The sequence below is a fragment of the Panicum virgatum genome, chromosome 1K (assembly GCF_016808335.1).
Source record: "Panicum virgatum strain AP13 chromosome 1K, P.virgatum_v5, whole genome shotgun sequence".
Lineage (NCBI taxonomy): Eukaryota > Viridiplantae > Streptophyta > Magnoliopsida > Poales > Poaceae > Panicum > Panicum virgatum.
The window spans coordinates 35709199-35849018 of record NC_053136.1 but is presented as its reverse complement, the minus strand read 5'-3'; the positions used below and the strand labels follow the sequence as shown (position 1 = coordinate 35849018).

Below are 139820 nucleotides of genomic sequence, written 5' to 3'. Positions count from 1 at the left end.
GTCTGCAGCGTCCATGGGCTTTCTGAATTCCGATAGGTGCACACTCAGTTGCACAGAGCTCTGAAGGAGTTTCCTTTCTGTAATCAGAAAACTCGTTCAGAATCGGCCGAAGTATCTATTCCCATAATTTGTTGGTTGGCTAATAGACCGTTTGATTCTGTGAATGTTAAAAAGGCTTCAATATATGTTCTTTACCTTTGTATAATGTCTCGTTGCTTAAAACATTTTTCTACTGCTTGCCTTGAACGTTGTGAAGGAGGATTGGCCGATAAGATAGACTAGTGCTTGTTGCATAAGATTTTTTTTATAAAAAAACAGTTATCAATATGACGTGTATTTTATACGAGTACACTTTAATAGCTCTTAGTATACCTTATTAAATATTAATTAGCTTTGGAAATCAATAATATCACTTAAGTCTTACTTCCAAGTTTTTTTTTGAGTACAGTACAACGCAGACGCTCACAATATGCATGCACACTCACCTCTATGAACACTCGTACGTAAACTCTACCCCTATGAGTACCTCCGAACATGCACACACATAGGTGCACACTCAGTTGCACAGAGCTGAAGGAGTTTCCTTTCTGTAATCGAAAACTCGTTCAGAATCGGCCGAAGTATCTATTCCCATAATTTGTTGGTTGGCTAATAGACCGTTTGATTCTGTGAATGTTAAAAAGGCTTCAATATATGTTCTTTACCTTTGTATAATGTCTCGTTGCTTAAAACATTTTTCTACTGCTTGCCTTGAACGTGTGAAGGAGGATTGGCCGATAAGATAGACTAGTGCTTGTTGCATAAGATTTTTTTATAAAAAAACAGTTATCAATATGACGTGTACTTCCAAGTTTTTTTGAGTACAGTACAAAACACGCAGAACAGACTCTCACATATGCATGCACACTCACCTCTATGAACACTCGTAACATACTTAACTCTACTCTACCCTATTAGTAACCTCCGAACATGCACACACACTTACCCCTATAAATACACGTACGCAAATTCTTCCCCTATGAGCACCTTCGAAGGATTGAACGGCAGACCTGGAGATTCCCGAAGTCACCATTGGCGTCTCGTTGTCGACGAGAACATCGCTTACCACTTAAAGTATAACGCCGGAAAATTCTGAAATAAATCCAGAAAAATGCGAGCACCCGTACCAAGTACTTGAACACGGGTGGGTAGATTCCACCACAAGAGACCTAACCAACAAATGTATGATCAGTGCTCCGGGCTGCGGCAAACTCAACTTGGGCATCACAGGGAAATTTTTTCATTTTTATATTTTTAAAAATTAAAATTTCAAAAATATATGTCCGTTTTTGAAATATTTCAAAAATACCCCCGGTCGCCCCCCATAGGGCGACAGGCCTTAAGTGATTTTTTTTTTCAAATTCGCAATAAGGTCCCTGAAAATAAAAAAAAACCTGTCGCCCGTTGGGGGGCGACAGGGGCCTGTCGCCCAGCCCACGGGCGACCGCCGCTGGGCCCAGCCCACGGGCGCGGCAGGGGGCTGTCGCCCCCTCCTCCCCCCCCCCCCCCGCGGGCGACCGGGGTACCCCCCTATATAAGCTCAAGCCCTCCCCTTCCCTCCTCATTTGAGCCCGAAAATTCCACCAAAAATCCAGAAAAAAAGAGAGGAGTGAGGAGAAGGAAAGCAGCGAAGCCCTGCCGGATTCAGCACTTGTGATCTGCAGGTTAGTACATTTAGTTTAAATATTGTTATATTTAAGTACTACGTATTTTAATATGAGCAATTTGATTTAATTAGTGCTATAGTAGAACCATTTAAGTAGGAGTTCAATGATACTTTAGTTTGTAGTTACGTAGTAGTAAATTAGTTTAGAAAATTAGTAGAACCATTTATACAGTATAGAATTTGAGTGTCATCACGTAGTTATGAATACTTATACGTTGTAATTGAATTTCATACTTAGTTTTTACGGATTATTGAATAAGGTAGTGAAGTAAAGAGTATAACTCGATAAGTATTATGTGATATACAGATATGTCGAGTAAGATGCAGTTTCAAGTATTTTATGGTGAATACAATGTTATGTATGGGCCAAATGGAGTAGATCTTTCTGCCTTTAAGCGCACATCTAGCGGCATAGATAAACCTCTGGAAAGGAGTTTTGGTTCCATATGTAAGTGGCTGCAGCGTGGGTTCCATGTTGATCCGTTGACACATGTGATCACTGTCCAGTCTCTTGTTAATTGGGAGGTAGAAAGTGAATTATGGGAATTAATGATGATACACAGCACTGATGACTGACAGAAGTACATGCAAGCAGCTCTAGAGCGTGGGTGGCCTCTGGCCATTCTTGTTCAAATCCGGGAGAAGACACAAAATGAAATCCAACATTGTGCAGATCAAGGAACTCCGAGTATTTGAAGAGAGACCAATTATGTTGAGCAAGATGAGTCAGAAGAGACAGAGAACCAAAACATGGGACCACAGGGCCTTGCTGATGAGGGAGAGAGGATACATAGCATTCTGGACGAGATGGAGGCAGAAGACCAAACCGCAATAGAGATGGAAGAATATGAGGACTCATCTGATGACGAGCAGTACTCATTGCCAAAAGAGTGGAAAGAGCATGGTTTTGGCAGTCATGTCGCAGAAGATGTACGAAATCAGGAGTGAGAGTACAGAGGGAATGAGGTAGTGCAAGGTGCAACATATCCAAACATTGAAGCCGTAAAAGATGCTGTGAGACTATGGGCAATCTCATTGAAACGAGAATTCAGAGTCGTAAAGTCTGGCAGTAAAGAATATGAGGTGAAGTGTGTGAATGCTGGATGTCCATGGCGAGTACATGCATTCAAGGGAAAATGGAAGTCAAACTGGAAATGTTCCATTGTCACAGAGCACACTTGTTTGCTGTCAGAAGTTCTTCCCTCGCATCGCAATATATCATGCGACTTTGTTGCAAAGCAAATGTATGGGTTTATTATGGACAACCTAAATTATGAGCAAAAAATGATTGTTCGACACATTGAGCAGACTTACCAGTACACCATCAGTTATTTGAAGGCATGGCGGGCTAAACAAAGGGTGTTCGAGATGCGGTTCGGCACATACGAGGCATCATATGATAACCTACCTCGTATGTTATCCCAGGTTGCTGCTAGAAATCCTGGAAGCTTTTATGACACATACCTTTTACCAGCCGTGACTAGGGGACAAAGAATTATGCAACGAGCCTTCTTTTGCATAGGTGCTTCTGTTAGAGCATTTCAGTTTTGTCTTCCGGTGTTCTGCATTGATGGCACATTTTTGACTGGAAGGTATAAAGGTCAGATACTCACTGCAATCGGTGTAGATTGCAACAACCAAATTGTTCCGCTCGCATTTGCATTTGTTGAGAATGAGAACATAGACAGTTGGTATTGGTTCCTTGAACGAGTGAAGAATCATGTTGTTGCTGCACGTCCAGATGTGTGCCTTATTAGTGATAGGCATGCAGGTATCCTACAATCAATACTGAAATTGCAACGTGGAACTGCGACAACACCTCCATTATGGCCTGATGTCCAAAACAGGTGGTGCATTAGGCATATGGGTGCAAACTTCTATGAACACTTCAAGAACAAGGATCTTAAGAACCTGTTTAAGAGATTGTGCACCCAAAATCAACAGAGAAAATTCAATGTATTATGGCAGATGCTTGATCAGTTGACTACAGAGCTAGTGAAGGTAAGGGCATCAGGAGCAGGCACGAGTCAGGCTGCAGAGGCTAGGGATTCAATTGAGAAGCCATTTTCACACTGGATTTCGAGGTGCACCTAAGGAGAAATGGTCATTCCTTTATGATACCAACGGAATATGGTATGGTATTCAGACAACGAACCATGCAGAGTGTTTTAATATGGTTATGCGTTCTTGTCGTGCCTTTCCAATTGCATGAAGTCTAAGTTATTGCATATGCCATGCTCCCATCTCATTGCGGCATGTGCAGAGTCTGCGTTACAGCCAGGACTATTTGTTTCACCGTACTTCAGCAAGGAAGCAGCTGTATCCACATGGGGACATGAGGTATACGGGATTGGAATTGTGGGGCCTTTCACTCAGGATAATGAGAATAAGATGTTTATTCCTGATCCAGCCACTAAGAAAGGCAAAGGCCGCCGTCAGACACGTCGTATTCGGAATGGTATGGACGAGTCGGAAGCAAGCAAGGCACAAAAGCGTTGCAGCCAATGTGGATCATTGAGTCACAACTACAAGAAGTGTCCTCAGAATGCACTTCACGATGCTGCTGACGTCGGTCCTTCCGGAAATCCCAGAGATGGAGCACCTCCTACGTTCAGACGAGCATCGGCGAGAATTGCTCGTGGAAGGCATTCGGTGTCATGATCCACAATTGTATTTCATTATTTGTAATATGTAGTAATGAAATATGGCAGGTATGTAATGAAGTATTATTGTATTTATGTGTCCAGTTTGTATGAAATATATATTTACCTATGTGTTCTCATATATTTTTGAATGCAGGTATGGAGATGGACTCCTTGCTACACCCAGTGATCGACTCGAGCCACAGGTCTTACTTTGCAGCTGTTGAGCACCGAGCCCTAGAGGTGCTACGTCCTCGTCCACTCGGCGAGGCGATCTCTATACACCACGATTGGTGTGACCGGTATGTAATGAAATATTATTGTTTATCACTTTTGTATTCGCCGGTATTCTTTTGTTTCGACATTTTTTGTTTTTTTGCAGGTTACGTGAGGCCGGCCTACTGACTCTGAGCCGTCTTGTCGAGGTTGGGCCTATTCAGCTCGACCGATCCCTCCTGACGGCGCTCGTTGACAGATGGAGGCCGGAGACACACGTTCCACCTCCCGTGTGGGGAGATGACTCCTACGCTGCCGGACGTGACCTACCTCCTCGGCCTCCCTATCGTCGGGGAGGCTGTAGGTCCGCGTGTGGTGGCGGCCTCGTGGAAGGATGAGCTGGAGGCCCGTTTTGCCCTGGTTGGCCGCGTGGACGAAGCAGGTCCGATCAACCCGCATCCGCGAGCATCAGGTCCTTCGAAGACCTGGTTCCTACAGTTTACAGTACGTATTCATTGCATATATAAATTTAATTGTTACAATTCACATGTTCCATTGATAGTTGAAACCATTAATCTTAATTGTTTATGCAGCCTGCCCTTTTGGCTGCGGATGCCGACGAGTACAGTGTGACCAGATCGCTGGAGGCGTACCTACTTTGGTTGTTTGGTTACATCATGTTCAACAACACTCATGGCAACTCGGTCGATAGGATTCTCCTTCCGTATGCACGGGAGATTGCGGATGGGGACGAGGACGTACCGCCCTACAGCTGGGGTGAGGCGGTACTTGCAGCCACTTACCGTGGACTCTGTGACGGCTGCATGAAGACACATGGGAACGCTATCCTGTCAGGGTGCCCACTACTGCTACAGCTTTGGTCGTACGAGAGGCTAGCCGTTGGTCGGCCCTTTGTCAGCCACGAGCCTTACCACGGAGGCATGTACGGCGACGAGGAGGACGAGAGGCCCACTATGGGAACTATCTAGATCTGGCGTCAGGTACGTTCGTATCAAATCTAATTTTGTTATTCATTGTTACATGATGTATTAACGCAATTTTAATTTTACTTATTCGGAATGCAGAGGTCCTGGGCACATGCGCGGGTTAGACGCGCATATCCTGAGTTTGTTTCGGAGCTCGACATGCTGACGCCCGAGGACGTTATCTGGGAGCCTTACAGCCCAGAGGCTGTGGCTAGACGTGCACCAGCAGGCCTGTCTTCGCACTGCTCCGCGAATGCGAGCCTGTGGCTTACTTCCGCCGTCCTGGTTTATGACATCGCGGTTGAGGCATATTGCCCCTGGAGAGTCAGGAGACAGTTTGGGCAGCGCCAGGAGTTTCCAGTGCCCACCGCGTTGGAGCGTGTCAGTCGCCAGGACCACAGGTAATTATGAATGAACTTGGCTCATACATTCGTGTCGAATCTAACGATTCTTCGTAATCCACTTTGTAGGTTGTCAAGGAGTGGCTTGTCGTGCTCTGATGATTGGCTCACCAAGATCCAGCCGTGGGTGGACCAATGGGAACAGGCAGACGAGCTCTTGGTCCATCCAACAGGACCACACATAGACAGCTCCTTTAGGGCTTACCTCACCTGGTACTTACCCCGGACTCGGGCTCGTCTAGTTTTTGTTGACACTCACCCGCAGCCACACCAGGCGAGGCCTCAGGATGGCTATGGCCGGCACCACGTGGAGGCACTAGCTGGCGCGGTGAGTCTCTTGATCATATTTGCATATATATATAATCATATTCATAAGATAATTCATGTGTTTGTAACTTTACTGAATTGATGCAGCTTCGCCTTTGCAACATGATGGAGACGGACTGCTCGACTTACCTGACGAGGGTACGTGCCGGATCCCCAATGACCCAGTTTGAGCAGACAGAGGCATGGTCGAGGCAGCGTGATCAGTTGCGTCAGGTAGCGCACAACTTCGGAAGCCGTGTGCAGTACGAAGACAGCCACGGGTCGTCTCAGGCCTCGTCGTCGTTCCCGTGTCCGTCGACCATGCACGGGCCGACGTCGCAGTTCTTCCCAAGTGCAGGTAACGTACATATCTCTTTAAAATTACATCAAGTGTTCCTACATATTTACTAATATCACATACATGATACGATCCAGCTACTGCGTTCAGCCATACTGGAATGTTTAGAGGGACAGCACCAGTTGGCGGACCGTATCCAGGGATGGTACCGGGGCCACAGATACCGGCGTACATAGGTTAATTTATGTTTCGTATTTCGGTTTCTACATGTCATTACGAAATATACGAGCGTACGCTAACATCCACATTTTTTGCGTAGGATTCTACCCCGATGCGGGCGCCAGACCTTCTTCTTCCTCCTTTCGACCAGATAACGAGACATTCACCTTAGACGACTTCGACAGCTTGAGTCCAGAAGAGCCTGCCGCGCAAGGTGACCCCGATGTCTTGGGGTATTCACAGCTAGGAGGAGCACCACTTGGGATCTCTCAGCAGCAGACACCGCAGCCCCTTACGCGTCCTGAGCGACAGGTGAGGTCTCCGGATGTTCTCACCTACTCCGAGGGACATGTCCGTGCCCAGCAGAGGGCTAAGAGGGTCCGACGCCCTAGGGTTGGTTAGATGTATATGATGTTTATTTGTAATGAGATAGCTGTGGACCGCTTATTTGTATCCGATGTTTATGATTGTGGTAGGTTACTTGTCATTTGTTTCTATAGATATTATTGATGTGAACTTATTATGTTTGTGGGTTCCATAATGCTCGTGAAATAAGAGAAGTTCTTGCGATTTTTTTCCGTGATTTAATGAAGGACAAGTTACGTGCGGTAGGAGTTAGCGGCCGAGATCTTGCCGACGATGATGACGAATACACGCTCGAATAGCTCAAAATAGGTCCCTGGAAAAATAAAAGTCCCTGGAAAAAAAGGGGGCGACATGTCCTTTTTTTTTCTCCAGGGACTTCGTTGCAAATTGAAAGAAAAAAAATTACACTTTGGGCCTGTCGCCCTATGGGAGGGCGACCGGGGTATATTTTTGAAATATTTGAAAATGGACATATATTTTTGAAATTTTAATTTTTAAAAAATATAAAAATGAAAAAACTTCCATCACGGGGAAGTCGAGCAGGACTTGTCGGCCTGTGTTTGTGCAGGCCCAGCCCATGAATAAAGAAAGCGGACATTTTCGCGGCCCCCCACGTCAGCCACGGCGCTCCGGGGGTTTTGGTAGGTTTTTTTCCCTTTCCTTTCTCGCAATCCTTGGCTTAGTTTGATTCCCTCCCCCGCCGCCGCCGCCGCCGGAGACGCGAGCCACGGCACCGCGCTCCAGCGTTTCTCCGTTGCCCGAGTAGTAAGGGGGCGGGGACGAGCAGCGAAGCAATGATGTGGTACCTGTGCGTGTTCTACCACAGGCTCCTGGACTACCGGCGGCCGGAGGTGGAGTCCCTCTCCGAGCTCTTCGCCGGCCCGGGCTCCGGCGAATCCGTCGAGTGGCGCATGCCGGAGAACCACCACGAGGAATCTCCGTTCCACCTCGTCCGCCTCCCCGGCGACGAGCGCCTCGCCGCCCAGGTCGCCAACCGCAGTAAGCGCGACCTCAAGGCCCGTTTCAGTTCCCACCCCCCTCCTCATCCAATCGCCGTTTGCTGATTCTTCCGCGTGGTTATTGGGCGTCGTGTGGCTAGGCTTGCTAGTGAAGGGCATCTACGAGCTCTGGGGGCATGGCACCACCTACGAGGAGCTAGAAAAGTCGGTCAGGGAGTACCCCGACGAGAGGAAGCTGCCGTTCCTGACCCCGGACAGCACCTTCAAGATCGTTGTAGACAGCTTCGGCAAGGTGATCAGCTCCCAAGAGCAGAACGAGATCATGAAGAGCCTCACTTACATACCATTCCAGGTTGATGACATGTCTGATCCATTTATATTGATGTTAATTTGGTGATGCTGAGTGTGACTAGCTGTGTAACGAGGCTTTGCTTCTTTTTCTCCTTTTCTTTTCAGGGCCGTGTTAATTTGAAGAAACCTGATCACAAGTTCTTTGTCATGGAGACGGATGACTATGGGTCAAACAATGGCCTTCCGCCGGTTGTGAAGAGGACTATATTCTTTGGCCGAGAGGTTGGAGCAGCTGATAGGCATCTCCTGCCAACGTATCAGCTCAAGAGCAGGAAGTACATTGGCCCGACTGCAATGGATGCTGAAATGGCTTTTCTCATGGCCAATCAGGGTCTTGCACGGCCTGGAAAGCTTGTGTATGACCCTTTTGTCGGAACCGGTAGCATTTTGGTTGCAGCTGCGCATTTTGGAGCTATGACAATGGTCTGTACTTGTGCAAATAAATGTACCTTTGACTTCTGTCTGTCTCTATGCCTTGCTGATAAAGTTTTTTCAGGGTGCAGATATCGATATAAGGGTTGTGCGGGATGGTCGTGGCCCAGATTGCAATGTTTGGAGCAACTTTGAGCAGGTAATTTTGCAGCATTAACTTGAATCAGCTTGTTGCATGATATTGTTGTCTTCACAGTCCATAGTCATCAGAAATCGTTTTGGAATTATTAACATCATGAATCATGAAAAGGTTATGTACAGCAGTGTTTTATAAGTGTTGTAACAATTGATGGTGACTTGTTGACGCTGTTGATTCCCCTGTAACCACAAATACTTTTATCATTTAACATTTTATCCTCCAGCTGCAACTCTTGTTGGGTTTTCATCTCTATCCCACCTCAACTTGTTTGAGATTAAAATGCTTGTTGCTGTATTAGCCTCAGGATGTCATGATTTGTTCTTTTTTTTTCTTATCTACTAGTTTCTAAGTCCTTACAAATGGCCATTTTTAATTACCACCCTCTTTTTTGGCAAGAATATTTAGGGATTCACTTGTTAATTAATTATCTGAAATGCTAGCTTTTGTACTAACATATCATATTCTCTACAGTACAAGTTACCAGAGCCCTTGTGTTTGCTAAGGGCAGACAACAATCTCCCACCTTGGCGTCCAGGACTGAAGGAGGTAACCATCGTGCATTGTGTACTATTTTTGCAATTGCACTATCATGTTGACATTTTTATCAGTGTTTGTTGTTGGTGACTGAACTGAGAACGCGAGCAACCTTTTTTCACAAAATGCACAATTTAGGCTCTCTTTGGATCACATAGGGCTAAAGTTTAGCCCAGACTAAACTTTAGATGCCTAAGGCCCTGTTTGGATCCTAGACTAGACTTTAGGCCTAAACTTTAGTCCATTAGGTGATCCAAATAGAGGGACTAAAAGGTAGACTAAGCTGTAGTCACACCTCGACTAACCATTAGTATATTATTCCTTCAAACCCAACTATTTCGGACTAAAAGTAACCAAAGGCGCCAACTATACGAGAAGTGACCAATTACCCCTTCACCATATCCCTTCATGCTTATGCAACAAGAAAGTGCAACATGGACTTTCTATGTCTCCTATCTACCTTTTAGTCCTAATATCTTAACAGGATATATACTAATTTCAGTCACCTAATTTTTAGGCACATAGAGTTTAGTCTTTGGTCCTATGTGATCCAAACAAGGGTGACTAAAATTAGTGCATACCCTTTTTGGATTCCAGGATAAAAGGTAGTTGGGTTTCAAGGACTAATGGTTTGTTGGGGTGTGACTAAAGTTTAGTCCATCTGTTAGTCCCACTGTTTGGATCACCTAGTGGACTAAAGTTTAGGCCTAAGTTTATCCTGGGATCCAAAGCTGCATGAAATTTGATGAAGCCTATATTATGATATATGAGTTTTCTGTTTCTTTATTTGTCTGTTGTTTGGAATCATTGCTTTGGGATTATAGTCTTTAATTTGTGATCTTGTCTTTATTTGGATGTTGTTAGGGAATTGTTGCTTCTGCTGCCTCTATAAGCGCTGTCCATATGCTCTTTTAAATCCTGCTTGCTCTGTTGTCTGAATTAAAAATATCACTGCTTGTTATCAATCAGATGTTCGATGCAATTATTTGTGACCCACCATATGGAGTACGGGCTGGAGGCCGGAAGTCTGGTGGTCGGAAGCTCCTAAAAGGCGTCAAAGGACCTTACACAGTCCCGGACGAAAAACGGGACAACCACATCCCATCAACCGCACCATACAGCCTTGCCGAGTGCGTCCATGACCTCCTTCACCTTGCTTCAAGGATGCTGGTCATGGGCGGCAGGCTCATCTTCTTCTACCCTGTTCTCCGTGGCGAAGATGCTGCTGCCAGCCCGCAGTTCCCTGAGCACCCCTGCTTCAAGCTGATCGCTTCCTGCGAGCAGATACTGAGCTACCGGTACAGCAGGGTTTTGCTTACCATGGTGAAGGTCGCCCCCTACACCGAGGAGATTGCAAGGGTGGCTAAGGAGCGGTACCGGGAGTTCAGGGAGAACCACCAGAAGTGGATGGAAGAGGGCAACCTCCACTCCGCCGTGTTTGAGCCAGCGCAGGACGGGAAGCCTGATAAAGACTTGAAGCCCAAGTACAGAGGCAAATATGTGTAGCCGCAGAGATGCTGACTCGTTGAATTTACTGGAACAGAAGGCAATTTTGTTGGTATTCTGTTCTGTTAGGGCCCCTGTGCTGAATTATATGAGCTCGAACGTTAGCAGGAGCTGTGAGATGTATGATTTCAGAGTTTGGCGTCAGGTTGGTAAAATCCTTTTGATGGGTATGGAACTGTAATTGTAACTTAAATTTTGTATGCACTGTATTTCTTAGTTAACACCATGTCCTGGATGATATGGCACGCCACTGGTACGTATCAGGGCAGGTCATTGTCGTATTTTTCATCACCCACGCCCTCGCCCGTGTGGTGTGAATTTTTTTTCCTTTTTGATTTCTCTGAGAAGTGAGCAGGGTATGGTGTGAATTCATTATACGCAAATGGCACCTGGTCGACTAGAGTCTGGCGCCGTATTGTACTTGTGCCTTAATGTTTGCATTTTACTTTTTTTTTTGTTTTATTGTACAGTACGAGTATATGATACTGCCAACCTTCGTTATCACTATCATCTGCACGGCCTATCCAGCATTTTCCATTTATAAACATAATTAGGCGATGAAAACAACATACTAACATTGGATTTGGATCGAAAGTGGTGTGTGCTCTGGTTTGGAAGAGATCTTCAAGAATTGTTTAGTAAAAAGTCTGAAATCTGATTAGAAGAATTTTTCTAAAAAATATAAAAATTCTGAAGAACTCCATTGCTAATACTGAAACCGAACGGTGCATTGTTCTGCTGGTTTTGCCTTCCGGCCTGCCCTCACGGTGCGCAAAGAATTGAAAGTGGCTCCCATGCTTTGCATTTGGGCAACTGCTTGTGCACAAAAGCTGTGAAATTTATCATTAACCGACGTTTATCCATCAAGCATGCAGACCATTATTCTTCCCACTGATGACAATTGACGTGCTTGTAACGGAGGCCCTTCGCGTCTGTCTAGTGAAACAATGTGGTAAAACGTGCTTGTAACTGATAGTAACTAGCAATGTTCAGGTTGTTCATTCGCATATTTTACAGTTTCATTTTCCAGGCATCGTTTTTTCCCATTACCATCGACGAAACGTGTCAAATCGAGAAATATCTGCAAACTTAGCAGTTGATCCATTTGAAAAAAAAGCAACTCTGATTCCTTTCATAATAACAACTCGAAACACAATAAGGGGAGGATTAGTAACTAAAGAACCATCAGCGGCATATAGGTTTGACCTCAAATAAAATTCAGTCCGCATCATGGTTGGATCATCTGATCCTCATCATCTGGTCCTCTGAAACTATTCAAGAAATACAAAACCCAATCAAAACAATATCACATTCTCCAGAGTGTAAAAAAAAACGATTGCCGCTCAAAAACAAAACAAAATCCCAAGAGAACCAAAGAAATCGGAGAACGAACATGCAACGAGAGGGCTCAGAAGAATAATGGGTAGTAAGTTTGTTTGTCAGCACAGATGTTCAGAGTGGTGCATGACTAAATACTTGTATCATCATTGCCGCTGCCGCACGCTTTTACTGTTTGTAAGGAGAAGAAGAACAGATCCCCGTCGCGCGAAAAAAAAGAGAGGAAGAAATCAGATCCTCAAACCAAGACCGAAAGCACGGCACAATCCCAGAACCCAGCAAAAGCCGAAGAGGTGAATAGGCAAATCAAAGAATGGATGCCTCCGCCGGATCGAGAAGGCGGCGAACTGAGACGATGACGATCCAACAGGGCATCAGCGGACGGCGGCGGCGTGGAGATGGTGGAGGGGACGGGGTTACAAGGGTAGTATTTAAAGAGCGCGGCGACGGCGGCGGCGTCTCTACTAGGGTTTCCTCGTTCTGTTCGATTCTGCGGGCGGTGGGCTTCTCCCTGTGGAAAACCCAACGGGCTCGTCTGTTTGTGGCCCAACAACTAAGCTTCACTATCTGGGGCTCTGGGCCACAATTATATGCGTCTCTTTTGCAAATTCCCTCTGGCGCCTCCTCTCCTGTTCTCCAACCCTAAATGCCGACAGCCCTTAAAAAAACCCCTAAATGCAGAGAGTGGACCATCGAAAAAATACAGTGTGTGGAATCGTGTATAAAAATAAAAGAAAATTTCTCAAAAAAATAAAAGAAAAAAACTATAGCGTGCAATCCTAAAAAGAAAAGAAAATGAAAAAAAAACCCTGCAGCGTGGAATCGACGTTCAGCAAGGCGGCGGAGGAAGGAAAAGCGTGCACGGTCGGCGAGCCTACAGCGTCACGTGTTTCGCGTTTTCTCTCAATCTGAGCGTATCAAACCTGGTTAAAAAAAGATCTCACAGCCCTCAAGAAAAAAAAAAGATCTCACAGCGGTACATTTTTAGAACACTTTGAGGGCATTTTTGGAACCCAGTTAATGCTGTTGCCATCGCCAGCAGGCAGCGCCAGGTCGTAACGGGCTACCGTTACAATCTTCTACAATCACACGCAGTAGCATCCGGCTAACGATCATCGGATCATGCTTGCTTTGCCAATAAGCTGCGGATAAATAAGACCAGCATCGCCGGCTGATCGCTGGTAGAGCTAAGCTACTAGCTGCGGCGCAACACAGGTCGCGGAGGCACGGGCATCCTCGACTCGATGTGGGGGCTCCCATCTCGCCTCAGGTGACGCAGCAGGAGATCCTTCCCCTTCCTCTTTGTGGTCTTTCCTTGCACTTCCCTCGTCTCAAATTATAGGTTCAAAGTGTATATGAATTTTTTATTACTACACACAATTACACATAGATATATATTGCTATGTTAAAATATATAGAAATAGCCATGTATATAGAAAAATCAAGAATATCTATACTTTGGAGCGGAGAGCATACCTTATTTTATCTGGTTTGGTTTGCGGAATGGAATGGAACCGGAGGGGACGGGCTAGCTATCCACCCATCAGGTATTCTGCCGGTACCCGCAGCCGAAATCGTAGGAGGGTGCAGATGACATCGAAAAAACTAAAGAGAAATCATGCGAGATGTATAGATGACCCAACCTGCCAACCAATCCTGGGATGATGAGACGATGATGATTAGCTTCTCGCACTACTGGAAACCGCTATTTCCATGTGTTTGTCCAATTTTTTTTGAGGGTTTTTTCGAGCATGCACAGGAAAATTCATATCTTTTTGTCAATTTTGAATGAACACACAAGGAAATAATAAATGAACCCACAGGAAAATTTCTATTTCCTATTCGGTTTTGAAACAACACACCACATAAAAATTCTCATGTCCTTATCGGTTTTGAAAGAATGCACAGGGAAATAACCGGACCCATTTCGTCTCCTAGTCTTGGTTACCAAAGTCCTAGCAGCAGCCACACAATAATTTTTTTTTGTTTTTAAATAGACGCGTGCACTCGTTTTCCGGTGTTAGTTAGGATTTGGACCCTGCAAGCAGCTGCTGCCCTCGCTCCGGTCCAATCAAAACTCCGAAAGGAAAAAAAAAACTGCCTTCTTGTACGTAGTACGTGTATTCGTTGCAGGGGCACCATGGAGAGAAGCCGGGTCAAAGAAGCAGTTAGAGTTAGATATCTAGATGGACGCACGCATGGACCAGAACGTTGTTGCCTGCACCCTGAGGTAAGCAATGCAAACGACCCGTCCTCGTTGCTCTCGGGAACAACCCTCCATCTGGAAGCAAAGTAAGACCTGCTCCGTCGTATCATATGATCCAATTTTTAGTTATTTTTAGTCAGTTCACATTGGTCTCTGTAATCACGTACTCTGCTGCCCTACGGCTATGTTTGAGATCAAAGAAAGTAATGGCCAGTCCAGGTCATGCTGCTCACCAACGACTTCAACCTTGTATTCCACGGGTGGCTAGCTGCATCAATCTTCCACACGTTTCACCTAATAGCACAGGGAAAAAGATTATCTTTGGTGCCCAGTAACCTTCACTCAGTCTACTTCTAACAAACTACCTAACGATTCAGTCAGTGTCAATCCGAGATTATTCCCTCTCCCAGTCCCTCTCCTCTCTGTCTGACTGTCTCGATTTTTTATTTCTGTGTTTTTTTGGTGTCATATTCCCTTTTTTCTTCCTTTTTAGAATCTCTTTTGTTTGTTTATCATTTTACTTTTGACAGGTTTCTGATTCTCTTTTCACCCCTAGCTTATTGTAGTAGACAGTGTGACCTTGTTTGCAAGCTTTGGGTTTGTGTTGAGTTTACCTGAATCCCTTGGCCACAAAGGCATCAGCAGATGGAGCAGGATTTGCTTCAGGTCCAACCAAACTCACATGCACACGCACACGCGCCCAGCCCTCGGCGGCGCTGCAGATGCATCATCCTCCGGTTGGGTTTGGTGAACGTCCCTCAAACCTGCACTCCTGCAGCTAGCGTTTGTATATGGTAGCCAATCTACGTTCCAACTTCCAACCACAGCAAAAGACATCTCTTCTCCTATCCCTGCCCTCAGGCCTTTCACCCTGTACCACCAAATGCTCCATCCCTACTCTGATTCTGCAGTATTATATGCACACAGAAATCTAGCAAAACAAAAAGAACAAGTAAGGTTTCATCCAAAAGAGACTACTGAATTCTGAAGGCTAGTGATGTGGTTTTGCTTCAGTAGCCTGTGTGCCTCTTTGTCAGAGCCTTTTGTGATGAGTTGCACCAACTCTTTCTTTGCACATAACATAAGTAAGGTCACACCTGAAGCAAAGACAGAGGCCCGGCGTTCAGCAGGGTGGAGTGATCAGCGAGCATGAATGAAAACGTACCTGTTAACAAGAGAAGACAAGGGAACAACTGAACAACCAATGAAGGGGATTGTCCCTTCTCTCCTCCTTTCCTTTCTCTCTCTATCCTAGGTCTGGGATGGCATGCGCTGCTAACTACTTCACCCTTCCATGCAAAGCATGGACGTGCCTTTTGCAGCGCAGGCCGGGGATACCATGTCTTAACGGCTTAACGCGATGTGTTCCAGACACTTGTGAAAGGGACCAGGTCTTCCCTCCCTGCATGCTTGAACTTGTCAACCAAGTGTCCTCCCTTCCTACTACCTTGGTCTCGCCTCACCTCCCCCAGTGCCCAACGCTATAAGTTGCTTCTAGGCTTTGGTTGCAACTCTCATTTTCTCCTCAAACCTTCCCTTGGGACACTCTCTCTCTGTTATCACAGCTGAACTTTGTTCATTCATACACATGTACATGCAGGACTTGTTTTGGTTCAGGCTGTTGAGTTGCTCCAACTGTTAAACAGATCAAAGCTTCAGCTCCAGGGTTTTGATATAGCTGCAAGGATCAATCACTCAGGGTCTATCCGTCTATATACGGCGGAGATCGTTGTATCGACTCGGTTCGTCGTCGGTCTTCTCTGTCCTCCTGGTACAAGAGGCGGTACCCGGGTGAGCTAGCTGCTCTTGGTGCACCGAGATGAGAGGCTTCGCTTGTGCTCATGCAGAGAAAAGGCATCGTTTGGACAAAACTTTGTGAGTTTTTTTTTGTCGCCCCCACCTCCCTTGTTACCATTTTCTATGGAGAATGAATCCTCCTTCCTAACCGCCTTGTACTACTTCATTCATCTTCTCGTGCCAATGAAGCGATTAGCAAGCGTGAGTTCTTGTGCACTCGGTTGAAGAGGTTTTACGTTTCAAGTTTTATTTCCCTTGTCAACTTAATAGTATTTGATTTCACAAAGTTCTTTTCCATTCATGCTACACATCGAACACGCAGAGATAACACACATGTTGTTCTTAGAGTTCCGTATGTTGAAAGTCTACACGATCAGGTTCTGCAATCTAATTTTACAGTTCGTAAAATTGTCAAGAAGATCGATTTCACCGCATCTAATCCTGGTGACTTTGAGAGCACAAGTAACTTTCAGAGGCAGCCATAGGTGGGCCATCTAATATAACCAATTTTAAAAACTTTTTTCGGATGAGCTAACCTGGATTAGTTTACGGTAACCACGGACCAAGTTACTTTCATGGTTGGCTCACCTGTTCTGACCAAGCAATTGATCCGGTGCAACGAACGCTCCTAGGGTGAATCGGCAGGTGGATGAAGAAGTCGCAACGTTGTTTCAGTTCTGAACAGGTCTCTTCATGCCAAGCGCCAGGACAGAGAGGACTCTGAATAGAGTAGGTGAAGGAGAGACAGAGGGTGACACATGGGGACGTCTAAACGCCAGGAGAATGGGGCGGAGACAAGAGGGGGGGGGGGGGGCGGCCTGGCCCCCTAACGTTGGTGCAACTACACGTAAAAACTCCTAATCTCATTGCTAATATTGCTCATTAATAAGATATGGTCCCTCCTGATTGTCGGCATTAGTAAATTAGCCCCCTCCATATTTCAATCCCGACTCCGCCCCTGCAGGAGATGAAGCTGCCGGCAACAACGAAAGGGTTGAGCCTGATAGGGATTGCTACCGCAGTCGGCGATAACGGTGAGGAAATCGACACGACGTTGGAGCTGATGACGCTTCAGCTGATATGGGTGATACTGATTCTGGACCGTTAGGGGCATGGAGCTAACTGTTCCTGATGACTTGCTGGAGTAGGTGAAGAGAGAATTCCTCCATGACTGACGACTTTCTAAGGCCTTGGGTTTGAAAAATTAGCCGCTAATTGAAGAGGATCAAAGGATTTGGTCACTGCAAGCGGAGTAGAATGGGCCAATGGAATCACAAGCTCTCCAGTCACACTGTAAAAAGTTAAAAATGAATGTTACTAACACCTCAGTAAAAAACCCAGCGTACACTTTTTATTATTATTAGATGAAAGAGATACTATCTCATCGTCTCAAAATCCACTCGGTTTCAGACTTGGTACAACCCAAAATCACCAAAAGGAGAACATTTTACCTAGATTCATCTTGCCAGTTCTGTTCGCTGGTTTTTCTTACCACTGAATTACTGACTGTAAAATCAACTTTGCTGTGTTGATTTCTGTTCCAGTTTGAGCAAGAAGGATTGCATCGGAAGGTACTACGCCAAGGATGCCAAGTACAAGCCCTTCAGCGCGCTGCTGCCCGAGGGCTCCAGCGGCAAGGTGCTCTACGTGAAGCTCGTCCTCGTCCTCCTCATGTGCGGCTCCTTCATGGGCCTCCTCCACTCGCCGTCGATCCACCTCGCCGACGAACAACGCCACGCACAGTGAGCAGCAGCTCTTCAGATAACGAGATTTTTTTTTTGCTAATTCATCCGATGATCCAAGAACTTATTAGTGGTTACTATTGTCTGAAAAACTCAGGTCAGCAGAGGCGCCGGAAGCGAGCTGGATGTCGCACCCCGACGCGCCGAATTCGGGGTACGCGTCGAGCCTGAAGATCGAGTGGTCGCAGATCGAAACGGCGATGAAGCAAGTCGCTCCGGCGGCGGAGGACGGCGGCGGCGCGCCGCGGGTGGCCCTGCTCAACTTCGACGACGGCGAGGTCGGCGAATGGCGGGCGCGGCTGCCGCAGACGGAGGCCTCGGCGGTGCGCCTGGACCCCGTCGGGAGCAACGTCACCTGGGAGCACCTGTACCCTGAGTGGATCGACGAGGAGGAGCTGTACGGCGCGCCGTCGTGCCCGGAGCTCCCCGAGCCGGCGGAGCAGGCGGAGGCGTACGACGTGGTCGCGGTGAAGCTGCCGTGCGGGCGCGCGGCCAGCTGGTCCAAGGACGTGGCGCGGCTGCACCTGCAGCTGGCCGCGGCGCGCCTCGCCGCGCGCCACGGTCGACAGGGCGCGGCGGCACACGTGCTCGTGGTGAGCCGGTGCTTCCCGGCGCCCAACCTGTTCCGGTGCCGGGACGAGGTGGCGCGCGCCGGCGACGTGTGGCTGTACCGGCCGGACGCCGCCGACCTGGACCGGAAGCTCGCGCTGCCCGTCGGGTCCTGCGAGCTCGCCATGCCGTTCAAAGCCCTGGGCGCGCCGTACGTGTCGGCGGCGCCGCACCGGGAGGCGTACGCGACGATCCTGCACTCGGAGCAGCTGTACGCGTGCGGCGCGCTGGCGGAGGCGCAGAGCCTCCGGATGGCGGGGTCCGGGCGGGACATGGTGGCGCTGGTGGACGAGACGGTCGGCGCGCGGCACCGCGGCGCGCTGGCGGCGGCGGGGTGGAAGGTGCGGGCGATCCGGCGCATCCGCAACCCGCGGGCGGCGCGGGGCGCGTACAACGAGTGGAACTACAGCAAGTTCTGGCTGTGGACGCTGACGGAGTACGAGCGGGTCGTCTTCCTCGACGCCGACCTGCTGGTGCAGGCGGCCCATGGAGCCGGTCGGCCAGGGTACCTCACGAGGTGTTTCTCGTGGTGGCACCGCCTGCCGTCGCATGCCAACTTCATGAAGCACTTCTGGGCGGGGGACACGCCGGAGCGCGCCGCCCGCCCGGCGCCGCGTGCTGGCGGCGGACCCGCCGGTGGCGCTCGCCGTGCACTTCGTGGTGGACGCTGACGGAGTACGAGCGGGTCGCTTCCTCGACGCCGACCTGCTGGTGCAGCGGCCCATGGAGCCGCTGTTCGCGATGCCGGAGGTGAGCGCGACGGGGAACGACGGATCCTACTTCAACTCCGGCGTGATGGTGGTGGAGCCCTGCGAGTGCACGTTCCGGCTGCTGGCGGGGCACGTCGGCGACATCGAGTCGTACAACGGCGGCGACCAGGGGTACCTCACGAGGTTTCTCGTGTGGCACCGCCTGCCGTCGCATGCCAACTTCATGAAGCACTTCTGGGCGGGGGACACGCCGGAGCGCGCCGCCGCCCGGCGCCGCGTGCTGGCGGCGGACCCGCCGGTGGCGCTCGCCGTGCACTTCGTGGGGCTCAAGCCCTGGTTCTGCTTCCGCGACTACGACTGCAACTGGAACGTGCCGGCGCTGCACCAGTTCGCCAGCGACGAGGCGCACGCGCGGTGGTGGCAGGCGCACGACGCCATGCCGCCGCGCCTGCGGGAGTTCTGCCTGCTGGACGAGCGGCAGAAGGCGCTGCTGCGCTGGGACGCCGCGCGCGCCAGGGAGGCCAACGCCTCCGACGGCCACTGGGCCGTCCGGATAGCGGACCCGCGCCGGAGCATGTGCCCCGGCGACGACGCCGAGGCCTGCCGCCCGAGGGAGATCGCCGGCCGCCGGGTGGAAGGGAACCGGATCACCACGTCGTACGCCAAGCTCATTGACAGTTTCTGACGGCCAGAGGCTTCCGAACTTTTGCGAATCGAATGCCGCGACGGCTGCTGCTCTAGCTTGTCATGGTACCCCACATAACTGACTGCACCAGGCAGGGTGGAGAGGAGCAGTGGAGAACTGGAGATCGAGGTTGAAGAACAGCAGTTGCAATCGAAGAGGAATTCTTGGATTCATAAGGTTCAGATTTCAGTCACAGTGTTGATGTCCTGCCCTCTCTCTGCATACTGACTGCACCAGGCAGGTTGCTTTCTATATAAAAAAGGGGCATTTATATTCTGGCCTCCTCGGATGTCTTTTTTTTTTCTTCTGATGGGGCCTCCTCTGATGTCAATAGGCCACGCTCTTGTGCAATCCTCCTCTTTTTTCGAAGAAGTTGCACATAAAGATGACAGGGGGATGGGACCTGTGCACAAAATTAGAGTGAATTCTGCACATACAGTTACAATTGATGCTCAAATCTCATAACCAATGCAACAAAGTTGGAACAAAATCTGGCTTACCAGAGCGTCAACCGTCTCACAGACAATCCTAGGCTCCTAGCTACTTCCAAATCAACCTTCTCACAGAGCCATTCCTTGTGCATGCCACATTGTCGCTGTAGAACCAAAGGCACACATTTGATGCTATTACCATTGCATGCCCCACATTTCATGATCTCAAAATGGAATCGATCAATACGGAAAAGAAAAGGGTACAAAACATGAATAACGCCAACACCTAAGAAACAAAGGTGCAAGACATAAATATAAACATTCCCCTTGTATGCACTGTTCAGATTCAGCAATAATACACGGCAGGGTTTTTTTTCCCCTTTCACTGTAAAATTTTGTATCAGGGATCCATGCAAAACATATCCCTTTGCTCAAGCAAACTACAACAATTTTGGCTACAGGAAATGGAGAAACAATTAGTATCTTGAAGATTGTCATAAGTCATAACAATAACAAAGTCATTTATCATCATATGAACACTTTTAATATTGATCAGAAGTTCCAATGGATAATATCGCCAAAAATTACCCTGAAAACCTAGCAACCTTTCTTACATTATCTCCACTGAATTTACTCCATGGTCCAAACAATAGAGATTGACTTATATAGATAAAAGTAAGAATGTCCTTTTACATTCTTGAATCAAATACTAACTGTTGACCTCAAAATATTTGATAATGCCCTATGGACCTGTTCCTCACTGCACTCGTCATTCATGTGAGCTCAATCAGATCAAATCAAATCAAATCACATGACTATCATCCAGGGCAAACCAACAGCTTTTGCTGGTACATTACCAGCCAAAGCCATTGGACTGCAAAAACCTATAGCTAAGGCATGATCATAGAAGAACCAGCTCGATAGATTTGAAATAGCCAAGGTCCATTCATAGCTCAATGCGGTAAACTATAGTGTAATCCAAGTGATTTTCTTATTATGAAAATTATAGATGGAATCCGAGGCTTGTGGGATTGCCTCCCTAAATAAGGTTAATATTTATTTAGGGTACAAATTATACAGTTCAGTTGGCTTCCAGTCTAATCAGAGGCATAGTGTATCAGTCCTTTAAAACTACTGGGCACGATCAATTTAGGCAGTCATCTTTTATAGTAAACAGTTGACTTTTCATTTATAATACATTTTATATATTCTAATTAGTATAAGGAAAAAGAAGAAACTGCACTATATTATTAAAATAATAGCTTCAGAGGTAGATTTGAAGCACAACACATGTGAACAACCCTTTATTTAAAAGCATAAGAACAAGTGCAATCTAAAATACTTGAGAGATAAGAACAAAAATAATAAAGAAGAACAAAGCTAAGTTTTAAGAACTACCTGGGACTCAAAATATTTCACAAGATAATCAACCTATAAAAGCAAAGATTGAAACAATTAATGACAGTGGATAATATATAAGGCATCAGGATAGATAGAATATATGTGAATCTACAGTTCTACACACGTACAATTTCTGCAATCTGACCATCCCAAAGGTAAGTATGATAGGCAAACTCTGTGAGACCATGTGGAAGACCCGAATCCCCATCCCTAATACACTTGAGCACAGATTCATATTCCATTTTATTCAAAACGATCTCACTAACAGCAAAATAATAAAGATCATATCTTCGTTTCTTTGCCTCCTCACTCTTCATGAGTTCCATGCAATCCTGGACTGCAATATCAATTTGGAACCAGAGCATCTTCTGAAACGACTTTCTTGCAAGCACAATAGCTTTGGCCAACACATGATCTTTTGTCTCTCCAAATTTTGTAGCCTGCATCAGCTGAGGAAAAAATAGGAGATATTGCTTGTCGCCTTCTATGGTAGTAGGTCTCACCCACTCGCAAGAGATTTGGGGGTCCTGCATGTTCAATGCTATTTTGGTGAGGCACTAAAATAATATAAATACTTAGGGACAGGCTCACAAAAAGCGGTAATATAGAAATGAGAAATTCATTTGAGGTACTGAATAAAAGAAACGATTAAACCACTGATAGAATGCTTCCAAGAGCAGTTCATGGGTGGAGAAAATACAACATTATATTAGGTATTAATAAAAGGAAGAGTGCGCACAGTAAGGGGGGTAGTCAAACAGTGACATTGTGAAAGAGATGCCATACAAGAGCAAGAAGACATGTATGTCTATGGCCCCAACAGGATTCAGCAAGTTGGGTGTGTAGATTAGTCTCTGATGCCGACATGCTGTATTGCTTATAAATTCTGTCTCTAGAACCTTAACTATATGCTAATTATCAGGTTAATGAACTCTAACAGTATCATTGAATTCCTATACTTGCGCTTGTCCTTCCCCTACGACACTGGTTCGTTCTCTCTACATATCCACAGACTTCCCGCATTTCAAGAGCCAAAGAAGCTGGCATAAGAGCACACCTATGATATCAAACTCGCCGCTGACAGCGGAATTCCCACTACCCCACGATTTCGAAATATCTCTTGCTATGATGGGACCCCCCCCCCCCCACCCCAATTTGAGGACAATTCCTTTCTTCTTCCTCACAAACTGCAATACTCGTACACTAACTCCAGAACCTCTCTATATAATCAAGATGCTAACGATACAGGGGGTTATAATAATTATATGAGACAATGGTAGCATGCTAGTATGTTATAAACAGGAAGACCAAACTTAACAAAATCACATAGGAGTACCGTGTCATCGAGTCCTGGGAACACGTGTGCGTAAGGAAGCACCCTTAATTCACGCTGGCAGCGAATAACATAGATCATGTAGGGCTCATCATAATCATTGTGAAAGAAAAGCTCATCCCTGTTTGCCTTGCTTTCAAAGAGGCAGTCGTATGATGTCCCCTTCTCATAGCACTCATGCATCTCCATCCGAACTTTGAGCACCTCAGCGCTGGTACGAAGTGGCTGCTGTTGCGCATCTACTACTCCCTCTGGACAAGATGATGAAGCAGCAGCAGGAGCACTCGTTGTCCTCGAGCTCACCATCCCTGGATGCTCTTCCCACCGCCCCCTCTTTCTACGCTCGTCTGACAAATCCGACCAGGTTGTCTCCGTCAACTTGAGGAAGAGCGCGCCTTCCTCCTCCTTGTCCCTCCCCCTCCCCTCTTCCCCATCCTTGTCCTTCCCCTTCCACTCCTCCTCCTCCTCCTCCCATGGATAAGGCAGCACGTCGTAGTCAGGGCCGTCGCGCAGGCAGCTCGGGATTTTCATACCAAAACAGGCTCTTCCGCCAACTCTTCCACTTTGATTCAGAATCGCTGTCGACGTCGCCAGAACGTCCGAACAGATCCGTATTCGATCTCCCATCATCATCCCCCACAGGATCTCCCTCACCAGCCTCAGCCTCCATAGGATCCCCCTGGACAACCACGATCTCCATCCGAGTGTCGGTCTCCATTGATCGGAACAGGCGGTCGGTGCGGCGGCCCGGAGCAAAGGGGGGAGGAAGCAGAGCAGCGGCAGCAGTGGCTAGTCGGTGGATTTCATCGGTGGATTAACAGGTCCACCGCCCATGCGTTACGGGGAATCAGACCACGGCCCGCCACACACGGGGATACCATCTCAATCCTGCTACAGCTCGCCAACTGCCATTGCCGCCGGTGAACAGACCTCTTGCCGCAATGCTTGATGTATTTATAGGAACAAATGGTGGGTGGATTGAGGGAGATGAGGAGAGGAACGCGAAGGTGGAGCCGGATTTGCGACGGCGCTGATTTGAGCTCGGACAGGGCTGCTTGCTAGTGTAGATGAATTCGGATCAAATTTGGACGGGATTGAATCAGCATATCATATTTTACCATAGAATTTGTATACGAATATATGCAAAATGAATGAATAGTTTGAATTCGGATTTGGATATATTCTCAATTTGGAACATAGCGTCATTATCAATTGGTTTTAGCAATAATTTTATAGTAGATCAAAATGGTTATACAAGCATAGAGTAAGGATCGGCATATAGCACTCGTACATAAGATAGCTAACAAAAAATATACTTATCTATGTATATTTTTTAATTAAATATATCAAACTAGTTATAAATATAAGCATGTAGCTACTGAATTTTGCATGGATACGTTATCAGAATTACGGCCCTCCTGGCGTTCAGGAGTAGGGGTGTAAATTGATGGCTCTTAGGTGCATCTAATTCTCTTTAGGTCCCTAAACAATTTAAAATTACGAGACCTGCGGTGACCAATTTAAAAAAAATTGTGAACCTAGAAATACGTTTTCAAAGTTAACAGGTTTAAGTAATACACTCTTGCAACTTTGTGTATCCAGAAATATACTTTTGGAGTTAATGGATCTAACTAACACACCCTAGTAAATTTAAGAACGTCAGGGCATTTTTACTCTTAAATATGTATGCTACTTTTTCTAAATGAGAACTTTTCTAAAATAAAATCTTACTTGGAGTGAACTAGAAAGAATTGGATGTGCCCTGTCATCAATTTGCACAGTATTCAGACTCTTCGCGCGAGGCGCTGGATCATCCTATGCACTTCCACGTCGGTGCACATCCAAAGTCCACAAAGTCCTCCTGTTCAAAAAAATAAAATAAAAATTCCCGATACCGTGCCCTGCGCGGCTGCGCCCCTGCGTTTGCAGCATTGGCTATGAAGAGAATGAAAGAAACCAAGGGTGGCAGTCGCCAGTCGGCATGGCTACATGGACAGGCACCTATGGATATCTTTCCTGACCTGTTCAAGCTAGCATGGAGGAAAAATCGCTCGATGAGGGAGGAGCTACAACACCAGAGCTGGACTCGCGGACTGGTGGAGAATGGAGAGCGTGGAAGAAATGGCAAGCTTCATCAGACTCTGGGATTTGGTGCAGACTGTTCAGCTGACAAACGAACCAGATGCAATCAAATGGAAGTGGACAAGGCATGAAGAGTATACAGCCAAGACAACCTCTACAACATTCAGTTTGCAGGTTCTCACAGCCAGTTTGTTGGGGGCATCTATCTGGAAAGCCGAAGCGGAAGGGAAGCATGAGTTCTTTGCTTGGCTTATGGTGCGATCCAAGTTACTGACAGCAGATAACCTTATAAAGAGACAGTGGCCGTGTGACCCGATCTGTTCACTCTACAGCCAAGAGCAAGAAACGGCTGACCACTTGATTTTACAGTGTTGCTTCGCGAAAGAAGTATGGCACCTTGCTTCGCTCTGGACGCAGGACCTTGTAAAGATGCCAACGGAGGGACTCTCCATTGCAGCGTGGTGGGAGGAGCTAGCAGTCCTGCTCAAGAAGCTGCGCAGGACAAAGGCCATCACTAATGATGTACATACCGCTTGGAACCTATGGAAGGATCCATAGGAAAGGAACCGGCGCATTTTCGAGCACACTTCCTCATGTTGGAAATAAATATTTCTATAAGGAAAATGTGATCTTCACTATTAAGGAAAGCGTTTAAATCACCTAAATGCGATTAAGGAAACTTAATGAAAACCCTAATGGGCTGTGATCAGCAGGCCCATTAGGCCTGTTTCCAAAGGCTGGCTCCCAGCCCCACAGTGCCTATAAATATGAGGTCGTGGTTAGCACCATCAATCACGTCATTAGCTAAACCCTAGCCACCAAGTCTGATCGCTAAGGGCACTGGAGGGGTTCGGAAGGCCAATCCCTCAAGGGCGGTGTCGTTGGTGTCTGGAAGGCTGCCGCAACCCTGCTCGCGCATCTACATCAACAAGAACGCATACATCATCTACGGCTCGGGCGTTCTCAACTGAGGAGGCACACATGGCTGCTGCTTCTACCGCTAACGCTGGTATAATGATCTACCATTTTCCGCATTAGATTGATCTGTCATGAACTAGTTTATGTAAAGATTTTGGGTTACTAGCCTATAATGTTTAAGTTTGGCTAATTCTAACAATCGGTATCATGAGCCATCTTAACCTAGTCATGCACGGTCATATTCAAGCCATGTTTATGCCTCTGATCTGTTGGTTTAGATGCATATGTTTGTGCAGATTAGATCCATTTGCACAATAAGTAAAGGCTCAAGTTTTAGATGCATTTTGTTACTGCAATTATGATCCTGCAGAAATGTTTATGAATGCAATGATGTTTATGCACTTGATTAGATCTAAATCATGGTTAATTATGTTTCTGATCATGAGATTAGATCTAATCCAATTCTGTTTAAATCAAGTTTTAATTAAATCTTGATCTGTTTATGATTTAAGTGCCGGATTAGATGCAATCATGCCTAATTAATGCATCAGATTAAGTTAATGTCATGATTAAGTTAAGTAATTAAGGTTAGGGTTTACTATTACTTACCGTCTTATCCAAATTAGCCCACTGTCGAGTTAAATTCCGCAAAAAAAAAATTGAAGCCAAAGTCATGAGATTAGATGCATCAGTAAGCATTTGAGAAGGGGAAAGCAAATTTCAGATCGCATCAAGAAATCCCCAAAATTGATGAACCCTAACCCTAATGGATGAGTTCTTATCTCAAACTCACTAGTCGTGTGCATCAGGAGTGCACTGGTTCGACCAGTTGCACCGTGAGGAACCCTCGATGGCCTTGTGAAATGTTCTAAAATGTTCAAGAAAAATGAGTAAGTTCTTCCAAAGTTCAATTCCAAGTCCACCTTATGCCTTGTGTATAAAGTTGACTTGAACACTTTTTATCACTCCAAAATTACTGTTGTCATCAATTACCAAAAAGGAAGAGATTGAAAGCATCTAGGCCCCTAATTCGAGTTTTGGTAATTAATGACAATGGATTGTGGATTAATGATTTCATTTGAGATGATGAGTATAGGTTGATCCACGGATGAAAGGAATTTGATTGTGAACGTATGGAGTTTTGGAGATGATGTGCAAAGCTCGGGCTCAAGGCAAAGGTATAAACTAGGGCTTTTGCATTTTACCGGTCACAAGGTGTTTAGTGGATGAAAAGTGACCGGATTTGTTGGATAGATAGCCGTACTATCAAGAGGGGTTGTGTACTCATGCTTGACGGGTCTTTAGTGCCATTTTGCTCAAAATGTCTAGATGCATGCATGAGGGCTAACGACATTTTGAAAAAGTTTGAAAAAGATCTAAAGTTTGTGAGCTGACTGCCTTAAGGCGGATAGTCCGCACCTGGTGTGCGGACGGTCCGTACCTGTACCAGAGAGCATGCTTGGCTCTGGTGGGAATTAAAATTGACTGGCGGACAGTCCGGCCCAAGTGAGCGGACGGTCCGCCACACTAATCAAAAGTGTATCAGAGATTTGTGTCGTCTCTGGTGGAAAATAAAGTTCCACGGCGGACGGTCCTCCCCTAGGGCGTGGACGGTCCGCCGGTCTTTGAGAGTTTTGTACCAGAGACGTTGTTTGTCTCTTGTGGTGTAGAACTTTTAATTGCGGACGGTCCGCCAGGGCTCAACCGGTCGTCTTTGACACACATTAAATGCATTTCTAGCCGTTGCATTTGAATGGCGGACGGTCCGGTTTTTGTGAAGCAGACAGTCCGCGATTGCGCAGTTTTGAACATAACAGTTGGATTTCGAGGGAGGGGCTATATATACCCCCGTGGCCGGCCGTGGGGGGCTCTCTTGGCTCATTTGAAAGCTTTCTTGACCTTCTAGAGCAAGTCCTCTCCTCTCTCTCACTAACATTGCTTAGTGGTTGCATTCTTGAGAGGGTGAGAGCATCCTAGTGTATTGCATCAAGTGTTTGAGCTTTGGGGCACTAGGGAGTCTTCAAGCAAGCGTCATCAACTTGTTACTCTTGGAGGTTGCCACCTCCTAGACGGCTTGGAGAAGTGAAATCGACGAGCTCACCAAGAAGATTGTGGTGGAGCCTCGATTTGGTTGTGAGAGATCCTTGTGCTCACCTCGCCGGAGTGGTGAAGAGCAACTCTAGTGGAATCAAGGTTTGAAGAGGTTTGAAGTTCAAGCCGGCTCAAGATCAAGAGGTGTTCTTGATAGAGGAGCGGTTGAAACTTTGAATCCAACTCAATGTGGATTAGGGGTGACAGGCAAGTCATCGACACCACAGAAAAAAATTCTTATCTCTTGTGTGGTGATCTTTTTGCTCTCTTACTTATTGCAATTTACTTTACTAGAGTTTGAATTCATACTTGTCATCCTAGGTTGCAAACCCTCACTAGACATAGGATTTTTGTAGAAGTAGGAATTTCCTTGTGGTTCTAATTAAATTTGTCTAGTGTTTGTGTTTGAAGTTAAAACCGCATATTCACCCCCTCTAGTCGGTGTCCTAGATCCTACAAGTGGTATCAGAGTTAAGTACTCCATAATTGCAAGGATTTGACCATCCCGGAGTTAGGAAAATGACTAGTGACAATGGGGTTCATGTTGGGAAGCCACCTTTCTTTGATGGAAACAATTATGATTATTGGAAGGTTAGGATGACGGCTCATCTCAAGGCAATGAGTAGAAAATTTGGAGAGTTGTCAATGATGGATATGTTATTCTTGATCCCAAAACATGGACACCTCTTGATGAAGAAAATGAGCTACTCAATGATCAAGCCATCAATATTCTTTTTAGTGCTCTTGATGTGAGTGAATTCAACCGAATGAAGAATCTTGACACTGCTAATGAAATTTGGAAAAAGCTCATGGAAATTCATGAAGGCACATCAACTGTTAAGGAAGTAAAATTATATGTGCTCAAAGGAAAATTTAGTGAGTTTGTCATGAAGAAGGATGAAAGTGTGCCGGAGATGTTCAACCGGTTGAATGATATTGTGAATGAACTTAAGGGTCTTGGCTTTGAAGTGCCGGATGTGGATTTCTCTCACAAGTTTCTTAGGTCCCTTCCGGAGAGATATGACACAATTGTGATATTGATTGTGAGATCCGACTTGAAGACCTCCACTCCCACACAAGTCTTGGGAGAAGTTCTCACCCATAACATATTTAAGAAATCACAAGATGAAGTACATGGTGTCACAAGTGATGAGAAGAAGAAGAGTGTGGCATTCAAAGCTCAAAGCTCAAAAGAAGAGTGTGAAAATGATGGAAATGATGATGAGTCGGATGAGGAGTTTGCTCTTTTTGTGAGAAGATTCAAAAGATTCATGAACAAGAAAAGCTATGGCAAGAAAGGGCAATCTTCAAAGAAGAATCCTTTTGAAGATAGAAAGTGCTTTGAGTGTGGAGAACTTGGCCATATTGTTATCAATTGTCCAAACAAAAAGAAGAACAAGAAGGACAAGAATGAAAATGACAACAACAAGAAGAAGAAATTTCTCAAGAAAAAGAAAAATGGTCAAGCCTACTATGTGGAGTGGGATTCCGATGCAAGCTCCGATGAAGATGATGGTGATGATGACAAGCCTTCCAAGGGAGTTGTCGGAATTGCCATCAAGGGAGCTCCATCACTCTTCACTACACCACATTGTCTTATGGCAAAAGGTGGTGCAAAGGTACAACAATATGGTGAACTTGATGAACTTTCATATGATGATCTTGTTGAAATGCTCAATGATGCCGATGAATTCATGACTAAGGAAAAGGCTAAGTTGAAGGACTTGAAGTTGAAGTTTACTCCTCTTCAAGATTGATATGAGGAGCTAAAGACTTCTTATGAGAATCTCAAAGAAACTCATGAGAAGCTTGAGGAAGCTCACAATACCTTGCTTAATCATGAAAGAAAAGCAACATTGAGCATTGGTATTAGTTGTGATTTAATTGATGATAAATCTTGTGGCTCTAACTCTACTAGTTCTTCTTGCACCATAATTGATAACATATCTTGCAATGAATCTCTCATTACGGAAAATGATTTGTTAAAGAAAGAGATTACTTGCTTGACTAATGATTTAAGAAAGTGTTATAATAGTAGAGCCAAGTTTAATCATTGTTGGGCAAGCCAAAAATTCACCTTGAATAAGCAAGGGTTTGGATACATTCCCAAGAAAGGGAAGACAACTTTTGTGCAAACCAAAACTACTTTTGTGAAGAGTAGTGGCAAGCCATATTGTGAAAAATACAAGAAGGTTGGTCATGATGAGAAGAATTGCACCAACAAGAAAGTCATATCCTTTGATTCTAGTTACATTCTTATGAGAAATTCAAATGGTAATTTTAGTGCAAAATTTATTGGGTTACCTATAAATGGTGCTAAAAAGAATGCCATTTGGGTGCCAAAAGCCTTGATCACTAACGTTCAAGGACCCAAGAAAGTTTGAGTACCTAAAAGAGATAATCTCATTTTGTAGGTGAACTACAAGTCCGGAGGAAGGCATTGGGTGCTTGATAGTGGATGCACTCAACACATGACCGGTGAATCAAAAATGTTTGCTTCTCTTGATGGAGATGTTAGTGGCTACAACAGCATTATTTTTGGTGATAATAGTCGAGGTGAAGTGTAGGGAATGGGTAATATCAATGTCTCTCAAGATCATTCTCTTTCAAATGTGCTGCTAGTTGACTCTCTCAAGTTCAATTTATTGTCAATTACACAACTTTGTGATCATGGATACGAATGTATTTTCACTAGTGATAGTGTGGAAGTTACTAGTTTGGATGTAAATGATCACATCTTTACGGGTTTTAGACATGAGGATGTATATCTTGTGAATTTTGCTACTAAAGGGGCAAATTTGTCTACTTGCTTGTTCTCTCAATCATCTTTGGGTTGGTTATGGCATAGAATATTTGGTCATGTTGGCATGAAACAACTCAACCGACTCTTGAAGCATGATTTAGTAGTTGGCTTGAAGAATGTGAGATTTGAAAAGGACAAGTTATGTAGTGCATGTCAAGGCGGAAAGCAAGTTACAAATGCTCATCCCACTAAAAATGACATGTCAACCGAGAGACCATTGGAATTATTGCATATGGATTTTTTGGTCCTACAACATATAGAAGCATTGGTGGGAATTGCTATTGTCTTGTGGCAGTAGATGATTATTCAAGATATATATGGGTTTTCTTTCTTCATGACAAGGCCGATACATATGACATATTCAAGAAATTCATAACAAGGGCCGAGAATGAATTTGAACTCAAGGTGAAGAAAGTGAGAAGTGACAATAGGAATGAGTTTAGAAACACAAGAGTTGAGGAGTGGTGTGATGAAAAAGGAATCAAGCATGAGTTCTCAACCAAGTACACTCCGGAGCAAAATAGTCTTGTTGAAAGGAAAAATAGGACCTTGATTGATATGGCAAGATCAATGCTCTCCGAGTATAATGTTTCGGATAATTTTTGGGCCGAAGCAATTAACACAGCTTGTCATGCCTCAAATAGGCTATATTGTCATAGATTTCATAACAAGACCCCATATGAATTGCTCATTGGAAGGAAGCCTAATATCTCATATTTTAGAGTGTTTGGTTGCAAATGCTATATTCTCAAAAAGGGAACTCGATTATCAAAGTTCCAAAGTAAATGTGATGAAGGTTTTCTTCTTGGATACTCATCTTGTAGCAAGGCTTATCGAGTCTACAACAAAACCCATGGCATTGTTGAAGAAGCATATGATGTGGAATTTGAAGAAACTAATGGGTCTCATGATGAACAAGACAATCTTGATGATGTGAGAAGTGATGGCTTGAGAAATGCAATAAAAAATATGTCAATTGGTGATGTTAGACCAAGAGAAGAAGATGAGGATGAAGATAGTCCTTCTATTTCTATTAGAATAAATCCTTCAACCTCTATCTCAAATAATGAAGCACAACCAATTGTACAAGATTCAAGTAATGATGGTTCTCAAGTACAAGATCAAGTTGATTCTACTATTTCATCTTCTACAACAACTCAAGAGCCCATTGCCTGTCGGTGTTTACCGCCAAGCCTGCTCAGGGATACCCTTAGCAGTAGGGTTTGTAGGTAGGGATCGACTACGCTAAAACTCGATGGTACAAGGAACACAAAGATTTAGACAGGTTCGGGCCGCGAGTTTGCGTAATAATCTACGTTCTGTGTGGTTTGTATTACCTTAGGTGTTGATGATTGTTTGGAGGGGGTCCCTGCCCGCCCTTATATATCCGGGGGGGACAAGGTTACATGGAAAGTCCTAACCGAGTACAGTTGGAGTCCTACTACAACACAATCGGGTCGTTTCCTTTGTACTGCAGTTAGTTCTATACCTATTCGGGTAGTTACAAAAGAGGTAAGGTACATCCATGAGCTTTCCCTTACTCTAGAACATTCTATGTCTATAAGCAGTCCCGTTGTCCCGGGTCTGACAAGCCCCCGAGCTCTTCGTAGCCGAGTCCTACAGGCGTCGAGTACTTGGCTGGGCGTCTTCGAGTACTTCAAGTAGTCAGAACATCCTTCTGGTTGCTTTTGGTCCTTCCTCCAAATACGTCTAGTAGTCCTTCAAGTACTTTCATTTGCTTCGAGGCTGTGAGGTGCTCAAGCCCTAAAATCTTGATTATATATGGTGCGCGAAGTACTCGCGCTCCATATGGAGTAGCCCCCGAGCCTTAGGTTGAATCGTAGAATCAGGCTAAGGGTCACTTCAGACCATTTTTCAAAAAAATTGAAAAATAAATCTCTGATGCCTATATCCAGCAGCCCCGAGCCTTAAACAAAATCCCTTTTGTTGCGAGTAGCCCCCGAGCGTAGATTTGGAATTAAGGATTTAGGTCGTGGCATCAGATTTTATCCTTCAGATTATTTGCAGGATTCATCAGATCCAGAATCCAAAAAGACCTCTTTTTCGGGTAAAATCCCAGAAAAATGATACAATTGGATCCGCCACACTGATTGCACCCGAAATAATTTCAGGAATAAAACCCGGGATGTACGGCTCTTTATTCAGTGCTCACATGAGACGTTATTGTTTGGAGAATCTGCATTATTGTAGCTTTGACTGCGTCCGTGAATGCTGTCATGAATGCTTTCGTGAAACGTGTACTGTTGATTCACGGGTTCTCCTTCAGCAAATCTCCTTGTGGCTATAAAAGGCAGTAGAGGTGCCCTTGCCAGAAGCACCAAAGTGTAGCGGCCATGGCTTTTCTTTGGTGTTCTTGCTCTCGCCCTCCTGAATTTTGTGTAGTTCTTTCCAACAAAAGATGCTAGAAGAGAACTTGAGAGTGACAAAAGAAGTCTCTGCTGCCTCCTCCTGCGTTCCTAATGCCCTCATCGGATCCATGATGGACATCATGTCCTTGCATCTTCCAATGAGGTAGTTTTGGGGTCGCTGGGTTGAGTCTTGTTGTGTCACATCCTTGGGGTTGCCTGTTTCTAGGTGCCCAAGAACTGACATCTCTGGTGGGGAAGTTTGATCTTGCCACAAAGTGTTTAGGGAGAAAGAGAAATTTCTCTGCAAGATGCTACAAGAGGACTTGTGAGGTGATTACTGTAATCTGCCTCCATACTCTTGTAGCTTATCTCCCTAAATACAAATATCTTTATTCCCGAAATGGGAATAATAAGTTTGTACTTTGTCACGGCCTCGGGCTGATCTAGCTGCAACATGCTTCTCAGGAAGCCAAGAAGTGTGCGTGCAGACCCGAGTCGTTTTGTAAAGTTATGTAAAAAGTACTCGAGTTGTAATGTCGAGTAGTTGTACTATTTCGAGTACTTATCCTTGTTTTGGAATGTAATCCTAGTTAAGGAAAAGGATGTCGAGTAGTCAACTAGGGATGTGAATGTTTTCTTTTCCAGAATGTAATCTCAGAAAAAGGAATATCTCTTTTAAATCCCATTATTTCCGTGATTTGCAACGGATTGTTGGCCTGTTGGGTGTTTTTACCATGTTGCCACCGCCATTATAAAATGAAGCGGTAACTTAGGTTTTACCCCACCGGCCGCCACTTGTTTTTACCGCTTCAGATCTGTCTTTCCATTCTCGAGCTCCCAGATCCAAAGTTCTTGTTTCCCTTTGCTCCCCACTATCGCCCTAGGGTTTCCTCTAGTGTGTGCGTGTGAAGCGATCCATAGATTTCTGGATGGCCCCCAAGAAAGCGACCAAGGGGAAGGGTGTGGCTGCAGAGCCAACCCATGATGAGGATTGGAACACAAGTAAGTGTTCTCAATCTGATTTAGATTCTCTGGTGTCGCAGGGTCTTTTAGTTCCCAAATCTGTTATCCAATGGCGTCCTGCCTTGGGTTCAGATCTTCCGTATGAAAATACATGGGAAATCGTTGCTTTCACCTCATACTTGGAACGAGGATTGGGGTTTCCTTGCTCTTCTTTCTTTTCTGGACTCCTGCGCTACTACAGGATCCAGTTGCATCATCTGACCCCAAATTCCTTTGTCCATATTTCCATCTGCGTGCATTTATGCGAAGCTTTTCTGGGCATCGAGCCCCATTTTGAGCTCTTTCGCTTTCTTTTTCATTTGAAACCGCAGCCCAATAGATTCGTCTTAGATGTAGTAGGGGGCGCGGGTCTCCAACTTAGGCAAAGGAAAGATAGAGTGTATATCCCTTATGACCTTAGTAATAAAGTAATCGAATGGAAACCCAAGTGGTTCTATGTCGAGAATCAGTCGAGAAGTTTTCCATCCATTACTCCCGGCCCTCCAATTCAATGGCCAGAGTGGAATAAAAAACCAGCCGACGAGAGTCAAATCTCTGAATTACTCGCGCGAATTGCCATTTTAAGGCAAAATATGTTGACTGGGGAAACAGTCATGTTTGACTGGATGACGCGAAGAATCCAGCCATTGTAGGCTCGGGAATCGCTTGGATTCCAGTATCATGGAACAACTGATCCGTCAAGATACTCGAAGGAAGAGATCTCGGATGATGTAGTTTTTAGTCGAATACAACGATTTCTGAAGAATGTAAATAATATCCCATTGTTCCTGGTACATTTTCTGCTGCGAATCCACCGAAGCAGGTATTTGATAAGAGTAGTCGATTCATAGAAATCGAGTACTTTACCATAGTATAAAACTGATAGGATTTGCTTTCTGTAGGTGGACGTGGATCGCTTTAAGAATAGTCCTTCACTACCAGGCATTTGTTTGCCCTTATGTTATTCTAATTTCCTCGATCTGTTAATCAAATCTTGATATGCTCATATGAGATTTCATATAAACAGTACTGATATCTAGATTTGGTTGTGTAGATGAGGCAACGTCTGGGGAAAGGAGTGATGGGGATCACAGCCCCACTCCAAGTGCTGATGCCCAGACCGAGCGCCCAAGAAGTACTCGATCAGTGGCGAGGAAGCGTAATAGCTCCTCCCATACTACTAGCGATAGGTAAATAGCTAGTTATTTTGCAATCGAGTACTTTCTAGTTGTCGATTTGCAAGTTTTGATTTGTGTTTTTGCTTTTCCCAGTCCAGCGGCTAAGATGCCACGAACTTCACCATCTGGGGATGATACTGCGGTGGGAAAAACTGTCCCCTCCACCATAGTGGACCCATCAAGTGGGATCGGGACTACTCATTCATTGAGTAGTTCCGATATAAATAAAACTATCGATGCGGGTAAGCTGGCCATGATCGCAAAGCCTGCCCGCAAATTTGGCATCAAGGAATTTGCCCTAATAAGAGCTCCTGCGTAAGTTCTTTAGAACTTATATGTGTAGGATCTGTTTTGAATCTAGTAGTTTGTAACTACTTTGTTTTTGCAGAGATGCGGTCCTGGTAGAGGACGTGGGAGCTGAGAGCCACTCAGCTTCTCAGCCGGGGCTGTATAAGCCCCCAAGTACTCCTGAGATGAGTGCTCGTGATGCGGAAGCGATGGCCAACGCTATGCTTCTGGATTCTCCATTGCCGAACTTGGAGAGGGCCAATGAGGAAATCCCAGAAGATGGCGGAAGCGGCAGGCTTCCAGAAGAAAGAGAAGGTGAGAAGCTTCCTGAGGGGGGTGATGATAAACAGACTGCGGAGACCCCTGCAGGTAAGCTTGTAGTGCCTTGTAGAAATGTATCTTTTTGTTTGCTCTTAATGTAATTAAGTAGCATGTTCTTCCTTTGGATTCCCAAGTCACGGGGAATACTGTTGGAAGGATTGAAGAAGTGTCCAAGAAGGCTGTTGTTGTGGCGAGTACTTCCCAAGTCACATCGGGAAGTGACTTGCTAAGAGAGAAGGTGGAGCATGCTTTTAAGCTGCTGGAGGTTAGTAGTTGAATGCTTCGAGTACTTTTATAGTAGATCGAGTAGTATACTGATCTTTTTGTTTTGCAGGAGGCACTGGGACGAAAGGGTGCCCAGATGCCAGATGAGACAGAGTTAAATGCTCTCAAGGAGAGGGTTAAGACGCTCTCATCTGAGAAGACTGCTCTTGAGGGGAAGCTGAAAAAGCTTTCCCAATCTAAGAAAGGTTAGTCTTTAGAATTTGACATGCACTTGACTAGTAGATCTGCTTAGTGTTCATAAGATTTTCTTTCTATCGAGTACACAACTTGTGCCAAATCTTTAGAGATTCAGGAAAGCTTGGTACTGGACTTAAAGATTCTTATGTACCGAAACACAGATGAGATAGAGAAGCTTAAGAAGATCAAGGAGGACTCTGACCGTGTGGCAGCGACGGTGCTGCAACAGCTCAAGACTTTGTCAGAGTCTCGAGATTCGATGCAGCGTGAGCTCGTGGAGCTGAAAGAAGTCAGAGATGCCGCCCTGGAGGTAGCCGAGGCCATGGATATCCCAGTTAGGGATGGAGATGAACCACTCACGCTGGCTGGGAGGCTTCGGTGAGTGCCTGGGCCCTTCGAGAGGTTTGTCTCCCACATTACCCGCCAGTACGTAGGTCACATACTTGGTCTGGTGAAATCTTATTGGCCAACAACTCGTCTGGATGCTCTTGGACGAGGAGCCAAGGCTGATTGTACTGATGATTAGTTCCATCAGTATTTGGTAGAAACTTCCGGGGTGGCTGATCAGATTGTAGAAGCCTTGAGCAGAGCAGAGTCTCCTTAAGCTTTTCTTGTATTTGAGTTGGCGTGTGAGCCAAAAGTACTTTGAACAAATGCTGGATATTTGTGTAAAGTCAAGTACTTGTTAGGATTGTGGAATCCCTTAATGTGTCGAGTAGTTGTACTCGTGGGTCCTGAGTGTAGGCAGCATTGGGCCCACTCAGTCATAATAGTAGATACGACGTATTGTATCCGTGGGTGCCTTAGGGGGCAACATATTCTCGAATCAAATCGAGTTTGTATATTTCTGAATCTTAACCATAGTGCTGACCGATTAGGATTGAATCCCGCGGGATTAACCAAGTGGGAATAGCACTTAAAGGTGTGAGAAGCCGTAGCTTAGTATGAATATCCTTTTTGGAGGAAAAATTTTCGATTAGCACGCGGCTAATATGAACTTTGTTGTCCAAATGGGGGAAGAACTCTTATTGAGTATTTAGGAGTTTTTAAGAAGTTTCTCGATAGATAAGAAGACAGGAAGCTCTCGACAAATACTTAGATTACTAAGGGAGAACAGGAGTTTCTTTTTGTATCTCAAGCAAGCGAGTAGTACCCGTCAAGTACTCGAGGCAAAAAGATTCTGTAACAGAGATTCCCATAGTAGACTAAGTAAGCGGGAAACTTGTGCCAACTTATTTTAGAGTATCAAGAACGTATTTGTACTCCTTGAGGGGTTTTCGTAGTTGACCATTTAGGATAGACCTTGTTTGGTTACCCAGATAGTATGCAGCTGTTTACGAAAATGGCCCAAACTACTCGATCGTATCGAGTAGTATGTCCTATTAATGGACTGGATTGATTTCTAGAGTAGGACTGTTAGGATTGAACTCCGTCGAGTTAACCAAGACGTGAATATTCTAAAAACATCCCAAACTTACTCGAGTAGAGCAAGTAAGGTGTCCTACCTGAGGACTGGAGTAACTCTAAGGCAAGTCTGTTAGGTACTAACCCCGTCGGGTTGTCCAAGATGAAGGTGCTGAAAGAGTATCCAAGACCTACTCGAGCCAGCAAGTAGGGTGTCCTTTAACCAAGGACTGGAGTAATCCGTAAGACAGAACTGTTAGGTACGAACCCCGTCGGGTTGCCCAAGACGTAAATGTCGAAGGGATATCCAAAACTTACTCGAGCAAGGTGAGTAAGGTGTCCTTTAACCAAGGACTGGAATAATCCTTAAGACATAACTGTTAGGTACGAACCCCGTCGGGTTGCCCAAGACATAAATGTCGAAGGGATATCCAAAACTTACTCGAGCAAGGCGAGTAAGGTGTCCTTTAACCAAGGACTGGAGTAATCCTTAAGACAGAACTGTTAGGTACGAACCCCGTCGGGTTGCCCAAGACGTAAATGTCGAAGGGATATCCAAAACTTACTCGAGCAAGGCGAGTAAGGTGTCCTTTAACCAAGGACTGGAGTAATCCTTAAGACAGAACTGTTAGGTACGAACCCCATCGGGTTGCCCAAGACGTAAATCTCAGAAAGATATCCAAAACTTACTTGAGCAAGGCGAGTAAGGTGTCCTTTAACCAAGGACTAGAGTAACTCTTAGGGCAAGTCTGTTAGGTACTAATCCCGTCGGGTTGCCCAAGATGAAGGTGCCGAAAGAGTACCCAAGACCTACTCGAGCAGGGCGAGTAGGGTGTCCTATCGGAGGACTAGAGTGTCTTTTTGGACAGAACTGTTAGGTACGAACCCCGTCGGGTTGCCCAAGACATAAATGTCAAAAAAGCACTCGAGTGAGAACCATAAAAACTACTCGACAGCTGCTCTAATACTGAGCAAGACTTTCGAGGTGGGGTATTGGTCGTGTGAGCGAGAGCCAAGTAGTCGATATAGGAGAAATCAACTTTATTTGGATTTGTCGAAATTACAATAACTGTAAAGTGACAGACTCTGACTCTTAAGACCTACCCCTTGCTCGTTGGACGTGAGAAATGGTTTTCATAACTGAATAAAACTTATTCGAAGATAGTATTAGTCGATATGATGGTCGACTAGTAACACTAGTCGACGCAGAGGTCGACTAGATTTATTAGTGGTGTCTCCTTTAGGAGAGGTGCCCCAAGGGCCTTGCGGAGTGAGTCACACTGGAAGATCGTGTGAGAGCTCTTTGGGTGGATAAAGCACTTGCGTAGCAGTACTTTGTTGATCATGTTTCCGCTCTGAGACGATTCAGCTTGATGCTGGGTGCATGGTTTACCCTGAGGACGAGTACTGGTGGTTGCCGGTTTGTACTTCTTGAAAGATGTGGAAGCCTTTGGCGGGATGTGGTAGTTGGAAGAAGGGCTGTATGCCTCGACTTCCTCCCGTTCCTTTCTTCTTGAGATGATGACGTTGCGCGCATCGCGCCCAACGTTGATTACACTGCGGAGGTCGCAGTTGGAGTAGTCGTAGTTGTCGCCTTGTTGTTCTTGTAGGGTGTTAGCGAGGCGCTGACGCCTGAACGCCCTCTTCTGGTTGAGCTGGTGACGACGTTCATAGAGATCTTCAGCCGGATGCTGCTTATCTAGCTGGACGGTGACAGTCACCGCTGGAGGAGGAGGAGGAGCAGGTAGATCCTCCTCGGTAGTAGCTTGAGCTTCTGTGATTGTAGGAGGAGTAGTTTCCATGTTATCGGAAAGGTACTCGTTGAAATCATCAGAATTGTAGTCGTCGAGGTTGAGACGCTCCATGGGATCGCCCTCAGGTTTTTCGGCGATACGAACCATGAGGATTTCACGGCAAAGGTCTTGAACTTCTTGGTCTTGTTTGCTTGAGGACGGGTTTAAAGAAGTGCTCTGTTGGTAAGGCAGATCTGCTAGCTGTGAGGCAGAAGTGTTGGGATCTTGTGCCTTCCTCAGGTGCACCGTCCGTCCTTGCGGCATTGCATATATAATCAGATTAGGGAGAGAATCCTGATCGGACTTGAGGTTCTTAGCCGAGTTGGACTCGACTTGTTTACTATACTGGATTAGGTCGTCCAATTATTCCTCCGGATCGGAGGGGTACTCAGATTCAGAGTCGGTTAGCCCCCCCCCGATTTTTTAGTATGCATGTTTTGGGTGAGCGAGAAGCGGTATGCCCATCTCTACACGGAGGGCGTTCTCGTTCATCCAGTGTAGCCATGATTGAGTAGGAGTTAGCCCCACAGGCTCCTTAATCCAGGGTTTGTCATAGATTGAGTCGCTGGATTGTTCTGGAGCCTTGGCTTTTCCTTTTTTAAGCTTGGCCAGTTCCCAAAGAGCGTCGGCATGTCCGGTTGGTTTGGCCATAACGTCCATGAACAGCTCGACGTTGTCTGACCACTCTTCAAGATCGTCAAACGGTTCAAAATTCTCGAGACCGTTCATGAAACGATTAAAGTCCTGATCGAACTTGGACTCGACTGGTTTCGGAGTCCGAGTATGAGCAGGTTTCGGTGAAGGGCTCTGAGGTATCCTGGAGATAGATGGTCCCATCCGAACAAGCCGGGGGTTTGTCTCACCAGCTCCCCCGCAGATTCCTCCTCCCGATTTCTGCTCTTTGTTTTGCAGAGTGCTTTCAGCCACCTTAATGCAGTTGGGAAGCTTCGGATTTGCCCGATCGACCCCTGGGAGCATATCGCCCGACCTCTTCTGCGGTGGGTTTAGCACTTTAGGGTTCTGCTATAGCGCAGATGAGCTGAGAGCATTTTTTGCAAGTTTGATGCAGCCCTCGATTGATCGTGAAACTTGATCTACTCCGGCGAGTAGTTCTGAGTTTTTGATCTTAGGGTGTTTGATTGTCTTGAGATGAGCCAGGTATTTTCCAAGAGTTTTGGAAAAGTGAGGCTTTTCGGAATCAGAATTTATGTCGAACTCGACCAAACCAGGAGTTCGGTTTTGAGTTGACATGTTTTCTGGGTTGTCCGAGTCGAGTTCGGGTGGAACTCTTTCCTCGTCGAGATCCGCGGGTTCGCGGATGTCGGTGAGTTGGGAGCGGGTTTTCGATTTAGGTGAGTTAGGCATGACAAGGTGGCTGGAGAAACCTCCCGTTCCGTCAGCCGTACATGCCCAAGAACCGAAAACGAGGGTTGTGCCTTCCGGCACGTTGTTGGCATCGCTTGATCCGGCCATCGAATTCGTTGGTAAACTCGCCGAATCCCCTACCTAGCGCGCCAGCTGTCGGTGTTTACCGCCAAGCCTGCTCAGAGATACCCTTAGCAGTAGGGTTTGTAGGTAGGGATCGACTGCTCTAGAACTCGATGGTACAAAGAACACAAAGATTTAGACAGGTTCGGGCTGCGAGTTTGCGTAATACCCTACGTCCTGCGTGGTTTGTATTGCCTTAGGTGTTGATGATTGTTTGGAGGGGGTCCCTGCCCGTCCTTATATATCCGGGGGGACAGGGTTACATGGAAAGTCCTAGCCGAGTACAGTTGGAGTCCTACTACAACACAATCGGGTAGTTTCCTTTATACTGCAGCTAGTTCTATGCCTATTCGGGTAGTTACAAAAGAGGTAAAGTACATCCATGAGCTATCCCTTACTCTAGAACATTCTATGTCTATAAGCAGTCCCGCTGTCCCGGGTCTGACATTACCCCTCAAAGAATTCATCATGCTCTTGCAAAGGATCACCCCGTGGATCAAATCATGGGTGATATTAGTAAGGGTGTCCAAACTCGATCTCGCATTGCTTCATTTTGTGAACACTATTCCTTTGTATCTTTTCTTGAACCTAACCGTGTAGATGAAGCATTGAGAGATCCGGATTGGGTGAATGCTATGCATGAAGAATTGAATAATTTCACCCGAAATCAAGTTTGGGATCTAGTTGAGAGACCCAAGAATTATAATGTCATTGGAACTAAATGGGTCTTTAGAAACAAGCAAAATGAAGATGGAATGGTTGTGAGAAATAAGGCAAGATTGGTGGCTCAAGGCTTCACTCAAGTCGAAGGTTTGGATTTCGGTGAAACTTTTGCTCCCGTTGCTAGATTAGAAGCTATTAGAATTTTATTAGCTTATGCTTGCTCTCACAACCTAAAACTTTTTCAAATGGATGTGAAAAGTGCTTTTTTGAATGGCAAGATTAGTGAACTTGTTTTTGTTGAGCAACCTCCCGGTTTTGAAGATTCTAAGAAGCCAAATCAGGTATACAAGCTCTCTAAGGCTCTCTATGGTCTTAAGCAAACTCCACGAGCTTGGTATGAAAGATTGAGGGACTTTCTTATTTCTAAGGGTTTCAAAATTGGTAAGGTTGACACTACTTTGTTCACTAAAGCAATTAGTAAGGATTTGTTTGTTTGTCAAATTTATATTGATGATATTATCTTTGGTTCAACTAACCCAAGTTTTTGTGAGGAATTTGGTGAAATGATGTCTAGGGAATTTGAGATGTCCATGAATGGTGAATTGAGCTTCTTTCTTGGACTTCAAATCAAGCAATTCAAGGAAGGCACAATTGTGTGTCAATCAAAATATGTGAAGGATATCTTGAAGAAATTTAGTATGGAAGATGTAAAGCCAATCAAGACTCCTATGGCCACCAATGGGCATCTTGACCTAGATGAGGGAGGTAACCCGGTTGACCAAAAGCTTTACTTCTCTATGATTGGTAGTTTGCTTTATTTGACCGCATCTAGGCCCGACATCATGTTTAGTATTTGCATGTGTGCACGATTTCAAGCCGCACCTAGAGAATGTCATTTGACCGCCGTCAAAAAGATCTTGAGATACTTGAAATATACTCCTAATATTGGCTTGTGGTATCCTAAGGGGGCTCATTTTGACTTGGTTGGATTTTCGGATTCGGATTATGCCAGGTGCAAGGTTGATAGGAAAAGGACTTCCGGTGGTTGTCAATTTCTTGGAAGGTCTCTTGTTTCTTGGACTTCAAAGAAGCAAAATTCGATGGCTCTTACAACCGCCGAAGCAGAATATATTTCGGCCAGAAGTTGTTGTGCACAATTATTATGGATGAAGCAAACTCTCCTTGATTTTGGTGTGAAGTTTGATGAGATTCTCTTATTGTGTGATAATGAAAGCACCGTGAAAATTGCAACTAATCCGGTGCAACATTCAAGAACCAAGCATATTGATATTCGTCATCATTTTCTTAGAGATCATGTGAACAAGGGTGATATCAAAATTGATGGAATTGGCACGGATGATCAATTAGCTGATATATTTACCAAGCCTTTGGATGAATCTCAGTTTTGCAAGTTGAGAAATGAGCTCAATGTCATTGACTTCTCAAATGTGGCTTGAAAACTAGTACATATGGCATGTGTTTCTTAAATGCATCTCTTGTTGCATTTTTCTGATTTTTTGAGGACTTTTTGAGCCATTTATGAGTTTTCTTGATTTTACTCGATTTATTTTTGATCTTTTGTTGTGACTCGCTCATATGAGTCTTTGGAAGGTTTTCATTCAAGTTTTGAGTTTTTTAGATTTTTATATGAGCAATGATCCCAAATTAAAGTTGAAATGGTGAAAATTGGCAAAATTCTGGACAGTCTGAATTTTGGTAGTGCGGACGGTCGTCGGGTATGAGGCGGACGGTCCGCCGTTCATGCAAAATGTTCACCAGAGGCTCTGCAGAAATGTTTCAGCCGCAAAAAATATGTAGAGGACGGTCCGCCAAAGGATCGCGGACGGTCCGCGGGTCATCGGTGCATCCGATAAGCTTCGGATATACCGGTGGTGTGTCCACTGAGCAAGGCGAGGACAGTCCGCCAAGGGTCCACGGACGGTCCGCCGGTGTTGAGAAAAATTGATCAGAGGCAGTTTCAGAGGGGAGTTCAGTCGAAAATTATAGATGCGGAAGGTCCTCCTGGAGGTCGCGGACGGTCCGCGCCTGCGCAAAACGTGGGGTCGGCCTGACTTGACTTATATTTGGATGTCGCTTTCTTTCCCCCCACCAAACCGACCAAACAACCCTCCATAGCCATCTCTTTCTCTCTCAAGCACGTGGAAGGAGCTCTCAAGGAGGACTTTTGGCGTGATTCTCGGACGGTCCGAGCACATCCCCGGACACTCCACGACAATCTTCATCATGTCCTCTTGGTATTTTGTTGATTCCCTAACTCTTGTTTTTGGATTTCAACATTGGAAAGAGTTAGGGTTAGGTGCTCCGATCTATTTTTGGCCATGGATTCATGAAAATGACTGGGGGATCTTGTTCCTAGTGATGAGGAGATACTTTGGTTAAAGTTTGGTTGGTGGATTTGATCTAGAACTCGAATTGTGATTGAATCAAAATTTGGGCGATTTCAAGTTACTGCGCAGAACAGATGGCTCGCGGATAGTCCGCCCTCTGACAGCGGACGGTCCGCGGTAGGGTTTCATTGACCAGTGGACGGTCCGCGTTCAGAAGTGAGGACGGTCCGCCAGTGTCAGATTTTTTAGTTGGTTGCTGAATTGACATATATCATAATGGATTGGATCTATTGCTTTAATAATTGTTCTTATGGTTAATTCTTGATCTCAGGCCACCCCGGAAGGTCCTCAAGGCCACTACTTCCAAAATCAAGAAGGCTGTGACTTCCAAAAGACAAAGAGATGGTGATGATTCAAATGATGAGGACTATACTCCAAACCCAAGTGATATGGCTGCAGCATCCTCAGTTGGTGGTGTTGGAGATTACTCGTCAGAGGAGGACATTGAGGGTGAGGAGGATGATATCACATCCCTCATGGGGCCGAGTCTTCCTAATAGATAGTGGACGGCTGAGTCCTATTCTAATGCAAGGTCAATCAATCAATTTCATCAGCAAAGTGACACAAATATCCTCTACTTCAATACTCAGGTACAACAAGATGCCTACTTTGGTCATATGGTTAAAAAATAGTCTTTAAGCATCAAACCATAGACCTAGCCTATATGAGATCACAACCAGTTATGACTGAGCTAGTTGATAGGTTTGGACAAATGGGATTAGTCAATTTTCTACAGCATAGGTGTGATTGGAATGAGACCGTTATTCGACAATTCTATGCAACTCTGTAAATTAGCATGGAAGAAGAAAAGATTTGGTGGAAAACTGGGATGAGGATATATTATGCGACCTTTGCTCAATTTGCTGCTGCAAACCAGTTAGACTATGATTTTATCACAAATGAGCAAAGTATGAACTTCGTATTGGAAAATCCTCTAGATGAAAATGATTATCCTGTTTATTATGAGCCTGCTAATGTGGGCATTGCTAGAGAGATTGGATGCACCCAAAGTCTTAGGCATCATCCTGCAGTGATCAATAAAATTGCAAGAGTCACTTTTATGCCTAAAAGTGGGAACAAGAACAAGGTTAGAGGTCTCTACTGGAATGCGATCTCACATGTCATGAATGGAAACAGAATCAATATGATTGCTCTTATCATGGATCAGCTAGCAGATCTGAGACTCTACCTTGAGATGAACCTGTATTTTGCACCTTACATCATGTCCATCATTAAGGCCAAGACTAGCTTCAGAGGGATTTGTGAGTGTAAACACACTCCATTCAGGCCGTTCAAGAATGACACTACTTTTCTTATGAGGCCATTGACTCCTTTCCCTGGTGATGCTATGGATGAGGAGGAACATGAGCAGGATGATGATGAGGGTGATGTTGGTGGTCCCAAGGGAGGAGCTGTAGCACAGCATGCCATGCCACCTCCACCACATCCTGTGCAGTTATAGTGGGCTCCTCCAGCTGGGTACTTTAATCCATACTTTGCATCCATGCAGCAGGGGATGTCTACTCAGATTGAGGGATTGGCTACTCAGATGCAGAACCAGATGAATTGGGTTTTCAGCATATGCAGGAGCACATCAGTCAGACCATGTATCAGCCTATGATGACACAGCTGAGAGGTGTTCAGGAGAGTCTACAATCAGACATAGCAGCTTTCGACTCTCGTTTTGAGGACATGCCTTCTTCTGAGCAGGTTCAACAGCTTGAGCAGAGGTTTGACACCTTCAGTGCTGTCTTCACTGGATTCTCGGATCACTTCTACTCGGTGTTCCCGGCTCCAGTGCCGCCTCCGGAGTTCTACCCGCACCAGCCTTTCTACCCACCGCCACAGCCTCCGCCGCCGATGGATTGATCTTCTTGGCAATTGATGCCAAAGGGGGAGAAGAGGCTTGGAGTGATGCTTGGATCTAGGGGGAGCTCATGGATTTCACTTGGAGATTCTATTTGATTTGGCTTCTGTTTGATTTGGCCTCAGTTTGCTACTCATGTTTATTTGTGTTGAACTCTATTGCATTACATGTTTATGCTTTATGTCTTGCATGGACTCGGTTTGTGATTTGTGGTTTGGATTTGAACATTTGGTCTGTAATGTGTGATGAACCATGTTGGCTTGTAATACTCTTATGATTTATGTTCATTTTAGTGGCTTATTGAGGTTGTGCTAATCTTATCAAGTTCTATCATATATATATATCTTGTATATTATATGCCTCGATTTTCATTTGTAGGGGAAACTCCGTCTAAAATTTCAAAATTCATATATATATATATATATATATATATGTGTGTGTGTGTGTGTGTGTGCTCTTGGTATTCATTCAAATTTATAAGCACTTATCAAGGGGGAGTTCTCTGTACTCATCGAACTTAGGTGAATTTATTCATATCATATTCTGAAATGTTCAAGAAAAATGAGTAAGTTCTTCCAAAGTTCAATTCCAAGTCCACCTCATGCCTTGTGTATAAAGTTGACTTGAACACTTTTTATCACTCCAAAATTAATGTTTTCATCAATTACCAAAAAGGGGGAGATTGAAAGCATCTAGACCCCCTAATTCGAGTTTTGGTAATTAATGACAATGGTTTGTGGATTAACGATTTCATTTGAGATGATGAGTATAGGTTGATCCACGGATGAAAGGGATTCGATTGTGAACGTATGGAGTTTTGGAGATGATTTGCAAAGCTCGGGCTCAAGGCAAAGGTATAAACTAGGGTTTTTGCATTTTACCGGTCACAAGGTGTTTAGTGGATGAAAAATGACCGGATTTGTTGGATAGATAGCCGTACTATCAAGAGGGGTTGTGTACTTGTGCTTGACGGGTCTTTAGTGCCATTTTGCTCAAAATATCTAGATGCATGCATGAGGGCTAACGACGTCTTGAAATAATTTGAAAAAGATCTAAAGTTTGTGAGCTGACTGCCTAAAGGCGGACAGTCCGCACCTGTACCAGAGAGCATGCTTGGTTCTGGTGGAAATAAAAATTGACTGGCGGACAGTCCGGCCCAAGTGAGCGGACGGTCCGCCACACTAATCAAAAGTGTACCAGAGATTTGTGTCGTCTCTGGTGGAAAAGAAAGTTCAATGGTGAACGGTCCTCCCCTGGAGCGCGGACGGTCGGTCGGTCTTTGAGAGTTTTGTACCAGAGACGTTGTTTGTCTCTGGTGGTGTGGAACTTTTAACTGCGGATGGTCCACCCCTGGGGCGCAGACGGTCCGCCAGGGCTCAAACGGTCGTCTCTGACACACATTAAATGCATTTCTAGCCGTTGCATTTGAATGGCGGATGGTCCGGTTTTTGTGAAGCAGACAGTCCGCGATTGCGCAGTTTTGAACATAACGGTTGTATTTCGAGGGAGGGGCTATATATACCCTCGTGGCCGGCTATGGGGGGCTCTCTTGGCTCATTTGAAAGCTTCCTTGACCTTCTAGAGCAAGTCCTCTCCTCTCTCTCTGACTAACATTGCTTACTGGTTGCATTCTTGAGAGGGTGAGAGCATCCTTGTGCATTGCATCAAGTGTTTGAGCTTTGGGGCACTAGGGAGTCTTCAAGCAAGCGTCATCAACTTTTTACTCTTGGAGGTTGCCGCCTCCTAGATGGCTTGGAGAAGTGAAATTGACGAGCTCACCAAGAAGATTGTGGTGGAGCCTCGATTTGGTTGTGAGAGGTTTTTGTGCTCACCTCGCCGGAGTGGTGAAGAGCAACTCTAGTGGAATCGAGGTTTGGAGAGGTTTGAAGTTCAAGCCGGCTCAAGATCAAGAGGTGTTCTTGATAGAGGAGCGGTTGAAACTTTGAATCCACCTCAATGTGGATTAGGGGTGGCCGGCAAGTCATCGACACCACGGGAAAAAAAATTCTTGTCTCTTGTGTGGTGATCTTTTTGCTCTCTTACTTATTGCAATTTACTTTGAGCAATTTACTTTACTAGAGCTTGAATTCATACTTGTCATCCTAGGTTGCAAACCCTCACTAGACATAGGATTTGGTAGAAGTAAGAATTTTCTTGTGGTTCTAATTAAATTTGTCTAGTGTTTGTGTTTGAAGTTAAAACCGCATATTCACCCCCCTCTAGTCGGTGTCCTAGATCCTACATTGGGCTGCACGCGCGCGAGTTTGGGCTGAGCCGAATTGAGTATTTGGACCTATTTTACGAGTTTCTAGTCTAGTTTCACGTTATAAAGCCTTTCTCTTTACTGATTTAATGTTTTAAGCTTAATTTAATTACTAATTATGTTTAAAGGTTTATTTATTTATGTTGCACTTATTTATTACCAGCATTACATTTATTTATTTTCTATGAGTTATGAAAATACTTTTAATTATGTTTTAATTGCATTTATTCACTGAAAATCATGTTTATCCACCATGAGCAATTATGATGCACTCTATTTAAATGGAACCATTGAGAAGTTTATTTAGAGCACTTGTAATTAATTCTGACCATCGTTGTTTTAATTACGAGTTTTAATGATAAATTTCGTTTGTTTTCCCCATCGGTGATGCAAATTGAAATTTATGTATGATTTTGATCAGACCATCGTAGGGTTAATTTCATACTTCTTATGAGCATCTTAATTGTGAATTTAATGATGTTATTGTTCTCATGATTTTCAGTGAACACTGTGACGGGCTACCTGAAGTTCATTGAGCCCCTGAATGGCACCAACTACCCCAACTGGTATAATGATATTCAGGTGGCCATTGCTGTGTGCGAGTATAATCTCGCCTTATGTGAGGATAAGCCAGCAGCGCCCACTGATCCCAATGGTGATCGGACTGCCATTGAGAAGTGGGAGAGATGTAACAGGTTGGCAACCATGATCATTAAGCAAACGATCACGCCTGCCATCTGTGGTTCTATTCCTAATAAGGACCAGGATGGTAATGTTCTGACAGCTAAGGAATATCTCGCTAAGGTGGAAGAGAATTTCAAGAGCTCGTCCAAGACTTATGCTAGCACTCTCATTATGAAGATGCTGACTTCACAATATGATGGGCAAAGTGGAATCAGGGAGCACATTATGAGCATGTGTGACATGACCAATAAACTGAAGACATTGGATATGTCTATCTCTGATGGTTTTCTGGTGCACTTCATTATGACTTCACTTCATGCACAGTATAGTCCCTTCAAAATAAGTTACAACACTCAGAAGGCGACTTGGAGCATAGCTGAGATCATTAGTTATTGTGTTGAGGAAGAAGAAAGACAGAAAGCTGAAAGGATGAAGGATGCTGTCAACATGGTCAGCGAGCGCTTTGGGCGTGTTAGCGTCAGCAACACTTCTAAGCATCAGGCTGAGTCTGGCAGTAGCAGACAGCATAAGAAAAAGTTTAAGGGCCATAAGGGCAAGGCTGTGCAGCATAAGAAGACTTCTGAGAAGAGGCTGTGCAAGTTCTGCAAGTCACCTAACCATGAGCAGAAAGATTGCCGTGGTTTTAAGGACTGGCTGAAAAGCAAAGGTACAATTATTGATTATGTATCTTTCATTGATGAATCATTCTTAGTAAATTTTTCTCCTAATACTTGGTGGACTGACTCAGGTGCCACTGTGCACATTTCCAATTCATTACAGGTATTCAGTTTGATCAGAACTATAAGAGAGGGGGAGCGAAACCTAAGAGTGGCTGATGGCAATGAGGTCAAGGTTGAAGGCATTGGAAGCTTCATCTTGGAGCTACCGGGCGGCTTCAACCTTCATTTAAATGATGTTCTTTATGTTCCCAGTTTGAAGAGAAACCTTATTTCTGTTTCACGTTTAGATAAGTCGGGACATATTTGTGAGTTTGGCAACTATAAGTGCAACATTAAGTTTCATAATATAAGTGTTGGCCTTGGTCATTTGCAAGGCGATCTTTATTTGCTCTCTCTGTGATGAATGTGAATGATGTAACGCATAAGCGCAAGCGTGATGATGAGACTTCTTTGAAATTGTGGCATTGTCATTTAGGCCACATTTCGAGGGGGAGAATTGAGCGTCTCATTAGAGAAGAGATACTCCATTCATTAGATCTTTCTGAGTTAGATCAACAATGCATTGATTGTATTAAGGGGAAATTCACTAAGACGATTAAGAAAGGAGCTACTCGGAGTTCGGGCCTATTAGAAATAATTCATACTGATATTTGTGGCCCATTCCCAGTAAAGTCTGTTGATGCTTTTGACTTTATTGTTGATGGTTTTGACTCGTTCATTACTTTCACAGATGACCTCTCTCATTATGGCTATATTTACCCCATTCGTGATCGATCCGAATCATTAGATAAATTTAAAATATTCAAGGCTGAAGTAGAAAATCAGCATAATGTCACTATTAAATTAGTGAGATCAGATCGAGGTGGTGAATATTATGGGAGACATGCTCCATTCGGCCAAGTACCTGGACCATTCGCTAAGTATCTTGAAGAGAATGGTATAAAGGCTCAGTACAGTATGCCGGGCGAACCCACAGCAAAACGGAGTAGCTGATCGTCGCAATCGTACACTTATGGACATAGTACGTAGCATGCTTAGTTATTCTACCTTATCTGTGGAACTGTGGATGGAAGCGCTAAAGACAGCCGCACACATACTTAATCGGGTTCCTTCCAAGTCCGTTCCTAAGACACCTTATGAATTGTGGTTTGGGAAGAAACCGACGCTTAATTATTTGTGTGTGTGGGGCTGCCCAGCCGAAGCTAAGTTATTTAACCCACAGCAAAAGAAATTAGATGATAAGACGGTGAGCTGCTATTTCATCGGATACCCAGATAAGTCTAAGGGATACCGATTCTACTGTCGTGATCGCTTCACTAAGTTTGTTAAGACTAGACAGGTTGTATTCCTTGAGGATTCAGGAATCAGTGGGAGCTTTCCGAGGAGGGAAATTAATCTTGAAGAAATACGGGCTGAGCTTCCCATCCCGATTATTCAGGAAACAGTAACACCTCAGTTAGTGCCGCTGTTTGTTCCTTCGTTCAGAGTACGCCATCTGTTCATATTACGCCTCCTGTTCAGAGTACTAGCGCCGCTCCGCCAGTTGTAGTAGCTTCTGAGCCTGCGAGCAAACCACAAGTCGAGCAAGTGGCACCTAATGCTGAAGTTGAAAACCCTATTGAGGTGCCTCAGGCCGCACCTGAACCAGAACCTCAGCCTGTTCAGCCCTTAAGAAGATCACAATGGGCTAGGAAACATACAACTTTCCCTGATTATGAGACATACTTAAGTGAAGATATGTATGACATTGGAAAAGTTGATGATCCTAACTCGTTCAGGGAGGCAGTATCATGTGAGAATTCTGCCAAATGGGTTGAGGCCATGGAAGATGAGCTTAAGTCCATGAGTTCTAATGATGTTTGGGATCTAGTAGATATTCCTGATGGAGTCAAACCAGTAGGCTGTAAATGGGTCTACAAGACTAAACGTGACTCTAACGGAAATGTCGAACGATTCAAAGCAAAACTCGTAGCTAAGGATTTTACACAAAAGGAAGGGGTTGATTATAATGAAACTTTCTCCCCTGTGTCTAAGAAAGATTCTTTCAGAATCGTCATGGCGCTAGTGGCTCATTATGATTTAGAGCTACATCAGATGGATGTTAAAACTGCGTTCCTTAATGGTGACTTGGATGAGACTATCTTCATGGCACAGTCGGAAGGCTTTGTTGTGAAGGGCAACGAACATATGGGATGCAAACTAAAGAAATCCATTTTCGGACTTAAGCAAGCGTCAAGACAATGGAACCTTAAATTCGATCAAGTGATTAAGAAATTTGGATTTAAGAAGAATGATGTGGATAATTGTATCTACACTAAGATCAAGGGCGGTAAATTCATAATTCTAGTGCTTTATGTGGATGATATCCTGTTAGCGAGCAGCGATAAGCATATACTGCATGAGACAAAGGGATTTCTTTCATCCAATTTTGACATGAAAGATCTTGGTGAAGCCTCTTATGTTCTGGGCATTGAGATACACCGAGATAGGACCAATGGAGTACTAGGATTATCTCAGAAAGCATATATTGAGAGAATGCTTAAGAGATTTAATATGGATAAGAGTAAGGCCACACCTGTTCCATTAGCGAAGGGCGATAAGTTTAGTGAAGCCCAATGTCCTAAGAACCAATTGGAATTAGATGAAATGAAGGACATACCTTATACTTCAGCTGTCGGAAGCCTGATGTATGCACAAATCTGTACGCGTCCTGACTTGGCATTTGCTACCGGAATATTTGGAAGATATCAGAAAAATCCCGGAAAGGTCCACTGGGTAGGTGTCAAGAAGGCATTACGTTACTGCCAAGGCACCAAAGATTTCATGCTCACATATAGAAGATCAGATAATCTTGAAGTTGTTGGTTATACTGATGCTGACTTTGCGGGCTGTGTGGATAGTAAGAAATCTACATCAGGATATATCTACACGTTAGCTGGTGGAGCAATATCATGGAAAAGCTCTAAGCAAAGTTTAGTTGCAGCGTCGACGATGCAAACTGAATTTGTGGCATGCTATGAATCAACAGGACAGGCTGTGTGGCTTAAGAATTTTATTCCGAGCCTTAAGGTTATTGACAGCATTACGGAACCTATAACGTTATACTGCGGTAATCAGTCTGCAGTATTCTTTTCGAGTAGCAACAAGTCAAGCGGCGCTTCCAAACACATTGACCTTAAGTATCGAGTTGTGAAAGAAAGATGCCAGGATCGAGCCATTAAGATTGAGCACATAAGAACTAATGCTACGTTAGCGGATCCGCTCACCAAAGGCTTACCACCGAACGTGTTTAAGCAGCACGTTACTAATATGGGTTTGGTGGATAGTCTTTAGGTCCTGGTTTAGGGCCATTATGATCTCCCTATTAATGAATAAGCGTTCTACCGAGCTGTTTCAATGAGACTGTGGATAATGGGGTCCCAGTAGTTCATCAAGCTACTGAAGATGCATTGGTTCGGTACTTACTGTTATACTGAGGGTGAACTTTAAGTGTGATTCGAACATTTAGCTTAACCGTTCGATCAAATGGGAGAATGTTGAAAATAAATATTTCTATAAGAAAAATGTGATCTTCACTATTAAGGAAAGCATTTAAACCACCTAAACACGATTAAGGAAACTTAATGAAAACCATAATGGACTGTGATCAGCAGGCCCATTAGGCCTGTTTCCAGAGACTGGCCCCCAGCCCCACAGTGCCTATAAATATGAGGTCGTGGTTAGCACCATCAATCACGTCATTAGCTAAACCCTAGCCACCAAGTCTGATTGCTAAGGTCACTGGAGGGGTTCGGAAGGCCAATCCCTCAAGAGCAGTGTCGTTGGCGTCCGGAAGGCCACCGCTATCCTACTTGCGCATCTACATCTACAAGAACGCCTACTTCCTCTACGGCTCGGGCGTTCTCAACTGAGGAGGCACACATGGCTGTTGCTTCTACCGCTAACGCTGGTATAATGATCTACCATTTTCCGCATTAGATTGATCTGTCATGAACTAGGTTATGTAAAAATTTTGAGTTACTAGCCTCTAATGTTTAAGTTTGGCTAATTCTAACACCTCAGACGCAGCTCGGGTACTGCAGGAGATCAACGTGGAGGTTTCAGTTCGGAAGCTCGCTTGTGGCGGGCCAGTGATTCCTTTTCTTTCATGATAATTGCTTTCTTAGTGCTTGTTTTACGGTCTCAGAGTCTCGAGTTCCTACTACTTTTTGTAATAACAACACTGTAGTAAATTGGCTTGCTTCTTCTTTTTATATGACATAGCAGTGCTCCTGCTTCTATTTTTTTAAAAAAGAAACCAAAGGGATCAGGAATCAGAGTGAGTGCAGGAAGGAAACAAAACAAGGCTTCAATCATTCTACGCCGAGCTCGGTACTCTGGCCTTGACCCACAATATTTCTTGTCACTTCCTGCTTGCTTTCGACATTAATTGTTTTGCGCTAGTACTTAAAGTCTTAAACCTGGTCTTTGAACTTTATTACCAGTGAGAGATGGAACTAAAATTGCTACAGGAGATCCTTACCATGCTTTTACAATAATATGAACAACCTTCTGGTCTATCAAGAATAGTTCCTGAGCTGCACAATGTCTCACCTCCCTCTAGCCAGGTCATTCCATCGGTGCCATTGTTGAAGACTTTGGTAAGATCTCAAAAGCGCTGTGAGAGTGGTAAACTTGGCCAAAGGTGCAAGCTGGAGACAAACCATTTTGTTGCTAGCCTGCCTGAATTTGAAGTTTACAAATATGATGTAATATCTTGCTTGTAAGCAATTTTGGTCCTGTTTAGTTGGTGAAAAATTGTTATTTTGGTATTGTAACACATTTCGTTGTTACTTGACAAATAATATCCAATTATGGACTAATTAATTAGACTTAAAAGATTCATCTCGTGCTAATTAGTTAGACTGTGTAATTAGTTATTTTTTCAACTACATTTAATGCTCTACGCATGTGTCCGAATATTTGATGTAATGGGTACTGTAGAAAATATTTTGGGAACTAAACAGGGCCTTTGTTGTAACATTGGAAGTTTTATTGCCATCATGAGATTTCAGCTTGTAAAGCAGCATAGACTTTTCTATTGGTGCGGCCCCACCACTATCAGATTCTACAAACATGAGTCCGTCTCAGTTGCCGAAACTTAGGTCATGTTTAGTTTTCAAAATAATTTCTAGAGTATTCGTCACATCGAATCTTTGGACATATATATAAAGTATTAAATATAGTTGAAAAAATAACTAATTATACAATATAACTATTTCATATGAGACGAATCTTTTAAGTTTAATTAATTTATAATTAAATATTAATTATCAAATAACAACAAAATGTGCTACAGTACTAAAAACTCATTTTTCGCGAACTAAACACGGCCTTAATTTGGAGGCTTTGGTTCTGAGCACACGATGACATGAACACGCTGCTCTCGCCGTGGGGCCTCGGTCACTGACGTAGCGCCCCCACCACGCAGAGGGAGGCGGGGGCCCCACGCCCCCTTGGCGAGTGGCATTAACCGACCCGGCGGGGAGGCGCGCACGCGCACAGCAGTGCAGACCGACCGCGCCGGCGCCAGGTAGAGTCGCAGCCGCGGCCTCCTGCTCGACTACCTCGCGCGCCTCGGGGGCCGAGCTCCAGGCCCGCTCGCTGGGAGGAACGGGGGGGCGCCGGGGCGCAAGGCGATGCCCTTCTGGTGGCCGGGGAGGAGGTCCTCCAGGCCGAGCTCCAAGCGCAGGGACGCCGGCCACTCCGCCTCGGCTTGCTGCTCGCCGCGCCACTCCGTCGACGCCGTCTCCCCTACCGCCTACGCGCCCGCCGGCGCGTCGCCGTCGGACCAGTGGGAGTGGGCCTGGGCGCGCGGCCTCGTCACCCCGGCGCCGCGGCGGGGCGCCGACAGGGCCGGCGGCGCCGGCGCCGCCCCTATCTCGCCGTGCGGCGGCAGCGGCGGCGGCTCGGGGGCGGGCAGAGCGGCCGCCGCCCGGGGCTTGCCGCTCCCCCGGCCCGTGCACCGTTCCGCGCCGCAGCTCCTGGCGCCCTCCTCCCACGCGGTTGATGCGCCTTCCGCGGCGGCGGCGCGCGGGGGCTCGCCGGTGTCGAGCGGGAGCTCGTCGGAGTCAGACGAGGCGGCGGACAAACGAAATCACAGGTACGAATTTTCGCATCTGCCGTGATCCGTTTGTGATTACAGCGGAAACAATGCGATTAGTCTTCGTGGTTGATCAATTAAGTCGATGGAGCTGTGTGGTTGGCAAATGTCAGTGACTCAGTGGTTTTGGAGTCGAGTGCCATGACCATTGACCAAGGGTTGGGGAGTGAGGCTTCGCACAAATTTCTGCAGTTGACCCCTTTCGCGCTTGTCATTTGCCGTGGACACGGGGAGTCAAGGTCAAATGCGTGTCATCCAATGAGAAGCTGCAACCGGTCGTGTTTTAGTTTGACAAGTTAGTCTTGCAAAAATTGTTGGTTTCATGCTTATCAATTGGCATTTGAATTACTAGTTCGCTGAGTTTTATTTTAATTTCTAGAATTTCTTTGCAAGCCAGTTTATTGAACTGATTTTTAGAAGACCATTTATTGGATTATTTACAACTGGTATTCAAGATTTTGTTGGCATTACTGTTAAGTATCAACAAAGTTGGAGTATAAGGTCTTATGAAGATTGGATAGTTCTTGGTGGAGGGTAAAGTTTTTTTATTACATTAGCGGCTGCTAAACTTGCTATATGACCATTATAAAGGGTCAAATTCCTTTTTTTATGTTTTTACTGTGGATATCATGTTTTTGTATTCTGATGCCTGAACACAAGAGTAAATCAATTGGTGTTTTTTTTTTCTGTAAAACCTCTGAAATCATCCAAAGTCTCCAATCCACGATCAGAATTATTTTGTCTTTTAATTTTCACACTTTCTTATTTATCTACCCTTGACCCTTGTCAGACTTTTTATTTGTTTTTTTAATCTATTTTTGCCTGCTGACAGTCTATTGTTACAGTCTATTATTTAATCTGATACTCACTATTTGTTGGTGCAACCTTTAGGTATACAGATTCAACTATCTATCCTGGAGCAAGAACCATGCCACCTGATGAACTTAAGTGCATGGTGGAAGATAAACACCTCGTTTCAAGTAGTGCTCCACGTGAGCACCATAAGTTTTTTGATGTGCCTGTCAGAGAAGTGCATTTGAATAACCTTGAAGCTTCAACAAGTAGGGCCTCATTGCATGGTAGAAGTTTTCATAAGGATACACGTCATGCGAGAACAAGGAGTCTTTCCCCAAGAAAGCATGCTTTTGCTTCCAGTTATGCAAGTCCAGGAGATCATGGGTTTAGTCCAAGGTCAACAGTTAAGAGGATGGATGATCTGAAGCGTCTGTCTCAACCCTTGCCTCGTCCACCAGCTTCCATTCGTTCATCTCTCACTGCTTCCATCCAATCCCAGTCAGAGTGGAAAAGGGGGAAGCTGCTAGGTAGCGGCACATTTGGTCAGGTTTACCTTGGATTCAACAGGTATTAGTGACTTTATGTATCATTTGAAGTTAAAATTAAACTTCAGTTCAGGTCCTTCATTAATTGATTTTTTATACTTGAAGATAAGAAATATTAAGAAGAGAAGGATTCATTTTTTCATATACTTTTCTATCCAAGGGGGATAATTTAATCATCAAAGTTTATCCATATAGATTCCAACTCTGTATAACACAACTTACTATAAATGCACCTTTTTTTTGTCAATGTTTGCATGGCAATTTGTTAGTAGGTATAATCTAATATGCAAGATTGTCTTATACTGTCTTGGGTCATTTGGACTGCCATGTCAAATTCAGTGAGCTAAAGAAGTTTGGAAATGATAGCTTTTGGTATTTATGCTTATTGTTTTCTTTAACTAAAAAATGCTACATGTTGCACTTCATTGTATGACGCGAAATGAACTCTGAGAACTATTTCTATGTATAACTGCTGTACTCTTGATTCTTCTATCATTTGCATCTTGTGATTGATCTTAACCATCTTTTATATAGTGAAAATGGGAAGTTTTGCGCAATAAAGGAGGTACAAGTTATTTTGGATGATTCAAAGTCAAAAGAACGGCTCAGACAATTGAATCAGGTCATTTTCTGTCCTTATCTCATTGATAATTTTCTGTAGATCAAAGGCATGTATTAATGTAATACTTGTACCATGCATTTTTCTTTTTCTAAATTGATGTGAATCATGAATCATGTTAATTTGGTTTAGTAACTCGTATCTTGCTTTTATCACAGGAAGTAGATATTCTTAGACAACTCTCACACCAAAACATTGTGCAATACTACGGAAGTGAACTGGTGAGTTCCATGCAGCAACTGATAACCATACTGTTTGAGTGCTGTGCAGCCATAAAATCTTGTTAGTCCTGTCCTGTCATATTCTTGTTATGCATATTGCTTTCTTTGAACTTCTTTCTAATTGTTTGCCCCCATTAAGGCCATTTCTTGCCAGGGAACGTATCCGGTGCAAACCAAGCATCTTGTGCAAACCCGTGCAAACCTACTAAAAAAAGTTTCAAAAAATTCTGAAAAAAATCATGAATGTGCTTCTCAGCTTACCTCATCTATATACAAAATTTTATGGTCAAATTCATCTTACTCTAAAAGTTACAAAAAAGACAAATTTTCTGACAACAATAATGGTTCAAATGCATCTCAAATTTGTCTTTTTTGTAACTTCTAGAGTAAGACGAATTTGACCATGAAATTTTATATATTGATGACGTAACCTGAGAAGCACATTCATGATTTTTTTCAGAATTTTTTGAAACTTTGTTTAGTAGGTTTGCACGGGTTTGCACGAAGTCCTTGGTTTGCACTAGATACGTTGCCTTCTTGCCAAGGCATAACTAGTTGCCTTTACTTTCTTCCCGAACTGCTCAGTGCTGATTATTAGACTTCCCTAACTTTTTATGATTTTTGACAGACTGATGATGCACTCTCCATCTATCTTGAATATGTTTCTGGAGGTTCGATCCATAAATTACTTAGAGATTATGGTCCTTTTAAAGAACCTGTGATTCGTAACTATACTCGGCAGATTCTTTCTGGACTTGCATACTTGCATGGTAGGAAAACTGTGCACAGGTAATGTGAATTATATTACACTATAACTGTTTTCCAAGTTCAATTGAATAAAAGATCAGTATATAATTCTTTATTTGACAGAGACATAAAAGGAGCAAACATACTTGTTGGCCCAAATGGAGAAGTCAAACTTGCTGATTTTGGCGTGGCTAAACATGTATGTGTCTTCTTTCATTTTTCTCCCAAAAGGTTTGTGTTTGTGTGCATGTGTATAGGAGCATCATTGGAACCTCACTCAGACACTCACCACTGCACTAGCATGTAACTACTCTTAACAAACAATTAGTTGGCCAGCTAACCAGATAGAGCTCAGGGAGTTATATACATGTTTGTATATCTTGCAATCTTGCATAAATTATGCTGGGAGGTGTGGGTGTACACCCCTACCACCCAAGTTCAAGTCCTCTTCAAATCGAATCTGGGTGCCTATTTTATTCTTCATGAAAAAAACATGCATCTAGCTCCTTCTTGATTGGATCTCGTTTTATTCTCACTTGCTCCCTGTAAGGTTGAGGATGGTCAAAATTTGTTTGTCCAATCATGTTCCCCATATGATGAAAACATGACTCTGGTTGCTACTGCAAGCTCTTTTTGCAATATAAAATCCAAAACGAGATACTTTTGAGTTTTTGTCCTGTATCTCACAGTCACATTATTGCATATATTGAAGCAGATAACATCTTATACCGAAATACACTCGTTTAGAGGAAGCCCATACTGGATGGCTCCTGAGGTATGCTGTTTTCTATTGATGATGTTTGAAGAGCTTTGCCGTTTTTTTATTTTGCGGGTAAAGATTTGCCATGTGGTTTCCTACTCCAAGAATGATTGTGTGAAATACTTCAAATTCTTCAGGTCATAATGAACAAAAATGGGTACAGTCTTGAAGTTGATATCTGGAGCCTTGGGTGCACAGTTATTGAAATGGGAACTGGGAGGCATCCTTGGCATCCACATGAAGATGTATGCGTATTCCCTCTTTGTTACATTTTACTGATATATTTCCATGCAATTTAGATCAGTCAATCTGCTTAGTTAAATTCACAAGCACCCACTTCATATTTGTATAATGTTAATGGCCATTTTGTCCCAATACATGGTCCTCAGGTACCTGCAATGTTTAAGATAGTTAACACTAAAGATATACCAGAAATCCCAGAGAGTTTCTCTAAAGAAGGGAAAGATTTCCTGAGTTTGTGCTTGAAGCGTGATCCCGCTCAGCGCCCCTCTGCAACTCTGTTGCTGGGTCATCCTTTTGTTCAAGACCATCAAGACGTAAGAGTGACCAAATGCAATATTACTCAGTTGAGAAATGGACTATCTTTACCCGCAGAGGCATATAATAAAAAGGTGACTTTACCTGCTTATTCTTTTTTAATAGAATTTTTTTATTCTCTTCTTCATAAGCTTTTCCTGTCATGTCAATGTTTGCTTTGCAAGGATTCTTGATACTCCATTCCTTAAATTTGCTTGCAGTCCATCAAAGAACCTTCATTGAAGAGAAGCATTGCTCCTCTGCAAGGCCTTGGAGGATTAAGAGCGCGAGGTTTCACAGGGTTTTCCTCAGCATATCCTTCGCCCAACAAGACCTCCAGGTACAGTAACATGTATTTGCTGGCCATCCTTTCCAGTTCGTCAAATCATACCTGGTATCCTAACTGATGACCACCGTCATCCTGCAGCAGCCGTATTGATGTGAGAGCAAACATGTCTCTCCCAGTGTCACCATGCTCAAGCCCGTTACGACGGGTGAAGCAATCAAACTGGAGCTGCGTTGCTTCTCCATCGCACCCGGCATTCTCATCAGGATCTGCAGCCTACAACCCAGTCAGTTACATGCAGAGCCAGATGAGGCGAAGCGACCCAGTTCCAGATCCTTGGTGTGACATCGGCGAGAGACCACAAAGCCCATATGGCTCCCCAAAGAGATTATGATTCTCATCTGTAGAATTGTTGGATAGCCTACCCCAACTTGCTTGGGAAAAAAAGCTATGTTGTTGTTGTTGTTGTTGTTGTTGTTGTATCCGTAGAGTTGTTGGAGGCTAGGATTTGTCGATATTTTTACGACAAAGTCAGGGATCCGGTTAATGTTTGTGCCCATAAGTCCTTTGTATTTAGGAGGATTCTTGATTCCTCGTGATCTGATCTGTTGTATAGATGAAAAGGAAGGTGTAACTGATGAAGTGATGATTGTTAACTGTATGCAGGTGTTGTAAATGGTCATTGTACATGTTGTAGATTAGAATAACACATAGCGATGCCGAGGATTGTTTATGCAGAATAATGATTGTGTTTGTTGTTTATACAAAGTAGTCACAAAGAGATACACTCCACTTGCATGTTTATGTTGTGACCGGTGAGCTATGAGCCTGTGACCAGGCACATGAAGAGGCACATGAAGACCATGTGAGGCAGTACTATTTCAGTAGCTGGATTGGATTTTCTTTTCAAAGGGTAACTAGCTTCATCTGCTTATTCAGAGGGTGGAGCTGGTTAATCTTAAAACTCAACTCTGGTCGCCAAAAATAACTCAAAACGCCTAGACCGGTTTGGTTTGATAGATTGCATGTTGACATCGCATCATAACATTTCCTCCGTGCTGTTTGTGGACTATATTAAGTAAAACTAATAACCCCCATGAACTGAAACGCGTGGAAAAGATCTTCAGCATTCCCTTAGTAGCAGAAAAATAGAATTCTTACTGAAAAAAGAATTTTGCGGTGAGCGTGGATCGAACACGCGACCTTCAGATCTTCAGTCTGACGCTCTCCCAACTGAGCTATCCCCGCTAGTTGTGAATTTTAAAATTTTTATTTACTTATATATTATAAAAAGCAAGCATGGTCTACCAAACTCGGTAGTGACTCCAGTCGGTGACTCGGTGGACAATGGTCTTTGCTGATTGCTATCTGTAGAGAAAGCCTGATACGATGGCTAGTATTTCAGTATCAGTATGTAATGCTACATTCGTGACACCTAAAATTTTTATTTGGTCCGCATTTTGTGTCATTGACAAATGGATCTTAGTTCATTCCGTATGCCGTATGCGAGTCGAATTAGTCCTTCATCCACGACTCGATCACATAGATCCCTACAAATTAACACACGAGTAATTATATGTATCAGATAATTATACCAACTTTGTCCGTAGCAACACGAGCATGTTTGTCTAGTTCAAATATAAGTCCAGGAATTATTACTGTAGCTTTTTCAAAACAAAATTAACCTCTTAAAAGTGAAGATATAGATTATTTACTGAAATGAGCTTTGATTGATGCAAGCCCATAACTACCATCTCCTCCCTTTTCTTTCTATGAGCTGAAGCATCTCCTATCTCAGAGTCTGAAACTGATCAAATAAATACGAACTGTTGTACGTTAACATGAATATTGCCCGGTTGCCCCGGCGCTGCACAAACAATGCGGCGACCACAAGCCACAATCATACACCCCATTCATAACAACTGTCAGCGGCCGCTAGAGAAGGGGAGACAAAAGTGGAAGACAGCAGCAGAAAGTGAAGAACAGGACTTAACAAACAATTTCCAGAGAGAAAAAAAAACTAAACCACAAAGAAGTGATGAAGAAAGGCGTGGTAAGCAACAGGATCAACCGGGAATCAAAGCCGATGAGAGAAAAATGGAATGGAAAAAAAGTGGCAGCAGCGGTAATCATTCGATCTTGAATTCTTGATCCACTGATCCGAGTGGAAAAAGAGAGGTCAGTTCAGGCCTTTGCGGTTGCAGGTCCACCACCACCCCGCGCCGCCCGGCCGGCGCGCTGCAGGTAGGCATTAGTTTAAGGGATTCTCTTCCGCGGCGGCCGGCTGTGCGGCTGGCTCTGCCGCGCCACGCCCCGCGCACATCGCGCTGCGCTGCGCTGCCCTGCCTAGCTGCTGCTGCCGCGGCGTGCGCATCACTGGAAAGATGGGCCTGTGGGGACGGGGCTCCCTCTCCTTCCCGGCGCTGCGCCATGAATGAGTGAGTGGTGCGCCTTTTCTTCCTTCCATCTGGCGCAGCTCGCCTCCTTCCTTTCCGCGCTCCTCTGTCCATGCCCCGCTGCTGGCCTCCTGCTTCTTGCTTCCGGAGTAGTAGGTGTTCTTGGCTAGCGAGCAGCACCGGCGCCGGCGGCGATGGCGAAGGAGACGGAGTACTACGACGTGCTCGGCGTCTGCCCCGCCGCATCTGACGACGAGATCCGCAAGGCATACTACATCAAGGTCCCCACTTAATCCTTTCCCTCCGTCTTTCTTGCTCGTCTGCTGCTGCTGCTGAGCTTCGCCTCCCATCAGAAACAGCAAATGCCTTTTGGTTCGTGCTTGTTTGGGAAATTATTCGTATGTGTTTTGATTCCATTTCTATGTTCAGGCGAGGCAGGTGCATCCAGACAAGAATCCCAACGACCCGCAGGCGGCCGAGAAGTTCCAGGTCCTCACTGCAGCTTGATTCACTCTTGCTGGACAGCGACTCGATTTAGCGGAGTGAATGTGTGGTGTGCTGACAAGCTGAGATTTTTTCCCCCCTCTGGATGGTTCCCAGGCTCTTGGAGAGGCCTACCAGGTTCTGAGCGACCCTCTGCAGAGGAAGGCCTATGACGGCTACGGCAAAAACAGCGTATCCAGGTAGGTACTAGGTACCAACTTGACATTTTATATTTTTCCAAAAAGAAAAATGAAAATGAGAGGATGGTATAACGCAGCAGCAATTGGAACTTCAGAACTCCGAGAGTCGAGTAAATTAAGCTAATGTCTCCAGAATGGTCATATACAGTGGATCAATCTCGGTTGTCAAATATTTCAGGGACAACATACTAGATGGCACTGTTGTTTTCACCCTCCTTTTCGGGAGCGAGCTGTTCGAGGACTATATTGGTCATCTTGCAATGGCAACAATGGCTTCCACTGAGATGACAAGCGACAACGACAACCCCGAAAAGCTTCAGGATAGGCTCAAGGTTAGTTGACCAGGCAGGCTATTTCTGTACTAATGATATTTTGGCACTCCAAATTTTGATGTAATGAGGTTGGTCTCATTCTATTTTTATTGTGATCAAGAATGTACAAAGGGAACGAGAGGAAAAGCTAGCTAGATTCCTCAAGGAATTCCTCTCGCAATATGTTCGTGGCGACAAAGAAGGATTTGCTAATCGTGCGGAAGCTGAGGCGAAGAGGCTCTCCAGCACTTGTCAGTCTTCTGATCCTATTAAACCATTTGTACTTTTATGTTCTCTAGCATTCAACTCACTGTGAAAAATGTCCATTTGCAGCATCTGGACTGGATATTCTTCGCACTATCGGATATGTATATTCTCGACAAGCAGCAAAGGAGCTTGGCAAGAAGGCCATGTACCTAGGAGTGCCATTCGTGGCTGAGTGGGTCAGGAACAAGGGCCACCTATGGAAGTCACAGATCACAGCAGCAAAAGGTGAAAAACTTTTTTCTCATACTGGATTGTGCTCTGATGATTAAAATTGCTGACTGATGTGGGCAAAAGGAGAAATGCAGGAGCCCTGCAGCTGTTACAGTTGCAAGAGGAGGCTTGCCGTCAGAGTAGCAAGGATGGCAATGCCACGGAGCAGGATGTTGACTTTCAGATGAGGATGAACAAGGATCTGATGATGAGCTCACTGTGGAAGCTGAATGTTGTGGACATTGAAATGACTCTCCTGCATGTTTGTGAAATGGTATGTATCTTGAGGTATCTGATTACATACTGTATGATAAGTACTAAGTAGTGCCTACAACTGTCTGGACTACGAGTAGTTTTCTATTCCAGCTTCATCTGTTGAAACTATCTGCACATCAATCTCATTTTATTTGACGAGGTTTTTATTTAGGTGCTTTACGAAAACAATGTCAAGAAAGAGGATCTGAAGGCCCGAGCAACGGCCTTGAAAATTCTTGGGAAAATATTTCAGGTAAATTAATTTATATGGCGATGTGCTGACTGCTGCATCTAAAGTTTAACCAGTGAAACTGACATTTACAAATTCAATGTTTGATCAAATGGAACATGAATAGAGGGACAAGGAGGCATTACCTGGGCCAGGGCCAGGGCTATCAGGGCCATCAAAACGAACAGTTCTTGACGATGACAGCAGTTCAGATGACAGTTCAGATGATGACATAGCTCGGACGGTGCCATATCGAACTCCTGCATTTACTCAGGCAATTGTTGAATCACCATGCATATTTGTTTCATATCAATGATTTATGAATTGAAATCTTCAGTAAGAAGTCAGTACGTTTGCGGTGCAGGGAATCGGAAGGCTGTTCAGATGCTTATGCAACCCTGCTTATGATGTTGACGATGATTTTGAGCCCCGCAAATGATTTCTAAAGAAGCAGACACCAATAGATGTGTTCAAATGTTCGTGACTTTTGTCAAGTATATGATTCAGAACCATGTGAGTCCAGATCATACGTTATCTTAAGGATACACATGTCGATGCTACTTCAGCTCTGGTGAGCACAATGACAGTTCCGATTCCAGGGTTCCCTTTTTCTCTCCCATGAACAGTAGCTCTTCAACTTCCCCCTTTTTTTGAAATAGATTCAACTGGGTTGTGTTGTGCGGTTGTGCCTATGTAATTTGTTGTTATTGATGTTGTCAAAAAAAAGGGAAAAGAACAAGTTTATGTAAAAATCCATTTTCTGATCCTAAAATGATATGGTACATTCAGGTATGTTAACTTTTATTTAATACTGTTGTTGGCGCATCATATTCTATCTGCAAACATTATGCAAGTTGCTCTGTTTACTCTTTTTTTTAGAATTAGAGAATGATGACTTAACTGCTCCTTTCAAACACGGATGAAGATGGAAGTCATGCAGAGAGCGAAATGCTGAAATGTCCAGCTAGCTGAGGGGTTGATCAATCAGAGACAAGCTGAACAGGTTACATGATGTTGGATGCAAAACGATGCAGATCAGATGATCAGGTTGCCCAATGCGCTGACGCACCTCAACAAAGCAGTCTGCAGCCTGCATTGCAGAGTCTGGTAGAGGCTCCTTATGAACTATACAACCACAGCTGCCACATACAGTTGCTCTGCCTCTCCCTCCCCCTCCCCCTCCCCCTCCACTACTACTCTAGTTCTCAGTTCACCCCTACACCAATTACACAACTGGAGCCGGCACCGGAATCACTTTGATCAGGCCCGGAGCTTGGCGAAGAGGCTGCCGAAGGAGAAGAAGCTGGTCCTGGCCATGCCGCCGGATCCCGGCTCCGGCGCCCTGGCGACAGCGGCGGGGACGCTCCTGGCGTTGAGCATGACGGTCTGGCCGACCCGCCCCCGGAGCCCCTCGATGGTCTTCATGTCCACCGGCTGCCCGGAGGGGTTGCGCACGTAGAACACGTTGGTGGCCTGCCCGCCCACCGTCGTCACGTCGGCGCGGGTCACCGTCAGCCCGTGCTCCCGGAGCACCCTCGTCACGTCCGACAGCAGGCCCACCCGGTCCCTGCCGCACAGCTCCAGCGTGAAGCCCTGCATCCATGGCGGCGTCAGCTAGCGACAGAAAAAGATGTTGCGGTGGAATCAGATCAGATGAGCAGCAGGAGGTAGAAGAATCAGGCAGGCTGCAGGCACCTCGGACACTCGTCTGGAGATGGCCGCTTCGAGGCACCTGATCACCCTCTCCGCTTCGTCTCTCTGAAGCGTTTTGCCGTCCTTGCGGCGGATGTAGAGCTCCTGGATGCCGAAGTTGGCCTCCGACGAGACGGCGGCGTGGAACACGACGTACTGCATGTCCGTGAGCGTGCACACGATGTCGAACAGCAGCTTGGACCGGTCGCGGCACCGGACGTTCACCACCGAGTAGGACTTCTCCTCGCAGTGCTCCACCGTCACTACCGGCCGGCTGCCGCCCTCGCCGCCACCGGTCGCCGGCGCGCCGTCGCCGCCGTCGCCGTCCGCGTCCACGTCGGCGTGCATGAGCTGGTGCAGCCGCCGGTCCACGTGGTGCGGCGCCGACCCGACCGCGAAGCTGGCGAGCGCGCCCCGGCAGCCGTCGTCACCGCCGCCGCCGCCGCCGCCGTGGCCGTAGCCGCGGAGCACTTGCCGCAGCCGGGTCTCGATCCGCGACACGCGGCTGGGGTCGTCGATGGCCTGCCCCGTGGCCACGTCGTTCACGTACACCACGCAGGCGACGCGCATCCGGTGCGTCCACACCTCGGCGGCCAGCACGTTGCACTGGAGGTCGGCGAGCACGGCGAAGATCTCCGAGAGGAGGCCCGTACGGTCGGGGCCCTTGAGCTCGATGGCGGTGTGGTCGCCGATGGAGTGCAGGCCGACAGATCTCCCCGGCGAGTTGCTGCCTTTTGCGCCCAGCAGATTGCTCTCTGGACCTAAAGCCTGATCGACAAAGGGGAGAAGTAACAGTCTTCTTCAGTTCATTCTCTGGACTTTGCCAACTACTAAATTCCAATGATACAAAATCATTGTAAAATTTCCCAACCTTCTCAATGTACTTGATGGTCTTGTCATCAGTAACCTTCTGTCCTTGCTTATCGACGACATGAAACACTGCATCAAGTTGCAACATGGTACATAGGATTCGTCAGCCTCCTGAACGAAATGAGTTGCAACAGATGGTATGACGGGAGGCAGCATATATTATCTTAATCTTACCGTCCATGAACCACCCGCCATCGGAGGTGATGTAGGCCTTGAAGATGTGGAGGTCGAGGTCACTGAGGACCTGCAGCACCTCCAGCAGAATGCCATTCTTGTTCATGCTGTCAACCTGCAACCCGGAGGCGATCCGAAAGAGCTAGATAAATACTAAGGTCGAATGGTTCTATATATGGAACAGTGCCCCCCTCCCCCGTACGTGATCTGTCAGTGCAGCAGAAGAGATCGGGAACGCCTCCTACCTTCACCAAGGTGCAGTCACTGCAAGTGGTGTTGTCGATGCACACCCTGCAAATTTATCACTCTGTCTAAGTACACGAAGCAGCAAACGAGTACTGAAAGATTGGACCATGGGTTGAGAATTTCTCTGCAGCTGAGAGTGGAAGCCTGACCTTGGAGGGTTGATGCGCTGGTTGAAGTTCTCGTACTCCGGATCGAAGTAGGGCAGCATCCTCGCGGAGTCGTCGAAACCCTTTCCACTGAACACAGACAAACACACACATGAGCGGCAACGCCAGGCTCCCAATCTCTACATGTAATCGGCGATGCGAACCACGCGTGAGATATTCCCCAATATAATCATCGAGAGCAGAAGCTCCCGTCCAATCATCCAACGGATCGGAGAATCAACCATGGCGAAATTTCTCAGCAAAGAAGGCTGCCGGTGCAATCATTGCGGAGGGGAGAAGGAGATAACAAGCGTACCTTTCGCTAGATTCTTGTTTCAGTAGCCGGAGCTTGAGTTAAACGCCAACCCCGAGCTGCAGCGCCTGAAATAAAGCCATTGTTAGCAGCTGCCGATCATCTCGGAGGTCACAACAGCGAAGATCTCCGGTTGGAACGAATCCGAGCCGAGCAAAGTGGCAGATAATATATGCGCGCGCATGTGGCCACGCTTCGCGATAGACGCTGGGATCCAGGCCGGCGGGTAGCCTAGCCGCACGAACAACGGCGCCGGCCGGACCGGACCGGGCGAATTATTGGCGGCGACCGGGATCCAATCCCGGAGTGGGGCTGCCCACTGCCGGTGGCCACCGCGGAATAGGCACCGAGCGAGGAATCGCGAGCCCCACGTCAGGGGTGACCGGGCGCGCCGCGAAAAGGAAATGCCTTTGGGCCGGGCGGGGACAGGCGCGGTTCCGTCGGGCGCGCCCGGGGTCGGGGGGGGGGGGGGGGAGATCAAGGATTCGCTGCTGCTCCGGCTAGCCGTCGATGCGGCCGGGGACTGAGGTGCGGGCGGAATCGTAGGAGCCTCAGATCAGAGGGGGCAGAGGCAGCGGTACCTGACCTGTGGGTGGCCACTGGCTTGCAGAAGCAGCCGCGTAATACTGGCACGTCTTTCTTGACCGTACGCGTCCAGAACTTGTCCATTCCTGGCAAACCGTTCTCGGTCCATTTCTGGACTGCGTACAGGAACGGCAGCACTTGGCAGGAAGGGGAGGACACATGGACGGCGACGGCCAAGAGGGCAGGAGGGAGGTGCGGTGGCAAACCCATCTGGGAATGGCAGCTAGCGAGTAGCGACCGTGGGCAAGGCAGAGATGATCTCTTCGGCTACAGAGAAGTGCCGAGTGCAGCGGCCCCCCTGGCTCTGGCTGGCGGCGTTCGCCGTCGGGGAATCGGGGGATGGGCCCACCCCGCGAGATGGAGGTGGAGGGAGGTGGCGGGACCGTCCTACCCCGCGGCCGTCGGATGACGATGCTGCCGCCGCCGGCCGCCTGTTCACACCTAGTATCGCCTATGCTGTGCTAGGTGCTAGCCGCCGCCGCCGCCACCGGCCACCTCTGCCCGTCCGCCCTGCTCTTGTGCGGCGCGGGTGGTGGACGCTGCACTTGCCGCGCCATCTTTATCGGGTTGCCCTTCGCCGTCCTCTCTCTCTCTAAAAATCTGTTGGGTTGGAGCTAAAAAACGGGGGGCAGATCGGTCTATGCCAAATAGTACGACGACGGCACGAGCGAGCATTTGCTTGAACGGGGGGCAGAGGAGGGAGGGAAGGGACGCCAGGGGAGGGAGAATCAAATCGAGAAAAGGAATAATGGTGAAAGGGAGGGAGATATGGGTGGGCGCAACGGAGGCGCAGCAAGATGGGGCCTCGCGCTCGCGCCGCCTCCTACTCGTAGCAACTTGCATTCAGACGACGCAGGAGGGCGGGCCAGAGTCACTCACCGGTCACCACCTCTGCATACGCCGCCACTTGACGCCTCTCTCTCCAGAGAGGAGAAGCGTTATATAGGCCCTCTAAATGCTAGATCTAGGCACACAAGCACCTCACCACCCTCACTCCTCGCAGGAAGGAAACAAAACCGTTGGCGCGGCGGTGCACGGGAGATAAAAAGCGGTAGGTGGTGTGCGACAAGCGGTGCCAGGTAACCATAGCGTCCGCGGCATGGTGTTGGTAGATTGTACAACTACGTGTGACGTGGTTGTCGTCGATCTGACATCCTAGATCCGCAAGGTGTGATCACACGGTTCTCGCGTTTGTGACAAACTAACTCTTTCAAGATTTTCGCAGTGTTGCACGAGCGACAAAAAGCTGTAGGTGCTGTGCGACAACGGATGCCAGATAACCACGACGACGTTCAAATGCGGTTTTTCTAGATACTACAACTAATTATGATGTGGCTATCTCAATCCTAGCATCCCGAATCCACAAGATATTTTGAAATGTTCTCCGTTCGTAACAAGCAATACCAAAAAAAGTTAGCATATTTCTGTAATGGTATATCTCTTGGAGACAGATCTTGAAAATAGGGATGAATCTAGCGGGAGGGTCTCTAGCCCCCCCTACCGCCACTGGACCCATGGAGCCCCCTCTAAGCTTTCCTATAATTTTTTCATAGATGCACTGCTAGAGACTGAAGTTGTCTAGTGATGGAAGAAAGTCCCTCTAACAATTGTCCTGGATCCATCACTGCTTGAAAATGGTAGGTGCCGGGCATGCATGCCCTTATTTATTACCGGTGCTCATATGGCACTCTCCCAAATTTAGAGGAAAGAAACAACCGTCGTTGGTGCGGCATTGCATTGCATTGCATGCGCGAAAAAAGTTGTAGGGAGTCTACGACAAGCAGTAGTGCCAGGTAATCACAACGCCCGCGGCAGGATGTTGATAGATGTTACAAGTAAGCAAGATGTGGTTGTCGTCGTGGCAACCCAAATCTGCAAGATATATATGCTATACATGTTTGTAACAAAAAGCAACTAGAAATGCTGTATCTGCATAGCTGGGGATGCGGGTGTAATGTGCAAAAACTACGGTTTTTTGCGCATATACATTGCACTCCTACACGGCAAGAAGATTTCCCGGCAAAAACACGTCATATGTGATTACACGGCAAGCAAAAACAACTTATAGTATGTCGTACCGTAGCTGTGTTTATTTTGATATCCCGTGTAGTGGCGGACGCAGAGTTTCAACTTAGGGGAGGCTTGGTTCTTCCTCCTCTCTATCTCCACTCATTTCTTCACCTTTTTTTCTCTTTTTCTCTCATATTTCTCCTTTAATTTCAATGGAGGTTTTGGGCAGTAGGGGGGTTAGAGCCCCCTAGCCCCCCTTAAATCCGCCCATGATCCCGTGCTATATCATCATGTCTTATTGCCAAGTAATTCACCAGCTAAACTCACAAGTTTTTTCCTCTCATTTGCTCTATCTATTGTACAGGAATCATATACATCTTCCAGAAATTTTTTTTCCCACTTTCCACTGTTTGAGAAAAAGGGAAGATAAACAAACAATTTCTCTCCCTTCCCCTAGTCGTGCAATTCGCAATTTTTTTTATCTAGACCACCATCTCATCTCCATCCTCTAGCCACCCCTCCGCTCCCTCGTCTTCCTGCTCCGACCGCCCCTCCGCACCCCTGCCCCACCGCGTGCCGCGTCCCCACCCAGCATCCCACTGTCGCGCGCGGCTGCGCCCACCCCACGTGCTCCCCACCGGGCCTGCCGCTGCAGGGCGGGCCCCACCGCCAGTGCCTTCGGCCGCGCACCGCTCGCCGCCATTGCCGGAGAAGAAGTCGAATTGAAGAAAAAAATATTAATCTAGATTTTGATAAATGTTGAATATATTCTTTAATTTTGAGATATTGAAATGGTTTGTAAAAAATGTTGAAGGTAGTATTTTTCAATATGTTGATGTGTGTGTTTTTGAAATATGTTAAATCTACTATTTCAAATGTTGAACTATTTTTCCTAAAATATTGAATCTATTTTGGGTCTAATGGGCTTTATAGATACATAGTTTATACATTTTCCGGAAGTCATATAGGAGCCCCCTATTATAAGGACAAGTCATAAAGTATTATAGCTAGGTTTACTCTGATAGTTCTCACGTATTTGGTGAAATTCAATTTTTATATTTGGTTTCCAAATATAAGTATGCTCGGGGTGACTGCATTTATTATCCTGGTATCTATTATCTTAATACAATAGTGTTAAAAGAAGTCACAATGTTCGCCGAGAGAGTCTAGAAATTCTCACGTTAATCAAAAAAAGAGAAAGATATACACCGTTGGATTTTATGAAGATCTAACGGTTTAGGCTAGACTGAAGATTCCATATCCAATACGTCATGTCAAATATCAAATATGATAAATAAATAAACAACTATATTTGAAATTTAGACAAGAAGCCAAGAACGGAAAACAAAGTTCTGCATGACTTAGCTTATCGTATGTACAAGGGACTAATAATACGAGACGGACATGCATGTAAGTTTTGTTTTCCAAAATACGTGTGAGCACAAGTGGAGATTATTCCGCCAACCAACAACCCTAAAGTTCAGTGAAAATATGTGTGGGCCAACAAACAAGCCTAAAGTCCAGATGTCACTGCCGAACAAACTAGAGATATCCCTGGCTTCTCTCTTGAGGTGGTTGCAGTTGCAACGGAACGGCTATGCTCAACGCATGGGTCACACCCTTATCTCTGTTGTCTGCCGTTGCCTATGTAAGGCCTCTAGGTTCTTAAGTACAAGTTTTTTTTCTATCGTGGAAGATCTCAGAGGAAACAGCTATGAGTCCGACCATGAAGAGGACTCCATAGATGGTGACGACACAAAAAAAGAAAGCAGCACCTAATAAATACATATATAAATTCATTTTATTTAAAAAATATATTTTTTCCTTTGCTAAATTAAAAAGTGTCTTGCTGGACCTAGATTTTTAAGTTCCCACGATAACCAAAAATATTTCTGTCTATCGATAATCCTTTTTTAACATTGTGATCAAGCATAATGATGAAGAAGTTTAATTCGGTCGCATCATCTTGCTGGTGCACTAAAATAATAAGAACAAAGCGCGTGCAGTACAAAGCATCCACTACATGGCTCAAAAGTTGCAAGGAGAAAAGAAGAGTAAGACAAGAGAAAAAGCAAATGCATTTCATTGCATAAACAAACCCCATCAAATAATTGAACTTAGAATTTTGTACAAAGAACCAAACATCCAAATTGAATTGTGGCCGCTATGGCGCTGCCTCGCGAGCAAGAGGTTACTACACCACAACCGCACACTTATACATTTTCACTAAGAGTCAGTAATTCAACGAACCGAATTACAACTAATAGCTTGCCATAATAATTTGTTGAATGATGCTCTGACGTTAATTTTGGTTGTGGTGTAGTGAGAGCTCCATGTTCGATTAGGCATAGCAATAGCATGGTACCAAAAAGGAATTGCAGGATGTGACTAGCAACACTAACATGCAAAGCTGCGCTTGACCAAGGCTTTAACTAGCCGAGAGAAAACCAGACTCTTGCGGTGCTAGGCGGATTGGATCAATAGCATGTTTCTGAGAGAAAATCAGACTATTCTAGCAATTTTTGTTACAACAAACGTGGATCACTAGAAAGCACTTATGGAAGGCAACACATATTGTACTTACAAGTGCACAACTTACAAACTAGCTAATTATATGGATAGCTTCAGTGCAGATCACCTTGATGCAATGATGGTTCACATGCTCGAATCATGATTTTAACTGATGTTTATGGCACATATGCTTCCTATGACAAGGAATACTTAATTACAGTTTTCGCTATCCTAGGAGGCACACCTCAAGGGCATATGATTTCTGGAATTGAAGCTTAAACATTGTGAAAAATTGCTTATTGCCATATCTTCGAACTAAAATGTTTCAATTATTTTTTACACTAGCTAGAGCCTATATAGGATGTCTGTCCCTGCACTATGGATGTGCAATGGAGGAAAACATTTGCCAAGTTGTACAATATATATTGTGAAATAACATTTGGAGGCATGACTGCATTAGTGTGTTGGCCATAGAGAAAAGCACAACTTATAATAGAAGCAACGTATATGGAACTACGATAAAAAGAAAATAGAGAAAAAGATAGCATGGGTCAGATCCCAAGATGGCCGGATAATGACTACCATAGAAAAAAAGTAGTGTTTTGTTAGCCCCAAAAATATTTATTAGCCAAATAACAGCATACGGAGAAGAGTCGCATTCCAAAGAAGCAATTTCAATCTAGAAATCAATGAGCCAATAAGAATCTCTAGACTTTAAAAGTGCAACAATAACACGGGTATGAAAATTAGCGACATGTCAATGATAGCACAATGGTGCAGCCATGTCATAGGCACGATATGATCTCAACCCATTCACCGGGTTGAGTATTACCCTAGGCGGACTACATTGTTGCTATTACAAAGCATGATGATCACCACTAGCGACAATAATAAGCATTGTGATTTGTCAATGGCTGAGAGCTGAACAATTTAGGAGAGAAAGAAAGATGATGCAATCACGCTAGAGTATTGATGCGATTTAGAAGAAAACATCTAGAGAAATTGATGTTTGACATGCACGCAGTATGTAGCAAGCCATAGGTAGTGTTTGACCAGATGAAACTACATGCACGGTCAGGGGTCCATATTCAATGACCGTGGTATAGGCGTATAGCTATACCTATACAGGAGCAGCATGCATATAGGGTGATTGGAGGACAATGAAAATAAAGTATATTGTTACTTCTAGTGGTATATATTGAACAACACACCTATATCTTTTTTTCTAAAAGTCAGTAATAATTTATCATGCATTGTATCTAAAATACGTACTCGAGACAAAAATCATATATCACCAGCAAAAAATAAAAAATATTCATATCACAAATAAATATTTAAATATTTATTGACATTTAGTAAATACAAAAGATGTGTTTCTATACAAGATACTCATTTCTCTCCTAATAAGCTGGTTCCAAAAAACAATGAAAAAACTATATAGATGGCACCGTTGGTTGTACTTTTTAGGACAACAGTTATAATAGCATGTCTAAATAAAATTATTCGCATCTTTTAATTTGGAGTAAAAAAACTAAATTTTGTAATAAAAGAACTAGGTACCCGCACTATTTGCGCGGGCCACCTTGCTAGTTATTTAATATTTTTAAGTTTTAATCAAACTACTGAATACAAAATTCCACGGTAAATGTATAAAAAACTTTATTTTTGCTCCATGGGTTCTTTCCTAGCTCCTTTTTGCGGCGAACTGAATGGGACTAATATGTGGCTTCTTTTTGCGGCGAATTGAATGTCACGATCCTAGCTCATCTTATATATATGATGCCAGATGGAGTGACTAAAATACGTGAATGGCACACAAAATTCAAGCTACGAAATGAACCCCCTTTTTTTGCAAATTTGAGCTAGTGCGCCTGTCACTATTAGCCTGGTAGGGTAAGCATCTCTGAAAACAAGACAGGGTATGCATTCTAAATTAGCTTGTTGTGTCGCAAAAGAGAAATGTATGGACACAATAGAGATGGATTATTCCATGGCTGACATAGGGCAAGATTCATGAGAGAACAATGCCCTGAGAATGATTTTGAAGTCAACTTTGTTTGTGCCCTAGTTCTTTTTTCTCTCGAAAAGAATATAAAGGTCATGCGTGTACGTCGTCCCAGCAGCTGATACAGTAGTGAAAGAACATAAAATGCAAGAGAGGTCTACCTGGCGCTGGCAAGATCAGCACAACTTGTGTTGTGGTCAGAATCAAGTACAGGGCACAAGAGATGCGTGCATGGAGCAGGATTATATTTATGACATGGTAAGGTCCAGATAGATGTGGACCGATGTGAAGGATTCGGATTCCATCGCCATTCTCCAGTACAGATCATGCGCCCCCGGTGCCCTTGATGCATGACCATCCACTTGTGCACTATATATTCAGATAGGCTTTAGCGAGCGGAACTTTTTTTCTTCAATATAAATCTTGTGAAACTTATCTGGACAATTGAGACAATAAGCCATGGTCTTCTGCACACCTTTACCAAAGATTAGGCTCACGCACAGACGCACTTTCTCTTTCTTTTCAAGAAGCACCTGTGCATTTCTCCATGAAAAGAAGAAGAAGAAGAAGAAGATAGACCCGAAGGAAAAATTGTCGTTTATTCAGGCATTGTACTTCAGTCAGAGCTTCCTGCGCAAATCTGTTTTCTCCATTCGAATCCTCTCCACGACTGCACGTCACATCTTCCTTTTGGCTCCGGCAATGGTGCCATGGTGTAGGCGTGAAAGGGTTTAACCTGACACATGCCCGGTCCTTCGGGACAAGATCAATGCCTCCTGAAACATGTAGCTGGTTGGTGCTTCGTCAGACTTCATCTTACCAAGTAGTAGGCAAGTACTACGTGTGACTTGTGAGATGCCCGGACCTGGGCTCGTTGCATATACTGCTGGAGCAAGGACAAAATGGGGGATGACGCAGCAGCACACCAGCGGCGCCAAGCTTTGGGACGTAGCTAGCCGCCTGCTAGCCCCTGCCTCGGAACGCCACTGAACCTCCTCCTCTCCTTTTCGCCTCGCCCTGATCGCCCTCCTCCCCCTTTCCATCGCCATCGCACGCGACACAAGGGGCCCTCCTCCTCGCCAACATTGGGCCACTGTCTGGCCCCATCTGGAGGCCACAAAGCGGACTTGGCGTTGCCAAAAAAAAAATGAACTCTGTCTCTTTGTTGAGAATTGCAAGACCATATATATGGCATCGTTTCGTTGTTGTAGCAGGCAGATCATGATAGCCCAAGAACACCCGATGCAGATGCCTTGGTTGCCTGATGGCGCCTCCTGATGGCCGTGCGGCGACAGCGGCTCTGATCGGCGAGCAGACGGAGCACAAGAAGATCCCTCGCCTTCGATTCGTACTGATCGATCTGCGGTTTGGCTACTAGCTGATGAGCTGTTGTGGGCCTGCTAGCTTCAGGCCAGGCCGAACAGTTCAGTCAGGCTCCCATATGCTGGCCGCATGCCCAGACAAAGTGCAGGGGGCGTCATGCTGTTGCTGAATATTACTTCAGCACACGCGGACATTTGTAGCGTATGCGTCAAATCTCTGCGTCTTCGTGATGAGACTTGGCTTGCCTCTGAATTTTGCATCAAGATGGTCTCTGCATCAGCTTCAGTGCCGAGGGTGTTCTGGCGAGCTGCCAAGATAGACAGGCAGGATATCAATAGATTCAGAGACTGTCCGAGCCATTGAGGCCCTGTTTAGTTCAATTGCAAAAAAAAATTTGCGAAAGAATCTTCCTAATTTAAAGTACTAAATGAAGTCTATTTACAATTTTTTTGCACAAATGAGTTGTAAATCACGAGACGAATCTAATGATGATAATTAATTCATAATTAACGAATGATTACTATAGCATCACTGTTGCAACTTTGCAACTTTGATTGAACTTGTTGTTGTCTGGGGGCCAATGGCGTCATGACCAATCATTGGACCAAAAGGAGTGGCCACCGTTGAGGTACTTCCAAAAGTTTCTAGGATTCAGAGAATACCTTGCTACTCCTCGGTGGCTGTGTTTAGGCCCCGTTTAGTTCCCACCCCATAAACCCTGTAAACGCAAAAAAACCGTCACATCGAATATTTTGACACATGTATAGAGTACTAAATTAATTCTATTTACAAAACTTTTTGCATAGATGGGCTGTAAATCGCGAGACGAATCTAATGAGCCTACTTAATCTATGATTTGCAACAGTGATGCTACAGTAATCACCTGTTAATTATTGATTAATCATGGATTAATTAGCATCATTAGATTCGTCTCGCGATTTACAACCCATCTGTGCAAAAAGTTTTATAAATAGACTTCATTTAGTACTTCAAATTAATAAGATTCCAACACAAAAAAAATTTGCGCTTGAACTAAACAAGGCCTTAGATGCGAAAAGTTTGCGAAAAGTGAAGCTGAAAAGTACTGTAGCACTTTTTATTTGTATGTGGTAAATATTATCCTACCATGGGCTAACTTGGCTCAAAAGATTCATCTCGCAACGTACATCCAAATTGTGCAATAAGTTGTTTTGTTTACCCACATTTAGTGTTCCATACATGCGTCATTTGCTATATTTAATGTTTCGATGTGATTTCGATGTAACGAAAAGTTTGGAAAGTTTGGAGAAACTAAACACAATCCGTATGTGCTCTATTTTCCGAATGCTCGTCTTTTAAGACGAGAATAGCAGTATCCTTCTTGTTTGATTGCTTGTGTTGCTATGTGAGTGAATGTGGAGAGAGAGACGTAGAAGAACACAAGGTAGTTTAAGAAGATATTGGAATTGAGCCTGCACATACTTTATTGTGTTGTTTGGTTGTTTAGCATAGCGAAAATTTCTATGCTTACTAATGATATTTAAAAGACTAATGATATTTAAAAGAGTAAAATGCACTAGAGGTCCATCCACTTGTAAGAGGGTGTCACTTAGGTCCATCAACTTCGAAATTGCATTTCCAGGTCCATTGTAACACGCAGGTGTTAATCACCTGTAATTAGGGTTAATCATATGTTTAACATGACGATTAGTGCTAATGTTAATCATGTAAAGGCTTTCAATAAAGTTTGTTAGTACTTTAACACATGAAATGACAAGTTCTTCAAATTACAATTTTTAAACGTTTAATTTATATTTCAAATTGTAACAAACAGGTTTAAAAATAAATTTCAAACCGTTGCTTAAATGGACTTTTGCCCAGAATCAATGTTATAGGTTTTCGAACGATGAACAACTTTCGTGTTCAAAATTTACCGAGTTGCCACACAAAAGTGGGAGAAAATGTTGAATTACGAAGCGTATAGGACATTTTCAAATGCACTCAAGTTTTAAATTTTATCTTTCAAACCATTGTTCAAATGAAAATGTGCCTAAAATGAAAGTTGTAGATCTCAAAATTTTAAGCAAGTTTGGTATTCAAAAGTTTTTCATTTAAGGCCATGAAGATGGAGAAAAGCCGAGTTTACAAAGTGGACTTTGAAACTTTGAGTTATTTACGAAACTGCCATCACCACCATCTCTCCTTTTCTCGTCGTGACGGCGTTGCACGCCGGCGAACGTTGGGGACGGCGCCCCGTCCTCTGGCCAGCCACGCGCTGCGCCCCCGTCCAAACCTGCCTTCGCGCCCCTGGTATTCGCCCAAAACCGCCCCTAGCACCCCACACGTCTGCCACGCGCCCCTGCTCGCCATGCCACTGCACGCCATCGCCGTGCTCATCCGCCGCGTCGTTGCCTCGTAGCTGCTCAAGCCGTCCTCATCCTCTCCCAAGCCAATTCGAGTTTCTCCTCTCCTCCTCGCGCTAGAGACAGAGCTCGAGCAACCCTGCCCTCTGCAGCTCGCGAGCGAGCTCGCCGTCGCACCAATGGCGCTGCCGCCCACGGCCACCACGGTGCCCCGCGCCACCGCCCTCTCCTTTCCCAAATCAAGCATCCCATCACAACCACCGCCTCCCAACAGACCTCCCAAACCTGGCCGCACCACCCCTTCGCCGCCGGAGTGACGCCGCCGCGGCATAGAGCCGCCGCCGGCTGCCTGCTCCCGCAGAGCCCCACCCTCCGGCCTCCTCCTGCCCCAACGGAGCCCGGGAACGGGATCCCTGCATCCCCGCGGTGCTCACCGGCCCAAGCCCGCCACCCCTTGCCCGTCGGAGCGCCGCCGTCGTCGAGCACCGCCGTCGAGCACCGCCATCGCCGGCCGCTGGAGCTCGTGGAGCCGCCGCCTCCGGCGTTCCCAGCCCGCACCGAGGGTACCATGAGGTATCCCCCGACCCCCTCTAGCTCCTACACCCCTCCCTCGCCGCCGGGAAGCACCCCATTGCCGGAATCGAGCTCCCTGAGCCTCCTCTGTACCAAAAATCGCGACCAGGGACCTTGTGCGAGAATTAGAACTTTTCCAGGGGGTTTTCTGCGAAGTCTGTGACTCAGATGAATAGTGTCGTGCTGGACCTTTTTGATTTTTTAGCTGCAAACTTTGGAAAATCATAGTAAATCGTAGAAAAATAAGAAAAATGCAAACTACAATTTCTTGGATTCCTTGCTCTAAGATCTAAAACTTTCCTTACAGGTTGATCTTCAGTTTCTAAATAGTTTTTGTTCTAGTTTAAATGTTATTTTAAGTAGTTGCAAGCTTTGAAAATGCATAGTAAATAGTAGAAAAATGGTAAAAATGTAAAACTAGTTGGGTTAGCTTTGTTTTGGTATGTAGAGCTTAGGAAAAATATTTAACCTGCTGTTTGTTTAATGTTTTTATGATGTATAGATTTAATCATGGTTAATGCTTGTTTACGCTTTTCTATTTAATATCTATAGTTATGGATGTTAAAAAATTATGGAATTTATGCAATAGCTTACTCTTTGCATGTTTAGTTCACTGTAAAAATTCAGAACTAGAAGTTATGTACATGTTTGAAAATCTATTTTTGTTCAGTTTGTCTTGTTGAGGCTAAAATAAATACTTTATGTTAGCAATAAATGTTGGTAAATTGTTTTTACACTCCTTAGCAGTATTTTTATCATGCGAGTTAATCTGTGCTATTAGATCCTTGCTGCATGTCAAGTTGTTGCATTTGTTTGGTTCCTAGATATGGTTTTCATTTTGTGTGTTGCTAAGAGGTGCTTCCCTACATGTTAATTTCGGTAGCAAATTCTTGTTCCTGTGTAAATCTTGTTAACCCTTTTAGGACCAGAATATGGTTTGTGTTTATTCATCTTGCTTATGTTTGCTTGTTGAGTTAAATAAAATCTATAGTTAATCCTTCTTGATTTATAACTTGACTTTTCTAAATGAATTTACTAATGGTTTTTGGAAGGAAACACTTCGGGCTAAAATAAATTGAATGAACTCTCGTGTTGTAGCACCAATCCAGTTTGCCTTTTGAGTGTGTATGCGGTGCTTACTCGATAAATGATTGCCCAGTCATGTCTTTCTTCTAAATCATAGCGCATTGCATTGCATCATGTTCGTGCCCATCTAAGCGTGACTTTGTGCCTGCCCTGCTTGTCCTTTTTGTGGTATCGTCTACTGCACTTCCATGAATTCAAACATCTACCTTGGTGCATATCATTTAGATATGCTAGATGTACAATGCGTGGACGTGGAGCCCGTGCTGACGGAACCGAACCACAAGACGGTGTTGGGTGGACACATCCTGAAGAGAGAAGGACCCGCTGGAGCAACTGACGACCCGGCTCAAAGTCGGAAGGGCCCAAGGCCTTGTTAGTACTAACACTAGCTTAGTGTTACTCCAAGGCAAGCCCCGGAGCATAACCTCTAATTTCAGTATTCAATGTTTATTTAAGTATTTGTGCATTTATGTTTTTAGGAGTTGTATGGAACCCTAGTATGCATGTTTCTCCCTAGGTACCCATGAGTCTATACTAGTATACAGGTATCGTTAGTATTGCCATGCTTAACTAGGATTCGGTAGAAGTCGAGTGATTCCTATCACTCGCGCGCTTTAGGTTTTTGTTACTTATGGCAATGTGGCTTGAGAATGAATCAATGAGGAAAGAGAAATGGAGACCAGGCGGAGATGATTTTGGTTATGGATATGTAATGGATGGAAAGTAAGCCTCCGCCTATGTCGATTGAGGACCGTACCGTTGTTGGCAGTGTTGACCGAGTTGGAACAGTACTAACCACATGTCGGAAGTTGGAGGTAGTCGAAACCGGTAAGCTAATTACCTGATTTACAACGATACTTTGAACTGCGACCTGCTACTCTGGGAGTGGTATGATGGCGGGTGATGGATTGTATGTCACCTTCGGGTTCTCTGGGAGTTCGCTGTGAGGGGCACATTCACCCGGGTTTTGGCAGGCGTGGTTCAGACATCGGGGTAATGATGGGAACAATTGACATATGTGGTCCGGCGTGGCTGCACGTGTCGTGTGAGTTAGGTCCACCTTGCAAAGTTAAATCGGATCGATTCACCGTCTCTCTCGGTTAAGAGAACCTTGGTCACTTTGTCACATCGTAGTAAAGGTTTGAGATAAGAATAGAAAGGTGAGCATATGAGATGTCTGTGGTTTTCTGAAAAGATAATGTGATCAATCATGCGTGCTCTAGATGTTCAGGCAAATCTAGTTGGTACTTGATAAACTTAAATTGAGCTAAAATATTGAAAGTAAGGATCCAATTTTTAGTAGCTTTCCAGCAAATAAACTCCAGAGCCAGATGCCTTGCATGTCTAGGAGTCGGCTACGTATATACCATAGTCGGGTAAGACTTGCTGAGTATTAGTATACTCAGGGTTTGTTGTCACCCTATTTTCAGGTAATTGATGCTGGTTGGAGCTAACCAGGATTCACATCGGTGGGCTCAATGTGACGTCCTCATGTCTTCGTAGTATCGTGGTTTTTGAATCAAACTTCTATTTAAATTCCGCTGCAGGTTGAACTCTGATAACTTTTATTCAAACTTATTTGTAAAACTCTGCATATTAGCCTTAAATTTGAGAACTTTTGTCTGCTTGTAATCATTTGTACTCGTCTTCGTGTGAGACTTCCAGTGTTTTTCGATCCTTAACCCGACAGACGTCCGGATTATACCGTTTTAAGTGTGTGGTAACTTGATTAACCATTAAGATGATAGTTAGCGCACTTAAACTGGTTTAATTTGGGCGATTCTGTTACATCCATAAACTTGTAATTTGTCTCACTTAGGTCCACAAACTCTGAAACTCCATTTCTAGGTCCATAAACTTGTAATTTGTGTCACCTAGGTCCATACCCCTGCACCTAGCCTTCATGCACTAATATCGCATCAATTTGAATCTACACGGTGCTCACATGTTGCTAGACTAGGATTTGAACCCGGCTTTGAATCAAGAGCATAGGAAGAGGGCACGTGAGGGATGAAAGGCTTATTTTGGAGGTTATTGACATGTACTAGAATTCAAAGGGGAGCTTACGAACTGCCATTGGTGAGTTATGGAGCTTAGATCTAGATATGACCTAATAATATGGGTGAAAAGGACGATGATGGCTTGGGATGATGACTCAACCATATGTGTGCTGCGGTAGGGGATATTATGTCCTATGTGGCGTAGGTAGCCGAATATGGTGGCACCAGGTGTTGTGGCGAAAAATCTTGTGACGAAGTTAAACTTAGGTCAATTCAGAGTGGTTCTCGGTGAGAGGTTGAAAGACTTTAGTGAACAACGATATCGGGGCGACCTTTGTGGGCATGTCTGTGACTATACGACTGCTCATGGATGGAGTTTATGATCTAAAAATACATTTTTGGAGTTTATGGACCTAAGTGGCACAAACTACAAATTTATGGACCCGAAAATGCACCTTCAGAGTTTTTGGACTTATGTTTTCAAAATTTATGGACCTAATTGACACAAATTACAAATTGATGGACCTAAAAATGTAATTTTAGAGTTGATGGACCTAAACGACACACCCTTACAAGTTGGTGGACGTATGGTGCATTTTACTCTATTTAAAAATTGCAAAATGTTGTGAAGTATTTGTGGCCAATTACCCAACGAAGTGTAGACTGTTCATACTCTAACATACCTCAACGTGCAGACATGTGTCATTTTGGTTATCCCAGAATGTTTGGAAAAGCTAAAATTGAGTACTAAACTTCAACACATAATAGTACTCATGCACATGCTAAAGTTTTTGAATCAGCCCATTCCATTAGCACTTCCATCTGAAAAAGTTAATGCTAAAGTTTAGCACTTTTGCCAATTAACACTTCATCCAAGTATGACCTTACTAATCTCTGTCGCACGTGTGCCACTCAACTTTGGTCTTCCAAAATAGAGGAGCCGAACTGACTTTGTTGCGAAACAGGGCCCAACAGCAGTCGCGGATGCACGAGTTTTGCAGATGCCACCCTGGGCCTTTCGAACTAGTCAGAAACCAGTCCTCTGCCCCTCTCCCCTCCCCACCAAAACCAAAAACCCTACGGCTTCCTTCGCCGGCTGCAGGCTCCGGCGGCAGAGCCGCTGAGATCCAGGAGCTTCTCCGGCGAGGGGGTTTGCTCCTGTCTCAAGCCCTCTCCAGGCGCTTTGTTCCACAGGTGATCTTTTATTCCCACCACACTTCTCTACCCCCCGCGTAACTGCACGCAGCCTGTGCGATTTTGGATGCCGATCTATGTTCGTAGTTTGTGGGTAGAATTCGAGAATTGTACTGCATTGATCTTGTGTTATGAGTCGGAGTTGTACGCTGGAATTTGATTTTTAGGGCCTTAGGTTTTAGCTTTGGGAAGGTAGCATTGTAGCAAATGCAATGACCGGAACGCTGAAACTGCACGGGAGTGCACACTGGAATATTCTTGTTTTCATTGTTCGTCTGTCACAATGTTGGTTCAATCCGGGGCAAAATTCTCTATCCCATGTGGCAGTGTCAGGATTTTACCAGGCTATTTCAGTAGGTTGAAGCTTCGAGAATTCAAAACCTCTTAACTGCAGAAATGGGGATTAACGATCAGTGAAGCAGCAGGGTCAATGAAACTCTTTCTTTCTGATCTTGTCCCCCCCCCCCCCCCCCAAAAAAAATTGTTGGTACTATTCATGTTACAGTTACACATATTTTTGTCAGAGCAATTGACAATCATACTACAAGTTTAGTTAGTGCAAGATGTGTAACCACTAACCAGGGAATGAGGGGAAATCAGTTGGCGTGATGGGCTGAATTCAGCCCTATGCTGGAAGTAGCCCAAGGCTTCATTCATCATAGTCTTTTTTGAAACGGGATCATTCATCATACTCAAGGCTCAGAAATTTGCAGTGTCAAAACTAAACTTAGTTTAGGCTTCCCACCAAGCTAGATGCTATATTGGTGGCAAAAGGACAGTTGGTTGAAACCAAGTATCGTGATGGCTCGATGGGCTTGATTGTTTGAATGGAGCTGTGCTTTCAGCGAGGCTACGATCATATCAAACGCACTGAAAGGACCAATTGTCCTATTCACGTAACAGTGTAGTATTTAATGTGGCCTTTTCTATAACTGTTCGAGCTTCTTCTAGACTTTTGGTTAAAAAATCTAGCTTTGGTGAAACTTTTCCGTGATTTAATAATAATTAAAATGTGGCCATGTACGGGTGCACTCTAGCGTAGTTTAATTTCTCCACGGTCATATAGTGTTAATGAAATGAGCTCAGCTTAGCTATGCTTACAAAGAAAAGGTACTTTGCATTTCTTCCGACATGCTTGGAGCCTTGAAGGTTACATATACAATTTTTACATGTTTCCTCAGTTTAATACAAACAGAATTAGCTAGCACAGTTGCATAAAAAAATTCTATTTACCTGTAGCATGCCAAATATACACAAATAACTGTTCAGAACTCTGAATGCAACAGAATGTCAGATTGTCTCTTTCATGGATATACTGATGATTTATGCAACAGAATGTCAGATTAAATAAATCATCTGTAGTTAGGCAAGTTCAATCATAAAGTTCGTCTATCGCAATGATTTCCCTCTTAAATGTCGACTGCTAATTAAGTTCAACAACGTGGAATTCACGGGTAATGTTAGGAGGGTACCTAAGCTCTGATACTTGTTGCACGACGTGCTAGCCCCCTATATTTATGAGTTGTACTCTTACCAGAACCAATATGGAATTGTCCCAACTCTCGGAAACTGTGACAAGGTAAACGCTGTATGAATTAAGCTAGTAAGTGAGCTAATAAGATGTGTACTTTGAAGTGAAGTCAGGGGCCTACTTGGGAGTTAGGCATGTGTCCTCTTCAAAGTGTGGGGTAAATGATGTTAATATGGACCATCTCAACTGTTGATTTTATCATTAGCATCTTTATAGGAGGTAAATTGATCTCTACTGCAGATACGAACTAAGTGCCATGTGTTATCAGTCGATGTATTATTTTTTAATCATTGGTTAAAGGTTCAAGTGCTTACCAGACTTTAGCTAAAAGGTGCTCTTACCAGTGAAGGATATGAGTTGGGTTTTTTTAGGTTTACAAAGTCACGAATTACCCTGGCGCATTTTTGTGTAAAGATAGTTCTCTCAGGATTCATGAACGTTGCTACTGAATTATTATCATGATAATGTAATTCATTCAAGCAGGAAGAACGTTGGAAAAATATCTTAACTGAAGATACTGAACTAACATAGGGACTTCCGAAGCACCAAGTATATGGCACCTCTGATAAGATCCTATTGTCACAATTCTTTGTGTACTGGATTTCTACGAAATTCACGCATTTGTGCTATGCCTCTACAAATTGTACTTGGTATGTTCAGTTCTATGTTCTTATCTCTGCATTGATGCTTTATATTTGTATTTTGATACTCTTTCATTCTGCATGATAAACAATTGGTAAACTGCACATCTAGTATAGGTATAAGAGTACAATTAAATTTTCCCAAGATATGTACACTTTATGGCTTTTAATTTCTTATTGAGAAAGTAGACGTGGTATGCATATGTGGGGATTATGGGTTAATGTAAATGCTATGTCTGGTGGTAAACTTCCAGATTCTAGGCTCTCTCCTTTCAGCTAAAAGTCTGTTACATTCCTAAAAAAAATGAAAGAACAATCACAATGATAACAGATACAAACCACTACCATAGCTATAATTAATCTTTTGCTATTTTTCTTTGAAGTGTCCCCGTTCACTTTATATGTCGATCATCTTTACCATGTCTGCTGATGAATCAGAATAGGTAGGACAATAGGACATATATTAAACCATTAAGATGCGAATTAACAACTTCAACCAGTACAAGCTTTAGCTATAGAGAGGAAAGCTCTATGTTCCTCACACCACTTAATTAGTGTGAAATTCCTTAATAATTGTGAGTTGTACGACTGAAATTTGTGGGTTAAAACCCATGTCAGCTAGATATCTTGTAAACAAGGCTATGTTAAATTATCCAGATGCTTACAAGCAGAAACTTCTAGTTTTTTTTAAAAAAAAATACATTGAGTTAATGTGTATTGACTCCCGCGATTAGTGATCTAAAGACATCCATTAGGTGATGAGTAGCCAATCAGGGCTTTGGACGGCTTCAGTTTTGCAAGTTGGGTGTGTTTATGGATGCACTGCATATATGGTGCGTACTATTTCCCACACGCAAGCTTGCCTTGTGACCACGTAGATGTAAACAATCATATGATCTTGAAAGCTTATCTTATTGATAGCAGAGATGGACATATGCTTGCGTATGCTCCACCCACCTTCTCTTTTCATGATTTCTGTTAAATGGAAGCATCTCAATGTTGCCTTGTACTTCATTCGTGGGTGAAACTGAAACACCATTTTTTTTTCCACATAGATGCAACGATAAGTTTGGGAGAAAGCAACAATCTTCTGGCCATACTTCTACATCAGTCTCCTAACTCACAAGTAGCAAGCAATGTTCCGCATGCAGCAAGTAAGTCAAAGTAAACCACCAAATGCTTCAGAAAATTAGCTGATCTTTAGAGCATGGCTAAGTGATTTGTGTTCACACACATATGACACATGTCACGGCGGTTATCAGAGACAAAAGCTCAACCTTTATACCTATTGCTTGCATGATAGTTAATTACATTGTAATGATTTAGGATAGAGTGGATTAAGTTCGATGCCTATCAGGCCATCTGAATCATACATAATGCAACTTGCAACCACTTACGTAGATATCACCATCACAGTTTAATTAAATGGCTTGATAGGCATAGGACCTACCGTCAGCACTACTTACTAGCTAGGGTTCTAATTATTTGGCAGACTCACTTCATCATAGTCATCTAGCGACAAAAACACCTCATCTAAGCATGAAAGCTCCGTGCCCTCGTCATGGAAGCTCACTTGCGAACCGCAGCTCGACTCGAACACTCTGCATATCACCCAGTTGTTGGACTCCTGCAAAGATTAGAGAGGTTTTGTACCCCAGTCAGTTGCTGCATGTATAAGCTGCTGACTGCTGTGAAGCAAACAGGATATCACTCACCGTGCTCGAGTGAACTCTCTTCCTTTGGGATTTCCTGCTGGAGCTCGAGCTGCTTGATGAGGTGCTGCTGCCGCTGACATTATACCCTCCATCTTGAAGGTGGTACTCATGCATGATCCAGTTAGTTTTGAAACCCTTGGAAGGTTCGCCGGTGCAGAAGATGAGCGTCTTCTTCAGGCCAACAACACAGCCACTGCTTGTCACTGTTTCATCAGCACCAATAGGGCTCCAGTACCCATTCGGTGAAATCCTGCTTTGTGCCGCATGGCTGAAGAAATACCACTGGTTTCCAGCTTGCAGTGCAGTGCCTTGGCGGATTATCTTTTATCAGTACATGATATTTACCATGAAAGTAGAGAGGTGGATGAGAATGCAAACCATTCAGTTCCCACGGGCTGTAGTGTTGCAGAAGAACTGTTGGGATGATGTCAGGGCGGCATGGGAGGTTGGCCGCTTTGCGACTGAGGAAATGGATGACAAGATCTTCATCTGAGGGGAAGAAGTGGAAACCTGGAGGTAGGTTAGTGGCTCCTCCCATGCTAGCAGTGCTAGCAACTTCGCTCTAGTTTATGCGAGCTGCGGCGGCGAAGAGGTTGAAAGGGGATGGGATGAATGTGGAGTAGCAGTTCATGCTAGTCATGGTGACGGGGTGGTAGTCTTATAGGAAGCATATGAGTGTGTTGGGCTGCTAGCTCGTTGAAGAGAGGGAGAGACGTGCAAGTCAAGGAGTGCTGAGAGGATTTTTAGAAAAAGTCACATCGGATACTGTAGCACAATGTAGCACTTTTCGTTTTTTATGGTAAATATTGTCCTACCATGACCTAACTAGGCTCAAAAGATTCGTCTCGCAACATACATCAAAACTATGCAATTAGTTTTTTTATTTAACTATATTTAGTACTCCATGCATGAGTCATTTGCTATATTTAATGTTTCGATGTGATTTCGATATGATGGAAAGTTTGGAAAAATTGGAGAAGTTTGGGATCTAAACACACCCTAACACAAGGAAAGAAACGCCCGGTACGCCTTTCTCCCCGTCCTTTATTTCTTTCGTGGATGGAGCTAATGATACTATGAGGAGACAATTGCCGGATCATGATGGAGTCCTATCTGCCCCTGCTGTGCAATGTGCAGTAGAATGTAAAGTTTATTGATTTTGAACTGAATGAATCATTGCCCTCTAACACAGTTTTTTATTAATTAGGTCAAGAGGTTTGATTTCAAAAAAAAAGCTTAGGCAGCAATGATTGTGATGTTTGCAAGGTCGTCCAATAATGGTAGATTGGTAGTATTGGACTGGTAGCAGCATGCACTACCCTGTATTCTCCTGAGAAGAGTAAGTCTATTGCAGTTACATTTCACAACGTTACTTGCACTGCTGCACAACTTTCTAATCTGCTGGTGAAGCTCATCAGCTTGCTGCTGGACCAGCTACAGCCCATGGTTACATAAAGTGCCGGCACCCCAAGCCATAGGTACTCTGTTGCTGCCGCAGCTAGCTAGCCCTGCTGGTGCAGGGTGACGACCGCACTCCTCCCCCATGTCATGCAATCGTCACCCATTCTGAAGCCCCACGCTCCTTCAGAGTTCTTCAGATTGTTTTTTTGCTTTGGAAAAGAAGAGTTCTTCAGAAATACAGGAGCGGCATCACTTGGTGAGGAAGCAAGCAAGCAACCCCCAGCAACATTCTGCTGCCGTCCCCTGTTTTCTAATCTGCGTGTGCATGCATGCTGATGCTGCCCCGTCAAAGGGACACACCAATCATCACTTCAAATAATTCCAGGTATCGGATCAACTGGCCAAATTGTATCTCGTCTTTTGCAGGGCCTCTGCCATCATTGTAAGGCTAATTACAAGCTGCGCGAAGCAAGCTAAGATCTTGCCTCCAATGGATCTCGCTCAAGTTGCGCCGCAAGTGGTAAGAACCCCGGCCCTTCTCCTACCGCTAGCTCCTGGCAGTAGAGAGATCATCAAGGGCTCATGAGCAGCAAGAATGGGAGGGGAGACATGCCTGGCCATTCTTGAGTAGTAATATATGCCGGATCGCCTGCGATCAGGACGCTGCTTATCCTCAAGACGAATCATGGCCGCCGAATCTTCCAGCAAGTACCCTAGCTAACCACCACCTCTCCCTGCGCTCCCAGAAAAAGATCCGGCTCCACCATTCCATGGTGCCCAATCATCCCCCTCACTCCCCACAGTGTTCCCTGCAGGCACCTCCTCCCTTTTCCCCTTTGCCTTTTGGGCGGGCGCCTCATGCCTGCTCTCTGCTTCTTTATGGCAGGCCATGGGAGACTGAAAGGGAGAAATCAGAAGATTAGGCTCGAGCCCACCACCGGCGCCGGTGGTCGTACACGTGAGGGAGGCGACCTAACCCCCGGCCGGCGGGGGCTTCTTCTCTGGTTCTTTGGCGCCATCCGCGAGCGGTGACGTGCTCGTGACGCAGTTCTGCGCTCTTCAATCTAGTGTCCGCTCCACCGCATCGCCGAGAGCAGGGTCGGATCCTCGGAACGTGCGCGGATGCCCACGCGCGCAGGGGAGGGAGCTATAGCTTTTGCAGCTCTGAAGAAGTCGGGTGGGTGCCGATGGAGGTGAGATCACGTACGGTGTACCAGCTCCGCGCAGGACTCTGAACTCATGCTATTTTGTTCTGCAAGTCTGAAGATACCCCCATCAAAAAGAGAGCCTGAAGATGCCCATCTCGTGTGGTGATGTTTCGTTTTGCAGAATGCAGGCTGTTTTGAGAGGGCTTGATGAAAATAAGCTTAGTTTTTTTTTAAAAAAAGCTGAAGTTGCAAGCAAGCTGATAGATTCTGTTCCAGTCTTAGCAGCCGTGAAAGGGAGAGGAGAGGACGTCTCTAAAATTGCAGCATCCGGAGGGTCCGCTAGAAAAAGTTTCTCATCCAGAAACATGTGGCGTGAGAACTGAACTTGGTCCTAAGATGCAGATTTGGTTGCTGAATTAAAAAAAAAACTTATTAGGTTTCCTTCCAGCAAGCAGGGCAAAGCATTTGCAAACTTGTGCAAACCTTTGCACTTTTGCAGGAGCTGCAAGCCGGCCAGCGAATCATCCACTCTTGCTCTGCCTTTGCAGGGATCGTGTTGGGTTCATTCCATTTCCATCCCTGCGCCGCACCGCGCCGGGTGAGTGAGCGAGCGAGCGTGCGGGCACGGGCAGGCACCCTGCCTGACTGACGCATGGGAATAAGCGGCATGGACACAGGGGAGTGGCAGGCGGCCACATTCTACTCACCTGTTGCCATGCCATGGGTGAGCTTGGGTGGGTCGCCCACTTCGCCGGCGGCCTTGCGAGTTGAGAGGCCTCCGGCTCAGCAGCGCTATCGCTTGGGTGTCAGGGCCAGGCGAGGCCGAGCAGGGAAAGAAGATACAGGAGCCGCAGCCTCTTGGTTAGTTGGTGGCCTCGGCGTCGCCCGCACTGCCTCCTGCAGCCAAGTCTCAAGCCCGGGCGATGGCCCTGATGCTCGAGGGGTGGTCGGCCAGTGGTGGGGACGAGTGAATGGGAGCAAGCTCCCCACATGTGGATCGTTACTGCGTGTCTGCATCACCCGTGACGACTGCTCGCTCCCCCTCATTGCTGCCTTCATTTCCTTTTACCTTTTATTACAGGTAAATAATAAAAAAGTTAATTGTTTCTTTTTTTTCGATGAGCCTTTTCGTCTGCATAGAGAGCTGTGATTCTACATGCAGCTCTGTACTACAAGAAAGCACTCTGCTTTTGTGTGTGTGTGTGTGTGTGTGTATAGAATGATGATGGTATTTGTTTCAAAAAAAAAAAGAATGATGATGGTGATCTGGTTACCTCACCTGGCCATGGAGTGTGGGCGCACGCTTCTGTCAACGCAGCACCGCACAGTACCGCCCAGCGACAGCCATCGCTAATGTGTTCTTCCAGGCGCTTTCTTATCCAACCGCGAGCAGTGCAAGTGTCTTTCGGATCACTGTCCAATCCGATCGCGTCCATCGCCCGATCCAACTTGCAGGCTTGCAGCGGCCGCATTCAGCCATCGCGCATGGTTTGAGTGCCGCCAGCAAGGAAGTGGGGAGCTTTGCATAGAACGCGACAGGTTCTTCAACCTCCACTCCTAGCCATCCCAAAGTCCCAACATGACAAGCCTCTAGTTTGAAAAAAGATTTTGTGGCCTCAGAAATCTTTATGCAACAGAACTTCACGACGATAGCCTCAGCCTGCAAATTTGCTGCCCAGCAAACATCGTTACATACAAAGCATACGCCGTTATTCCTGACGAGCGATTGCTCTGGCTGTTCACAATTTACAGTGACATTAACTCGAGGATGAATTATGCATTCAGTGAACCATTCGCATAAGATCTGGATGCTGAATAGTTCAGAATCATTTCACTTAATTTGGACAGCAACGTGGTCAGTTGTCCAAAGGGTACCTACATTTACAAACTGAAGTACTGAACTAAAGCAGAATCTGCCCTAACCTGATCACCATTCTGAAGAATCAGTCAATGGTAAAAGAAAGATCAGCTGACGATATGCTGCACAGGAATATTTGATTATTAAGTTAACTCAAAGAACTCAAATTGAATTGGGTCAAACTCTTGTAGACTTTGATGTGGTTGAAGCCGGAAACTGAAAGGTTGTGCTTGCGCCATGATACGATGCTTGGATCATTGAATCCACTGCAGTCGATTCTCTAGTTAAACCTTGTTGAGCATTTGTGCTCTCAAATTGAAGATTCAGAACTCTGCAAAAACCTAAGCCCTGGGAGTTGGAGATGTTTTGCAGCCTCACAAGGCTTAAATACTTTACATGCCAAGGAGTTAGGACGCTGATGTCAAAGCAGTGGACCTTGCCCAGCATGGCCATACCAGAGTACGATTATCCCGGCAATACCAGAGCAATTATACAAGCACAGGCGGTTTCTCTCAACAAAAATCAAGCTGGTGTTCGGTAGGATCCCCTGCTATACACATATGGTCAAGAAGCTTGCCCAACATCTCATATATGGCATCTGCCTCGTGATGAGACATGTCCTCAGCAACGAATACGTGCTTTGCACTCCGCACTTCGATCCAACTGTAAGCCTGATCCTTCTTAAGGCCCTTCTCCTTCATGAGTCCCCTGACTCGACGTGCATCATCCCACTGTCCTGCTGCTGCATAAATGTTTGACAGCATGACATACCGACCACTGTTCCCAGGCTCTAGCCGAAAGAGGAACTCTGCCACTTCCTCTGCGAACTCGGTATTTCCATGAAGACGACATGCACCTAGGAGAGCTCCCCATGACCCAGCTGTACCAGGACCAATCCTGGATGGCAAATCTTTGATGAACTCAGTTGCTTCTTCCAGCTTGTGATTCCGACCAAGAGCATCTATGTAGGCAGCATAGTGTTCTGCCCTAGGTTCAAGACCATGGTCCTCTATTGATTCAAGAATGAGACGTGCATCAGATACTAGGCCGGAATGGCTGCAAGCAGTGAGGACAGCAAGAAAAGTGACATGGGTTGGCCGAACTCCAGCTACCAGCATCTCCTCAAATATGGCTAGCGACTGCTTTCCCAAACCATTATGTGAGAACCCAGTAACCATCGAGTTCCAAGAGATGTAGTCCCTCTCAGGCATCCGGCGAAACAGTGCCACAGCCGCCATTATGTTACCACACTTGCAGTACATGTCAATGAGAGCATTGTAGATAAAAATGTTGAAAGGGTCTGTACCGATGCTCCAGCGCAAAATGAAGCAGTGCAATTCCTTGCCCCGCGTGACAAGCCCAAGTTTGGCACATGCCCCCAAAGCTGACACCAACGCAAAAGCCGTTGGCCATACCCCTTGAGCTAACATCTGTTCAAACAGCTCGAGAGCAGCGTCCTCCTCTCCGTTCTGCTCATGCCCAGATATTAATGCTGTCCATGCAATCCTATCTTTATCTGGCATCATATCGAACACCTGCACTGCCTTATCAAGCCTCTTCGCTTGGCAGTACCCAGCGATCATCGATGTCCAAGTGATACTGTCCCGGATGCTGACCTGATCAAACACCCGCCTCGCATCATCAACCCTTCCAGCTTTGCTGTAGGCGTTCACCATGGCATTGGCCATGATGATGGTCAACTCCATCCCCGACACCAGCACCGCGCCGTGCATCTCCCGCAGTGGCCTCGCAGCTCCGATTCCCGCGCACGCGGTCGCCACACTGACCACCGTGAACCGGTCGATGGCCAACCCTGGTCCCAGGAACCTGTCCCTGGCGAGCCGGGCGACCAAGCGGAGAGCGTCTTCCTGCCTGCCATGGTGCGCGAGCGACGATATGACGGTGTTGTAGGAGACAATGTTGCGCGAGTCGGCCGGCATTGCGTCGAACAGGTGGAGGGCGTCGGGGAGGGCGCCCGGCCCGCGCGAGAGCGCGGCGAGCAGCGTGTTGTAGGAGTGCGGGTTCTTGTGCGGGAGGTCGTGGAAGGCGGCGACCGCCGCGGCCGGGGTCGGGAGCGCGGAGTAGAGCGCGACGAGGCGGTTGGATAGGAGGGTGTGGCTGGTGAGCGCCGTCTTGACGAGGAGCGCGTGCGCGGCGCGGCCGAGGCGGGGCACGTCCCCCGAGGAGATGGCCCGCTCCAGGAGGGACAGCACCTCCGGGACGCCGAAGCCGGCCGCGGAAGGGGGCGCGGTGGCGCATGGCGGCGGCGGGTGGATGGAGATTGCTGGGAGAAGGCGGCGCATGCGTCCCCGGCGACGGCGAGCAGCAACGGTCAGGCTGGCCCATAAACTGAAGCTGCTATACTGGGCCGTAATGGACTTTACATTGATGGGCCAAGTGAGATTAAAGAGTGGCAAGCCATACCAAGTCTGGCGGCTTGTTCGGCTGGCTGGCTGGCTGGATGGCTGGCTGATTTTGCGTGAGAGGAAAATACTGTTGGCTGGCTAGTTAGCTGGTGGCTGGGCTGATTTTGCGTGAGAGAAAAATACTGTTGTGGCTGGCTGAATCCGGCTGAATCCGCCAGCCGAAAGGCCTGGGATTCCAGAAGTCTCTGCTTGACTCACCGGCGGCGGCGGCGCGGCAATCTCCGGCGAAAACCCTACCCTGCTCCGCGCCGCGGTCGAAGGTAGGTAGGAGTGTGCCGAGAGGGGAAGCCGTGGTCGGAGCAGCGGAGGTGTCGGGATGGTCTTCGGGCAGGTGGTGATCGGCCCGCCGGGCTCCGGCAAGACCACCTACTGCAACGGCATGTCGCAGTTCCTCTCCCTCCTTGGCAGGTAAGACGCTTCGCTCGTCACTAGTTCATGCTCCTCAAAAGCTTCTCCAACGAAGTGGAATGTGCTTAGTACCTCTTGTGCTGTTCTCAATTGCGGGTGTTGAGCAGTAGTACCATAGTAAAATAGATTCCAAGTGCTATAAGTTGTGCATAGAGTTTAAATTAGGCGCCTCAGCTTCGTTTTGATTGGGTAGAAGTCTGGGGAGAGAGGCTAAGTTTATTATTTGCTTATACACGGATTATTTTGTTCATGTGCTCCCTTGCTTGTGTTGCAGGAAAGTCGCAGTTGTGAATCTTGACCCTGCCAATGATGCATTGCCGTATCCTCTGCTCTTTGAGCTCTAAAATCCACCTTTCGCTATATTTACTTCTCTCTTGTCAAATTGTGCCTTGGTATGCTGCCTGCAGTTACAATTGAAATGTCTCCTTGACAGTGCTAACTAGATATGAATGTGCTATAAACATCGAGGACCTCATTAAACTCAGTGATGTCATGGCTGAGCATTCACTTGGCCCAAATGGAGGTTTCTCCTAGACCCCTGATCTTGTTCAACGATCAAGCATGTTGATCTTGTTTATAATAATACGGTTGCTTATTTGTCATGTTAATGTCTATGTTAGGGCTTGTTTATTGCATGGATTACTTGGAGAAGAATATTGACTGGCTTGAGGGAAAATTGAAGCCTCTTATTGAAGGTGAGTACTGAGTGTGTAATAGTTCTCTGCATTAATAAAGGTCTATCGTGGAAAAGCCTCTTATTGATTGGCTTTTGCCAAGAGAAGAAAAATAATAATAATGGTCTATCTTCAACAGCAATATCAATAAGAATGGTTATATCTGAAAAGTGGAGAGCACTTTGATGGGAAAAAACTTACAAATAGATAATATCTATGGATTCGTAATTTATGTAGGGCTTTCTATGTGCTGATATATTACCGATCCATGCAGAGTTAGAATTTTATGAAGTGCATAATGTTTTTCTGGTGATTGCACCTCTGTTTATTTACAGAATACTTCTGTTTATTGAGCTATTTCTTAATGTTGAAATTCATAGACTTATAGTAGATGAGCATTGAACTCGGTAAACACTCATACTGCTCAAAGTGTACATTTTTTTTTGTTCCTTATTAACTTGGAAACCTTATCATTTCTGCAGATCACTATCTGTTATTTGATTTTCCGGGACAAGTTGAACTTTTCTTCCTTCACTCAAATGCAAGAAGTGTTATTAATAAACTCATCAAAAAGCTAAACTTGAGGGTATACACTTGTCTAGATTCTATTCAGAATATCTTAATGCTAATGAATTAATTGTTTAACCTTTGTTTTCTTTGTTCTGCAGCTGACTGCTGTGCACCTCATTGATGCTCATTTATGCTGTGATCCTGGGAAGTATGTGAGTGCTTTGCTTCTTTCGCTGTCAACGATGCTACATTTGGAATTGCCACATATCAATGTCTTGTCAAAGATTGACCTCATTGAGAACTATGGAAATTTAGGTATTATGTCTTCAATCGTCTAGCCGTTTGAGCATTTGTAGCTCATGGAATTGGATGTCCACACCATCTTTTAATTGATTAAATGTGTTCACTGTAGTATTTATTCATCTTCTTGACTGGCAGCATTCAACCTTGACTTCTACACTGATGTTCAAGATCTTTCTTACCTGCAACATCATCTTGAGCAGAATCCTCGTTCTGCCAAGTACAGGTGAATTTTTGAACAGCGAACACCTAATTTACAGTGTCAGAAAGGAGTAAATATACTCTGTTCATCTGTTGTATCTAGTATCTACTGAAAGTTTAGACAAACTAATTGGACATCTTCAATTCCCTTGATCAAATATTGAAACAAATGCCTTACTTTTTTAGTTCTTGTTCCCTTGTGAATTCAGGTTTCGTCTAATGTACCTACATAAAAATCTAATGTACTGAACTCATAGCTGCCGATTTACAGCCAGCTTAAGTTAATGGATACGTTTTCCATCTGAAAAAAAAAAAATCTTGCTGTTATATGAGCTCTAAAGCAAATGCAGAAATCTAAAAATTGGGCTCAGGATATGGGTATTGTTTTGACATATCTAGGTTGGTAGCGGATAATTCTTCATTATGACTAAACTTCTTATCCACTGATATGAACTTCAGATCCTGTAACCACTTAACAATTTGCAGCAAGATATGCTTATGTCATAAGTCATGTGCTAAGATTGCATTATCTGATTTCAATAGGAAACATTTATGTTGTCTCATCTATAACCTTTTTGCTTGAACCTGCTAACAGGAAACTAACTAAGGAGCTATGTGATGTGATCGACGATTTTGGTTTAGTCAATTTCTCAACTTTGGACATCCAGGTCTGCATTTCTCAACTTAGATTATTTCAATCCAAGTTCTCACTGCATTAGCTCTTACAAGAAATTTTTGGCCTATAGGACAAGGAAAGTGTTGGCAATCTTGTGAAGTTGATTGACAAGAGCAATGGTTATATATTTTCTTCTATTGACAGTAGTGCTGTTGAGTTCAGCAAAATTGCGGCGGCGCCTCTTGATTGGGACTACTACAGATATCCTTTACTTGCTCCATTAATACTTTCCTCAAACGTCTTTTGTCACCTTTAACTTCTTTCACTATCTTCAATGGTCTAGAAGGACATTATTGCACCACTTAGCTCTTGCATGCACAGGTACAAAATACTGATCATACAGAATAAGCATTAGACTTCCGTATAGATCATGTCCCAGCTCAGCATTAAATTTTGTGGCAAGCATGTGGTGACTGGCTGGAAAGTCAAACCACACCAAATTGCAGCCAACTAGCCAAGCATGCCAATTTATCATCAGCTTATTGTTGCTGTGTTGTTTTGTGAAATCTGGTTTCTTGTATTTGCTTCCATTTGTACTCCTGTGTTACACATATCTTAGAATAACTAACCACCCACAATACAAGAGAGGAAGAAAATAAAGTGTGTTTTTGACGAACAATGCCCCAAAAAGAAACGCTCCAGTGGATAATTATCTGTCTGTCCATGTTGATGTGCTTGCAAATTCCTTTTTTTTTCCTTTTTCCTTGACGTGTGGATACAACAGCAGCAGTGCAGGAGAAGTACATGAAAGATGATGAGTTCGTGCAACAGACAAGCAGGATGCAATGAGGCTGGCGGTGGCATCCCCACTTTTGTAGCACTACAGATGAAACATGTCATTGTGGCATATACCAACTTCCGGTTGCTAGAGAACTGTGAACTTGCCTGAACCAATGTAGCTCAGCTGTAGATGTTTTCAGAAGCTCCTTGCTAGTTGCCTGATGTGTTGTAGCATGCTGTCATCACCTTATGGAATGAACGCGAAACACCTGGGAAGAAATGTATTCCCATTGAAGGACTGTTCTCTGGAGCAACGTTTCTTTTTGCGATGAAGATCTGTTCACTGTTGATTCCACGGTTAATCTTGCACTCCTGCCTTTGTAACTCACAAAAGTGTTGCTCTGTCACACTAAGGAGAATATTTCTTGGGGAGTATGAAAATACGTTGGACCTTACCTAACCAATCCTTGGCCTATTTGTCTCCGTTTAAACTTTGTGGACAAACCAATAGAAATTGATTTTTTAGTTTGTCCTGATCCAATCTCAGATTCTTCAGCAAGTACTAACAGTTTGAATAGCTAAGTTGTCAGTCGAACATGCCAGTTTATCTAATCAACAGCCAGCTTCTCTAATCTTCTTCCTCCATCCAGTTTTGATAGATATATTTCTATATGGTATAATGACCAAGGACACCAAATGTGCTTATCAATCTAATAAATGCAACACATACTTTTTGTTGGTCCTTCAATGATTTAATTGAGAACTCATTGTTACTAGTGCTATTTATTGCCACAGTCAATGCCAATAGCAAATGTAGCTATTATTTTTAAATATTAAATTTTTTGAAATATACTCTCTCTGTTCCAAATTATAAAACATTCCAAGAATCTTGGAGAGTCAAAGCAATCTCAAGTTTAACCAAGATTATAGAAAAATATAAAGATTTATAATATCAAATTGATGTACTATGAAAATATAACTAATAAAAAATCTAATGGTACTTAGTTTATATAATAAATATTATTATTCTATTATATAAATTTGTTTAAATATAAAATTTTTTGACTCTTCAAGATTATTGAAATGTCTTATAATTTGGAACGGATGGAGTATCTATCAAAACTGGATGGATGGAGTAAAATGGTAAAGCTCTAAGAGTCCACGTGGAGTCATGGACACGACCGTCCGGGAAGCCACACTAGCTTGCACCCGCACAGGATCCGCAGCTCCACTCGCCGGCACGAGCTCGCGCTTCGGATCGTCCGACCCCTCATTAAATGCGCGGCTCCTCGTCGGCCTTGAGGCGACCGCAGGGCTCGATCGGGTCTGCGTCTGCTCACCGAAACAGCCGCAGCCATGGCGACCTGCTCGAGAATCCCCTTCGCCTGCTTCCTCGTGGCGCCGCCGCTGCTGCTGCTGCTTCTGTCGTCGTCGACAGCCCGCGCGGAGGAGGCGGCGGCGGCGGTGCTGACGCTGGACGCCGGCAACTTCTCGGAGGTGGTGGCAGCGCACCAGTTCATCGTCGTCGAGTTCTACGCCCCCTGGTACTAGTCCTCTGCCTCTCTCGCTCGCCTCGTCGCCTCCGCCGCGTCGAAAAACCGCTTGAGAAAAAGCGTGGCTGCTCAGCTTAAAGCCAAGCGTGTAGTAGTTCCGGCATTACTATTCCGGGTGCATAATTTTCGTTGGTTTCAAATTTGTACCGGCAAATTTGATCATCTCTGGTACCTGCAGGTGTGGCCACTGCAAGCAACTAGCTCCAGAGGTAATTCTTTCAGCACCACAACAAATTCTCTGAACTCCTGAAGCATCGTAGTGGAATCTGACACTTTCGTGTTGTTTGCTAACCTGTGCGTGTCATGTTACAGTACGAGAAGGCCGCGTCCATCCTGAGCAGACATGACCCACCGGTCGTTCTTGCCAAGGTTGATGCCAGCGACAAGACGAATAAGGATCTCAGCGGCAAGTACGATGTGCAGGGGTTCCCCACCATCAAGATCTTGAGGAACCAGGGGGAGAATGTGCAGGAGTACAATGGCCCCAGGGACGCAGATGGCATAGTGGAGTACCTGAAGAAGCAGGTCGGTCCAGCCTCTGTTGAGATCAAGTCGGCGGAGTATGCCACAAATCTGATCGGCGACGAGGGTGTGGTCATTGTAGGTACCACTGCTGTTTTGCAAGGTGCAGCACGTGCTATCTGAGGATGAAAACTGAAATTTACGAATGCCTTGGAATATGTTTCAGGTTGGAGTTTTCCCTGCATTTGGTGGTAGAGAGTTTGAGGGTTTCATGGCCGTGGCTGAGAGGATGAGAAATGACTATGACTTCCTCCACACACTGGATGCCAGTATTCTACCGCGAGGGGACAAGGCTGTCAAAGGACCTGCTGTTCGGCTCTTTAAGCCCTTCGATGAGCTCTTTGTTGATTCCCTGGTACAGTTTGATGCATTGTTGTGCATCAGGTGCTGATTAATTTGAAAAACATTCTCTCTCCTGTTAACACATGGTACCTTTTTCTTATTTGCAGGATTTTGACAAAGATGCACTACAAAAGTTTATCGAAATTTCTGGTTTCCCAACTGTAGTTACCTTTGACACCAATCCAACAAATCACAAATTCCTCCTCAAATACTTTGACAATGATGGTACCAAAGTAAGTTAATTCTTTACAGATGCAATCCTACTTCTATGCCATACAGAATGGTACAGCAGGACACCTTCTTGACTGTTTGCCCTGTCTATCATGATTTGGTCCTTTAACATGTTATTTGGGTCATGATGGTCTCTGTACTTGTAAAATATACAGTGTCTGTATCTGTTACTTTCTTACTTCTAGAATCTTTCATTTTATTTGCATCTGCTGTTCAACATATTAGCACTTCCTTGCTTCCCTTGTATTTCAATTTGTCGCATGAACTGCTCTCCTAATCTTGTTCAACAGGCAATGCTTTTCCTGAGCTTCGATGATGACAGGATTGAGGCCTTTAAGAGTCAGTTTTATGAAGCTGCAAAGCAATATGGTGAGAATTAAGCCCTTCGATGAGCTCTTTGTTGATTCCCTGGTACAGTTTGATGCATTGTTGTGCATCAGGTGCTGATTAATTTGAAAAACATTCTCTCTCCTGTTAACACATGGTACTTTTTTCTTATTTGCAGGATTTGACAAAGATGCACTACAAAAGTTATCGAAATTTCTGGTTCCCAACTGTAGTTACCTTTGACACCAATCCAACAAATCACAAATTCCTCCTCAAATACTTTGACATGATGGTACCAAAGTAAGTAATTCTTTACAGATGCAATCCTACTTCTATGCCATACAGAATGGTACAGCAGGACACCTTCTTGACTGTTTGCCCTGTCTATCATGATTTGGTCCTTTAACATGTTATTTGGGTCATGATGGTCTCTGTACTTGTAAAATACAGTGTCTGTATCTGTTACTTTCTTACTTCTAGAATCTTTCATGTTTTATTTGCATCTGCTGTTCAACATATTAGCACTTCCTTGCTTCCCTTGTATTTCAATTTGTCGCATGAACTGCTCTCCTAATCTTGTTCAACAGGCAATGCTTTTCCTGAGCTTCGATGATGACAGGATTGAGGCCTTTAAGAGTCAGTTTTATGAAGCTGCAAAGCAATATGGTGAGAAGAACATAAGTTTTCTGATCGGTGATGTTACTGAAGCACAGGGTGCTTTCCAGGTCTTCTTTAATCTTTAGAAACTTCAGCTATTTGCCTTTTGACTTTATAGTTCTTACATTATTCATCTGATCACTTTCTGGTGCAAACCCTGCAGTATTTTGGGCTCAAAGAAAGTGAAGTGCCCCTCCTCTTCATACAAGCGTCGACTGCAAAATATATCAAACCAACTGTGGAACCTGATCAAATCTTACCCTGGTTGAAAGAGTACACAGTAAGACCTCTGCAGTTTACCTTGCTCATATTCATTTAGAGTTCTCTTGTATCAGTGTATCAGCTTGAAGTCGATCTCCGTTGACCTCTATGCTGTTTCTCTCAATCTGACTTTGGGTTTGGGTCACGTAGGATGGCACCTTATTACCACATGTCAAGTCAGATCCAATTCCGGTGGTCAACGACCAACCTGTTAAAGTTGTCGTCGCTGATAATATCAATGATGTGGTTTTCAACTCTGGCAAAAATGGTTTGTTCTTTACACTATGACTTGTTGCTTAAGGAAGTTTTGGTTTACATACCATACCAAGTCTTTTTACTAGATGTGTGATGCTTATTTTGTTGTCATTTCAATTTTAAGAATTAATGAGTTGGATATGAATAACTGATATTGTGTTGTAGTGCTTCTTGAGTTTTATGCACCGTGGTGTGGCCATTGTCAGAAGCTGGCCCCAACCTTGGACGAAGTTGCAGTTTCGTTGCAGAATGATGGAGATGTGATCATTGCAAAGATGGTAATGTACAATAGGATCCTGCTGGAATCGTCTTTCTTCATTGCCTCACTTCCCATTTGATATATTCACGATCAGCATGCTTAACATGCATACTTTATGTAGTGCGCCTTCTGCAACCATTCTGCTAGGCTGTGTAGGGTAATAAGAAGCAGTGTGCTAATAAATTGTAAGAGGATGTATGATTGAAAATGAATTCAAGCGAATTATAATGGTTAGATTTCATTATAGAGTCTAGAATCTCAGATGAAACTGAACGTCACAGGATCAGTCAGGCATATGTTAAATTAGGGCAGTGTCTAAGTCCCAGATTAACACAATGCTTCGTTAAGCAAAAAAGTTATATTCGTCCACCACAATTCCATTTGGCTTTGCAGGATGCTACCACCAACGACATACCACCAGATTTTGCAGTCGAGGGATATCCAACCATGTATTTCTACTCATCCGCGGGAAACCTCCTACCATACGAAGGTGGAAGAACCGCTGAGGAGATCATCGATTTCATCAAGAAGAACAAGGGCTCCAAACCTGGTGAAGCTGCTGTAGATGATGTGGCAGATGAGAATGATGTCATGGAGGAGCAAGAACCTGAACCAGAGTCTGTTAAAGATGAACTGTGATCATTGTGAGTATTAATGGAGATCCTATTTCTCAAAGCCTCCGCATTTTGCTGTGCATTGGTTTGTACATAATTAATTGAAGCCTAAAAACTAAAATGCACATGTGGTTTTGTAGGAGACTGGCGAGCTTTTCACCGTGAAGAACGCTCAGCATTGTTCCTGTTCAAAGTTTGAGTAGGCGTCTTAAGTAGCAAGCCACACCGCACAGTTTCATTACGTTCAAAAAGAAAAACACCAGACAGTTTCAGGACACAGTTCAGTAATTCTGTTTTCAGGCAAAAGTCAAGAAAATTCTACAGGTGTGCTCGTTTGTAGAGAGAATACTGAATCAGTGAGCAATCCATTTCGCTGGACCTCTAATGGGGTCGTTGGGGTCCCAGCTAATGTGCCTCTGAATAAGCCCCGGGAATTAAACGCTCAGATCTTCACGTAAGCAAATGGAGATGCTCAGGTTCACTCCCCCACTCATATTCTTTTTTTACTGGGTCCATGAACTCTAAAAGTGCAGATTGAGCCCCTAACCTATTTAAGTGTGTCACTAGATGTCCAAATCGCCATTAACCAACGTTGACTACCTACGTGGACTGGCACATCCGGTCCTACATGGTCTTGGCAGTTGCAGGAGCAGAGCATATATGCAAATCACCCCCTCCCCTCCCATAAAATACTCATTCCTCCCATTTGTTTCCCGCCCGTTCATCCTCGTCGCCGGCAAGGTGGAAGGGGGTGATTAAGGCTCCAGTACAATCGAGGAGACATCCTGGGCCTTCTGTAGCCGCGATCGGGCTAGCTCTGCTCTCTTTTGATCTCCGACGCGAACTCTGGCGGTCGCCGCTCTCCGACCCTCGCCGATGACCGCTTGAAGGGCCTAAAGATGAAAAGAAAGACGCTGGTTGATTCTTGATTGGATGCTTAATTGCTTTCTGTTAAGAGGCAATCCGTTCCTCAGGAGATGAGCCAATAGGATTGCAGGGATCACATCTACTTGGATTAGCAACATAGATTAATATTAGCCATTAGATGTAATCCTACAATCACGATGTAACCTCCCTGTAAAGTTCCGTACAGACTACGCTACCTTCTCGAGAACCGACATCGCCGGAAGCGTTGTCCGTTGGGCGACCGCGTATCCGTGTCCCCGAACGGGCATCTCGCGACTCCCGTGGCGATGGTTCGCTATGTATAAATCCCCGAGATCATTCAATGGAAAAACTTGCAGTTCATTCATTCTTCTCTCGATTACACCCACGCTCAAACATGTTATCAGCACTGCCCGTCGAAGTCGAGAAGAAGAAGTTTCCGGTCGGAAAGATTTCTACGCGATAAATCCAATGGAGGAGGAAATGTGTCTAGTAGATAGTGGCACTACCAATTCTATACTAAGGGACACCAAATATTTTCAAACTCTAACTAAGAGACAAGGAAATGTTCTAACAATCGCTGGACGCGATGCAACAATAGTAGGCTCTGGCTGCGCTACTATTACACTTCCCATGGGTACTCAAATTACAATTGAGGATGTGTTACTGTATCCTGATTCAACTCGTACCTTACTTAGCTATAGAGATATTTGGAAAAATGGACTTCACGTGGAAACACATGAAGAACATAAAGAAGAATTTCTTCTCTTAATTAAAGATACCGGATATGGCAAACAACTTCTTGAGAAAATTCCCTCTTTACCATCTGGAATATATTATACATACATCAAACCCGTACCACATGTTGCCTATAAAATAATTTTTCAGAATGTTAATACATTCCAAACTTGGCATGATCGCCTTGGTCATCCTGGCATAGGGATGATGCGAAAAATTATAAACAATTCTTATGGTCATGACTTAGCTAATTCTAAGTTCCCAAACTCCTCTGATTTTATTTGCACTGCATGTGCCACTGGGAAATTGATTTTAAGACCATCTTATCTTAAGATTAAAGCTGAACCACTTAAGTTCCTTGAAAGAATTCAAGGCGATATTTGTGGTCCTATAACTCCATTATCTGGACCATTCAGATATTTCATGGTTCTAATAGATGCATCTACACGATGGACTCACGTGTGCCTATTATCCACACGCAACTATGCTTTTGCTAAACTAATAGCCCAAGTTATTAGACTTAGAGCAAATTATCCGAAACATCAGATAAAATCTATTATAATGGATAATACTGCTGAATTTTCCTCAAAAGCTTTCAATGACTATTGTATGGCTCTAGGCATTCAAGTTCAGCACTCAGCTCCATATGTCCACACTCAAAATGGTTTAGCAGAATCTCTTATCAAAAGAGTTAAGCTAATAGCAAGACCACTATTATAGAATTGTAATTGTCGGTGTCCCGACCCGGGGGCCCGGATCCCAACTAGTAAATGATGTGTCTCACGTGTGCCTATATCCACACGCAACTATGCTTTTTGCTAAACTAATAGCCCAAGTTATTAGACTTAGAGCAAATTATCCGAAACATCAGATAAAATCTATTAGAATGGATAATACTGCTGAATTTTCCTCAAAAGCTTCAATGACTATTGTAATGGCTCTAGGCATTCAAGTTCAGCACTCAGCTCCATATGTCCACACTCAAATGGTTTAGCAGAATCTCTTATCAAAAGAGTTAAGCTAATAGCAAGACCACTATTATAGAATTGTAATTGTCGGTGTCCCGACCCGGGGGCCCGGATCCCAACTAGTAAATGATGTGTGTTTCCTCATCCTAGATGATGATGCAAGAGGCAACACAGTAACGCACGATTTATCCTGGTTCCGGCCGCGGGGCCGTACGTCCAGCAAAGGGGGTGTGCGAGTGCACTGTATTATCTTGCACCCGGAGTGCTTGTAGTAGGGGGTACAAGCAAGGCGAGAGAGGGAGGGAAGCTCCCAAGTCTCTGCTAGAAGTGGAGTCGGTTGAGATGAGTACTCAATAGTCCTGAGCGTCCTCCCAGAGAGAGAGCCAGAGAGAGGCGAGAGAGAAGCGAGAGAGAGTCTCCGGAGGGAGGGAAGCCCGCCTCCTCCTTTTATAGTCACAAGGAGGGGCGGTGCACATGAGTGGGGGCGTGGAAGTCGTCGTTTCCCCCGAATTGCGGGGTACAGTGATCGGATACTGTAGAAATTACACTGTGGGGCATGGCGGCGGGCGTCGCAGTCGTCCTGGATATAGTCCTTGGTCCTGCGAAGATTGCGCTAGTCGCCCTGCCAGCCCCTGCAGGCGGCGTGGTCGTCGCTGATGTATGGTCTTCTATATATGGCGCAGTGGCATTCGGTGGGCCCTGCGGACTAGGGTCCTGCATGCACCAGCGGTAGCGGTAACGGGGCGCGCAGCGGCCCCGGACCCCCTGGTCGGAATGCGGGCGTGCACACTAGGAGGTCCGGGGGACACGTGGAGGTTCCGGACTCCTCAAGGGGGAGGTCCGGGACCCCACCCGTATGTGCGGAGCGCCCCTCTCTGGAGGATACGTGACGTCGCCGGACCCCTTCCCCAGCGGGAGGCGGGTCTGGTTGGTTGGTGTCGGTAAAATAGTAACGGGAGCAGTGCCGAACCTGTCTTGTCCTGCGTTGCAAGTCCCACAGTGCTACTACAGCATCCGGGATGGCGGAGCGGTGACCGGAGTCAGCGGATGGGACCCCGGTCACATCCACTGTGAGAATGGCGGCCCGACGCCACCTGTCCTGGGTGCCGTGGCGGACTGGCTGGCCTTTAATGCCTTCGTACGACGGGCGGGTGAGCGGTAGGGTCGTTTGACCCTTATGCCGAGAGATGGCCTCGAGCGAGGTGGAGATGTTTTGCCCGCTCGAGGGTAGGTGCGCTACCCTCGAGCGAGTTGGAGATGCGGGGCGCAGCCGAGGGGTCTCGACGGGGACCCTCGAGCAAGGCGGAGATCGTCCCGCGGGTTCGAGGGGGATGCGAATGGGCCGCACGCTGGGCTTCTTTGAGTCCTTTCCTTTTTTCGGATGGGAAGCAGGCTGTGGGCCTTCGTGGGCTCAGTCGCTTAATATGTGTTTGCGTTTTCAGAGTGATCTTAGTACCCCGATTAGGGTGTCCCTAATCGTGGTACTCGACAGTAGCCCCCGAGGCTTTGGTCAAGTCAGGGGATTCGGCCAAAGGGTGATTCGGCGATTTCCCTCTTGACGTGATCAGTCAATGCCACGCACCCGCCAGACGCGCCGGAGCGCCAGCCCGGCGGATGTGACAACACGCCGGTCGGGGTAGTGCGTGCGCGGGGGGAGTACTTCGAGGCACGCGCCTCTTTGTTTGTTTGTTTTCAAGGACAAAGACGTGTCCGTGCACTGAGGGGGGCCAGGGCGATGAAGGCGCCCGCTGCTTGGCAGCTGGTGCTTTCATCGCGCTGTCCCGTGCGTAGGGCCTTGGCCCAGGCGTTCCTGGTTGCCTTGCGGCGCGCCGGTCAAGGGCAGTACGCCAGGGCCGATGGTGCACCGCTTAGCGTCCAGGGGCTCAGCTCCGCTTTATTTCGTTTAGTTGCGTCTCGGCGCGGTGACCGAGGGCATCCTTTACTCGTGGGGTGCCGCGCCGTCACGGGCGACCCAAACCTTCGCTCTTCGACAAGCTTGAAGCTTGGTGCCCGACGCAGCTATAAATAGGGGTCGTGGGGTTCTCTTTCCTCTCCAACCTCCCAGCTCTGTCTTCTAGCATTGCCTAAATCTTGTAATGTTTCCCTTTGCCTTTCGTGACCGGCCCCCAGATGGGGTGGCCTGGCTTTTTTAGGCTTTGGTGCTAGAAGAATGCTTATGAGCGGTGGGGGAAGACCGGAGTGGGCATGCGCACCATCCCTCAACTTAAGTGGGATCAGCAAAAGAGCATTGGGCCCATGGGGTCCTGCTCCTGCGATGTCCCCTAGCCTGAAGGGGGATGGAGGTGCCTGACCATGGCGTTAGTGCCAGGTTGGGTGGCTGTTCTTCGCATCGTCCCCCCCCCCCCCGCGACAAGGTTGCTCTCGGGGAGATGGTGCGGAGGGCGCTGTCCGCCAGCTCGACCCCACGCGTGGTCTTCGGTGGAGGAGACGCTAGAAGAAGGCTTGCGAGGAGAGCATTCCGTTGGACCCGTGCGGCCTGGGGGCTGCTCCTCGCATCCCTAGCAGCCTGGCCGTTGCGTCAGCCAGGGGCTCAGTGCCTTTCTTCGTCACTCGTTCCTCCCCAAGACAGGGAAAATTGCCATGTAGGTGGCAATGTGTTTGTATCTTTCGATGGCTTCGCGCCGGTAACCCTTTGTAATCTTTATTTGCGTTGAGCAATAAAGTCCCCTTTCTCCTCTACGGGGAGGATGACAGAGGGTATAGGGGTGTATAGAGAGTTACGACCCTCGAATATGCGTGAAGCCTCCTTCGCTGGGGTGCGTCAGCGCACCCGTGGGTGTAGCCCCCGAGGCCTTGGAGGAGAGTTTGTGCTCGTCCAAGGGCTATAAACATTGTCCCACTGGGCAGCTTTACTGGGGTGGCCGTCCAGTGCCTTTTTCAGCCGACATCGGCACTCTTTCAGCCGGCCTCGGCATTCTCAGTGCTGGTACAGCGACCCGGCGTTCAGCTTAACCATCAGGGGAGCGCACGTCAACAGCGGAGGGTTTGGTTAGGCACGTGGAGCTTCACAATTGACGGTCGTCGACTTATTCGAGGGTGCGGTTTGAATTATGGTGTGCGAGGAGCCCCTGAGCCCAGGCCCGTGTGAAGGCGTTCAGGGGAACCCTTGGCTTTGATTACGACCCTCGTCGCCCTTCCGCAGGGAGGAGGGGTGAAGCGCACCATGCTACCCATGCCCGGGCCGCGAGCTATGGCGGCTTCGGTGAGCTGTTAGTGGGTTGTTCAAGCAGACGTCCATGCCCCGTTCGATAAGGGTCGGCTCGTGGTCCATGGACACGTCACATAAAGCGCTCGCGAGGGTTCGCTAGGCGGGGCTCGGAACCGTTCGATAGGGTCCGAGGGCTCGATGCTCTCCCTTGATGGGATCCCCCTTCTAGGCACCCTCGACTGGCCTTGAACACTGCGTAGGATGTCTCGAACTCCGCGTTCGAGAGTAGCTCGTACGACACATCACTGCAGTCCTTGACTCTGGCGATCTGGGGCGCTTGTCGAACCCCCCGAAGGGCCAGGCTTCGAACCCCTGATCAGTAAGGCCTCGGAACGCGATTCTTTCGAGGGTAAAGAGACCCCGAAGGAACATTCCGTCTTAATTCAAAAACGACGCAGAGTCGCGAGTCACGCGCTGGTGGTGGGTGACGTGGCCCGATTCGTACGGTGCGGTGTGGGCGCGCCTTTTCAGGCGACAGCCTCGGGCAGACGAAGCGGCGTGGGCGGCGGCTGATGGATGGGATAGCGCAACAGTCGTGCTGCGCCCGCCGATTACCGTGCCGTAGTTATTGCTGCGTGTGCACTTGGGAGACTCCGCGGTCGTGGGGACCGGCTGTCAGTGATAGCGAACTCTACCGTATTCAATGCGGTAGAGTTGGGCTGTGGCGGCGAGTCCGCCCGTCGTGGTAAATAAAAACGAAGAGGAAAGGGTTGTTTGGGCTCACCTGGCCATTTGCCTTCATCCCACTTCGCCTTCTCCGCCTCCCCTTAGCCATTTCGGAGCCTTCACTCCCGCATCCCCCCTCGACTCACAGAGATGTCGGACATCCAGGAGCCATTGTCGAGGGGGAAATCCTCCGCCACCGTGGCGGTTCTGGAGCAGTTGGTCGCCGACCGGCTGCTGCCGCGGATCACCGACTCGGGGGGCGCCGACGTGGATTTCCCCACATCCGGACGAGACCGAGCCGAAGCCCCCGCAAGGCTACGTCGCCAGCTTCTTGCGCCTTCTCGAGCGAGGCTTCGGCGTCCCCGTCAGCAGGTTTATGCGGGTGTTGTGCGACTATTACGGAGCGGAGCTGCACAACTTCAGCCCCAATGCCATCTCGCAAGCGGCGGTCTTCGTCGCCGTCTGCGAGGGGTACCTTGGGATATAGGTGCACTGGGATCTCTGGATCCACCTGTTCCACGGCGAACTCTTCGTCAAGAGCGGTCGGAGCCAACCGAGACGGTTCGCGCGCGGCGGCGGCCTGACGTTCCACGTGCGTCACTCCCGGAGGAACCTCTAGATCCACAGCAAGATGACGACAAACAACGCCGGGTGGAGCCGAGGGTGGTTCTACCTTCGGAACTACCGTGGCGCGCTCCCGGCGTTCACCAACAGAGTTCTTTGGGAGCGCCCGCCGAAGTGGGACTGGGGGGTGTCGCCCCCAGCACAACAAGACAAGCTCGAAGTCCTCAACGACGCGCTGGCGCATCTGGCGAGGAAGGGGTTGACGGCAGCGGCCGTCATCGCAAATTTCCACCGGCAAAGGGTGATCCCTCTCGTGGAAAGGGCCCTGCCGATCTTCCAGCTCACCCCCGAGAGCCAGGCGGAGGGCTCGAGGACATCGTTCAAGCTGCTCTCCCACACCACTGCCGCCCTGAGGGCAAAGTACGCGGTGGCAGAGTTCCCCCAAAATCCCGATGATCTTTGGAGGATCAAGATGCGCCCCGAGATGGGGTACATCTCTCTGGTATGTTTTGATTTTGAATCCGCTGTGTTTTGTGTACCCCCCTTTCCTGACTCTAACTCGGGCATGCCTTGCAGGGGTGGAGGTGCGGCTCCTCGAAGCCCCCGATCCTGGAAGAACGCCAAATCAACCACCTCCACGCGGAGAAGATGAAAAGGCGCAAGGACGCGGCAGAGGCAAAGGTCGAAAGGAAGAGGAAGAGAAAGGCGAGGCACGACAAGGCGTGCAAGATCGCACGCTCGGAGGGGAAGTCGCGGCCCGCCACGCCTGAGTCCTCGGAGGAGGACGAGGAGGAGGCCTCGGGCGCTGAGGACCACGCTCTGAGGGGCGACGGGGCAGCCGCAGGCGCGAGCCCCTTGCCCACCTATGAGTGGGATGCCGATGAGGGGGCGTCGGCAGCGGCAGAAGAAACAAGGGTCATGGCGGAGCCATCGGCGGGTCCGTCCCTCGAGGGTGCGGAGCGGGAGTCATCCCCTCCGACGGCGGGCGAGGAAACGCCCGCACCCCAGGTGCTTGTCCGTGGCGACGAGTCTACGGCGGGCACGAAGTCGTCTGTGCTGGCAGCCTTGAGTCACCAGGCCGACACGAGGGGGGCACCCTCGGGACAGTCTTCGAGGGGCGGCACGGTGCCTCGGGCCCGAAGAAGCGCCACAAGGAAGCGGAGCATGAATGCTCGATCCGGGTGAGTAAACTTGGGTTTCGTTTCTGTTTCGTATTTGGTCGATTTCTCGATCCTGTTGTTCTCAACTTATGTTCCTCGATTTTCAGCCCCGGGGCCGTCGCCGAGGATATGGTGCAGCTTGCCCCGGCTAAGGCCCTTAAGACCGGGGCACGCAGCACACCGCACACGGCGCCGCAGCCCCTGCCCTCCGTGGACCTCGTGGCGGCGGCCGCGAAGCTACGGGAGGCCATGGCTCAAGGGGCCCAGGCGGTCCAGCAAGCCCGAGTATAGGAGGAGGAGGGCGGCGCCGGCCAGAGCGGTGTCGAAGAAGCCGCTCAGGCTGACGACGCCGAGGAGACCGACCGGGGCAGTGTGGATGGTGCCACCCGGCCGGACATCGAAGTCGAGGCCGGTCGGGGCGACGTGGCTAGCGCCGCCAGACCGAACACAGGAGGAGAGACTGGTGGGGGCGCGCAGGAGTGCCCTGCCGACCAAGCAGAGGAGACCCTCGTCCTCGAGCCCCCGAGGGCCGAGGGCGAGGGCGTTGCAGAGGAGACGGCGCTAGAGGCGCCAGTGGTGGAATGAGCCCCCGTCTCAGAGCCCACCGAGGCCCGGGACGAGGGTATCGTCGCGTTAGTGCCCGTGCCAACGGTGCAAGGGAGTGTGGCGACGGCGGTGGAGCTGCCGGACTGTGGCAGAACCGCCTAAATTATCCCGGCTCAAGTGCGCAGGCCATCACCATAAAGGCAACATTAGCTTAAACGCACTTCAAACGGAACAATTTTTGGTCTGTCGGGTAACGTCCCGATACAACCACCGATTCTCGGATCGAACAAGCATACCCCGCACGAAGGCGAGTCCAGAGATATTACAACCACAATTTTTACAACACAGGTATAGTAAAGATTACAAACTAGTTCAAAAGATTATTACAGAACCAACTTAAGTAAAAGAGTTCTACAAGCCAAAGTGTAAAGCTTTAGGGTTTAAACAGCGGAAGACGAAACACGACGACTACAACACGTCGCAAAAGTATACCAGGCTAGCCCAAGCATGGTTTTACTCGTCATAGTCATTGCCGGTCGCAGACGTATCCCACTCTACGGACTAGCCAGGAGGCAACGAGCAAGGATAGGTTAAGCTAGCGATCTGATCCTTAAAAGTCATACCTGAAAAAGGGTTTCAACAGCAAGGCTGAGTATTCTAATACTCAGCAAGACTTAACCGTCAACGGGTATAATTAGCCCATCTTAGCTAGACTATGCAAGGCTTTGTAAGGCTTTGGTTTTCTTTTGCTGAAAAGCAATAAAGAGTAGGTCCTGATATTGAACACAACCCCGTCCGTCGTCCTTATATTGATAACAGAAAGTAAACAAGCAATTCCTATAAAGCTCGCGAGTGACAGGCAATCACTCGACTTTTACCGGTCCTATACGCTTAGCAAGTAGTCGAACTCAGGTCTAGTGTTCAGTACATAGGTTCCTAGGCTCATGCATCTAGAGTTTCAATTCAAAACCTATGAACTGTAAATGCACAAGTAAATAACAGTAGTGATAATAATTTGAAGTATAGGTTATGTCCGGGGCTTGCCTTCTCGGTAGTTGCTAACTATTTCAGCTCTAGGCTCTTCCGAACTTTGGTCCGGGGCTTCAGTTAGTTCCGCAGTGTTTACTTGAGCTTCGAGATCACCTCCGTCAGATTCCGGAATCAGCTCGTAAGTCCCGTCCGATAAGGCAGTCGTGTCTATATGTAATACAAGAACAATATTATAAACAAACATGGGCAATCGTTTATAGAGTAGATAAATAACAAATTTAACTACACAAGGCATCATGATCAACAGCACAAAAGAAGTTAACTAACTTCATAAAATGAGTGGTGGTGATTTCCTATACAATTAAGTCATGGTTTGTAAATAAATCAACAACTCAGAGTACAAATAGTAATAAATTCTACCAGAATTACACTAAATAGAACATGAACAATGTAATCTACCCTTGTAAAAATCATGCCAAGACATGAAACCATTTAATCACAATAAAACATTTATGCAGGCAACACCTAATACAAGCTCGAATTATACAGATCAAACTAGAGCCAAACAGAGACTCAAAATTTAACAGGAGATCTACACAGGGATGATTTATCTACCGTGAATTTTTTATGATTTTATTTATACGGAATTAATTCTGAGAAAATAAACAAAACAGACATCAGTTTAACAAGATTCAATTTTAGCTCCTGTTATAGTCATGAACTAAGGCTCAAACTTCCTGGTCAAGCTAATATACTCCACATGAACGCTCAGGAATATTTTCAGGAATTAACAAGAACATAAACTATTTATCATAAATAAAGTATACTAAACAAGGATTAAATCAAATAAATAGCTACAACAAATAACTGATCATGAAATTTTTATAGCAAAGCTAGTGTAACAAGAGTAAACTACCACCAAAATTTCAGAGCAATATCAGCTTTCAAGCATCACATAAGAAAAAGATTAAAGAACTAGTATTCATATACCTAGTAACACAAATCAAAGTCTACAGCAAAACTTACAACTAAAGCCTAACATATTATGGTTCTACTGCATAGAGCTCTTCAAGAGGATTCCAAAACATCAAGATTTGCTAATTTACGAATTTTCTATGAATTGATATTGAATTTCAAAGATCACAGCAAACTATTACAAAGCAGTCCCTAGGGCACTATTCCTATGAGTCACTGACTACGCAGATAACCCCCTGGGGTTTTTCAAATTCAAAACCGAGGTCCTTGGGTTGGGTCAGAGGGGGAGCGCGGGTTTGACCGGCGGTTTCCCGGCGAGGGGCTCACCGGCGGCGAGGATGGAGGGGTGTGGGAGCTTCACGGGTTCAAGGCGCACCTCTGGGTGCTTGGAATCGAGGCTAGGGTGGTCGGAGATAGGGTGTCGACGGCGAGCGGCGGCTTGCGGGCTCGGAGCACGGCGGCGGGGTAGCTCCGGTGAGGTTTGGGCGAGGGGAAGGTGGCCTGGGAGCTGCGCTAGGACGAGGCGCGGCTAAAGGTGGGGGCTGTAGGGGTGGAGCGGGTCTGGGGTGGCGGCTCCGCGGCGGGGTGAGCTCGCCGGCGTTCCAGCGGGGCGGCGGCGGTGTTCTGCGGTGTGGGAGCGAGGATAGAGCAAAAGGGCGGTAGGAATCGGTTTCTGGGGTATTCGTAGGGCCCGGGCGCTCGCTAGAAGGGAACGGCGGCCACTGCAGCGGGATCTCCACCGCGACGGCGAGGTGGCGGCGGCGCGGGCGCTTCTGGACTTGGCGGCGCGCGTGGCACGGCCGGGGAGCTCCAGCGCGAGGCAACAGGAGGGGGAGGAGGTCGTCCGCGACGCGTGGGTGCCAGCGCACGGCGAAGTAATGGCCGGGAAAGCCGGGAAGGCGTCGGCGGCGGCGCTGTCGGTGGAGTCGGCGGCGAGAAGCAGAGCAGGGAGGGGAAGAAGGGAATAAGGGCGATTTTGCAATTTCCAAAAGTTCCTAGGGACTAAACTGTAAACCAGCGATAACTTTTAAACCAAAGCTCAAATGGAAAAGTGCCCAACATGAAAGTTGTTCAACTTTTCAAGATCTACAACTTTGATGTTGTGCAAAAATTTATTTGACTAAAGATTCAAGAGCTAAAATTAAAAACAGAGAAAGGAATTTGAATTCTAGGAAATTTGTCTTTTTCAACGTAAATTCACTTCAAACATAGACTTACAAGCAAAATTGGTTGCCATGCATTAAATGCACTGAAATTTTACAAAAACACCCTCCACAAAAGCTATAATCATAAATAACTATAGAAAGGACCTTGCATAAAATCATAATTACACATATAACCTTTCATAATTATAAAAAGATCCTTTTTAAGCAATTCAAGCACATGATGCATATCAAACATACACAATTACTGTGCATACACCTATTTAATTACTGTGCAGACACTCGGGGTGTTACAGCCTTCCCCCCTAAAAGGAATCTCGTCCCGAGATTACAGGAAGAAAAGGGTGCAAAGACTTGGTACCTGGATTGGTTCTGAGAAAATTTGGAAAGTTTCGTTGGAGAAAATTTTCAGTCTCCCAAGTAGCTTCTTCTACAGTATGCTGATTCCACTGGATTTTGTACATTTTAACTTTCTCCCTTCTAGTACTTCTTTCTTTTGTGTCAAGAATTTTAATTGGATACTCCGTATAAGAATAGATCGGATTCAATCTCGATATCCTGTGGTTCAAGGATTTCAGTAGGTACCCTGGTACACTTCCGGAGTTGTGATACATGGAAGACATCATGAATGGCAGCCAACTGAGATGGAAGACGAAGTCGGTAGGCAACGGGTCCACAAGTTTCGATAATTTCAAATGGTCCGATGTATCGGGGTGCTAATTTCCCTTTTAAGCCAAATCGTTGAACACCTTTAGTAGGAGATACTCGCAAATATACAAAGTCCCCTACCTCGAATTGTAAAGGATCTCTTCTTTTGTCTGCATAACTTTTCTGTCTTGATTGGGCTGCTTTAAGATTAACCTGGATGACTCTGACTTGCTCCTCTGCCTCAGAGACTAAATCTGGGCCCAAAAATTTTGCATTCCCTAGTTTGTGACCAATTCAAAGGAGTTCGACACCTTCGACCATATAATGCTTCAAATGGTGCCATTTGCAAGCTGGATTGATAACTGTTATTGTATGAAAACTCTGCCAGTGCTAGGCACTTAACCCAGTTCTTGCCATATTGAATAGTACATGCCCTCAACATGTCTTCAAGGATTTGATTGATTTGTTCAGTTTGCCCATCTGTTTGTGGATGATAAGCTGAACTACGAATCAATTTTGTTCCAAGGGATTCTTGCAGTTTGCTCCCAGAAACGTGCAATAAACTGAGGCCCACGATCAGAAATAATCGTCTTTGGAATTCCATGTAAACGAACAATCTGATCGAAATAAATCTCTGCGTACCTCTTGGCAGAATAAGTGGTGTGTACTGGAATAAAATGAGCGGTCTTGGTGAGTCTATCAACGATTACCCAAACAGAATCATGCTTATGAGGAGTAGTGGGTAGACCAACGATAAAATCCATACTGATGTCCTCCCATTTCCAGGATGGAATGGGTAAAGGTTGGAGAGTACCAGCTACTTTCAAGTGACTAGCCTTAACTCTTTGACAAACATCACATTCCGAAACATATCTGGCGATCTCTCTTTTCATTCGAGTCCACCAGAAATTTTGTTTGAGATCATGGTACATCTTGGTACCACCGGGATGAATCGAAAACTTCGATAGATGTGCTTCATCAAGGATTTGCTTTCTAAGCTCATGATTCTTGGGTACAACCAGTCGAGATTCAAACCATAGAACTCCTCTATGATCCACTCGGAAACATTTATACTTTGCTTCTCCTTGTGATAACTTTTCCTTGATGATCTTGATTCCCTCATCATGTAATTGCCCCATGATGATGCTATCATGAAGTGTAGGCTCAAGGGATATATGGTTCAAACTTCCTTGAGGTACCATTTCTAGGTTCAACTTCATCATTTCCTGGCATAGAGTTTCATTGAATGGTTCTATAGATAGACAATGGCATTGTGACTTGCGGCTGAGTGCATCCGCAACCACATTAGCCTTTCCTGGATGATAGTGCACTTCTAGATCATAATCTTTTATCAACTCCAGCCAGCGTCTCTATCTCATGTTGAGATCAGCTTGAGTGAAGATATATTTGAGGCTCTTATGGTCAGTGTAAATATTACAGTGAGTTCCCATAAGATGATGTCTCCAAATCTTAAGAGCGTGAATGACAGCTGCTAACTCCAGATCATGGGTTGGATAATTCTTCTCATGATTCCGGAGAGCTCTTGATGCATAAGAAATAACCCGATTGTCCTGCATAAGCACACAACCAAGTCCCGTACCCGAAGCATCACAATAGACATCAAAAGATTTGGTACTGTCCGGTGTAGCCAATACTGGAGCAGTAGTTAATCGTGCTTTAAGGGTTTGGAAAGCTTCTTCACACTTATCATTCCAAACAAACTTCACTCCCTTCTTCAATAACTCCGTCATAGGCTTGGCTATTCTGGAGAATTCAGTAATGAACCGACGATAATATCCAGCTAAACGAAGAAAACTGCGAATTTGATGAACTTAAATAGGAGATTCCCAATCCATCACTTCTTGTACTTTAGTTGGATCAACAGATATACCATCACTGGAGATAGTGTGACCTAAGAATTTCACACTGTCCAACCAAAATTCACACTTGGAGAATTTGGCATAAAGATGATGATCTCGTAATCGTTGAAGAACGATACGCAAATGTTCAGCATGATCTTCTTCATTCTTGGAATAGATCAAAATATCGTCGATGAATACCACGACGAATTTATCCAGCTCCGGCATGAAGACTGAATTCATCAAGTACATAAAATATGCTGGGGCGTTGGTAAGACCAAAAGACATAACCAGATATTCATATAGTCCATATCTGGTAGAGAAAGCAGTCTTTGGAATATCACAAGGCCTGATCTTTATTTGATGGTAGCCAGAACGAAGATCAATCTTAGAGAAAACCTGAGCTCCAGCTAACTGATCAAACAGAATATCAATGCGGGGAAGAGGATACTTGGTTTTAAAAGTGACCGCATTGAGTGGTCGATAATCAACACATAGCCTCAAGCTGTTGTCCTTCTTCTTCACAAACAAGGCTGGACATCCCCAGGGTGAAGAACTTGGACGTATAAAACCTCTGTCAAGAAGGTCTTGGAGTTGGACTTTCAATTCTGCTAATTCATTTGGAGGCATTCGGTACGACCTCTTAGAAATAGGGGCGGTACCGGGTTGAAGTTCGATAACAAACTCGATGTCTCTATCAGGAGGCATTCCAGGTAAATCATCTGGAAATACATCCGCATACTCCCACACAATAGGGATATCTTCAAGTTTAATTTCTTTTGTGGCATAAGCACAAGAGTTAACGCACTCTCGTTGTGGTAGATAGAGTATGGTGGCTCCTTGATGTGGTGAATCTATCTCGATAGCTCGGGAAGAGATATCTAACAGTACTTTATGTTTAGTCATCCAATCCATGCCCAGAATAGCATCCATGCCTTCTAAATTCATTAAGATCAAATCTGTCTTGATAAATTTACTACCCAACTTAATTGGCACATGTCTAGTGATTTGATTGGAAGCTATCTTCCCACCAGGAGTTGTTATCATAAAAGATCCCTTAGTATGACAAAAGTCCAATCCTATTCTTGCTCCAAATTTGGCACTTATAAAACTATGAGTTGCACCAGAATCAAATAATATGACTGCGGGTTTATTGTGGATAGAGAAAGTACCCGTCATTACTGGTGCTCCTGCTGGAAGGTCTGCAAGAGTGGTGAAGTTAACTCGCCCTTGCCGGACTTGCACCATTTGTCTCTTGCCCTTGCCCTTGTTATTGTTCTGATTAGAGTTTTGCCCTGGATTATTCCTTCTGGGTTGTGGACAATTCTTGGCAAAATGAGAAGCACTGCCGCAGTTGAAACATCGATTATTACTATTCCCACTATTGAACTGTGGGGCATTCGGCCTCGGGCTAAATTGCTGCTGTTGCTGCTGCTGTTGCTGTTGCTGAGGCACTGGAGGTCTGAATCCTCCTTGTTGCTGAGGTGGCCTAAATACAAACCTACCCACTGGGGCATTTCTTTGTGGAGGCCTAGGTGGAGTATTTTGCACCAGGCGATACCTCGGTGGCTGGGCACTCGAGGGTCCCGTTGGTGCCTTCCGCTTTTTCTCAGCACGATGTGCAGCAATACAATCTTCCTGTGTAATGGCCATATTAACCAGCTCATTATAGGTATTGGGCTGAACCAAGTTTAAACGTTCCTTGAGCTTAGTATTGAGGCCACGACGGAAACGATCACGTTTCTTGGCATCAGTATCAGCATGATGACCCGCATACTGGCACAGATGATTGAAGGTCTGTGCATATTGTAGAACAGTGCGGGTTCCCTGATCTAGAGCCAAGAATTCATTCAACTTTCTTTCAATTAGTCCATCCAGAATATGATGTGATCTGATGGCTGTTCTGAATTCCTCCCAAGATATGATATGTTCAGCAGGCTGCATTGCACAATAATTATCCCACCATATACGTGCAGGACCACGCAGCTGTTGGGCGGCAAAGGGGGCCTTGTTTGCATCAACACACGGTATTGCTAACAAAGCAAACTTGGAATTGATTGTACGGAGCCAAGCATCGGCATCCAATGGGTCATCAGCTTTGCTGAAAAGCGGAGGTTGGGTACCAAAGAATTCCTGGTAACCCGCTGGTTGTGCCTCCCTTCCTCCATACTGTTGGCGTGGCTGATTTTGTTGCCCTTGGACTAGCTGGCGAAGCAACTTTGTTTGCATGGCCATTAACTCGGCCAGATTCGACGGGGGTGGCGGTGGTTGCTGAGATCCACTGCCAGTTTCACAACCGAAGCCATCAGGCGTTCCGCGTGTATGACCAACCATCTGTAATTATGGAAGACATCCGTTAGACACATATTTCTTGCTTCCAAAATCAACGGTACGTGCAATGATCATACATTGGATAACACAAAATCAGCAAAATTTAACTAGATGTGGCGTAGCACAATATGCACAACACATAACTGTGCAACTCACAAAAATCAAAACTGGTCAGCTATTAGATAGCTTCATGCTCCATCGTATAGAGACTCAATGCTGAGAGCAAAGGGTAAAGAAAATAATCTATCAATTCGCTCTTCATCGCTATGTGCTATGTTGCTAAACAACAGAGATCATAGAAGGGGTTGGACTAAAATTTAGTCTCACAGATTCAACATGCTAACATTTGATGAGCACATATGCCACAAAAATTGCAACATCTTTAGTATTCATCAAACGGCGTGAAAATGCACAAATGAAGTGATTTGGTAAGTAGAAAGATCCTGATTTCCAAACTGGTAGTCGCTACTTATATTACATCCAAAGCAGCATTTTTCTTACAACCTAACATCACTCACCATTACCACATATAATACAACAAGTGGTACTCATCACTAGGGCTATCTTACAACATCTCTTTCCTATGTACAAGCTACAACAAGAGAAAACATGAACTATCTAGGACTAGTCTAAGGCGCCTAAAAGTCGTCGAGGTTGCCCACAGAAGAGGCACTGCCGGAAGAAGAATCATCCGGCTGAGGGTTAGGCTCAGCAAGTGCGTGCTCTGAATCTAGATCAGAAACTCCCTCAATCTCCTTGGGGTCCTCATCTGCTGCTGCAGGCTCAGCTGGGGCATCTAGTTGCTCCAAGAGCATACCAACATGTGCTAAAGCATCAGCCCAATCTGCTTGGAGCTCATTCACCTACCCCTGAAGAAAACCAATAACTGTGTTGCGCTGCTCCATCTCAGCACCATGCTCCATAGCCTGATGCTCAAGCTGTGCAATGGCATTATCCCTCCCAGCAACGGCATCCTGAAGTCCCTTAATCTGAATATCCCTCAAACGAAGGCCTCGCTGAAAACTCTGGGCCAAGTCTATCACCTGGTCCATGTGTCGCTGCTGAAGTATCTGGTAGTGAGACTGAGCATTCATATATCTGACTACTGCCTCGATAGTCTCATCCGCTACATCTCCAATCAAGTGCCCAAAGTGTGTGACCCTGAACAACCACTCTGCATTTCCAGCACTGACTGCTGGAAACAAACCAATAGGATATGCTGCTACCTCCTCAGGATGGTGCTCACAAAAAGTGGTGATAGCGTTGAGAGCTGCTTTCTCAAAAGCATCCACAAGACGGTACCCAATCACCTCAATCTCAATCGGTGGCCACTCCAAGGTGGGGTGCTGAGGAATGGTCATTTTAACTCTGTTCTTCTTAATTCCATCCTCCGAAAACTGACGTCCCGTGTACTGGAGTGGATCTGGGTAGTGGAAGATACGAAGTGAATCCCAAAGAATCCTCGGAAAACCCTCCCAGTACAGACAGTCGGTATGAGCATTTCCCTCCTCATCCCAAAAGACCTGGGAACAAGTCGCCATCTGAATCAAAAAGGATTCAAATGTGAGTAATGTGATTAACTCAAGACTTCTCAAATAAAGCTTTAAGAAGACTGCGGAAAAACAACTATGATTCTAAATCAAAAGATGATATGGTTCCAAACTCCAAGAATAATAAACCACAATCGGTACTGGTTCATCATTTGAGATTCTAAGGAATGAAAAGGTCCTTACAACAACAAGATGGGGCTTAGGAGGAAGGCACGACTCAAAACCATATTTTTCATCCAAGGAAACCTAAGCATTTTAACAAGCATGCTACTAAAATCAAAATTCCACTCACTCATGTTTTAAGCACACTAACACTTATCTTATAAGGATTCATACTAGAAATTCCTTAACAAGCTCATGTAGCAACTTCAAATATTATGAACCAATCAAACATCAACCAGATATGTATGCCCATCCTGACCGTCCTCACAAGATAAACAAATGCCAACTATCGTTGGGCTTACGTAGTTAGCACGGTGGTATACATAAATACGGCTCTCCCTATATAGCTAGTCGATACATTCTAACCGTTCTTATCTTATCGAATCGTGGTTAGTGTACCTGCATAAGATTGACAGAATATATATATATATATCCAATGAACCTTTCATGCCAGCACTCATGAAAGCGTTCCCAAACATTACCGCTCACTATAGAAGCGGCAGCCATACAATTTCCGCCGTATGGCCAATGTTAGCATACGCTACTCAGAGTCGTATTCACAAGTTCCTTTACTCCCAATATCGTCGACCGAGATCGATATATTGGCAGCAGCTCAAGTAGGCCACTGCTTGAGCGCAGCGTTCGGTTCGCATCGCCGACGGGAAGGTCAGACTCCCTCAGCTGACTGAGCACACTTTACTTTCAATATAGTCAACTAATAGTCGGTATATTGGAAGCACCTCAAGTAAGCCACTACTTGAGGGCAGCGTTCGGCTCGCATCACCGACGGGAAGGTCAGACTCCCTCAGCTGACTGAGGATCCTTACCATCTTACCTCACGTAGGTGCGTCGTTACAAGAATTAAGAGTTGCTTGTGAGTATGGTTTGACAAAATATAAAGTGCTGGAAGTCAGATAACATAAACCATACAGAAATAACCACCTAGTAATTCCCATAAATTCCCTAGGACTTTACGTTCTAAGCACAACTCTTAACGAATCCAACGTAGTTTTCCGAAATTTTTTATGGTTCCAATTTTATACGGAAGATGGTTTTTAAGGTTCCAACACCTCTGATTTACGCTTGCAGCTCTGATACCAGCTGTGGCAGAACCGCCTAAATTATCCCGGCTCAAGTGCGCAGGCCATCACCATAAAGGCAACATTAGCTTAAACGCACTTCAAACGGAACAATTTTTGGTCTGTCGGGTAACGTCCCGATACAACCACCGATTCTCGGATCGAACAAGCATACCCCGCACGAAGGCGAGTCCAGAGATATTACAACCACAATTTTTACAACACAGGTATAGTAAAGATTACAAACCAGTTCAAAAGATTATTACAGAACCAACTTAAGTAAAAGAGTTCTACAAGCCAAAGTGTAAAGCTTCAGGGTTTAAACAGCGGAAGACGAAACACGACGACTACAACACATCGCAAAAGTATACCAGGCTAGCCCAAGCATGGTTTTACTCGTCATAGTCATTGCCGGTCGCAGACGTATCCCACTCTACGGACCAGCCAGGAGGCAACGAGCAAGGATAGGTTAAGCTAGCGATCTGATCCTCAAAAGTCATACCTGAAAAAGGGTTTCAACAGCAAGGCTGAGTATTCTAATACTCAGCAAGACTTAACCATCAACGGGTATAATTAGCCCATCTTAGCTAGACTATGCAAGGCTTTGTAAGGCTCTGGTTTCTTTTGCTGAAAAGCAATAAAGAGTAGGTCCTTACTTTCAAGTTTTAGCTTTCAAGATTCTAGTAGATTAACCATTCTATGTAAGCAACTACTATCCAATCATGGTGGAACTTCTACGCAAACATCAAGATTGATCATATTATTGTTGCTCTTATTACTCTGTGTGGCAGATCAATCAAGCAGTCTCATTTCATCGTGAGAGGCGGACGATTCTGAATCGAAATTCAACCTTGCAAGGATAACCTAGCACACACGTCTGGAACACCGTCGGGTCATTCCCAAACAACCGTTGACCTTTCTTTCCGGCTTGTGGATAGGGTCACTCTCCCCGACTACAGGGCTCCAAGGCCGAACCTTGTCCCTTGAAGTCGTAGTGTTGCACAACATAAAAATAAAACCTATCCCTACTGAGAGAGTGAAAGGTATATCCACTCCCCGGTCCAATCGGCTACTAGGCTTGCCGCGTACCATATTTACGGCATGTGGCTAGTACTTTCAAAAACTTAACCGGCACTACCACACACCGCGACCTTAGCAAGTTCATCAACACAGACGGGGTCTCACATAAGGTCATGATATTGAACACAACCCCGTCCGTTGTCCTTATATTGATAACAGAAAGTAAACAAGCAATTCCTATAAAGCTCGCGAGTGACAGGCAATCACTCGACTTTTACCGGTCCTATACGCTTAGCAAGTAGTCGAACTCAGGTCTAGTGTTCAGTACATAGGTTCCTAGGCTCATGCATCTAGAGTTTCAATTCAAAACCTATGAACTGTAAATGCACAAGTAAATAACAGTAGTGATAATAATTTGAAGTATAGGTTATGTCCGGGGCTTGCCTTCTCGGTAGTTGCTAACTATTTCAGCTCTAGGCTCTTCCGAACTTTGGTCCGGGGCTTCAGTTAGTTCCGCAGTGTTTACTTGAGCTTCGAGATCACCTCCGTCAGATTCCGGAATCAGCTCGTAAGTCCCGTCCGATAAGGCAGTCGTGTCTATATGTAATACAAGAACAATATTATAAACAAACATGGGCAATCGTTTATAGAGTAGATAAATAACAAATTTAACTACACAAGGCATCATGATCAACAGCACAAAAGAAGTTAACTAACTTCATAAAATGAGTGGTGGTGATTTCCTATACAATTAAGTCATGGTTTGTAAATAAATCAACAACTCAGAGTACAAATAGTAATAAATTCTACCAGAATTACACTAAATAGAACATGAACAAAGTAATCTACCGTGTAAAAATCATGCCAAGACATGAAACCATTTAATCACAATAAAACATTTATGCAGGCAACACCTAATACAAGCTCGAATTATACGGACGAAAATAGAGCTAAACAGACACTCAAAATTTAACAGGAGATCTACACAGGGATGATTTATCTACCGTGAATTTTTCATGATTTTATTTATACGGAATTAATTCTGAGAAAATAAACAAAACAGACATCAGTTTAACAATATTCAATTTTAGCTCCTGTTCTATTCATGAACTAAGGCTCAAACTTCCTGGTCAAGCTAATATACTCCACATGAACACTCAGGAATTTTTCAGGATTTAAAAAGAACAGAAACTATTTATCATAAATAAAGTATACTAAACAAGGATTAAATCAAATAAATAGCTACAACAAATAACTGATCATGAAATTTTTATAGCAAAGCTAGTGTAACAATAGTAAACTACCACCAAAATTTCAGAGCAATATCAGCTTTCAAGCATCACATAAGAAAAAGATTAAAGAACTAGTATTCATATACCTAGTAACACAAATCAAAGTCTACAGCAAAACTTGCAACTAAAGCCTAACATATTATGGTTCTACTGCATAGAGCTCTTCAAGAGGATTCCAAAACATCAAGATTTGCTAATTTACGAATTTTCTATGAATTGATATTGAATTTCAAAGATCACAGCAAACTATTACAAAGCAGTCCCTAGGGCACTATTCCTATGAGTCACTGACTACGCAGATAACCCCCTGGGGTTTTTCAAATTCAAAACCGAGGTCCTTGGGTTGGGTCAGAGGGGGAGCGCGGGTTTGACCGGCGGTTTCCCGGCGAGGGGCTCACCGGCGGCGAGGATGGAGGGGTGTGGGAGCTTCACGGGTTCAAGGCGCACCTCTGGGTGCTTGGAATCGAGGCTAGGGTGGTCGGAGATAGGGTGTCGACGGCGAGCGGCGGCTTGCGGGCTCGGAGCACGGCGGCGGGGTAGCTCCGGTGAGGTTTGGGCGAGGGGAAGTGGCCTGGGAGCTGCGCTAGGACGAGGCGCGGCTAAAGGTGGGGGCTGTAGGGGTGGAGCGGGTCTGGGGTGGCGGCTCCGCGGCGGGGTGAGCTCGCCGGCATTCCAGCGGGGCGGCGGCGGTGTTCTGCGGTGTGGGAGCGAGGATAGAGCAAAAGGGCGGTAGGAATCGGTTTCTGGGGTATTCGTAGGGCCCGGGCGCTCGCTAGAAGGGAACGGCGGCCACTGCAGCGGGCTCTCCACCGCGATGGCGAGGTGGCGGTCGCGCGGGCGCTTCTGGACTTGGCGGCGCGCGTGGCACGGCCGGGGAGCTCCAGCGCGAGGCAACAGGAGGGGGAGGAGGTCGTCCGCGACGCGTGGGTGCCAGCGCACGGCGAAGTAATGGCCAGGAAAGCCGGGAAGGCGTCGGCGGCGGCGCTGTCGGTGGCGTCGGCGGCGAGAAGCAGAGCAGGGAGGGGAAGAAGGGAATAAGGGCGATTTTGCAATTTCCAAAAGTTCCAGGGACTAAACTGTAAACCAGCGATAACTTTTAAACCAAAGCTCAAATGGAAAAGTGCCCAACATGAAAGTTGTTCAACTTTTCAAGATCTACAACTTTGATGTTGTGCAAAAATTTATTTGACTAAAGATTCAAGAGCTAAAATTAAAAACAGAGAAAGGAATTTGAATTCTAGGAAATTTGTCTTTTTCAACGTAAATTCACTTCAAACATAGACTTACAAGCAAAATTGGTTGCCATGCATTAAATGCACTGAAATTTTACAAAAACACCCTCCACAAAAGCTATAATCATAAATAACTATAGAAAGGACCTTGCATAAAATCATAATTACACATATAACCTTTCATAATTACAAAAAGATCCTTTTTAAGCAATTCAAGCACATGATGCATATCAAACATACACAATTACTGTGCAGACACCTATTTAATTACTGTGCAGACACTCGGGGTGTTACACGGACAGCAGCGAGGAGTACGGGGACTCGATGGACATCGAGCCCGCTGCTGCGGCAAGCGCCGCTGCGCACATCGCCGGTTCGCGTCGGGCAGCGCGGACGTGCTCGAGGCGGGGACGTCTGAGGGGCGTCACCATGGGGCCATCGTCCCGTCCGGGCTCCCCTCGGAGTTCCTCCGCAAGGAGCAAGAGGAGGAGGAAGCCTGGAACACGCAGCTTGGCGTCGGCCGCGAGATCCTACAAGCTCTTGACCGCGCGTTCCAGCTCCATCAGGGGGCGGATTACCAGGTCAGCCAGGTAAATGCTTTCCCTTGATGATTGCTCGAATTCGGTTCGGATTACCCACGCCTTCCCACCTGTAGCGGCTGAGGGACATCTCGTGCGAAAAGAGTGCCGAGATGACCCGGATGTACTCCCAGATGAGCCAGCTCGGGCAGCTCAACGTCGAGCTGGTGCTCAAGAACATCGATGCCAACACGAAAATGGCGGATCTGGGAGCGCGTCAGCAGGCGCTGGAGGAGGAACTGGCACGGGTTACCGGTGAGCGGGACGTCCAGAAGGCGGCAGCGGAGCAGAAATCCTGAGAGGCCGAGGCGCAAGCTGCCGAGCTGCAACGCCTCCGGACGGCGCTCGAGGAGAAGACTCGGGAAGCCGAGGCATAGAGCGCCGAGCTACAGCGCCTCGGGGCATCGCTCGAGCAGCAAAAGACCGAGCTCCTCCACAAGGAGGTGGTCGTAGCTGCGCTCACTGGGACCCTCCGGGAAATGGGCGAGGCCCTCGAGAGGAAGGAGGTGGCCCTCCAGAACGTGGGGGCCGCCCTTAGGGAGATGGAAGCCTCCTTGTCCTCGCTCGAAGAGGCCGCCCGAGCCCAGAGGGAGGAGGCACAGAGGAACATCACGGGTGAGTACCTTCGAGTTTTCGTCGATTTGTTTCGTTTCATAGCTTACGAGTCCGCGGCGAAGGAATCAGTCCACACCGCACTCACGGCGGCACAAATGGAGCTTGCTAAGCTGGAGCAAACCGCCGTGAGTGTGTGTCAAGAGCTCGAGGGGGAGGGTGCTGTCTCGGGCAGTTCGGTGATCAGCCGCCTGCGCGCGCTGGGCGGTCAGATTGCCGAACACGCCAAGAGCACCAAAAGTCTCGGTGTCCTGCGGGCCCTTGCCGTGGCCTCGACACACTACCTCATGGATCTCCAGAGGGTGTCGTCGGGGTACGTCATTCCTGATGATGCTGATGCAGACGCCGCGTCGGCCATCATGGATGAAGCCGACGCAGCCGCGGAGGAGTTCGCCACCGTCCTCGCCGAGAGGCTCGAAGCCGACATCCCTCCCATTGCCGAATTTTACGCCACTGAAGACCCGCAAGGGGGGGATGGTAGCCTGTAGTTAATCTGGGCCTCGAAGCCCATGTAAATAGATTAGTGTTTATCATAGTCGCGCTTTGTAATCACAACTTATGAATATAAGAGATTTATTTTCGTTAAATCGACTGCGTGGCCCATCGAGGCTTTGTGCGTTCGAGCCTATGTTTCTTTACTTTATTTCTGTGTTCTTGAATGCGACTTAGATAAACGTCTGCGAGGAATTTCGCGTTCATAAGCAACGTAGGCGTATGGTGGCCCCACGACTCGGCCAGCCCCGTACCGTAGTTGCTTACGCCTCGCGTCCGTTTTTTCCAAGGATACGAGAAGCTTAGGGTCGAGACGGAAATATTTCGAAAAAACATTGGCGATTTTTTGGGGACGTTCGGGGGTTCCCCCCGTAGTAGCCCCCGAGGGAGGCTTGGCTTTGCCGAGGGTAAAGCCAGGCGTACATCAGTGTTTGTGCGCATCCGAGCCTTCGAGGGCCCGGAAGGTTCCCAAAAATAAACAAGCAAAGCGTACTTCTTTATTATTTCGGGAAATTGAAAATGCGAGCACAAATGATGTATAAGTAGCTTGGAATTCTAAGGATAGAAGCGACGTAGCTTTTGTATGTTCCAAGCGTTGGTGAGGACTTCGCCTTTATCGTTCGCCAGCTTGTACGAGCCGGGTTTGAGCACCTCGGTGATTATGTACGGTCCTTCCCATGTTGGTGAGAGCTTGTGGCGGCCCCTGCTGTCCTGTCGAAGCCTCAGCACCAAGTCCCCTTCGTTGAGGTCTCGGCGCCGGACCCTCTGCGCTTGATACCTTCGCAAGGACTGCTGGTAGCGCGCGGAGTGGAGGAGCGCCACGTCTCGAGCCTCGTCCACTTGGTCCAGCGAGTCTTCGCGAGCTTGCTGGTTTTGTTGCTCTTTGTATGCCTTGAGCCTTGGCGACCCGTACTCCAAGTCAGTGGGGAGTATGGCCTCGGCGCCATAGACGAGGAAGAGCGGGGTAATGCCCGTGGCTCTGCTTGGGGTCGTCCTCAGGCTCCAAATGACCGAGGGTAGCTCCGTGAGCCATCTCCGGCCAAATTTGTTCAGCTTGTTGTAGATTCTCGGCTTCAGTCCTTGGAGGATCATGCCATTGGCACGCTCCACTTGCCCGTTCATCTGTGGGTGCGCCATAGCCGACCAGTCCACACGTATGTGGAAACTGTCGTAGAACGCCAAGAACTTCTTGCCTGTGAACTGGGTGCCGTTGTCGGTGATGATCGAGTTCGGGACGCCGAACCTAAAGATGATGTCGTTGAAGAATAGAACTGCTTGCTCGGATTTGATCTTGCCGATGGGTCGAGCCTCGATCCACTTGGAGAATTTGTCGACCGCCACCAGCAAGGGGGTGAAGCCCTCGGGCGCCTTCTGCAGCAGACCGACGAGGTCCAGTCCCCACACGGCAAACGGCCACGTAATGGGGATGGTCTGCAGAGCATGGGCCAGGAGGTGTGTTTTTCGAGCATAGAACTGGCAACCCTCACAGGTCCGCACGATGTCGGTAGCGTCGGCGACCGTGGTGGGCCAGTAGAAACCTTGCCGAAACACGTTACCCATGAGGGTGCGCGGCGCAGCGTGGTGGCCACAGATGCCAGCATGGATGTCGCGGATCAGCTCCTTGCCCTCGGGGGTGGGGATGCATCGTTGCAGGACACCCGAGGGACTGCGCTTGTGTAGCTCGTTATCGATTAGGATGAAGGACTTGGCCCGCCTATCGAGGCACCGCGCCTGGGCGCGGTTCGAGGGTAGTATCCCTCGAATCATCCAGCCGAGGTACTGGACGCGCCAATCTCGCGAGGTAGGGGCCTCGTCGACTTCCATTGCTTCGGCCTCGTCCGCGGAGGTGGTCCCGAAGTCAATGTCCATGGCCTCGGCCTCGTCCGCCGGGGAGTTCCCATCGGAGGGCCCGGTGGACGAGGGGCCCGTCTCCGTTGGATCCATGAATTCGACAAAGGGCATGGAAATGTCGTGAGCGAAGATGTTCGGGGGGGACGGTGGTCCACCCCGATGCGATCTTGGCTAATTCGTCGGCATCCTCGTTGTATTTGCGCAGGGCATGATTGAGCTCTAGACCGTCGAACTTGTCTTCGAGGTGGCGCACTGCTTTGCAGTATGCCTCCATCTTCAGGTCATGGCAGCTAGATTCCTTCATCACTTGGTCGACGACGAGTTGAGAGTCACCGCGCACGTCAAGGCGCTTGACGCCGAGCTCGATGGCGATGCGGAGGCCGCCGAGGAGGGCCTCATACTCCGCCATGTTATTAGACGCAGGGAAATGTAGGTGTATCACGTACCGCACATGTTCTCCAAGGGGTGAGATGAAAAGGAGGCCGGCACCGGCGCCGGTTTTCATCACCGACCCGTCGAAGTACATAGCCCAGCATTTGCCCTGGATTTGCGGTGGGGGCAGCTGAATGTCCGTCCATTCAGCCATGAAGTCAGCCAAAATTTGGGACTTAATTGCTTTGCGAGGGGCGTAGGTGAGTGTCTCTCCCATCAGCTCCACAGACCATTTGGCAATTCTGCCCTCGGCTTCCCGGTTGTGGGCTATCTCTCCCAAAGGAAAAGACGAGACCACGGTGATGGAATGGGCCTCGAAGTAGTGGCGTAGCTTGCGCCGAGCCAGAACCACTGCGTAGAGCAGCTTCTGAATCTGTGGATAGCGTGTCTTAGTTTTAGACAACACTTTGCTAATGTAGTACACCGGCCGCTGGACGGGCAAAGTATGGCCCTCCTCTTGTCTTTCGACCACGATCACCGCGCTGACCACTTGGGTCGTCGCAGCTACGTACAGGTAGAGGGGCTCGCCGTCCGTGGGTGGTGTGAGAATGGGAGCGTGAGTGAGCGATGCCTTCAGCCTTTTGAGGGCTTCTTGGGCCTCGGGGATCCACGTGAAGCGTTCGGTTTTCCTCAAGAGTCGATACAGGGGTAGGCCTTTCTCGCCGAGACGCGAGATGAACCGGCTAAGGGATGCTAGGCATCCCATGACCCTCTGTACCCCCTTTAGGTCTCGGATCGGTCCCATCCGAGTGATGGCCGAGACTTTGTCAGGGTTGGGTTCGATGCCCCACTGGGAGACAATGAAGCCCAAGAGCATGCCTCGAGGCACCCCGAGCACGCACTTCTCGGGGTTGAGTTTCACCCCTTTGGCCTGTAGGCAATCGAATGCGATCCTAAGATTGGCAACCAGGCCGTCCGCCTTCCTGGATTTTACAACGATATCATCGACATATGCCTCTACGCTCCAACCGAGATGGTCTCCGAAAACGTGGAGCATACACCGCTGGTATGTAGCTCCGGCGTTTCTGAGGCCAAAGGGCATCGTAACATAGCAGTACATGTCGAAAGGCGTGATAAAAGAAGTCGCGAGCTGGTCGGACTCTTTCACCTTGATTTGGTTGTAGCCGGAGTAGGCATCAAGAAAGGATAAAAGTTCACACTCCGCAGTAGAGTCTACAATCTGATCAATTCGTGGCAAAGGAAAGAGAACCTTCGGACATGTCTTATTTAAACTAGTGTAATCTACACACATCCTCCAGTTTCCACACTTTTTCTTCACTGATATTGGATTAGCTAGCCACTCGGGATGGAATACCTCTTTGATGAATCCAGGCGCCAGAAGTTTCTGCAACTCCTCGCCGATCGCCCGGCGCTTGAGCTCGTCGAAGCGTCGCAGGTGCTGCTTCACCGGCTTGGAGTTGGGTCGGACATCAAGGGAGTGCTCGGCGACCTCCCTCGGTATGCCAGGCATATCCGAGGGGCTCCACACGAAGATGTCAGTGTTGGCGGGGAGAAAATCGACGAGCACCACTTCCTATTTGCTGTCGAGGGTGGCGCTGATCTGCAACGCCTTGTCGTCGGAGTGGCTCGGGTTGAGGGGCACCTTCTTGATACCCTCAGCGGGTTCGAAGCTCCCGGCGTGTCGGTGCGTGGAGTATAAGGCCTCGCTCACAATTTGTCGAGGGTGGCTGCGAGGGCCTCGTCCTCCGCTTGAGCTTCCGCGTGCTCAACGCACTCAACGTCGCACTCGTAGGCGTGCTCGAACGAAGAGCCGATGGTGATGACGCCCTTTGGACCCGGCATCTTTAGCTTGAGGTAGGTGTAGTTAGGGATGGCCATGAACTTGTCGTAGCAAGGATGACCAAGGATGGCATGATAGGATCCTCGAAACCCCACCACCTCGAAAGTGAGTACCTCCTTGCGGAAGTTGGCTGCCATTCCGAAGCATACAGGCAGATCGATCTGGCCGAGGGGTTGGACTCGCTTCCCCGGCGCAACACCATGGAATGGCGACTTGCTGGGGCGAAGCTTGTCTAGTCCGATCCCCATCAGCTCCAAGGTGTGGGCGTACATGATGTTGAGGCTGCTGCCTCCGTCCATGAGCACCTTGGAGAAGCGAGTGTTGCCGATGATGGGATCGACAACGAGCGGATACCGTCCCGGATGCGGGACGTAGTCGGGGTGGTCCTCGCGGCCAAAGGAGATGGTATCCTTCGACCAATCGAGGTAGGATGGAGTCGCCCTGGTGACGGAGAAGACCTCCCGGCGCTCACGCTTGCGTTGCCGAGAGGTCATGTTCGTCGTTGCTCCTCCAAAGATGAAGAAGGTGTTCTCCACTGGGGGGAACTCATCATCTCCACCTTTGTCGCCAGCATCCTTCTTCTTGTCTTTGTCGCGACGCGCGACGCGGTTGTAGTATTTCTTGAGCATTTCGCACTGCTCGAGAGTATGATTGACCGGGCCCTTGTGGTAAGGGCACGGCTTCTTAAGCATATCGTCGAACTGGCCACCACCGCCTCGAGGGGGGCCTCGAGGTCCTTGGTGGTCCGGGGCGGTAGCGAAGGCCTCCTCGGAGTCCTCTGCCTACCCCGACCCACGCTGGTTCGATGGGACCGGCTTCTTTCCCTTCCTCCCCCGCTTCTGTTTCTTGGCGGGGGCGTTGGGCTTGACGTTGCTGCCCTCCGCGGGCCCATCGTCCTTGCGCTTGCTCGATTTATCGTCGAAGATGGCACCAACAGCCTCCTCGCCGATGGCGTAGTTGGTGGCGGCGTCGAACAACTCATTGGTGTTGACGGGTCGGCTTCTCGCAAGCTCGTGCACCAGGTTCCTGCACGTCGTACCCTCGAGGAAAGCGTTGATGACCTCGACGTGGGTAACGCTAGGGAGCTCGGTGCACTGCTTGGAGAAGCATCGCACGTAGTCACGCAGGGACTCGCGGGGCTTCTGGCGACACCCTTTGAGGTCCCAGGAGTTCCCAGGGCGCACGTATGTGCCCTGGAAATTGCCCACAAAGATCTGGACCAAGTCGGCCCAGTTGTGGATCTGATCCGCAGGCAGATGCTCGAGCCACGTTCGTGTGGCATTAGCAAGGTGAAGAGGAAGGTTGCGGATGATGACCGTGTCCTCTGTCGCGTCGCCTAGCTGGCACGCTAGGCGGTAGTCGTTGAGCCAAACTGCAGGATCAGTCTCGCCCGAGTCCTTGACGAGGGTGTTGGGTTGTTGAAAGCGCGGGGGAAAAGATGAAGTTCGGATTTCCCGGCTGAATACCCAGGTGCCCGGAGGCTCCGGTAACTCACCCCTGTCGTGCTCGGGGTTGAAGCGTCCACCCCGTCGAGGGGTGTACCTCCTGCCGTCGATGATGCAGCGGGCGTCACCGTCGCCGACATGCCCGCGCATGTCACGGATTCGCTCCCTCGCGGGAACTCTCCCGATGCGCTCGTGCACCGAGGGTGCCTTCGCACCGGGTGCTACGGCTGCCTTGCCTTCCCAGCTGGTGGTGTGTGCACAGAAACCTCGCTGTCCTGGTGCGCAATCCCACCAGCCTGCTCCGGGGCTTTCGAGCGCATGCGAGATGCAGAACTCTCGGCCTGCTGCACGGCAGCTTGCTCGATGAGCTCCTGCGCCTCGCGGGGCAGGTTGCGGCCCGAGGGCGTCGATGGCTCGGGCATAGCTTGGAGTAGATAGGCCGCAGCGACGAGTTTTTCGCCAGTCGTTTGCAGTTCCGGAGGTTTGTTGACGTTGTCGTTGGCTAGGATCCGCTCCCGAGCGACGCGTCCCGCCGCCTGGGCATGTGCACCACGCGCGGTACGCTGCTGCTCAAGTGCGATGTGTAGCTCCTGGGTTTGCTGACACTGCTCATCGAGCTTAGCTTGAAGCTCCTTGAGCTGCGCCAGCTGAGCTTGTCGCACCGCCGAGCTTGACGAAGAAGGGGCTGCAGGCTGCACCACCGGCGGGTTTGCCTGCGCATCTGCCCCGCCATTCCCGTTGTCACCTGGGGCGTTTTCGTCTTGCCTGTCCGTGAGCTGGACCATGAAGCACTCCCAGGCAGGATCGTAATCCCCCTCGCTGGAGTCTTCAAAGCAGGTGAGGCAGTAGGCCGTCGCCAGCTGGAACGAGCGGAGAGCGTCGGGGTCGCAGACCCCGGAGTAGTCCTCGGCCTCCTCGGCCGTGAAGTTGTTCATGAAGAAGTTGACGTCATCGGTGATTGAGCTCGCCGACTCAGGGTAGGATTCGTCAGGAGACGACGCGATGAGGCTGATTGAAGAGCTGTAGGCGGCAGCGTTGCGCTTCCCGAAGGGGAAGGGCGACGGCGAGGTCGAGCCCCCCCTGGGAGGCACTGGTGATGCAGCAGATGTTGGTGCCGGCGCAGACGACGCCGAAGCTCGTGATGACGACGCGGTGGCCCCGTTGGCCTTGATGCTGAGTTGCGACATGCCCGCTTCGACCCACATGGGGGAGCTGTGGCGTGCCGCATGCCGCCGCTCCGCGCGTGCTTGTCGCGAACGCTGACCCGAGCGCCTGTTGCGCAGGGCTGGTGAAGTCGGGGTGGCGGGGTTGTATCCGGGCGAGAGGAGCTGCATGAGGTAACCATTGCCGGTTGCTCTAAACTCGAAACTCCCGAACCGGATCATGTGCCCTGCTGGGAACGGATCCGAAACACCCATAGGATATGGGTTGGATCTACTCGACATCCCTGGAAATCAAATGGGAACAAGAGAGAAAAATGTCACGCAGCGTCCCCTACCTGACGCGCCAACTGTCGGTGTCCCGACCCGGGGGCCCTGATCCCAACTAGTAAATGCTGCGTGTTTCCTCATCCCAGATGATGATGCAAGAGGCAACACAGTAACGCACGATTTATCCTAGTTCCGGCCGCGGAGCCGTACGTCCAGCAAAGGGGGTGTGCGAGGGCACTGTATTATCTTGCACCCGGAGTGCTTGTAGTAGGGGGTACAAGCAAGGCGAGAGAGGGAGGGAAGCTCCCAAGTCTCTGCTAGAAGTGGAGTCGGTTGAGATGAGTGCTCAATAGTCCTGAGCATCCTCCCAAAGAGAGAGAAGCCAGAGAGAGGCGAGAGAGAAGCGAGAGAGAGAGTCTCCGGAGGGAGGGAAGCCCGCCTCCTCCTTTTATAGTCACAAGGAGGGGCGGTGCACATGAGTGGGGGCGTGGAAGTCGTCGTTTCCCCCCGAATCGCGGGGTACAGTGATCGGATACTGTAGAAATTACACTGTGGGGCATGGCGGCGGGCGTCGCAGTCGTCCTGGATATCGTCCTTGGTCCTACGAAGATTGCGCCAGTCGCCCTGCCAGCCCATGCAGGCGGCGTGGTCGTCGCTGATGTATGGTCTTCTATATACGGCGTGGTGGCATTCGGTGGGCCCTGCGGACTAGGGTCCTGCATGCACCAGCGGTAGCGGTAGCGGTAGCGGGGCGCGCAGCGGCCCCGGACCCCCTGGTCGGAATGCGGGTGTGCACACTAGGAGGTCCGGGGGACATGTGGAGGTTCCGGACTCCACAAGGGGGGAGGTCCGGGACCCCACCCGTATGTGCGGAGCGCCCCTCTCTGGAGGATACGTGACGTCGCCGGACCCCTTCCCAGTGGGAGGCGGGTCTGGTTGGTCGGTGTCGGCAAAATAGTAACGGGAGCAGTGCCGAGCCTGTCTTGTCCTGTGTCGCAGGTCCCACAGTGCTGCTACAGCATCCGGGATGGCGGAGCGGTGACCGGAGTCAGCGGATGGGACCCCAGTCACATCCACTGTGGGAATGGCGGCCCGACGCCGCCTGTCCTGGGTGTCGTGGCGGAGTGGCTGGCCTTTAATGCATTCGTACGACGGGCGGGTGAGCGGCAGGGCCATTTGTCCCTTATGCCGAGAGATGGCCTCGAGCGAGGCGGAGATGTTTTGCCCGCTCGTGGGTAGGTGCGCTACCCTCGAGCGAGTCGGAGATGCGGGGCGCAGCCAAGGGGTCTCGACGGGGACCCTCGAGCGAGGCGGAGATCGTCCCGCGGGTTCGAGGGGGATGCGAATGGGCCGCACGCTGGGCTTCTTTGAGTCCTTTCCCTTTTTTCTGGATGGGAAGCAGGCCGTGGGCCTTTGTGGGCTCAGTCGCTTAACATGTGTTTGCGTTTTCAGAGTGATCTTAGTACCCCAATTAGGGTGTCCCTAATCGTGGTACCCGACAGTAATCTACCAACTTCATGTTGGGGTCATGCAGTAATACACGCTGCTGACTTATTACAATTGCGACCAACTGCATATCATACTACTTCCCCTTTACAATTAGTATGTGGAAATCCACCAAGTATTTCCCATCTGCGAAAATTCGGTTGCGGCCCGATTTCACCACCAAAGCGTACATCAATGGGTCCACACCGGAAATTAGGGATCTATGTCGGGTATCAATCTCCGTCGATTATTAAATACCTGGAGCCCCTCACAGGGGACCTATTTGCGGCCCGATTCGCTGACTCTATCTTCAATGAGGATCTTTTTCCGGCATTAGGGGGAGATTACAAGTACCAAAAGGAATGCCCGGAAATAAACTGGGATGCACAAGACATCTCCACTAACGATCCACGTACACAAGAATCTGAACTTCAAGTTCAGAAAATTATAAATTTACAAAACATTGCGAATAATCTGCCAGACGCATTTACTGATTATAAAGGTGTCACTAAATCCTATCATCCTACTAGGAATGTGCCTGAAAGAATAGAGGTACCAAATAAAACTATTCAACTTCCACCTCAGAAACTAGTTCAAGGTAAGAGGGGGAGAAGTAAGGCCATTAATCAGGATGTGGCGCCAAAACGCCAAAGGAAACAAAATAGCAAAAATTCTGAATTAGTAAATGTAACTCAACAACAAGTTGAGAGACACCAAGTGAATAAACAAAATTCACATCCCACATCAATAATGCACTCAATATCTGATGTTGGGACATCGGAACGCCCTGACAATATCGTATTGGGAAATAACGAACCGTCACAAGGGGTACAAGAAATTTCCATAAACTACATTGATTCTGGAGAATCATATGACCGAAAGACTACAATTGTTGACATATACTTTGCCGAAACAATTACTGAAATTATCCAAAACAATCCAGATCCAAAGACCATGGCAGAGTGCAAAAAGCGCTCGGACTGGAACAAATGGAAAGAATCAATTCAAGCAGAGTTAGCCTCGCTCACAAAAAGAAAGGTATTCTCATCAGTAATGCCTACACCTTCAAAAATCTTCCCTGTGGGGTTTAAATGGGTTTTCGTTCGAAAACGGAATGAAAAAATGAGGTGGTGAGATACAAAGCGAGACTAGTAGCACAAGGTTTCACGCAGAGACCTGGCATTGATTTCAATGAAACATACTCTCCAGTTATGAGTGGAATAATATTTCGATACTTAATAGCATTGGCAGTTCAAAATCATCTATCTATGCAGTTGATGGATGTAGTGACAGCATATTTATATGGGTCACTTGATTCGGATATTTACATGAAGGTTCCCGATGGAATCCCTATTCCGAATCCTAAAGTAAGTCGCAACACATATTGTGTAAAACTAAATAAGTCACTATATGGCTTAAAACAGTTGGGACGTACGTGGTACAACCGACTGAGTGAATTCCTATTACAAAAGGGATACATCAATAATGATGATTGCCCATGTGTTTTCATAAAGAAATCCCAAACGGGATTCTGCATTATATACGTATATGTGGATGATTTAAATATCATTGGCAACCCACATGATATCAATGAAGCACGCAATCTATTAAAAATAGAATTTGAGATGAAGGATTTGGGTCAAACCAAATTTTACTTGGGTTTACAAACAGAGCACCTTCACTCAGGAATTTTAGTACATCAGTCTGCCTATATCCAGAAAACACTAGAGAAATTTAATATGGATAAATCATATCCATCCAGAACTCCCATGGTTGTTCAATCTCTAGACATGGAGAAAGATCCATTTAGACCGAGGGATGAAGATGAAGAAGTACTGGGACCCGAGGTCCCATACCTGAGTGTCATTGGAGCACTTATATATCTTGCAAATCAAACTAGACCTGATATTGCATTTGCTGTAAATTTACTAGCTAGACATAGTGTTGCTCCAACTAAACGTCATTGGACATGAGCTAAACATATCTTACGATATCTCAATGACACCAAAGATCTTGGATTATTTTTCCAAAGAAACCAAGACACAACTATAATTGGATACACTGATGCTGGCTATTTATCTGATCCCTATAATGGCAGATCTCAGACAGGTTTTGTATTTTTATATGGAGGAACAGCTATATCATGGAAGTCTTCTAAACAGACCCTTGTAACAACCTCGACAAATCATTCCGAAATTGTTGCACTATATGAAGCATCACGTGAATGTGTATGGCTCCGAAGAATGATTAATCACATACAACAATCTAGTGGAATTGGTTCCATTGAATCACCTACAATTATCTATGAACATAATTCTGCTTGTATTACACAAATGGAAACATGCTATATCAAAAGTAATATAACCAAACATATTTCTCCAAAATTATTCTATCCTCATGAATTACAAAAGAATGGAGAAATAAATATTTTGCAAACAAAGTCTTGTGATAATCTCGTTGATTTATTCACTAAGTCATTACCAGGTCCCATGTTCCAAAATTTTGTTCATGGGTTTGGTATGCGACGACTTAAAGACTTGCAAGCTTCAGGGGAGATACTCTCTGAAATTAATCATTTGTGTTAAAACATTATATTGTACTCTTTTCCTATTTATGAGTTTTTATAAACTTTCTCATAAATAAGATTTTTAATGAGGCAATATACGATACATATCATGTCATATTTCCTATTTTCCTCAAAAGAGGTTTTTAAAGGAAACAACAAAGACATTTTCTTCCTCATATTTTTCCCACGTGGTTTTTGAGGAGGATATATTAATTATGGCTCATAATCCATAACATTGTTCTAAACTAAATTATAGATTTTTCCTTTATAGGTTTTTCCATATAAATTTACAATGAACAATAACCTAAATATGTGTCATATCATTTCCCCTATTTTTTCCTACAGGTTTTGAGGAGTTTAATGACATATCAACAAACATTATCACCTCATATTTTTCCTACAAGGTTTTTTGGAGGTTCTGAAGCTATTGATTGATCTCAAGACTGGATGCGATCAGGGGGAGTGTTAAGAGGCAATCCGTTCCTCAGGAGATGAGCCAATAGGATTGCAGGGATCACATCCACTTGGATTAGCAACGTAGATTAATATTAGCCATTAGATGTAATTCTACAATTATGATGTAACCTCCCTATAAAGTTCCGTACGGACTACGCTACCTTCTCGAGAACCGACATCGCCGGAAGGGGTGTCCGTTGGGCGACTGCGTATCTGTGTCCCCGAACGGGCATGTC

The 139820-nt window shown here is 46.3% G+C and overlaps 11 protein-coding genes and 2 non-coding genes across 17 annotated transcripts in view; 7 read left to right on the top strand and 6 right to left on the bottom strand.

Annotated features, from left to right (window-relative positions):
- LOC120704658 (ran-binding protein M homolog) overlaps nucleotides 1-205 on the top strand; it is a 6268-nt gene extending 6063 nt beyond the window's left edge. The window contains exon 11 of the mRNA XM_039989137.1: nucleotides 1-205. This exon is cut by the window's left edge and continues 403 nt beyond it. The gene's annotated coding sequence lies outside the window, so the exon portion shown is untranslated.
- A 7574-nt stretch (nucleotides 206-7779) lies between these two features.
- Nucleotides 7780-11353, top strand: LOC120704651 (tRNA (guanine(10)-N2)-methyltransferase homolog). The gene is made up of 6 exons (XM_039989127.1): nucleotides 7780-8138; nucleotides 8239-8450; nucleotides 8555-8872; nucleotides 8946-9020; nucleotides 9492-9566; nucleotides 10524-11353. Exons 1-6 carry the CDS (start codon nucleotides 7934-7936, stop codon nucleotides 11058-11060), a joined length of 1422 nt encoding a protein of 473 aa, XP_039845061.1. The 5' UTR covers nucleotides 7780-7933; the 3' UTR covers nucleotides 11061-11353.
- A 1111-nt stretch (nucleotides 11354-12464) lies between these two features.
- Nucleotides 12465-12553, bottom strand: LOC120658212. Its single transcript, XR_005668550.1, has one exon. It is a non-coding gene; the product is annotated as a small nucleolar RNA Z221/R21b (small nucleolar RNA).
- A 3008-nt stretch (nucleotides 12554-15561) lies between these two features.
- On the top strand, nucleotides 15562-20596 carry LOC120704644 (UDP-glucuronate:xylan alpha-glucuronosyltransferase 1-like). Its single transcript, XM_039989114.1, has 4 exons — nucleotides 15562-16479; nucleotides 17946-18143; nucleotides 18241-19231; nucleotides 19470-20596. The coding sequence occupies exons 1-4, from the start codon at nucleotides 16424-16426 to the stop codon at nucleotides 20145-20147; spliced, it is 1923 nt and encodes a 640-aa protein (XP_039845048.1). The 5' UTR covers nucleotides 15562-16423; the 3' UTR covers nucleotides 20148-20596.
- Nucleotides 20292-24402, bottom strand: LOC120704628. 2 transcript variants are annotated; one of them, XM_039989102.1, is made up of 5 exons: nucleotides 23316-24402; nucleotides 22108-22506; nucleotides 21977-22009; nucleotides 20648-20742; nucleotides 20292-20574 (listed from the first exon to the last, which is right to left on the bottom strand). In XM_039989102.1, coding segments are annotated over exons 1-5 (1158 nt in total). In that variant the 5' UTR covers nucleotides 23946-24402; the 3' UTR covers nucleotides 20292-20573. The 2 variants fall into 2 exon arrangements, with proteins under 2 accessions (XP_039845036.1, XP_039845028.1); XM_039989094.1 differs by having other exon boundaries at nucleotides 20441-20550; nucleotides 23316-24401.
- A 31218-nt stretch (nucleotides 24403-55620) lies between these two features.
- On the top strand, nucleotides 55621-61520 carry LOC120704611 (mitogen-activated protein kinase kinase kinase 3-like). 3 transcript variants are annotated; one of them, XM_039989077.1, is made up of 12 exons: nucleotides 55621-56218; nucleotides 57110-57580; nucleotides 58093-58180; nucleotides 58336-58398; nucleotides 59027-59187; nucleotides 59269-59344; nucleotides 59861-59920; nucleotides 60043-60150; nucleotides 60295-60537; nucleotides 60664-60782; nucleotides 60870-61127; nucleotides 61210-61520. In XM_039989077.1, the coding sequence occupies exons 1-11, from the start codon at nucleotides 55755-55757 to the stop codon at nucleotides 61120-61122; spliced, it is 2106 nt and encodes a 701-aa protein (XP_039845011.1). In that variant the 5' UTR covers nucleotides 55621-55754; the 3' UTR covers nucleotides 61123-61127; nucleotides 61210-61520. The 3 variants fall into 3 exon arrangements, with proteins under 3 accessions (XP_039845011.1, XP_039845019.1, XP_039845004.1); XM_039989085.1 differs by having other exon boundaries at nucleotides 60873-61520; XM_039989070.1 differs by having other exon boundaries at nucleotides 55622-56218; nucleotides 60870-61520.
- A 383-nt stretch (nucleotides 61521-61903) lies between these two features.
- Nucleotides 61904-61976, bottom strand: TRNAF-GAA. Its single transcript has one exon. It is a non-coding gene; the product is annotated as a tRNA-Phe (tRNA).
- A 725-nt stretch (nucleotides 61977-62701) lies between these two features.
- On the top strand, nucleotides 62702-65835 carry LOC120704601 (chaperone protein dnaJ 10-like). Its single transcript, XM_039989061.1, has 10 exons — nucleotides 62702-63405; nucleotides 63554-63613; nucleotides 63725-63807; nucleotides 63986-64139; nucleotides 64240-64369; nucleotides 64452-64610; nucleotides 64691-64869; nucleotides 65023-65103; nucleotides 65207-65353; nucleotides 65444-65835. Exons 1-10 carry the CDS (start codon nucleotides 63319-63321, stop codon nucleotides 65516-65518), a joined length of 1155 nt encoding a protein of 384 aa, XP_039844995.1. The 5' UTR covers nucleotides 62702-63318; the 3' UTR covers nucleotides 65519-65835.
- Nucleotides 65836-66020: 185 nt separating this feature from the next.
- Nucleotides 66021-68968, bottom strand: LOC120704591 (ACT domain-containing protein ACR3-like). 2 transcript variants are annotated; one of them, XM_039989047.1, is made up of 7 exons: nucleotides 68524-68968; nucleotides 68211-68297; nucleotides 68061-68106; nucleotides 67816-67930; nucleotides 67643-67710; nucleotides 66775-67539; nucleotides 66021-66672 (listed from the first exon to the last, which is right to left on the bottom strand). In XM_039989047.1, exons 2-7 carry the CDS (start codon nucleotides 68267-68269, stop codon nucleotides 66340-66342), a joined length of 1386 nt encoding a protein of 461 aa, XP_039844981.1. In that variant the 5' UTR covers nucleotides 68270-68297; nucleotides 68524-68968; the 3' UTR covers nucleotides 66021-66339. The 2 variants fall into 2 exon arrangements, with proteins under 2 accessions (XP_039844981.1, XP_039844987.1); XM_039989053.1 differs by having other exon boundaries at nucleotides 68018-68106; nucleotides 68524-68964.
- An 18671-nt stretch (nucleotides 68969-87639) lies between these two features.
- LOC120704582 (NAC domain-containing protein 104-like) lies at nucleotides 87640-88729 on the bottom strand. The gene is made up of 3 exons (XM_039989035.1): nucleotides 88415-88729; nucleotides 88037-88344; nucleotides 87640-87948 (listed from the first exon to the last, which is right to left on the bottom strand). The coding sequence occupies exons 1-3, from the start codon at nucleotides 88572-88574 to the stop codon at nucleotides 87799-87801; spliced, it is 618 nt and encodes a 205-aa protein (XP_039844969.1). The 5' UTR covers nucleotides 88575-88729; the 3' UTR covers nucleotides 87640-87798.
- Nucleotides 88730-91864: 3135 nt separating this feature from the next.
- Nucleotides 91865-94828, bottom strand: LOC120704566 (pentatricopeptide repeat-containing protein At2g13600-like). Its single transcript, XM_039989014.1, has one exon. It carries the CDS (start codon nucleotides 94744-94746, stop codon nucleotides 92956-92958), a length of 1791 nt encoding a protein of 596 aa, XP_039844948.1. The 5' UTR covers nucleotides 94747-94828; the 3' UTR covers nucleotides 91865-92955.
- A 206-nt stretch (nucleotides 94829-95034) lies between these two features.
- Nucleotides 95035-98724, top strand: LOC120704573 (GPN-loop GTPase QQT1-like). Its single transcript, XM_039989025.1, has 10 exons — nucleotides 95035-95277; nucleotides 95552-95596; nucleotides 95721-95800; nucleotides 95898-95972; nucleotides 96434-96537; nucleotides 96620-96776; nucleotides 96900-96987; nucleotides 97558-97630; nucleotides 97709-97839; nucleotides 98358-98724. The coding sequence occupies exons 1-10, from the start codon at nucleotides 95186-95188 to the stop codon at nucleotides 98425-98427; spliced, it is 915 nt and encodes a 304-aa protein (XP_039844959.1). The 5' UTR covers nucleotides 95035-95185; the 3' UTR covers nucleotides 98428-98724.
- An 860-nt stretch (nucleotides 98725-99584) lies between these two features.
- LOC120704560 (protein disulfide isomerase-like 1-3) lies at nucleotides 99585-103868 on the top strand. Its single transcript, XM_039989002.1, has 12 exons — nucleotides 99585-99902; nucleotides 100090-100120; nucleotides 100224-100511; nucleotides 100600-100788; nucleotides 100883-101008; nucleotides 101297-101375; nucleotides 102000-102058; nucleotides 102154-102270; nucleotides 102402-102519; nucleotides 102672-102784; nucleotides 103159-103409; nucleotides 103520-103868. The coding sequence occupies exons 1-11, from the start codon at nucleotides 99715-99717 to the stop codon at nucleotides 103402-103404; spliced, it is 1554 nt and encodes a 517-aa protein (XP_039844936.1). The 5' UTR covers nucleotides 99585-99714; the 3' UTR covers nucleotides 103405-103409; nucleotides 103520-103868.
- The last annotated feature ends 35952 nt before the right edge of the window (nucleotides 103869-139820 follow it).

Coding starts and splice junctions, on each gene's coding strand:
- LOC120704644 (XM_039989114.1), top strand. CDS start 16,424: ATGAGAGGCTTCGCTTGTGCTCATGCAGAGAAAAGGCATCGTTTGGAC. Junction 16,480..17,945: donor CATCGTTTGGACAAAACTTT/GTGAGTTTTTTT, acceptor TTTCTGTTCCAG/TTTGAGCAAGAAGGATTGCA. Junction 18,144..18,240: donor GACGAACAACGCCACGCACA/GTGAGCAGCAGC, acceptor TGAAAAACTCAG/GTCAGCAGAGGCGCCGGAAG.
- LOC120704651 (XM_039989127.1), top strand. CDS start 7,934: ATGATGTGGTACCTGTGCGTGTTCTACCACAGGCTCCTGGACTACCGG. Junction 8,873..8,945: donor ATTTTGGAGCTATGACAATG/GTCTGTACTTGT, acceptor AAGTTTTTTCAG/GGTGCAGATATCGATATAAG. Junction 9,021..9,491: donor TTTGGAGCAACTTTGAGCAG/GTAATTTTGCAG, acceptor TATTCTCTACAG/TACAAGTTACCAGAGCCCTT.
- LOC120704591 (XM_039989047.1), bottom strand. CDS start 68,269: ATGCTGCCCTACTTCGATCCGGAGTACGAGAACTTCAACCAGCGCATC. Junction 68,107..68,210: donor CAGCGCATCAACCCTCCAAG/GTCAGGCTTCCA, acceptor ATAAATTTGCAG/GGTGTGCATCGACAACACCA. Junction 67,540..67,642: donor CCATCAAGTACATTGAGAAG/GTTGGGAAATTT, acceptor TTTGTCGATCAG/GCTTTAGGTCCAGAGAGCAA.
- LOC120704582 (XM_039989035.1), bottom strand. CDS start 88,574: ATGGGAGGAGCCACTAACCTACCTCCAGGTTTCCACTTCTTCCCCTCA. Junction 88,345..88,414: donor CAGCCCGTGGGAACTGAATG/GTTTGCATTCTC, acceptor TAATCCGCCAAG/GCACTGCACTGCAAGCTGGA. Junction 87,949..88,036: donor AGAGAGTTCACTCGAGCACG/GTGAGTGATATC, acceptor TAATCTTTGCAG/GAGTCCAACAACTGGGTGAT.
- LOC120704611 (XM_039989077.1), top strand. CDS start 55,755: ATGCCCTTCTGGTGGCCGGGGAGGAGGTCCTCCAGGCCGAGCTCCAAG. Junction 57,581..58,092: donor GTTTACCTTGGATTCAACAG/GTATTAGTGACT, acceptor TCTTTTATATAG/TGAAAATGGGAAGTTTTGCG. Junction 58,399..59,026: donor AATACTACGGAAGTGAACTG/GTGAGTTCCATG, acceptor GATTTTTGACAG/ACTGATGATGCACTCTCCAT.
- LOC120704601 (XM_039989061.1), top strand. CDS start 63,319: ATGGCGAAGGAGACGGAGTACTACGACGTGCTCGGCGTCTGCCCCGCC. Junction 64,140..64,239: donor AGCTTCAGGATAGGCTCAAG/GTTAGTTGACCA, acceptor ATTGTGATCAAG/AATGTACAAAGGGAACGAGA. Junction 64,370..64,451: donor GAAGAGGCTCTCCAGCACTT/GTCAGTCTTCTG, acceptor GTCCATTTGCAG/CATCTGGACTGGATATTCTT.
- LOC120704628 (XM_039989094.1), bottom strand. CDS start 23,945: ATGATGATGGGAGATCGAATACGGATCTGTTCGGACGTTCTGGCGACG. Junction 22,507..23,315: donor TCCCAGGACTCGATGACACG/GTACTCCTATGT, acceptor TTGAACATGCAG/GACCCCCAAATCTCTTGCGA. Junction 22,010..22,107: donor ATGGTCAGATTGCAGAAATT/GTACGTGTGTAG, acceptor TTGCTTTTATAG/GTTGATTATCTTGTGAAATA.
- LOC120704566 (XM_039989014.1), bottom strand. CDS start 94,746: ATGCGCCGCCTTCTCCCAGCAATCTCCATCCACCCGCCGCCGCCATGC.
- LOC120704560 (XM_039989002.1), top strand. CDS start 99,715: ATGGCGACCTGCTCGAGAATCCCCTTCGCCTGCTTCCTCGTGGCGCCG. Junction 100,121..100,223: donor GCAAGCAACTAGCTCCAGAG/GTAATTCTTTCA, acceptor GTCATGTTACAG/TACGAGAAGGCCGCGTCCAT. Junction 102,271..102,401: donor CCTGGTTGAAAGAGTACACA/GTAAGACCTCTG, acceptor TGGGTCACGTAG/GATGGCACCTTATTACCACA.
- LOC120704573 (XM_039989025.1), top strand. CDS start 95,186: ATGGTCTTCGGGCAGGTGGTGATCGGCCCGCCGGGCTCCGGCAAGACC. Junction 95,597..95,720: donor CCTGCCAATGATGCATTGCC/GTATCCTCTGCT, acceptor AGTGCTAACTAG/ATATGAATGTGCTATAAACA. Junction 96,777..96,899: donor TGAGAACTATGGAAATTTAG/GTATTATGTCTT, acceptor CTTGACTGGCAG/CATTCAACCTTGACTTCTAC.